At 43.4% G+C, this 114,118-nt stretch overlaps 5 protein-coding genes across 21 annotated transcripts; 4 read left to right on the top strand and 1 right to left on the bottom strand.

The window, feature by feature from the left end:
* Nucleotides 1-16,001: 16,001 nt before the first annotated feature.
* Nucleotides 16,002-26,329, bottom strand: LOC103699263 (putative disease resistance protein At3g14460). 15 transcript variants are annotated; one of them, XM_039125951.1, is made up of 7 exons: nt 26,070-26,329; nt 24,191-24,617; nt 21,317-22,567; nt 19,527-19,644; nt 17,334-19,283; nt 17,179-17,220; nt 16,002-17,071 (listed from the first exon to the last, which is right to left on the bottom strand). In XM_039125951.1, the coding sequence occupies exons 3-5, from the start codon at nt 21,409-21,411 to the stop codon at nt 18,087-18,089; spliced, it is 1,410 nt and encodes a 469-aa protein (XP_038981879.1). In that variant the 5' UTR covers nt 21,412-22,567; nt 24,191-24,617; nt 26,070-26,329; the 3' UTR covers nt 16,002-17,071; nt 17,179-17,220; nt 17,334-18,086. The 15 variants fall into 15 exon arrangements, 13 of the variants coding, with proteins under 13 accessions (XP_038981879.1, XP_038981877.1, XP_038981882.1 ...); XM_039125949.1 differs by having other exon boundaries at nt 21,317-21,380; nt 26,070-26,326; XM_039125954.1 differs by lacking the exons at nt 24,191-24,617; nt 26,070-26,329 and adding an exon at nt 23,158-23,247 and having other exon boundaries at nt 21,317-22,123; nt 22,254-22,567.
* A 33,857-nt stretch (nt 26,330-60,186) lies between these two features.
* On the top strand, nt 60,187-77,192 carry LOC103697832. Its single transcript, XM_039126264.1, has 2 exons — nt 60,187-61,596; nt 75,864-77,192. Exons 1-2 carry the CDS (start codon nt 60,582-60,584, stop codon nt 77,006-77,008), a joined length of 2,160 nt encoding a protein of 719 aa, XP_038982192.1. The 5' UTR covers nt 60,187-60,581; the 3' UTR covers nt 77,009-77,192.
* A 6,267-nt stretch (nt 77,193-83,459) lies between these two features.
* LOC103697835 (F-box/LRR-repeat protein 25-like) lies at nt 83,460-86,945 on the top strand. 2 transcript variants are annotated; one of them, XM_039125946.1, is made up of 4 exons: nt 83,460-83,859; nt 84,544-85,061; nt 86,316-86,480; nt 86,558-86,945. In XM_039125946.1, the coding sequence occupies exons 1-4, from the start codon at nt 83,661-83,663 to the stop codon at nt 86,759-86,761; spliced, it is 1,086 nt and encodes a 361-aa protein (XP_038981874.1). In that variant the 5' UTR covers nt 83,460-83,660; the 3' UTR covers nt 86,762-86,945. The 2 variants fall into 2 exon arrangements, with proteins under 2 accessions (XP_038981874.1, XP_026657194.1); XM_026801393.2 differs by having other exon boundaries at nt 83,730-85,061.
* Nucleotides 86,946-88,680: 1,735 nt separating this feature from the next.
* LOC103697834 (sigma intracellular receptor 2-like) lies at nt 88,681-94,859 on the top strand. Its single transcript, XM_039125945.1, has 2 exons — nt 88,681-89,127; nt 94,405-94,859. The coding sequence occupies exons 1-2, from the start codon at nt 88,804-88,806 to the stop codon at nt 94,573-94,575; spliced, it is 495 nt and encodes a 164-aa protein (XP_038981873.1). The 5' UTR covers nt 88,681-88,803; the 3' UTR covers nt 94,576-94,859.
* Nucleotides 94,860-103,879: 9,020 nt separating this feature from the next.
* Nucleotides 103,880-107,489, top strand: LOC103723104 (septum-promoting GTP-binding protein 1-like). Of its 2 annotated transcripts, none has more exons than XM_008813918.2 (6): nt 103,880-104,414; nt 104,541-104,661; nt 104,772-104,868; nt 105,214-105,253; nt 105,429-105,512; nt 105,613-106,172. In XM_008813918.2, exons 1-6 carry the CDS (start codon nt 104,106-104,108, stop codon nt 105,664-105,666), a joined length of 705 nt encoding a protein of 234 aa, XP_008812140.2. In that variant the 5' UTR covers nt 103,880-104,105; the 3' UTR covers nt 105,667-106,172. The 2 variants fall into 2 exon arrangements, with proteins under 2 accessions (XP_008812140.2, XP_008812139.1); XM_008813917.3 differs by lacking the exon at nt 105,613-106,172 and adding an exon at nt 107,127-107,489 and having other exon boundaries at nt 103,920-104,414.
* Nucleotides 107,490-114,118: the final 6,629 nt, after the last annotated feature.

The following is a 114,118-nucleotide window of genomic DNA, read 5'->3' as shown; positions in this document are numbered from 1 at the left end:
CCCAATTGAGTAAATTGGATTAAATTCGAACCCAATTGAGTCCCGTCCGAGCCCAATTATGCTGAGTTGGTCTCATCAGACCTAGTTGAGTTCAAATCAGGACCAATCAATTAATTGGAGACCAAATTGGCCACAGGTTGACCATTACTCAAGCCCAATCCTTTAATTAAAAGCCCAATTGACCTACGTGAACCCAATGTGGTTCTAAATCGAGCCCAAGGGCTCCAAATTGGGTAAATTGGACTTGAGCCAGATCTTTAGATGGGATCAAAACAAGTGAATTCATATTATGATAAACTTATGAAATAAATAGGGAATAATATGATCCCTATGTTATTAATTTAGGTGATCACGGATTTGCTACCCGGACGTAAGAAATTGGAAAACAAATTTCTGTAAGTAACATGTCTTAATCTTATTATAGATCATGTATCACATTTTATAATATGAACAAGTATTATTCATGCAATTTTAATTGTGTATATGATTTGTGAAAAAAAAGTAAGTAGCTTGTTTTAATCTTATACTCTATGCAATTCGGTTATAGATCATAAGTATGTAAGTACCCTGCCCTAATCTTATTGTCTTATAGATCATGAATATGCCTTGCTTATTAAACTCATAAAGTATTATTTATACCTTCTAAATTATGAACTACATGAATCATGATAGTACTTGTGGCATAAGCATGAGATTAGTTATTTAAGAATTTGCACTCTACCTATGAGTACCATTTATAAAAAGTACTACTTATGGACTCTTAGATGCTATGGATGGCCCCCGCCAGTGGGTAAGAATAACTGAGCGTATGGGACCCTGCCAGAGGGGGGAAGGAGAATAACTGGCCTATGATCCCTGTCGTGGGAGTTAAGTACGGTCGTAGCTATAAATCTGAGAGTGTAAAGTTTTAAAATGCGGCGCCTTGGATACGGTTTTATGTTGTATTTTCATAACAATACTTGTTGATACAAACACCGATTTACCGACTCAATATGATCTTTTTGTTGGAAATTATATCCTAAGTGTCAATCGTCAGCGTGTTGATGGGTAAATTTGGAAAATGAATTGACAAATTAATAAAGTGTTATTTGGCATTATTCATCATTTTATTGAACATCTTCAAATAAACTCTTATATGATGAAATCTTTAGGACTTATTTTACAATAAAGGAGGATTTATCTTCAAGTCCTTAAACCTGTTCGCGACCAAATGATATATTGTTACTAGGACGACAGCATTATCGAGATTAGGTCGTTGTGAGACATATACGTTGGTTGTCCTCTTAACCAAGGAGTGTGGAGACACTGATATGTCACACAGGTGAAGTGTAGGAGTACATTTCACTGAACGTGACCAATTCCGGAACACTCTACTATCGAAAGATGTTCCGAGTGGATATAGATATAAATATCCCTCAGACCTGAGATCACCACAGTGATTAGCAAGCAACTCACAGTACTTTAGTACCGGACTAACAAAATTTCTAATTCTGGGACGGAAGGTTACTGGGTGCAGTCAAGTACTTGAGAAATCGGTGCGTGAGTCAAGATAGAATTGACCTCTCCTAGAAACAGGAGATAATGTTTTGTGTTCAATTTAGCAAAACCTTGGCCAGGGTAATCCTTGTGAAGAGTCATAGGATTTCTAAAGTTGAATCACATCATGGATGCACTGATTACAAGAATGATAGATGTGGAGTGATTGATTAAATTGATTTTGATGAGCTCAAAGCATTTGAGTATATATTATGTTACTAATGAATTCAATTGAGTGTTTCAGTGAAAATCTTGTCTAAGTGGGTCTAGACTTGGTTCATAATATTTTGGATAAGTTAAGAAGTCAGTTTGAACCAAAGTCTGAGACTCGAGTCGACTCCAGAGTATTACGAGTCGACTCCAAGCGTATCAGGATCACTGGCACGGGCTCGAGTCGACTCCTGATCAGTACGAGTCGACTCCGACTGAGAACCGACAGACGAACAGAAAGCATCAACTCAAAACCTGTCAACGAGTCGACTCCTGAAGTGCGCGAGTCGACTCCGATGTTTACCGAGTCGACTCCGGAGAAGTATGAGTCGACTCCAAGGAGTTACAGGCAGAAAAGTCAGAGAGCGGTTTTCGACCCTGAGATTCGAGTCGACTCCTGTGGAACGCGAGTCGACTCCGAGGGTTGGCAGGTCGACTCCAAAGATAGTGAGAGTCGACTCTCAGCGGTACACAAAGAAAAAGTCAGAGGGCAGTTTCTGGACTCTGAGATTCGAGTCGACTCCCGCATTGCACGAGTCGACTCCGAGACACCGCGACCCCAAAGAAGACAGAAGACCCATTTGCTGTCTCTGAGATTCGAGTCGACTCCCAGACAGCTCGAGTCGACTCCAAGGCAGCGCCTCACCAAAAACACAGAAGACTAAGTTTCGGAAACTGAGAGTCGAGTCGACTCCGGAACAGTTCGAGTCGACTCCAAGACTGGACGAGCCAAAAGATAGTAGATCGGGAGTTCGGGCTCTGACCGCCGAGTCGACTCCCAGGATTGTCGAGTCGACTCGAGTGGACCAAGTTCAAAATAGATCCACGGACTTCATGGGATGAGCCGACTCCGAAAATGCCAAGTCAGCTCCAGATGTTGGCGAGTCGACTCCGGGTCAAGTCGAGTCGACTCGCAGTCGAAGAGGCTACTTTAATTCAAATCCGGAACAGTTGCCGAGTCGACTCCACAAAGGCATGAGTCGACTCCCGCTACAGCCGAGTCGACTCCAGATCGCGCGAGTCGACTCCGACCTCCAACGGACATATTGTCAGGTTGTGCAGAGTGTGCAGAACGGGCAGAAAAAGGTCTCTAACGGCTAGTTTCCGTGGGGGATGGTTTAAATAGCCTCAGAGGACTATAGCAAGGCAGAGAACTACCATTCCACTCAAAGTAATCAAGCATTCAATCTCTGCAAGTGGGTTTTCAACAAAAAGAGGGAAGAGCGACATTAACTGCATCCAACTACTTCTTTCCAACGTTGAAAGAGATCTCCTCCTGCATTCAAGTCGACCAGACATTCAAGAGGAGACCCGAAGTTCAAGAAGCCCTACTCTACTCCAACTCAAACGTGTTTGAGGGCTTCTAACTTCTCTTTTGTTTATATTGTTATTTATCTGCTTTTGAGAAGCTTTGTTTTCTGTTTGTCCCTTTTATTTCCATCTTGTCTTTGCTTGGTTCAATCGGGGGATTGAATCAAGGGTATTGAGGTTGGTTGGTGAGCCGAGTGTAAAACCAACGTGTAAGGGTTCGATTGTGATCCCGGAAAAACAATCGGGGTTGGTTCTAGTCGGTGAGCCTGGAAAAACCGACCGAGTTCGTTGTGAGCTCGTAAAACAACAAGTTTGGTTGTGAGCTTGGAAAACAACCGGCTGTAATCCAAGGGGTTATAGTGAATTCCCAAGAGAGACTTGGGGAGTGGACGTAGGAGCAAGGGTTAGCTCCGAACCACTATAAAAGCCTTGTGTTTGTGATTGTTTGTCTCTTTCTTTTACTCTCATTTCATTCACAGCACATAGCAATTAATTAATCATCTTGGTAAAGCATTAATTAGTCATCCACAACGTTTTAAATAGCTAAATTCTTTTAAAACCCAATTCACCCCCCCTCTTGGGTTGTCTATCTGGGCAACAAGTGGTATCAAAGCCTAAACTCTTCTACCCTAAGAGTCAAAGATCAAAATGACAACCCCATTTGGATCTTCCCACATTGAGGGTCAGTCCACCCAAAGACCCCCATTCTTTAATGGATCCGACTACTCATATTGGAAGGCTAGGATGAGAATATTCATCCAAGCCTAAGACTATGAGATGTGGACCATTGTAGCAAATGGGCCATACATCCCATCCATATATGTAGAGGGTGTCACTATACCCAAACTAGAAAAGGATTGGGATGAGCATGACATGAGAAAGGCACAACTAAATTCTAAAGCTATGAATGTGCTTTACTGTGCCTTAGATAGAAATGAATTCAATAGGGTCTCAACTTGCAATTCTGCAAAAGAGATTTGGGACAGACTTGAAGTGACCCATGAGGGCACGAATCAAGTAAAAGAATCCAAAATAAATATTTTGGTTCATAAATATGAACTATTTAAAATGGATTCTAATGAAACAATCACATGCATGTTCACTAGGTTTACTGACATTGTCAATGGCCTAAAAAGCCTTGGCAAAAACTATACTAACAGTGAACTTGTCAGGAAAATTCTTCGCTGTCTACCAAGGTCATGGGAAGCCAAGGTGACGGCAATCCAAGAAGCTTAGGACTTGAACAAGCTTCCACTTGAGGAGCTCCTTGGATCCCTAATGACTCACGAGCTCACAATGAAGCAGCACAGCGAAGAAGAGTCCTCCCATAAGAAAAAGGTAATAGCTCTTAAATCTACATCATCTAATAAAGATTTGTCTTGCAGCAGCAGCAGTGAAGAAGAAGAGCAAGAGGGAGAAGATGGTGAGGCTCTTCTTGTGCGTAAGTTCAGAAAATTCATCAACCACAAGAAGTCCTATCATCAAAGGAGAGGCCCCTCAAATTCCTACCGCAAGGATAAAGGTAAGGAAAGGGAAAGTGAGGAGATTGGATGCTATGAGTGCAAGAAGCCGGGACACATCAGAGCTGAGTGTCCCTTACTAAAGAAGGGCAGCAAGTACAAGAAGAAGAAAGCCCTTGTCACCACCTTATCGGACTCCGACGCATCATCTTCATCATCGGAGGAGGAACAAGAAGAAAAGGCCAATTTCTGTTTCATGGCCAATGAAAATAAGGTAACCTCCAACACGCATCTTGATTTTACATTTGATGAATTGTATGATGCATTTAATGAATTAATGATTGAATATAAGGCCATAAATCTTAAGAATAAAGAACTAAAAATAGCTAATCAATCATACCAACATAAATACGATAAATTAGTTAAGGATAAGAACTTAATCACCAAAGAAAATTTAGAACTTAAGACAAGCAACCAACTCTTAACTCAAAAGACTAATACCTTGAGTAAAGATAATGAAAAACTAACTAAGGAAATTTCAGAACTTAAAAACAATAAACCAATATTAAACGAGAAGCTCATAAAAGACTTAAACATTCTAAAAACCAAAGGTAAACTACTTTCATGTTTTTGGATGTAGGTGTTTTGTTCATAATAATGGGAAAGATAATCTAGAAAAATTTGACTCAAAATCTGATGAGGCTATATTCTTGGGGTACTCTACAACTAGCAAAGCCTATAGAGTCTTTAATAAAAGAACCTTAGTTATAGAAGAATCTATACATGTTGTATTTGATGACTCTAGTGACATCTCTTCTAGCAAGAGAGTTAATTTTGATGATGATGCTGAAATTCTTGAAGAAAAGATAGATGAGATGACATTACAAGATGATAGTCAAAAATTAATTGAAGGTGCATCATCAAGCCAAGAGGCTATTGTGGATCATGGGCTAACTAAAGCTTGGAGGTATGCTCACGGGCATCCTAAGGAATTAATTTTAGATGATCCATCTCAACCTATTAGGACTAGGGCATCCCTTAGGAACTTAAATAATCATCTAGCTTTTGTTTCTCATTTTGAGCCCAAACACATAGAAGAAGCTGAAAAAGATGTAAATTGGATAAATGCAATGCAAGAAGAATTAAACCAATTTACTAGAAACAAAGTATGGAATCTAGTTGAAAGACCTACTGAATATTCAATTATAGGTACCAAATGGATTTATAAAAATAAACTTGATGAAAATGGTACTGTAATAAGGAATAAGGCTAGATTAGTAGCAAAGGGTTATAATCAAGAAGAAGGTATAGATTTTGATGAAACCTTTGCTCCTGTAGCTAGACTAGAGGCTATTAGATTACTATTAGCATATGCATGCTCTAAGGACTTTAAGTTATTTCAAATGGATGTAAAAAGTGCATTTTTAAATGGGTATATTAATGAGGAGGTATATGTAGAACAACCTCCTGGTTTTGAAAATCATCAATACCCTAATCATGTTTATAAATTGAACAAAGCACTTTATGGTTTGAAACAAGCACCTAGAGCATGGTATGAGAGACTTAGCAAATTCCTATTAGAACATGAGTTCTCTAGGGGTAATGTAGATACTACATTGTTTCTAAAGAAGAAAAACAAAGATATGTTGTTAGTACAGATTTATGTTGATGATATTATTTTCGGTGCTACTAACAATCGTCTCTGCGAAGAATTTGCTAACTTGATGCAGAGTGAATTTGAGATGAGCATGATGGGAGAGCTGAATTACTTCCTTGGACTTCAAATCAAACAATCTGAAGGAGGCATCTTCATCAAACAAGCCAAATACATCAAGGAGATGCTCAAGAAGTTTGATATGGAGGGAAACAAATCAATCAGCACCCCCATGAGCTCATCATGCAAATTAGACCTAGATGAATCAGGTAAATCTATAGATCAGAAACTATATAGAGGTATGATAGGATCTTTATTGTATCTTACTGCAAGTAGACCTGATATCATGTTTAGTGTTTGTATGTGTGCTAGATATCAGGCTAATCCTAAAGAATCTCATCTAATTGCAGTCAAAAGAATCTTTAAATACCTAATAGGAACCAAGAATATAGGTTTATGGTATTCTAAAGAATCTAGCCTAAAATTAATAGGATACACAGATTCAGACTTTGCTGGATGTAAACTTGATAGAAAAAGTACCAGCGGGTCTTGTCAATTTCTAGGAGAAAACCTAATCTCATGGTTTAGCAAGAAACAAAACTCGGTTGCATTATCTACTGCTGAAGCTGAATATGTTGCAGCCGGGAGTTGTTGTGCTCAAATCTTATGGATCAAACAATAATTAGAAGATTATGGCATTAAACAAGATAAAATACCCATTAATTGTGATAATACAAGTGCCATTAATCTAACTAAAAATCCAATTCAGCATTCAAGAACTAAACATATTGAGATAAGACATCACTTCATAAGAGATCATGTATTGAATGGTGATGTGACACTCCAATTTGTTTGTACTGATGATCAATTAGCTGACATTTTTACAAAACCCCTAAGTGAGGAGAGATTTAGCGTGCTTAGGAGGGGATTAGGAGTGATTGATCCATCCTAGTGGTAGTTTCCACTAGATTCATTGATTTTGATGATTAGATTGTGGTTAATATAGAGTTTCTTATCAATGATCATCAAATTGGGTCACAACTTAGTGTTTTTCCATCATTCGGCACGAACATAGCATGATTTATAGGTGCGTGCCAAAGTTCGAGACGACTCGAGTAAGTTTCAGAGTCGGCTCGTAAGGGGGAGTCGACTCGCACATTTGCGGGAGTCGACTCGCATACAGTCAAGATAGATGGCAGCAGAGGGGGAGTCGACTCGCATATAGTCGGGAGTCGACTCGAGGTCTACAGGCGCATAAGGAGAGTCGACTCGCGCATATTTTGGAGTCGACTCGAGGTCGAGTCGACTCGTGACTCAGTGGAATCGACTCGCAGTCGGGATCCGACTTTTTAACCCTAGCTCCATCGTTTTCAAAACACTTCTATTCTCCGCCGCCACTGTTCACAAGCCCTAGAGCCGACTCCTAGGTCGTCCCCGGCCGTTCCCAAGCCTTTTCCCGTCGACCTTTCACCGTCCATTAGGTTTTTCATCCCTTTCTAGGTCAACCATGCCTCGCAAATCCGTTGTCTCAAGCCGGAAGAGGTCCCGACCCGAGGCCGGTCCCGAGAGGTGTTCCAAGGCGCGGCACGATCCCGCGAGGCCACAACCTCTGGCTCGTTCCCCGCCGAAGGCGGTTCCCGCGAGGCCGTGCGTCGAGAAGGCGGTCTCCACCGGGAGATATGTCGATTTCGACTATCTCTCCCGGGAAGGGTTCACTATAGGAGATAGACTTAGGGCCCAGGGCTTAGAGTATTTCCTCACATTAGATCTCCCCACTTATCCTGGATTAGTTAGAGAGTTTTATGGTACTGTCCATCGGGGAGATGGAGGTATCGAGGGCACGGTAGCCGGTGTCCCTCTGTTCATTACGGAGGATCTTATTGCCCACATCCTCCACCTTCCACAAGTAGGGGTGGCTCCCACACACCCCGAGGATAGAACTGAGGCCCTTACGGCCGTACTAGGGCATCCACCTCAGTCCCCCGTAGACGAGGTATCCGCTAGCTCACTTTCGATTGAGGTGCGGATCCTCCTGAGTATATTGTCTAGGTCCATCTTTCCTAAGACAGGGAGATTTGATTTTGTAAATGAGAGAGACCTAGCTCTCATGTTCTACATCCTCCAGGACACCCCAATCAACTTCCCCAAACTCATGTATCGATACCTGTGTGAGCCACTAGATAGACCTAGGCTCACCTTACCCTACGGTATGATCTTCACTTTGTTGTTTAGGGAGTACGAGATTCCCATTCCTGAGGGGGAACCCTCTAAGGCATTGCGATGGACTGATCGCATGCGTCCGGGGACCCTACACAGGATGGGGTTTCGGAAGATAGAGGGGACATGGGTTAGGAAGTCCTCCATCACCACACAGACCACCAGACACTCTCCTAGTCCTGAGCCAGATTCTGACTATCCTGACTTACCGGACTTTCCATCCACTTCTGCTCCTACCACCTCCGCCGGACCCTCCTCCTCGGCTCCACCACCCATGGAGGTCCGCATCGCTCCTGAGCAGCTCCGGGAGCTGCGGCAGGAGATAGTCCGAGATCTGCGGGATGATCTGCTTCGGGAGCTCCGAGGTTCAGTGCCTGCTCCATCTCCCGCTCCATCTTCAGCGTTGGTCCCTTTCCTGACGGCCGTTACTGACATGACGGCTCATGTGCGGGAAGAGATCTACAACATGAGGACTTTGCTCCAGGCCCAGTTCCATAGCATGAGTGAGGTCACGAGCACCACTCGACAGATGCGGGATGACATAGGACGTGACATGCACACCACTACCGAGGGGGCCGAGCGCTTGTCAAATGTGCTCATCGACAAGCTGGACGCACTTCAGACGTCGGTGACTGAGCTCTCCACTACACATAGCAGAGCCACTTCGTCCATTATCACTCAGCTCGGGCATGTTACAGAAGCAGTCACCCTCCTCATGGAGCAGAGCAGATTGAGAGGAGGAGCCACATCCTCGAGAGGAGGAGCCACATCCTCGAGAGGAGGAGATACATCCTCGAGAGGAGGAGCTACATCCTCGAGGAGACCATAGCTGCTTTTTGTGTTTTGTTTTGACATGTATTGTTTTGCTTTACTTATTGTATTCTCAAATGTATTTACATGCAAATCAATACAATGAGTAGCCATATTTTCTTCAATTCTGTGCCATTTGATCTATGATTGATTGTGTGTGCTTACCTCCTTTTTGATACGATGACAAAAAGGGGGAGAAATATGTATAAAATATGTAAAAGGAATCAATGAAAATCATTAAAAAGAAAAACTTTTAAAACACACAAAAATTTGTTCTTAGTGGATTTGGTACCTCGAGGCTCATTATCTCTCTTTTGGGGCTCCTAATGGAGTAATCTCCAGAATCTATTCAAGGGATATTCGGAGATTAGCTGAATCCAACTCAAGAACAAATTGACAGATTTTTCCTCTAAAAACCAAAAATTCAGTTCAAAAACTTCAATGCATTAAAAGAAAATTCAGAGAATTAAAACAAAGTTGAATGCATAGGTTGAGGGGGAGAATCTGAATTTTTAAGAAAGATAAATCATTAATTAAATATAAGCCAAACAATTGATTGCATGATATGAAGGCTTATATAATTCCAAATGAAAGGGGGAGCTTTAACTCCAAAATTTATTGTTTCACACCTTCCAAGCTTGGATATATTAAATTACCAGACATTTGAATTCATTTATGGATTTTATTTCCTTGTTTATTGAGCAATTCACTTTACATATACTCAAAGTTTTGTCATCATCAAAAAGGGGGAGATTGTGGAGTGATTGATTAAATTGATTTTGATGAGCTCAAAGCATTTGAGTATATATTATGTTACTAATGAATTCAATTGAGTGTTTCAGTGAAAATCTTGTCTAAGTGGGTCTAGACTTGGTTCATAATATTTTGGATAAGTTAAGAAGTCAGTTTGAACCAAAGTCTGAGACTCGAGTCGACTCCAGAGTATTACGAGTCGACTCCAAGCGTATCAGGATCACTGGCACGGGCTCGAGTCGACTCCTGATCAGTACGAGTCGACTCCGACTGAGAACCGACAGACGAACAGAAAGCATCAACTCAAAACCTGTCAACGAGTCGACTCCTGAAGTGCGCGAGTCGACTCCGATGTTTACCGAGTCGACTCCGGAGAAGTATGAGTCGACTCCAAGGAGTTACAGGCAGAAAAGTCAGAGAGCGGTTTTCGACCCTGAGATTCGAGTCGACTCCTGTGGAACGCGAGTCGACTCCGAGGGTTGGCAGGTCGACTCCAAAGATAGTGAGAGTCGACTCTCAGCGGTACACAAAGAAAAAGTCAGAGGGCAGTTTCTGGACTCTGAGATTCGAGTCGACTCCCGCATTGCACGAGTCGACTCCGAGACACCGCGACCCCAAAGAAGACAGAAGACCCATTTGCTGTCTCTGAGATTCGAGTCGACTCCCAGACAGCTCGAGTCGACTCCAAGGCAGCGCCTCACCAAAAACACAGAAGACTAAGTTTCGGAAACTGAGAGTCGAGTCGACTCCGGAACAGTTCGAGTCGACTCCAAGACTGGACGAGCCAAAAGACAGTAGATCGGGAGTTCGGGCTCTGAGCGCCGAGTCGACTCCCAGGATTGTCGAGTCGACTCGAGTGGACCAAGTTCAAAATAGATCCACGGACTTCATGGGATGAGCCGACTCCGAAAATGCCAAGTCAGCTCCAGATGTTGGCGAGTCGACTCCGGGTCAAGTCGAGTCGACTCGCAGTCGAAGAGGCTACTTTAATTCAAATCCGGAACAGTTGTCGAGTCGACTCCACAAAGGCATGAGTCGACTCCCGCTACAGCCGAGTCGACTCCAGATCGCGCGAGTCAACTCCGACCTCCAACGGACATATTGTCAGGTTGTGCAGAGTGTGCAGAACGGGCAGAAAAAGGTCTCTAACGGCTAGTTTCCGTGGAGGATGGTTTAAATAGCCTCAGAGGACTGTAGCAAGGCAGAGAACTACCATTCCACTCAAAGTAATCAAGCATTCAATCTCTGCAAGTGGGTTTTCAACAAAAAGAGAGAAGAGCGACATTAACTGCATCCAACTACTTCTTCCCAACGTTGAAAGAGATCTCCTCCTGCATTCAAGTCGACCAGACATTCAAGAGGAGACCCGAAGTTCAAGAAGCCCTACTCTACTCCAACTCAAACGTGTTTGAGGGCTTCTAACTTCTCTTTTGTTTATATTGTTATTTATCTGCTTTTGAGAAGCTTTGTTTTCTGTTTGTCCCTTTTATTTCCATCTTGTCTTTGCTTGGTTCAATCGGGGGATTGAATCAAGGGTATTGAGGTTGGTTGGTGAGCCGAGTGTAAAACCAACGTGTAAGGGTTCGATTGTGATCCCGGAAAAACAATCGGGGTTGGTTCTAGTCGGTGAGCCTGGGAAAACCGACCGAGTTCGTTGTGAGCTCGTAAAACAACAAGTTTGGTTGTGAGCTTGGAAAACAACCGGCTATAATCCAAGGGGTTATAGTGAATTCCCAAGAGAGACTTGGGGAGTGGACGTAGGAGCAAGGGTTAGCTCCGAACCACTATAAAAGCCTTGTGTTTGTGATTGTTTGTCTCTTTCTTTTACTCTCATTTCATTCACAGCACATAGCAATTAATTAATCATCTTGGTAAAGCATTAATTAGTCATCCACAACGTTTTAAATAGCTAAATTCTTTTAAAACCCAATTCACCCCCCCTCTTGGGTTGTCTATCTGGGCAACAATAGAACTCTAAGGTCATCCTGGTATTAGGAGTCAAAGGGATGAATTATACAATAACCATAGTCCAGGGTTGCAGAATATTTACTTCGCATATATTCGGCTTATCCAGACGTCAGGTATCATTGCTAGATGGTCACATCGATTAGTGCAGGAAGTCATTCCTATACTACCGGCTTAAGTTCGAACCTAAGAGGTCACACGCATAGAAGTTTCCTGATTGATCAAGATAGTTGATGGATGGTTGAGAATCATTTAGGGGTAATTTGGTTAATTCGATTGGCAAATTATCTTATAAAATAATTAAAGTAATTATTGGAGAATTAATTAGTAATTATATTACTAATAAACTCAATTTTATTGAGTAATTGGACTGAGGATGAGCCAAATTAAATTGGATTCAACTCTAGGCTCAATCAGGGTTTTTGACCTGCTTGGATTAGGTCTGAATCAAGAGGACTTAGGTTGATCAAATTAAATTAGATTAAATTTGTACTTAATTAGGGATTGACCTAATTGGATTAGGTTCAACCCAAGGTAATTTGACCATCCTAATTGTTAGGATTTAATTAAATTAAATGGGTTTGATCTAAAACTGTTCGGATCTTGAAATCCACATGTCACATATCCATGCATGGCACCATGAGTTGATTTTTAAAATGATTAAAAATTAATTTAATTTATTTAATGGCGCCATAGGACATGTGACACACATTAGGGATCTCTTTCATCATCATATGGGGCGAAATGGAGAGATAAATTTATGAAAAAAATTGGATAAGATCAAACTCTCTCTCTTCATGGCGCCATGATACATGTATGCATTTCTCTCTCCCATTTGCATTTGAGTTTGAATTTTGAATTCAAACTTCTCCCACCTCCACATGACCCTCTAACCATGAGAATGTGGGCATGGAAATTCGAAATTGAAAGAGGGAAGTGGCGACATGATGAATGGTTTAGATGTGATCAATCATCATCATGTGTTGGCGCATGAAACAAGCATTTGAATTTTGAATTCAAAACCCCACAAAATCCTCCCAAAATATTGGAAGGTTGGTGTGTGAAGAGGAGTGAGGGGCGACATTAAAAGGACCTCCATCAGCTGGTGGCCGAAATCAAGAGAAAAAGAAAAAAAGGAAGAAAGGAAAAAGAAAAGAAAGGAACCCTAGTTCATGCATGGAAAAATTCTGCATTCCATCTAGCCGTCTTCTTCCTTCTCTAAATCTATCACGCCATTAGAGTTAGGGGTCCCTGATAAGAGCCTTTAGATCAGATCTAAGTACTCTTTAATCCCTATAAACCATTTCCCCAAACTCTTCCAAGAAGGCAGATCAAAGGTTAAAAGTGTCAGAAAGACCAAATTTCAGCCTCAAGAAATTCTGCGCAAGCTAGCACTTCCACAGGATTGGATCTCTCCAGAAACTTCGCGTGGATTACTCGTGGAGACCAGACGATTGTGTGGCAGCGAAGATCGAACATTTGATCCATTGTATTCTAATTTTGCAAAGGTATAAATCTCATACCAGTACATTAGATAAGATCTAATCTCCGAGGGTTAAACCTCTTCAGGGGCTCTTCACAGAGTAATTTTCAGAACCTATTCAATGGGTATTCGAAGATTAGTTGGATCATAGATTAGTTAAGTTTAGAACTTAATAATCTCATTTCAGATCTGATATTAATCATGTAAATATTTTAGCATAATCGTTTAAACGATCCCGGCATATTGATCATGAGTTTTTGTAATGATGTTTTGAAATCTGATTTCTTATGCATTCTAGAATTAAAATGTTTAATTCAATGTTTTCCACTGCAATTTTTAAATTACAAGAACTACGTATGGCTTGATCCCCCTTGTGAAGGGGTACGTAGGCAACCCGAACAAGTGCAGCCACTGAAAAATTTAAAAATTTCAGCATGCAATCATTGCTAGAACTTATCTATACTTTCACTTTTATTATGATAAGTTGTTAATCGATATACATATTAGCTTTTCAAACCTGTGTAAACATGTTTAGCATTATAATTGATCCGGTAAAATTATGCAGGATTATTTATTGAGCTGTATAGCTCATACCCATTCATTTGTATTTTTCTTTCAGATCACCTCAGTGATAGCGGTCGGAGATACTTTTCCTTTTGTATCAGGGCTTCTTTCCTTTGGGGTAAACATGATACAACCATAACTTTAACCATCCAGCTTCATCCCATCCATTTGGGATGAAAATTACCTCTGTCATTCTCACCTTTGTCAAATTTTCACAAGTTTCATCCAACTCTTCTAAATCTCTCCTTTCTTTTTCCTAACCCTTCGACAGAAACCCAAACGCTGTTCATCATTGCAGCATCCTCTAGTTTTTGTGTCACATGTTTGTACCATGCAGTATGCATCAAAGCTTTTCTTGAGCCCTTTAACTTCTGACAGTGATAAAATACAAATGCCAGCCAACTACTGTTAGCAGAAATCGTCAATTTAGCATGCCAGCCAACTAATGTTATAACGTTATAACATAAATAATAAATTAACTTTATAACATAAGTGAAAATATTGTGCAATATATAGTACTTAAAGCTAACCAATGATCAAAAACATATATAGATGCAATACGCTTTCTACTCACAATTTCAGGAGCAAAGTCAATCTCATGATTTCCTGCAACCCAAATCCATGGCTGATACGCAGCGCTTCTCTCAATAAACCTGCCCCATGTGTCCCACCTGACATTGTCATGATAAGTGTAGTTATCCGCATAAGAAAGGTCTCCAACAAATAGAACTGCCTCTGCCTTGGGATTTGATTCATAATGAGAAAGTGTGCTATTTGAGTCAAAACTCTGCCCAAGATCCCCTGTACATGATATGAAAAGATGAAAATCATGTGATAACATGCAAATATTCAGTAGAAATAGCATAGGTACATTGACAGTTTAAGGCACATACACCCACAAGCTTTATGATCTTTGAACGCATATAGATAAGACAATTGTGCATATATGTTCACGGAATATATAGCTGAACTGTAAGATAACTCATTTTCATGCTGAAGAAAAAAAAAGGAGCAAAAGCCAAATGTTTTCTGAGTAGGGTATATATTGTCAAACATTAGTATGCTAATTTCAATAAAAATTTAAAGAAAAAATTCCCATGCATAATAGAAAGCTGAAGAGGGAGAAAAGGATTCTGAAAAAAGTTTTCTTAAAAAAAATAATGAGATTCAAACTCTACTTACAAAGATCATGTTGCCAAAGACCTCAACATGTCATGTCAAATCTGACATTGTCACTTTAACTTTACCTTTTCTTATAATTCCTGTCATGATAGATTCAATCTTAGTTATATAAAGGAAACGGAATCAAGGGTATTTCTTGATTGACAGGAATGTCTGTAGAAATCGTTGAAGAGAAACAATCTCATGTCAATAGAATACCTTCAACTCATTTTACTTTAGGTAAATTGTGCCTGGTTCACCACCATTTGCTCAAAAAGAAAAAAAAAATGGAAGCTTCAAGGAAAAATAAGAAAATCATATTCACTTTAAAACCATCATTTTCTGAAGATGGTAGTATTTTTTTTCTAATGGAACACCAATACAGTTATCTTATAGGATTCAGCGGGCAGCAAAAGAAACCTTATAATCAATAAGTTTAAATTAATTGTGTATGCCACAATAAGTAACACCATATAAGCACTTTCTCAGATTTATAGTCAACAAGGTAGCATTTATAAACGTACGTCATGAGAACAGCATCTATATAAAAAGTCACTTGAAACTTGGTCTATGTTTTCACTCTCTGAAATGCAGGCATGCATGGTCATCTATAGCATTAAAAACGTTTAATTTTATAGAAAACATATTTTTGTCGTATCCATGATTAAAGTAAACTTATAGATTAGAAGGTTTCTTTTGCTGCCTAAGAATCCAATAAGATAACCATATTGGCGTCATAAGAAGATTGTCTAATTATTTTGAGAGAGAGAGAGAGAGTGAGGACAACTAGAAATACCTACCCTCAGCTCAGATTGCAGGCTGCAATAGTAAGAAAAGGAAACAGAATTACACAAGCGTGGTAACATCTAGTAAGATCTTTTTTTGATGGAAAAGTATGCTAAGTAAATAGCCACCCGACTTTTATTGAAGATGAAAAAGTATTTACAAAAGAAGTGAGATCAAGTGATCAATTACATTAGCAAAGAATTGATGAACCAAAATTGGGAGCATCTCCAGCATCAAGAACCTCAAATGTGTAAAGCCCCAGGAGCAATATCATCATTCTACAGCTCTTCATTCTCCTTAGCCATGAGCCGGTCGAAAGAAGACCCAGTGACTAGAGTTTTCAGCCATCCAAGTAAGGGAGTTGGAGATGACACCAGCAGTTTTCCAGTAGCAGAGAGAAATTCATGCCAGAGACTGTGCTGTGCAGAGTCTGTGCCAAAGCCCGTGCCACCTGTCATCTTCAATTGCTAGAGATACCAAAAAGGTGCAGGTAGAATTCAGAGGTCGACCAGATGATTGTGAACATGCCTCACCCTAGTCCACAGCAAAATCTGCAAGAGTGCTGTGTCTACAGATTAGTGACCAATCATTGAATTGAATGTATGCAGTGCTTCAGTCGCAATTGAGGCAATGGGTCTGTGCTTGTTAAGGAAAAGTCTGGCGTTCCTTTCTCTTTAACAAGACCAAGCCACGGCTACGAGCACCATTAGTATAATGTGCCGGCTGTTCTTAGCAAAGTTCTGCTGGACCCATTCAGTGCAGAGATAGTCGAAAAAGGATTGTGCATGAAGAAACCCCAGCTCTCAGCAGATTGCTTTCCAGATGGTGCTGAACATTGGGCATGGGGAGAAGATATGTGCTGAACATCCAGTAAGACCTTACATCATATTTTGTGACACCCCAAACTACTCATATTTCACTTCAACAACTCTGCAATTTATCATCCAAGGATGCATGCAAATGCACGGCGATCACATTTCTCAGCAATAAAAACAAAAAATAAAAAGAAATAAATGAGAGGAAAGGAAAAGAAGGGAAAAAAATGCGCAAACTTGTGGCATTCCAAATTAGAGTCCATTACAGCATGTCAGGATCCCATGAAGTGCTTTCCAGTTTAGAACATTTGGAAGCTGGCTTCCTTGTGGAACATCGCAGCATGTCCTGGGGTTTCAAATTGAGATGATTAGCAAGACTATTTCTTAGGTGATTAAAACTGATTCAGGGCTCAGCTCAGGGACGTAAAGTGGTTTGAAACAGTTTTAACATACTGAAGCTTGTCGCATCCTTGAAGTTGGCTGGTCCAATGCAACCTATTAGAAGAATTGAATGACTGATCAGGTGCTAGAAGATGAAGACACTTTGAACTGAATTTGTTGCGAAAGCCATACGCTACCAAATCTAAATCGCGAATAAGTGGTGATACCTTGGCACAATGCCTCCTAGAGTTTCTCATCTCAAGCTAACCTTAGAAATTTAAAATGCCAGGTAAGAAATGGAAATATTTCTATTTACCTGCAAGGATGCGATAGATGAATAGAGTGCAGTTAGATGACAAAATACAGAATGTGTCCTTTAAGCCTTAAAAAACATGTACCGTTACTGAGATCTAATAAAAGAATTCCCAATTAGACCAGCAAGCTCTTCAAACAATTGAAATATGAATATGATTAAAGAAAAAAGAAGGAAAAGAGCTGGAAAATAAGGACTTACATAAACTGTTGTCCTCATATAATATTGCGGTCAGGCCGTTAATATATGAATAATGCAAATATTACTGACAGATAAAGGATAGGGTTACCAAATTATTAGGCAGATGCTGGAGATTGTCACAATTAGAAAACTGTAGCTCTTGGAGAGAGGTTAGTTGCCGAAGCCACATCTCCTGCTCTTCACTTAAGCAAACAAGATGACTGCAACTGAAATCTTCAGAATTTGGAGAGCAGGTAGGCTTCCCAGGAGAATCCCAAGATTGTTGACTAGGAGGCTGTCATCCATATGTAGTTCATTGAGAGATAGCAAACCCTGGTTCTGACGCAGTTGCTCTGGGTGTAACGACTCGCATAACTTTGGACATCCTGCAATCTCTAACTGCTTCAGATCAGTGAGGGACTATAATTCCCCTTGGAAACTCAGCTCTGGGCAGTTTGAAAGGCATAAGTCTGTAGGGGCAACCAGGTTAGGCAAAGTCAGAGATGTCATGTGTGGGTAATGAGATCTTTAACATGGTGAGCGAGGTGAGTCTTTGTAGACATCTAGGTAATGCGCTGCCAAGGTCACCACATGAGTTGATTTTGAGCTCTGTAACTGGTAAGTTTAGCATGAGGAGGGCAAATTTTGTCAACTTCAAACATTGCTCTATGTGGAGTTTTTTGAGGCAAGGAAATAACCGCTGGCCTTGTACTTCTAACCACTCCTCAAATTCCTTCAAGTCTTGTAGTTTCAGATCCTCCAAAGATGGAACCGCACCATTAACACCGCCATATAGTTCAACACCAATTTTTCTCAGTGCAGGCAATGTTTCAATATGCAGGACCCTGAGAGAGGGAAGTTGCCCAAGGGGTGGAAGGCTTGTCAACTTGTCACAAGAACTTAGATGAATAGATTTTAGACTAGTGAAACGTTCTCTATAGACCAGCCAACTTGGAAACATATCGCTATCATAACCCTTGATTACTAGTTCCTTGATATCACAATAAGGTTCGTGCCCCTCAAGTAGCCCTTTCAAGTTAGGTGTATTTTCGCTTTTTGAAAATACTTTGAGCATTCTTGTTAAAATGAAGCCGGATCTAGTCACTGGTCCATCCTTTATCTCAAAATAAAGATGCAGTGCATCAAGGTGCTTCTTTTCCCTTAGTTTTGCATTCATGGCCTCTTCCTTGTTATCAATATTCTCAAGATTCTGAATTAATAGCTGCCCTCGAAGTTCTTTTAGGTCCTTTAATTCTTCTATCTTGTGACCCTTCTTCTTTCCAACGTGGAATTCCTTTAGTTCTTGAAGGCAAAGAAGTTTCCCAATCCCAGATATTAGAGAAACTGTCTTAGATTCTGCACATAAATGGTGCAAGTTGGTCAATTTGTTCATGCCTTCAGGTAACTCATTAAAATCGCACAGCTGCAAGTTCAGCACATGTAGATGATAAAGCTTACAAAATAGCTTCGGCAACCAACAGATTTTAGTGTTAGAGATATCCAGGTACCGTAGATGTGACAAGTGACCAATAGCTTTTGGCAGTTTGCTGATTTCTGTGTTACTGTAAGATAAATCCAACACTCGCAGGCTTTTCGAGTATTTTAAAATGCTCTTAAGAACCTTATAAAATTCACCTGTTTCATAATTGCCAAAGAACAAAATGGTTCTCAAATTTTCAACCATGCTCAAATCATTAAATGCATCCAATTTGCTAGTTGTAACAGTTAGATGGCGCACTCCTGGTTGAATCTGTTCAGTCTCATCATTGATCACAAAACAATCATTTGAAGAAAGATATGCTGCCAACTCTCTAATTATATCATGCATCACATACTCATTTTCAGTTTCAGATCTCCTTAATATCAAGATTATTAGACCCGTCCAACCACCTTTTCAATGAGAAATGATTCTCCTGACTTCTGTCATTAGGGAAAAGCCTCTCATGCATAAAATATGCCTTGCAAGTGTAGTTTTGCCGACACCCCCCATGCCTACTATGAAAAGGACAACAAAGCTCTGAGTACTACTAGTCCCCTCCTCTCCTCTGTAAAGAGATAAAATATTAGGTATCCATAGAGTATCAGCATATCAGGATTAGCAGTGATTCAAAGTTCAATTATGCATATCAAATTAAATGGCTGTATTCTAAATCAGTTTGTCCATGCAACCAGATACGAAGCAATATGATATAGTCATATGAACCAGATTGCATGTTCAAGCTGTCAACCCATGAGAATGTTCTGTGGGGACTATGTTAGCAACCATGTTCTGCTGGAATCCCTTGAGCATACTTCAGCAAATTTGTAAGTTCATAACCTTGTCAGTCGGCATCATTTTGGCATAAATTTGAACTTTAAGTTGCAAGACATGAGGTTAGAATGAGAATGAGAACCTTTAAGTTAGGTCCACATATATACCAAATGAGCTTATCAAGTAGTAAAGAAAACAATTAACAAAAAACTAAGTTTTCATTCACTAGGGATGTACACAAAGGGTAGCCCTAAGCTCCTGCTTTCCTGCATTGTCATGGACGAACAAATAGGAGGTAACATGGGTTATTGGTTGATGATATAATGTTGGTAAAAGAACATAAAATTGGGGGGGAAAACAGCTTTTGATTATCAAAGAGAGTCATAGCTAACACATAGTACATGGAATAGAAGCATAATAAATAAATGCCTAAGTACATAATAGACAGAAATAACTAAATTTGAATATATTAAAGTGGTTGATAGGTAAACTCAATAAATATACATAAGAAATGCAGATGAAGTGAAGATGTACTTGGTTGTTATGCAGGATCTCAAATGCCTTTGCAAGTGAAGAGAAAATGATGAGATGATAGTAAGTCTGACATTTCTATTATAGTTGAGAATGTTAGACAATTGGTAAGACCCATGATTCAATTATGAGCCTATAAAATAAGAAATGTTGAACTGAATGTGTTACAAAAATTAAAAACGATAGCTCACATATGCCTAAAAACTTAAAATAGATAGCCAATGAATGAATTTGTTGAAGTCAGTGAAGGATTTTAAACCCATAGATTATGTAATGATGGAGCACCAAGTGAGATGGTAAGGTCCAGGTCTGTGAAAATTTTCATAGGTTCTCATAAGGAAAGGAGCCTGGATTTGTCAACATGTCAAAGGGAAAAACATAGAAGACGAGATGAAACTTGATTGTCAGGAAAGATTCTAGATGGCTTTCCTTATGGAAGATGGAAAACTAATTAGGTCTGAATGGTGAAGAAGATTTTATGATGTCTACACCAAACAGCTTACATAAGAATTGTTGCCAAAAGCCTTCTTTTGCATTTTTTTCCCATTAAAGATATGAGAAATCTCAGCAAAAAATCCTAAATATGACTCTAAGTTCCCTTGCTATTTCTGTACAACTATAAATCACAAGCGTGATATGTGAAATAATCAAATGAAAAGGAAAAACATCTTACAGGAGTTAAAAATCCTACTTTTTTGGATTGCCAATCCTTGGGCTTCATAAATGCAAGCAATGCAGAGATGCCAACACCTATACCTATGTTGACAAACTCTTCATCCAAGGTAGGTAAAGAAAGCTGATCATATGAAAACTAGCTCAACATACAGAGATTAATACATGATACATCATCAAACATTATCATGTAATTACATGGGAATAGTACCTGCTGAGATAAGTATCAAGGATAAGGTTGCTACAAATGGAAAAAACTTCACCTAATGTATATAACTTGAAATTTTGAGAAAACTGAGCTGGGATAACACAGACATTGAAAGAGTCCTGAAATCAAATTTTTGTGATGATCACACATTCACACGCACAAAAAAAAAAGCAAAATCAATGAGCACAACTGCACATGTGCCTGATAATAAATTTGTGACAAAAAATTGTTTTCTTACCCTAAAACAATGAAATTCCTAACTGCTAATCCCAAACTAGGAAATAATGTTGCCACATATTTGCTGTTTGTATTATGGATGCTTCATGCTTCTGTATTTTCATGATTTCACTCCTTCAAACTATTAAAAAGCAAAACAACAACAGAATCTGTCAAAGTAAGGTTGCTTATATATTACATCTATTCATATCTATATTATGTCAGGATTCTTGTCTAAATGTATTGCACACATCAATACCTGAACTATTAGACTGAGCAGAAGTTTTGGTGTCAGTATAGCTGGATCCACATTCACAAAGTTTCAGTTTTAGCATCACTAAGATTTTTAAGAAGCCCAACCAACAAAAAGTCCCCAGATAAAACATTCAAAATTCAGAAGCATATTTGTAAATTTAACACCACTGCCGGTAATAGATGATAAGTTTTAATAAAATATAAAATATAAGCTGGCTGCCAGATACTTCCACATAGTTCAAGAGACAACAGAGGGAACATCTATTATAAGATCAATGTCCTCCAAAAGAGAACATCAAATGACTTCTGTACCTTCAATTTTGTGAGTTTCTATGACGACAGTTCTCTGCTATAGCATCCATGGACTGTTAAATCTTCAAGAAGTTGGAGACTACCCAATTTGATGTATCATAAAATTCAAAATCGTCCCAGAATCCACAGGCAAAACAATGTCAAGATCTACTATATCATGCTTTGTAGGGAAGAGGAGCCATGAATTAAGACGACAAACATTGACATACCTAGAATGGAGAAAAAGAAACTTGGACATGGAATTCTGAACTTGTCCTCATAAAGCATGAGATGACTGGCCAATGAATCTAACATTGGTGTCTGCATCGTCTGCCAAGGGGACAAATGCTGGGTTGGAGCCAGATCCACAAATACCTCCAACAAGAGGCTCACTGCCAATGACTCGATTCATTGGCAAGAAGGAGAGGATCTGGTGGAGCAAAGAATCTGGCAAAATACTGTCTTATCATACGCATTCACACACTTCTGTGGCTTGCAGAGAGGCTATATCTCTCAGCACTCCTTATCATCTTTCACTTATTGCCTGCATATAACTCTGCCTAATGATCCAAGATATCCAATTTCATCCAATTAGGCTTCACAAGGAATGCCGCATCCCTCCCAGCCCAAAAAATAAAAATAAAAAAAATAAAAAATTTGCAAATAAGTTCAAGGGAAAAAGAACAAAAAGTCAACCAAGCCATGGGTCAGAACAACACAATATTACAATTGCCTAATTCCTAAGTGTCTGATGCTCTGATGATTGGTGACAAAGGCTTCTTTAACTCGACCATAAGAACCTCTTAATCACCCTCACCAATATTTCGTTAAAAAAGAATCACGTATGTAGAAACTTTGAGATCTTTGTTACCGATTTTCATTACAAGAGATCTATTAAATCAGAGCGTAGGGATCCCGAAATGGGTCGGAAGCTCTGAATCTGAAATAGGATGAGAAAATAAAAGATCAAGGTAGCAGATATTGGACAGTCAGCCGCAGAGGGCATGATTTGGAACCTCGATTTATAGACAGATTTTGGAGATTGGAGGTATTTTTTTTGTGTTGGGGTTTACGCATAGAAGAGGATTAGGATGGAGAGTAATATCGAGGAGAATTAGGGTTCATAAGGATCACCTGCTCCAAATGAGAAGCGAAGGAGGAGCCCATGGAGACGGCCCTGGCTTTGGAGAGAGGCTGCTCGCCATGGATTTGAAAGGCTTCCCTGATTAGCCTCGCATAAGTCGTCAGCGAATTGGGTAGGCCTATTAACGAGCCGAGCCGAGCCTGAGCCTCGGTACCGAGCTCTATACTGGGCTCGAGCTCGAGCTTGCTTGGCAAAGCAAAGGCTCGGACTTAAGCTCATAAAGCTCGTTTCAATTACGAGCTCAAGCTCGAGCCCGGGCTCGATACGAGGTCGGGCCCCGGCTTGGGCTCGGGCTCGATATAAGCTCGGGCTCGGGCTCGGGCTCGGTACGAGCTTGGCACTAAAACTTACTAGTATCCAAATTACATACTACCAACTCAGCACTAAAACTTGCAATGCATTATTTTCTGGAATTCAATTATCAGGAATCCCATAAAAAAAAGACTCAATTGCCATAGGATTTGTTTGAGCCATACCTAACCCTGTTTAATTTTGGTGCAAATTTTTAGTTAGCTAGCAGCCAAAAGGAAAAATTATAACAGGCAACACTCCGGTCAAAAGGAATATATGCCTGCACCAACAAAGTGCCCATTTTGCAACACATCCATGAAACAACCAATCACCTCTTGCTCAAATGCTCCTCCCACGTAGGTTCGGCTCCTTTCAAAAGATGTATACATATCCAGAGGGCCTTCTATAACATAATTTTATGGATAATATGTCATTATCCTGCAAGCTTCCAGCTTATACCTAATCTGTGTGGAATTTAAGTAGCATGGAAAGTGAAACCCCACATTTCTCATCCAAACATGGACCATGGCATATAGATATATATTAGAAAAATTCAACTATCTAATCCAAAAGAAAAACAAATGATTAGATACTAGATATTTATTCATCATCGCATATGCTCTATACTTATTCTCCTAAGCAACCAAGGCCAAAAAGTACCTTAGAAATAGGTGGGGAAAAAATGTTATACGCATAAAAAAGGAAAACAACCATAAGATTATAAGTAGAAACCTTGTTTAAGTTTAAGCCAGTCTCTTCTTCTCTGAACTGCCATTCACCATCCAGTGGCAGATTGGCTACTGTGACATCCAACTTGTTTCTTTTTGTATTCTTCTCTTAATTTGGTTGTTGCCATATAGGTATTCAGCATATATCCTCATCAGCAACATAGCACCAGCTTTATCTGATTCATAGCCAGTTGTTCTCATCTCACCTACGCTGCACAAAAATTCAACTGCCCGAACTCCATCCTCTCCATCTCTTCGTTCATTCCTCTTGTTTGTTTTTCCCTTCGTATTCCCATAGAGAGCCAAATTCCTATCACAGCCCGGCTTGTCCTTTTCAACAAGTCTTCTTCACCACATTAAGAGAACTCCGTTGCACTTAAACTCTGCATCAAACTTCTGCTATTTATATGGATGCTCCTCTATCGCCACAGCTAAAAAAACCACATAAAACCACACAAAATGACAATCAATCTAAAACAATACCCCAAATCATATTGATTCAAATCCTCTAAATAAAACAATGTAGGAAACAAGATTACAATAGTCATATAATGATTACTATGAATTGAAATCCCAGAGAAATTGTAAAGGTATTATGATGACATTTATGTATCTTAGAGATTATAATCATATGAAACAGAGGTTAGTACTTCATATCCTTAGAAACCAGACTATTTATTTTTTTGGAAAAACAAAAAATTAGGCTGTTTAAATACTAGCTAAAGAGTCAGAGAGTTTTAACCTAAGACATGAAAAGTTGAGATCAATTCACAAAGGTCCACTGGATGTACTACTTTCGGACTAAAGAATCCTCAATATTAATTTTCATTACATAAGAACTATGTAGGTAGGTCAAACAGATAGAAACTATCGAAACTGATTTAAAGACAACTCATTTTTGCCATGCCATAACTTGGACAACCTATGCAAGTCCCATTTTTGTTGCAATATTATTGACGGTTTCAAACAAAAGAACTACACAACCAGGATAACATCAACCTGATTATTACAAAAAAGAACATTGATTATCCAAATTAAAACATGATCACCGGTGAGAAGAGAAAAATACAATACAAATTTCACTATCCAAAACAGAAGCTCTAGTTATTTGATAATGTAAGCAAGCAAGTGAGACGATATAATTATCAAAAAGAAAATGAAAATCTTCAGTAAAACTCGAATAAAAACCAAAATCCAATCATTATTAATCAGAGAGGAAGAGAGGCGAGGGACAGAGCCTCAAATTATTATTAATCAGAGGGAGTCTCTGTTTGCTGAGAAACAGAGGGTGGAGAAGAAAATGACATTTATTTCTACCCACAGCCCACAGGCAACCGGCTACGCCCTCAACAACAACAGCAGCAGCAAGCCAGCAGCAACAAATACCTACAGGAAACTTGGCCCTCAACAGATTAAAAAAATAAATCCCAACCCATACTATTTGCTGATTGGAGAAGCTCTCATTAACGGAGCATTTCATACCCCACATCAAAGCCATTCAGTTTTCTCCGCGGCAAGCCCCATCAAGATTCAAACCCATATCAAAGGCCCGTCAAACTCGAATAAAAATGGGGAAATGGCGCTTCAACAACCACAGTCCCTAAACTCCAGATCGACTGAAATCCCCAAACTTTATAACAAATGAATCGAAACAAAAACCCATCCAAATCCATCCATTACAAAACCCAAGCTAGGAAAAACAAAACCATCGCCAACAGAGATCACGAGAGCAAAGCAAGCCGGAACCGATTAGAAATCTGCGGCCACATAGAGAGCCCGGATCGACAAAAGAAAACTAAGAGACGGGGTCAAATCAAGAACCGATCGACGATGATACCTTAAGGAAATGAGGTCTGAGGAGGAAAGAGGAATAGTCGTGCTACCTGGAGGAAATGAGGCATGAGGACGATGAGAAAGAAGAGAAGCACCGCGCCGCCCGTCGAGCTCCCCGCCAACGAGCTCTTCCGGATCTTCTTCAACTGCCGGAAAATCGTCGCCCCCGTCGGAAAGGGAGAGAGCGAAAGCTATGGCAGACGGAGAAGGAGGTGGGGACTGGAGAAGAAGGAGCTAGGGCAGCGCCGCAGCATGTCGGGGGAGGACTGAGGGGAATGGTTGGAGAGGAGGGGTAGGGAAGGAGGGCGTTGGCCCAACCGTCGGATGCAAGGTTTGGGACTGATCTCAATCGTCGGATTCTGAACTCATTTGGTCACGAGTTTTGTTTAGGGTCATGAGCTCCTCAGGCTCAAACTCGGGCTCATACTCGAATTTAAATGGGCCTCATTTTAGGCTTGGGCTCGGGCTTATTTGACTAACGAGCCGAGCCCGAACCGAGCTTTTACCATGCGAGCCCAAACAGCTCAGCTCGTTAACAGGCTTAATTGGACGGCTTCACGCGGAATCGATGATATCCTTATTATAAAAAGAAATGTTGAAGAGGGGCTAACCAGAACGTGGAAGGGATGAAATGAATAGGTAAACGCGCCGTATTCGGTGTGTCAAAAAAATTTCGTACCGTATCATGTCACGGGTGGCAGAGGTTGCTAATTCCGTTGTGTAGGAGGCCCATGAAGAAAGAACGCTTAATGTGGTGATATTGGCGGCCAAATCAGCACCGGAGGTGGTGAAGGGATAGTAAAGGAGCAAGCAAAGATGGACCGATGGGGAATCAGCTAGTTCCCATAACTGGTTTTCTGCACTCTGCTATGAGATTCATATTTTGGCCTACGTGGCGCAGTATAGAAAGCCCCGTAAGTTCATAGAGTTACAAAGAGGCAATAACATTTGGGATCGTTGAGTTGATAGTCTAATATTTAAATATGAATTCCACTATGCTTATTGGTATTTTGAAATGCAAGGGATGTTTGTCTAGGAGGCCTAACTTTCAAGACAGAAATCTAACGGAAACTCTATGAGTAGCGCTGATCACGGGCCTTCTGGCCCGCCCAGCCTAGCCCAGAATTTTTTCGGGCTTGGGCATTAAAAAAAGCCCATGGGTCGGGCCTGGGCAGGAAAAGCGGCCCGACCAAAAAAATCAGGTCGGGCCTAGTCAGGCCATTCTGTCCCATTTTCAGATTCCAAATAAAGAAAAAATCGGGTCTGTCGGGTCGGGCCGGGCTAGACGGGCCTAGGACCAGATTTATAAAGTTGGGTCGGGCCTAGAGAAAAATTTAAGCCCGACAGTCGGGCCGGGCCGGGCCTGGGCATAGCCATCGGGCCTAATTTCTGCTGTAGAGCCCAGCCCAGGTTTTGTCAGCTCTATCTATGAGTGAGAGTGTTTTCTTCAAAAGTTGAGACGAATTGTACAGCTGACTGGATCACATCTTCTATTGTTGGACATATACGAACAACAAATTATGAGTCTTCTAGCAATCTTACAATTCAGTTTAAAAAAATTTTGTTTTTTGACCTCCTAGAATGAGTCAGCACTAGAGTTGAATGATTCATCTAGTTCACCATAAAAAAAAGGGAGAAAAAGAAAAAACCCGTGAGTAAATTGGGATTCCTCCTCTTTTTTTTTGTTCTTTTGAGAGAGTTTCATGGTCTTTCTTTTTCATGAGCTTAACGATTTTTGTTGGGTTTCAATCCTTTAATTTTTCTTTTTTTTAAAAAAAAAACAAGGAAAAAAGTAGTAGTTGCTGCCACGTGTATGCCAATTTTGTGTTGTTTGAGGGATTTTCCCAGGTAATGACAAGATCTTGGCAAAAAGGAGCTATAGATGATAATAATTCTTCTGCTCTCAATCCCTTCTTCAAGAAGAAAATCACCTACTGCCTCATTTCTTCTCCAACCTAGACCTTTCCAGTCCCATCAGATCCCTCAAACAAATCCTAGACAGGGAAGAGGAAGGAACTTAAACCATGTGAGGAAGTTTGCCTTCACGTCTAGATTTTTATTTTTTTAAAAAATTAATCTATTTATTTTATTTAGAACTAATAGGAATGAGGAAAGAAGAGCACATCCTATTTTCAAATCTAGGATACGCGCTCCAGGACCGTGTATCTTTTATTTAAATCCTCAATAAGATCTCACCCTTAAATATGGCCAAGAACGAGCCAAAAGGCAAAGGCCAAACTCTCTCTCTCATCCATGGATGATCGGAATTCAAAAAGGCATCGTTTTTCGGTTGCCTTTGCTGACTATAGTGAGAATTTCTCTCCTGCAATCTTTGTTATGTTATATGACATCAAAATAAAACCGAGAACCTCTGGTCGCCCCTCTATAAGCCATTATGGAAGCGATCTGAGGCCATTGGCGTCGATAGGAATTAGCCGACTTTCGGATGAAATCCTCACCGCATCCTCTCCAATTCAGTAATCCCCCTTCACAAACATTGGTGTCATGCATCGGTTTCATCATCTCATCGACAATGTAATCCGCCACCATGACAATTCCAGTTTGCAGGGATTCCACTTATGGACCTGTCCCTTTGCATGCAATATCAACCAGTGGATCCGCTATGCGTTGGAACACAATGTTCAAGGTGTCACACTCCAAATTGGTTGAGAAAATCTTCTGCTTTGGCTCATTGCACAAACTCCTGTCAGGTTGTGTCCTGCCCTCCGCGTTTCGTATTTGATGGCATGTACATTTGATGAATTCATCATTGATGGAAATAAACTCGAAATCATAAATATAGTTTCTGGTTTGGCGAGAAGATGCATGTGTCTACGCCAAGTCTTTGGTACTTCACCTGATATGGCCAAGGTTCCTCAGGATCTTTATAAAGAAAGGACTCTTGCATTATCTAATTTTCATTCTCAGATATGCCTTCTTTTTTATAAAGATGGTAGTCTTTAGAAATTGTGTCATCTTGAACGTCCTGGCATCACTTTTCTCCATCTTACTTCATGCAGGGTATTGGCTGATTTCTTTTCATAAGCATTTTCGATTGTCGAACAAAGGGTAACAGGTGCAGATTTTCTTCACCTGCTACAAAATGGATTTTAAGCAAACTGAGACATTTGATGGCAAGAAGGTTTTCGTGTCATCATTATAAATCTGAATTTAGGAACATTGAAGCAAGTGCACAACAGATGGAGCTGAAAAATTCTTATTTAAAAGAATACACAGGGACAAGAGGAGAGTTCTGTAGCTTCTATTGTTTCTGGGGTAAAGAAACTGTTTGATTGATTTGAAGTTTTGTACATTTGAAAGTTATCTGATCAATTTCAATGCGAACTTCTTTTGTTTTGGAACACCTAATGTAGTTTACGAAGGACATTTCATTTGGATTTTTGATGTTTTGTTGTCAAACAAATTGATCGCAATGTTTTACAGTATGGTATCTGTTTTATTTGTTTAAGATTCTTAGAAAGAGAACAATGCATGGCAGAAGCTTTACGCTGTTATACTGTAAATTGAAGATGGGACTCATGGTGAGCTTAGAGTACCAACAGCAGAGAGAAGAAGCCAATTTGTTGTCATTAGTATGGTTATAATCCAGATAAAGTGATACTGGTTTGGCATTAACTATTCAGTTACCACAATCATTTTACTCAAATTATGCTAAGCCCATAGTAAAAGAGTTGGAGGTTAGTTTTACCATATACATTATGGCTATTATTCCATGAATGAAGTCCCACACTATTTTCATGTTGGCAGCTGATTTACATATTTTTAATTCATTTTGGAATCTTAGGTGGCTACATGCTTCTTATATTTAGAGGTTTTGTAACTCTGTTGTTGATTTTAGCTGGTACACGTTTTAGTACATGTCCTAATGTAACATAACATTTTGTTTCTCTAAGGAAATATTTTGCTCCATTCCATGCTGCTAAGTCAGCTAAATGCTTTTTATATTTGTTAACCAGTTGGTAATGTGATTTCCCTATGAAAGACTGCAAGGAGGAATTTATCATGCTAGTTTTTCCTTGTGGTTATTTATGTGATTCTTAAATACTGATGTGCATAGGGGCATCAAATGTGGTGGTTTGCTACCATCTTTGCTTTTTTTTTTTCTAGAAAAAAGGCATCCAATTTCATGTTAAATGAATTTTGGCACAGCAGGGAAAGAAATCAATGTGCATTTGCTTTCTACGACTTCAGAAAATAATTTTGCTCAAACTTAAATCACAATACCTCTTTGCTATAGAAAATCTTAAACAGTATTTTAGCAGTTTTCTGGTCGGTGTTACTCCAACAGAATTGGAGGTATCATGCTGGGACCTCCTAAACCCTTGTTGGCAAGCCTAATTGAAGTCATGCGTTTGAGAGTAGTTTGGCTCATCTATTCATGTAAAAACAATGTCCAGGGACCCTCCTACGTGCTACAACGAGATACGCCGTACCAACCCGAATCGGACGGTACAAAATGTACCGTACTTTATCAATTTGGCACTGGTATTTGGTACAGATGGCGTACCGATATAGCGGAAATATATTTGTAGCAGAAAATGTGGCCATCATCCTTTCATGGTCGGCTCATTTGTTGGATGATGAAAGCTGCACAAATATAATAACACTTAATTTTTGAAAAAAAATAATGCACTTATTTGATCTTCATAATTGAAGGATATAGATCTATTGTCCAAAGTTTAACAATTATAGGAGGAAAAAGTATCAAGTAACCAACTTTGGATTCTTACAATAGTACATTTAAGCATTTACCAAATCTCTCGATAAAACTAGCAGTTTTTTTGCATAAGATTTAAAAGGTGATTCAGCGTAGATGATGCCAATATACATTTCACCAAACATCTTGCAACTCTAGACTTTGATCTTAGCAGCTTAATTTCCTCTTCACAGTCCTTTAGGAAGTTGTTGAGGATGAAACTTGGTTCACCAATGCAAGAAGCAAACTTGGTACTGAAAAGAAGATGCAAGTGGGAAGATAGGGTACTTTTTCCAATCCACACTCTCATCGAACGATCCATGTTTGTTGCTGGAATTCGGACCCGGGGGCGACCACTGGGCCGGGAAGGAGGAGCTCCGGGAGAGCTTGGCGAACGGCGGCGAGCCGGCGATGTGCGGCATCCTCCGGGAGACCTGCAAGAAGCCGGTGGCCGGGTTTTTCCGGCGTCGGCCCTCCGATGCTTAAGTCAGAGAGATGGGCTAAAGATTTGCAAGAGGGGAGCTCGAGTCAGAGAGTCTAGAAGAAAAATCCTCCTCCCTCCCCCCTCAGGAGTTTCCTATTTATAGGGGGGAAAGGGTTTACCTGTGATGAGATAGAGCGAAGACGCTGCGGTACAGTGGAAGTTAATGCTCAATCGTGCAGATCAACACTATCTCGTGGGAGATCAGGCCGAAGTCTTTGAATTATTGCTGAACCATGCTGTCGTTTATGGCCAGACAGGTTTGCCGTATGGAGCTAAACATTTGGAGTCAACTGGGGCCATGCGCCTTAATTGTTGAGTGAGCCATACGAGCCACATGCCTGCAGAGGTCTCATGCATTGATTGTTAAGTGAACTAGGCGTTCGGAGAAGCCATACGCTTTAATTGTCGTGTAAGCTGAATGTCTGGGAAGGTCGTGCGTATTGATTGTTGGCAAGGACAGGGCATGCTTCGTGGGAGAACACGATAATGGCGGTCTACCGCTCGGATACTTTTTAGTCGGAGGAGCCGCTTGGGCACTTTCAAACCCCTGAATTGGGACTCATTCGGGTGCCCCTTGCTCGGAGGGGTGCCCGGTCGCCTCCTGCTCGGAGGGGGCTTGGTCGCCTCTTGCTTGGAGGCTTGGTCGCCTCCTGCTCGGACACAATCCTTTTTCCCCCCAACACTACCCCCGACTTCCGAGTTCGAGCTGCTCGCAGGCTCGAGCGCGGGAAGTAGTTAAAGTGGATTAAGGGGGGAATTTTGAATTATCACGCGCTACGAGGCACTTTAATGGGAGTAGGTGGACGGCATCCCTTCTTTCCCGAAGCATCTCATCATTAGTACCTCCCATTTTCCCAAGCGTTTTTGCGCTGTGAGCTCATGATGGGGCTACACAATCCGACGAGGCGTCTCCTTTTCCAAAGCGTCGGTCCGAATTGAATGCTGCGCCTTAACTCCCTAGGTTGACACGTGTTGTGATCTGGACAGGGAGGAGCGTTCTGCCGAGCGGATCTGAGTCGTTGGTGGGGCCTATATATAAACCCCTCCTTAGCCATCTTTGATTTCTTTCCCATCGTCTTCATCTTCTTCCTGTCTCCTTCTCAGTCCGAAGCAGCCGATCCTCCAATACTCCCGGCGAACTCTCACAGGTCCCTCTTTTCATTGCTCGGAACCCTTCTTCTCTCCCTTCGTCTTTCTCTTCTTTTTCTAATGGGTCTTGGTCCGACTGACATCGGGTCCATGATGAGTGAGTTAGAGGTCGAGATGGCCGAGGAATGGTTTTTTCCTCGGGGAGAGTTCCGTTTGGAACCCGCTGGGTTGGGGGATCGGGTAACAAACCCCCCAGTAGGTCGGATCGGAGTGTACTTGGAGGCACTCTGGGCCGGCCTACGGTTTCCCCTCCACGGGTTCGTAAACGAGTTGCTCGGGGAGTACCAACTCGTCCCGGCGCAACTTGCTCCGAACGCATAGAGGACGATTATCGGGTTCTTGTCCCTGTGCATGGCATTCGGGATCCCGACCTCCGTGAACGTCTTCCGACGGCTCTTCATGTTGAAGTCCAATCCGGGAGACGGGGAGCGGCTCTATATCGCCCTTCGGGCGGATCGGCCGCTCTTCCAGGGTGCTCCGTCGTCCATCCATGATTGGAAGAAAAAGTTTTTCTTTTTGGGTTCCGAGGGGACCTGGGGGTTTGACCCCAGGTGGAGGCAGAGCCGGCTCAAAACCGCCAACAAGCTCCCCAGGCTTTCTTCACATGAGCAGGGGATCCTTAATGCCGTTCGCGGCCTCGGGGATGGTATTCTTCTGAGCGGCCTCGTGAGCGAGGATGCTCTAGTCAATGTCGGTCTGAGCTCGGCGCGTCCTCAGGGTAAGGGTAGTAGTAGAAAGATTTCCTTTCTCTTTTTCTTTTCCTTCTTTTTCTTTTTCTGCATAACATTTTGCGAACTTATCCTGCTCGTCCTTGCAGAAATTGCAAAGATGGTGACCAAGAGCGAAGCTTTGTATGCTCGGTTCCGAAAGAGGGCTGCCGAGCTTGGAGGAGAACCGCTCGAACCGAAGAAGAAGGCAAAGGTCTCGGTTGACGGAGCCGCCGAGAAGAGTGCTCTCCGGATCGGGCCCTCCGAAGCTGCTCGAAGGGGAGGCTCGAGCTCCGAGCCCGGGAGCTCGGCTGGAGCCACAATGGCGCTTGCATGCCCGGCGCCAATCTCGCAGGTCCCCCCTCGGTCGCCCGTCCTACCCGAGCACCCGGCATCCGAGCCGGGCTGCAGCCATGGGGCCGCGAGGCCGCCTTCGGCGGAGGCGACAAGACCTGGCCTCCCCGACCCGCCGAACGAGAGCCAACAAGAAAGGCGGCCCTACATTCCGAAGTGGACAGTGTCCGAGGGTGACTCAGCCCTCGAGAATATCGAGATGGCGCGGCAGATCTTCCGCGTCGCGCTCCTTCCCGCCGACAGGGCGAAGATTCAGGCTATAAGCCTGAACCAATTTTTGGAGTCGACTCGCCTCTCCGCCATTCGGGTAAGTCTTCATTGCTCGCTGTTGCTTATTCCTTACGCTTTTAGCTTTCGTGCCCTAATTTCATCCTTGGCCTAATTTTTGTCTTGCTCATAGCACCTTCACGAGATCGAGACCTTGATCTCAATCGGTGCAGACTACAAGGAACGAGCTCGTCGGTGTTTAAGAGCGCAAGAGGACGCCGAGAAGAAGTCGGCGGAGCTCGAGCTCCACAAGAAGGAGCTTTTGCTTAGAGTGGGGGCCACCGAGGATGAAGTCCAACTTCTGACAATGGCGCTCGAGGAAGAGAAGGCCGCTCATACTCTGGCTAGATCAGAGTTGCGGGCCACCGAGGCCCACCTGGCCGAGGCGCAATCTCTGCTCGCCATCCGTGAGCAGAGAGTAAAGGAAGCGGAGCGGAAGGCCGAGCAGCTCGAAGCTCGGGAACGGAAGGCCCAAGAACGGGCTCAGGATGTCGTCCGGCTCTTCCGAGAATCGGAAGAGTTTCAAGAGCTGCTCGAGGAGGAAGCTGTGAACGGCCTTATATAAGGGTTCAACGACTTCCGCAATCAACTGCGCTAGCTCTGCCCCAATTTTGATCTCAATCTACTTCAGCCCGGAGCTGGAGTCGAAGGCCTCGGGGCGAGGTCGGACGAGACGACCGGAGAGGCAGCTCCGGAGGCTCCCACGGAAGAAGCTGCTCGGGGAACCGCTCCCGAGGTCGCGCCTGAAAGCACCGAAGGCGGCGAGGTTGGGGCCACTGCCGAAGGATATCCGGCGGTCGAAGTCATCGAGGGCATCGAAATCGAGCCCATGGAGATCTCGACTGGAGATGCCACGGGAGCCGCCTCTTAAAACTTTGTACTTTTTCTTTTTCTTTTTGTAACAAGAGGTCGGCCCTTGTCTATCGCACGGCCGAGACTTAATTTTGTACTTGGCCTCCGGGCTTTTGAATGGAAATATTCCTTTTCAACTTTCGTTCTTTCAATTCCTTTATAGTTCATTTCTTAGCTAACGTTTCTCCAAGGCTCTGCTGCTCGGGTTCCCGAGCTGCTAAGGCACTTTAGACCGAAAAAATGCCCGAGCTTGCCAAGCTCTTAAGCTTGAGTCGCAGTTTTGCGGTCATAGAGCTCGGGGCCCCAGCTGCGGGGCGCCGTGCTCTAATCATCTTACTAGGTAACTAGCTTGTGGCCCGAGCTCGGGATTAAATTTCACCGAGCAGCCAAAAAACCGAACTAGGGTTCGTGCAGGCGTGTTCAACTAGATTTCAGCTCGTAATTGGCTCGGCAGAGGACCCCAATATTGGCCGGGATTTTCATTTACATATCCAACATAAGAATGAATGGAATGTGCGTATCGAACAAGACATAGGCGCCAATCAGAGCGTACCTTCTTGCGGCTATATGCCCCGTGCCGCGAATTGTTTTTAGTGGTACCTCAGCTTGTCGTAGAGGACGACCCCGAGCTTAATCCAAGGCATGGGGTCGTAACCCTTTGAGCTCGTACATGAAGATGTCGCAGGCTTCAAGGCGCCCAGATCTCGATCTAGGTATCTGACATCGGAGCCAAGCCTCGATAGTCGATGGGGATCGAGCCGAGCTCGGTGGTTGATGGAGATCGAGTCGAGCTCGATAGATGGAGATCGAGCCGAGCTCGATGGTCGATGGAGATCGAGCCGAGCTCGATGGTCGATGGAGATCGAGCCGAGCTCGATGGTCGATGGAGATCGATGGCTGCGTCTCAAACTTTTAGAAGATCACGAACATTTATTTTCGGAGGGAATCGCGAGGGTACTATCCCATCATCCCGAGGTCGAGGGGTTTGGGTACGCACTGTCGACACTCGGGGCATCCCGACCTTAGTCGAGGAGACGCATATGGGGGACCGCGAAGGTACTACCCCGTCTTCCCGAAGTGTCGAGGGGTCTGGACACGCACGGTCGACACTCGGGGCATCCCGACCACAGTCGAGGTACTTAATGGAGATCGAGCCGAGCTCGATGGTCGATGGAGATCGAGCCGAGCTCGATGGTCGATGGAGATCGAGCCGAGCTCGATAGCTGAGGGAGATCGAGCCGAGCTCGAAGGTCGGTGGAGATCGAGCCGAGCTCGATGGTCGGTGGAGATCGAGCCGAGCTCGATGGTCGGTGGAGATCGAGCCGAGCTCGATAGCTGCGTCTCGATCTTCTGGCCGAGGCGTCTAGCATCATCCGACATTGATTATAGCATCCTAGCAGGATCGCATATCAGGTTGTCTAAAAATTACGAAACTTCCTATTAGGACGAACGCGATCATAAATGAAGAATAGCAAAAATCACTGAGGAAGATAAAACTTATGCTCAGAACAAAAAACCCCTTGGGGCCCAATTGATGATACACCCGGAGGTTTTCGGAACTCCAACTTCGTGGAATGGGGATCCCTTCGAGGGATTCCAGCTTGTACGCTCCGGGTCGTTGGACGCACGCGACCCGATAGGGTCCTTCCCAATTCGGGGCCAACTTTCCTTGCTTGGCCGGCTGGGAGGCTTCAGCTCTTCTAAGGACGAGGTCTCCCACTTTGAAGGATTTGAGTTTGACCCTGGCGTTGTAGTATTGTGCCACCTTTTGCTGGTATCTCGCCATGCGGACCCGGGCGGCTTTCCTCGTCTCCTCGATGAGGTCCAGGTTGCTCCTGAGCTGCGTGGCACTGGAGTCGGCATCATAACATTCTATCCTGGGAGAAGGGAGTCCGATTTCCAACGGGATGACGGCCTCCGTTCCGTACGTTAAGTTGAAGGGAGTCTCGCGGTGGGTACGCGGAATGTGGTCCACAAGACGTTGTATAGGTCTTCGACCCACTGCCCTTTGGACTGATCGAGCCTGGTTTTGAGTTTCTGCAAAATAGTACGATTTGTTACCTCGGTTTCTCCATTTGCCTGAGGATGTGCGACCGAGGTGAAACGATGGTCAATGCCGAGCTCCGAACAGAATTCTCTAAAACGAGCATTGTCGAACTGGTGGCCGTTATCTGATATGAGGATGTGGGAGAGCCCGAATCTACAAATTATGAACTTCCAGACGAAGTTCCGCATCTTCTACTCGGTGATCCGGGCCACTGGCTCGGCCTCGACCCACTTCATGAAGTAATCAATGGAGACGATCAGAAATTTCCTCTGCCCAGTCTCCAAGGGGAACGGTCCTAGGATATTGATTCCCCATTAAGCGAATGGCCAGGGGGAGCTGATTGAAGTCAAGGGGGCTGAGGGTCGGCGCTGGACGTTGGCGTTCCTCTAGCACCGGTCGCATCTCCGAACAAAATCCAGCGCATCCTTCTGGAGTGTCGGCCAATAGTATCCCTGGCGCAAAATTTTGTATGCCAGTGCTCGGCTTCCCAAATGGTTTCCGCAGATGCCTTTGTGGACTTCGCGCATTGCGTAATCCGCCTCCGACGGGCGGAGACATCTGAGGAAGGGATGGGTAAAAGATCTCCTGTAGAGCTTGCCTTCATACAGTATGTATCTCGAGGCTAGGCGCTTGACTCGACGAGCCTCACGCTCATCGTTGGGGAGAACTCCATTCTGTAGGTAGCTAACGAGCTCATCCATCCAGCTTGGCTCAACGTCGATACAAAGAGCCGGTTCGGGCTCCTCTATGCTGGGGATCTGGAGGTACTCCAGTGCCGCCGCTTTTGGGAGCTCGCTCATGCGGGAGGACGCCAATTTTGATAATTGGTCGGCTCTGAGATTCCCCGATCTAGCAATATGTTGAATGTGGAAGGAACCCAGAGTCGAAGTGAGGTGCCTTACCTTCTGAAGATATTTTTGCATTGTTGGCTCCCTTGCTTCGAAGTCCCCCAAAATTTGGCTTACAACCAATTGGGAGTCGCTGAAGGCCTCCAAGTTCTCTACCTTCAGTTCTCTAGCCAGCTTAAGCCCGACTATGAGCGCTTCGTATTCCGTCACATTGTTAGAGGCGGAAAACTCGAGGCGTAAAGCCTGCTCGGCGACCACTCCATCTGGACTGGTGAGAATGAGGCCCGCTCCGCTACCCCCCGAGTTCGAAGAACCATCGACGTGCAGAATCCACGTCGACCTCGGGGTCTGCTCTGCTGGCGCGGGTTCGAGCTCGGCCTCGTCTGGCACAGTGCACTCGACTATAAAGTCGGCGAGTGCCTGCGCCTTGATCGCCGGTCTGGGTCGGTACTCGAGGTCGAACTCCTCGAGCTCGATGACCCACTTTGTAACTCGACCAGCGCAATCTGATCGCTGCAGGATCTGCTTTATTGGCTGGTCGGTCAACACGGCCACCGTGTGTGCTTGAAAGTAAGGCATGAGCCTTCGAGCTGAGACGACCAGGGCAAAGATGGTCTTTTCCAGCTTGGAGTATTGGATCTCAGCATTTCTCAAAACTCGGTTGGTGTAGTATACCGGCTTTTGAAGCTTGCTCTCCTCTTGAACCAGGACCGAGCTCACTGCTACAGGAGAAACGGCTAAGTATAGGTAGAGGAGTTCGCCCTGCTGAGGCTTCGTAAGCAGCGGAGGAGAGGCGAGAAGGCACTTGAGCTCTTCGAAGGCTTGCTGGCACTCTGCCGATCACAAAACGTCCTTTGGCTTCTTGAGAGCCGCAAAGAATGGAAGGCAGCGCTCGGCCGATCGGGAGACGAATCTTCCGAGAGCTGCAACTCGGCTTGTAAGCCGTTGCACTTCTTTGACTGTCCTCGGGGGCGTCATCACTTGGAGCGCTCGGATCTTCTCAGGATTGGCCTCGATTCCCCGCTGTGTAATTACAAAACCAAGAAACTTGCCCGAGGTGACTTCGAACGCACATTTGGCAGGATTGAGCTTCATCCGGTACCTTCGGAGCGTAGAGAATGCCTCGTTGAGGTCGGTCACATGATCTTGCGCCATGCGGCTTTTCACCAACATGTCATCAACATAGACCTCCATGTTTCGGCCTATTTGATCTTTAAAAATTTGGCTGACCAGCCGTTGATAAGTTGCTCCAGCATTCTTTAGGCCGAAAGGCATTACTCTGTAGCAGTAGGTGCCCCCGTCAGTGATGAAGGCTGTCTTCTCTTCATCCTCCGGCGCCATCCGAATTTGGTTGTACCCTGCGAATGCGTCCATGAAAGACAGTAGCTCGTGCCCCAAGGTGGAATCCACAAGCTGGTCGATGCTAGGAAGTGTGAAGCTGTCTTTTGGGCAGGCCTTGTTCAGGTCGGTGTAGTCCACACACATGCGCCATTTTTCGCTAGCCTTTCTGACAAGGACCACATTGGTGAGCCACTCCGGATAAGATATCTTCCGGATGAAGCCGGCCTCGAGGAGCTTGTCGACTTCCTCGGCCGCTGCTCGTTGTCGCTCTGGAGCAGCACTTCGCTTTTTCTGTCGTACAGGCTTACAGGTTGGCTTCACTTGGAGTCGGTGGACCGCGACCTCCGGATCTATTCCCGGCATATCGGCGAGCGACCAGGCGAAGACGTCCATGTTGTTCCGCAGGAAGCTGACGAGGCGATCTCTCTCGCGAGCATCGAGGCCGGAGCCAACCTGCACGGTTAGCTTGGGAAAATCCTCTTGTAGAGGGACTTGGATAAGCAACTCACCAGACTCTACCCACTTCTTCTGAGGGCCAACCCGTGCCTCTAAGGTTTTGGCCGGGAGCTTGCCATCTAGCGTTGGAACCGATGCTTTGGCTGTTTGCTTTGCCTCGTGGGTCGCTATGTAGCATCCCCTTGCTACCGCCTGGTCTCCACGAACTTTGCCGACTCCTTGGCTGGTGGGGAATCACATAAGCAGGTGGCAGGTTGAGACCACGGCTCGAAGAGCGTTGAGCCCAGGTCGTCCGAGGATGGCGTTATAGGCCGAGGGCAGACGTACTACGAGAAAATCCATCCTCACAGTACTTTCTCGGGGAGCGAGCCCAACCGTAACCAGGAGATCGATCTCTCCCTCTACCGGAACCGAGTCCCCAGTAAATCCAACCAGCGGGGTGTTCATCCTTCGTAATTGCTTTTCCATCATCCCCATTCTAGAATAGGCGTCAAAATACAAAACATTCGCCGAGCTTCCATTATTAACTAGAACATGTTTTACATCAAACTTGTTCACAATCATAGAGATGACCACAGCATCGTCATGGGGGGTTTCAACTTCCTCCAAGTCCTTATCCGAAAACGAGATTGTTTCGGAGGCGCGCAGGCGCTTCGGGGCGGTTCCTTCCTCTGCAGCTCGTCCGACCGAGGATCCGCCTTGGATGGTGTTAATGGTGCCGGCGATGGGTCTGTTGGCATTTGGATCTTCGGGCTGTGCGGCATCCCCCGCTGGCCTTTTCTCTTCACCCCGGTTCCGTACGAATCGGTCGAGCACTCCTCGGCGAATGAGTGCCTCGATCTCATCCCGGAGCTGGAAGCAGTCTTTCGTATCATGGCCGTGGTCTCGGTGGAAGCGGCAGTACTTTCGGGGATTGGCCAAGCTCCGGGATCCCGCCTCGGAGGCGGAGGCCAGAAATACTCTCAGCCTTCGATCTCCATGAGGATCTTGGTCCGAGGAGCATTAAGGAGAGTGTAATTTTCGTACCTTCCATTGGATATGCGGGACCGCGGTGGAGATCTCGGACGGGACGGGGGTCCTGGTCGGAGAGGTCCCCGCAGCCGAGGTAGACTCTTCAGATGAGGCGGGTTCTTGGCTCGGCGCGGAGATGGGCTTCTAGGACGGCCGCGCTCCTCACGATGCCTCTTTTGCTTTTTGGAGGTCTGCTCGGCCCCACCCCGCCTAGAAGCGACGGCTTCCTCAGCCTTTGCGTACTTCCGCGCCCGCACTAGCATTTCGGTGAAGTCAGCTGGGAAATTCTTCTCGATGGAGAAGAGAAACCTATAAGACCGAGCTCCAGTCTTGAGCGCCGACATGGCGATTGACTGGTCGAGCTCGCGGACCTCCCACGTTGCAGCAGTGAAACGATTCAGATATTCCCTAAGCGACTCTCCCTCCCTTTGCTTTATATCGAGGAGGGAGTCTGAAGTCCGCTGCTGGGGTCGGCAGGCGGCAAAGTTGGTGGCGAACTGCCTGCCGAGCTGCTCGAAAGAGGAGACCGTGCTCGGTTTCATCCCGGCACACCAGAGCCGAGCTGCTCCTCGAAGCGTTGCTGGGAAGGCCTTGCAGAGCATGGCCTCCGAGGATCCTTGCAATGCCATCAGGGCCCGGTAACTTTTCAGGTGGTCGAAGGGGTCGGTCGTGCCGTTGTAGGGCTCCACTTGTGGCATCTTGAACTTTGGCGGAACCGGCTCATCCTCGATTTGTTGGGAGAAAGGGAACTTCGTGGTAAACTCGAAGTCGCCATCGTGTCCCGTCCTCCTGCCGTGGAGCGCCTCAATCTGGCGCTCCAGCTTCTCGACCTTCTTGTCGAGCTCGTCGCTCTGGAGGATCGCCGCGGCGGTCCGCTCTGGTGCAGGTTGCCCTGGTACTGACTCGGCTTCAGACGGTTGCGTCCAGTCACCAGGACCCCTCACTGGGGGTTCTCTCCAGGGGGATGCCTGGGCGTGGAGATCTTGGCCTTGGAGGGCCGGTCCACTAGGAGGGGGCACCGGTTGAACCGGAGCCTGAGGAAGTGGCGCCGTCGGGACGCCCCTAGGTTGCAGGCCTTGGATGGCAGCAGCCAAGGCCTGAACCTGCTGCACCAAGGCATCGAACTGTTCCGGTCAAACTTGAGGAGCCAAATCGGCCGGAGGTGGTGAGTTCTGGACACTGTCCAGGACTAGGTGGAAGACGTCAGGAGGCAGTAGGGGCTCCCTTGCTTCTCAGCTTCATGGCCGCGACTCGGGCCCTTCCTCTAGCGCCACCTGTTGCTGGAATTCGGACCCGGGGGCGACCACTGGGCCGGAAAGGAGGAGCTCCGGGAGAGCTTGGCGAACGGTGGCGATCCGGCAATGTGCGGGGTCCTCCGGGAGACTTGCAAGAAGCCGGTGGCCGGGTTTTTCCGGCGCCGGCCCTCCGATGCTTAAGTCAGAGAGATGGGCTAAAGATTTGCAAGAGGGGAGCTCGAGTCAGAGAGTCTGGAAGAAAAATCCTCCTCCCTCCCCCCTCAGGAGTTTCCTATTTATAGGGGGGAAAGGGTTTACCTGTGATGAGATAGAGCGAAGACGCTGCCGTACAGTGGAAGTTAATGCTCAATCATGCAGATCAACACTATCCTCGTGGGAGATCAGGCCGAAGTCTTTGAATTATTGCTGAACCATGCTGTCATTTATGGCCAGACAGGTTTGCCGTATGGAGCTAAACATTTGTAGTCAACTGGGGCCATGCGCCTTAATTGTGTTAGATGTATGCCCTAGAAGCCAATTTGGCTGACACATTGTTGATTCTAGGGACATAATTTTGTACTTGACTATTTATTATTGAATAAATAAAAGGCATCTTTTCATTCATATTATTTATGTGTCTATGAATCGTCCAAAAAATTAATAAGATGATGATACATATTCTCAAGAGTTGAGAATTTGAGCCATGTATCATTGGTGATTAATTTCTAAATGCTCCTGATCAATGGATCATCACAAGGACGGTGATCGATCCGATCAGTGCACAGATCACTTTCCTTCTGAATGGACGAGACTTGAGTCCACAGTGTAGGGACACTGAAGTGATAGTGCAGGTGCTTGTTAGAGAACAAGGGTACTGAGCGTGACCAAGACAAGAAGTCACTTGGATGTCTATCCACTCGTCAGTGACTTGCTTGATGTTGCAGTAGTGTGACTGGTCCTTTGACCTGCGGTGCTTCGGCTACTCACAGTGAGGTTATTGTAGTTTGACTGCACACATACATGGTCTCTAGCCATATGGGTCCATGCAGTGTAGATTGGCTGCAGTAGGTTCACTGTAGGAGTAGGGTATGCACCTACAAGGAATCTATCGACCTTGATAGAAGAGGAGTGATCCTATGTGATTTGTTAGACTGAGTTCTAAGACCTTGGCCAGGGCAGTAATATAAAGTGGAGAAAGAGTTTTCCACTATCGAACTCGAGTCGAATAAATATTGACACAGACGAAGGGGTTTGACGAGTTATCCATGACCTTCGTCCTGTAGGGATCCACGATAGTAGGACTGTATCACACGTTAACTGCACCTAGAGGTTCATCATTCCATTCTGCTGGGTAGCCACTACATGCTGCTAGGTGTCACTGGTGGATGGTGGGACTCACAGGGATTATCTCGATGATCGATAAACCCTAATAAGTTGAGTTGGAATCGTTCCAACCCATTGAAAGAAGTTTTCAATGATATATGATAGAGATCACAATATATCTCACTGCCAGTCAGAATAGAACCTATGGGGTCACACACACTAGAAGTATTGACCGATCCGATGGTTGAAAAGTGATTATGAATCACGAGTAATCAATTCGATTGATAAGAAGTTGAAGAAGGAAAGGGAATTAATTAATTGGACTTGAAACATGAGTCCTACTTCGAGTAGGATTCCTAGAGTCCTAATTGGATTAGGACTGGGAATCCTAGTTGAAGTAGGACTGGGATTCCTACTTGGAATAGGATTCCTGCAATCCTAATGAGATTAGGAGTTTTGAATCAAAATTGGATTCCTACTTGGAGTAGGATTCCTAGAGTCCTAATCGGATTAGGACTTCGGATTCAAATAGAGTCCTAATTGGATTAGGACTAAAATTAAATATGTCCTAATTTGGATTAGGGTTTCTTAAGTCACAATTAATTATTAATCTAATGAATCAATAAGACCCCTAATTGGATTAGGATTGAAGAGTTCAATTGAGTCAAAATTGATTTAAGTTCTAATTGGATTAGGACTTACCTAGATTGGATCCTAATTGGTTCACCCTTGGACTAAGCCTAATTGGATTAAGGCTTGACCACATTAGGGCATTTCAAACCCTACTTAATGTGGATTAGGGTTTACCATGAGGAAGGGGATATGCCCCTCCCTTTTCCATGTGGAGAAGGGAGAAGAGAGCCCCTCTTAGGAAATAACTCTAGGGCTTTAAAAGGGGGAGCAAGGGGCCGGCGCCCTAGCATTGAACCTCCTCCTCTTCCAAGCCGTGGCCACCCCTCTCCCTTCCTTGGTTCAGCCGCCATCAGCAAGGGGAAAAGAAGAAGAGGCGTGCACCTCTCCTTGGCCTCCTTCCTTGGTTCCAACGCAGGGAAGAAAAGAAGGCTGCGTGGGGATTCTTCTTCTTCCTCTTCTTCATCCTTCTTCTTCCTCCTCTCAAGCACAATCAAGGGTTGATTGAAAGAGAGGAAATCAGCCATCAAAAGAAGTCTTTGCAAGGGAGCTAGCACCCCGGGAAGACAAGAGAGCTTTGATCGGATCACTGTTTCGTGTGGATACCCGTAGAGACCGGACACTTGAACGGCTTCAAACGAACCTTCATCCTAGACCACGAACTTCAGTTTGCGGTGATCATCTACCCGCACAAGGTGAAGATCTGATCTTCCTAAAGGTTTAAAAAGTTTTAATTCTTATCTAACTACGAACGGTTCATGAAACAACGTTCATGCGATGAACGTCGATCCCGCTTATGCCGATTCCGCTGCCATCTGAATTTTTTTGAAATATCAGTGGCATGGGCGGGTTCCCAACAAATTGTTGGTGAGCCACACGAGCCACATGCCTGCAGAGGTCTCATGCATTGATTGTTGAGTGAACTAGACGTTCGGAGAAGCCATACGCTTTAATTGTCGCGTAAGCTGAATGTCTGGGGAGGTCGTACGTATCGATTGTTGGCAAGGACAGGGCACGCTTCGTGGGAGAACACGATAATGGCGGTCTACCGCTCGGATACTTTTTAGTCGGAGGAGCCGCTTGGGCACTTTCAAACCCCTGAATTGGGACCCGTTCGGGCGCCCCTTGCTCGGAGGGGTGCCCGGTCGCCTCCTGCTCGGAGGGGGCTTGGTCGCCTCCTGCTCGGAGGGGGCTTGGTCGCCTCCTGCTCGGAGGCTTGGTCGCCTCCTGCTCGGACACAATTCTTTTCCCCCCCAACAATGTTGTTCCCAGAATCTCTGAAATGTCAACACGAAACTATCAAATGAGGGAAAAATGAAAATGTGTTGAGTATGGGTTGAGAACATGCAGAAGATGGTCTTAGATCGCTGACATTAATAATCAGACGCTCGACATCATGGTAGTTCCTAGGGAAACAGGCAATTCCTGGAAGATCCCACTTATTCAAATCAGTTTCCAATTCCTGGTGTACCCTGAAAGACAAAGTTTCACAATTTTGTGCCTGTCTAAAGGACGAAACCTGAACATATTGATGGGTGTTCTTATATGAAAACACGAAGGGTTTTGTTTTTATCTCTCTCTCTCTCTCTTCTGTCTCTTTCTCTCTTCTATATATGGTTCAGCCCGACGGTAAGCAAGATCCGAGGTTGGGTGTCGACCTCCATGCAGACTTCATCAAACATTCTTGAACCCCGTCCTTAGCATGAATTACATAAATGACGAAGTATATCTAACATTTGAATACCAAGAAAACATGCTCTTCATAAACTAGATTTGGTTCCTAAGTAGTTCATAAAGCAATTAACAGAATAAGATTTCAAATCAATGAAATTCCTAATCAACGAATGAGCTTGTTTGGTCAGAAAAGGGGGTAAGAAACACCAATATTGCCCTTATTGGTGTTCAATATGTTGCTGGAAATTGGACCCGGGGGCTGCCGTGAACCAAGGGGGGAGGAGCTCCGCTGCCGGAACGGTGGACGGCGGTGCGCCGGCTGGTGGCGTCCTCCTGGAGAGTTCTGCAAAAAAGCCGGTGGCCGGGCTTTCCGGCGCCGGCCCTCCGAAGCTTAAGTCAGAGGGGGCTAATCTGTGGGGGCGTCCAGGAAGAAAATGTTTGTTCTTTTTTGTGTATATTTGTGTCTGTGTTGTATCTCTCCCTTTCCTCCTTCCCCCCAGGTTCCCTTTTATAGGAAGATATTATGTTACCTGGGAGGTGACAGAGGAATTTGTCCTTTTTTGTGATAATTGGGCACGATTTGGCTCATTAATGGCGTAGTGGAGAATAAGGCCAGATCAGACCAGAGTCAGGGAGTTGTCACGGTCGATCGGACCCGTTGGAGTGGTTGAACCGCCGGCCGTGGCGGGCCTGGGGCTCGTAGATGGTAAGTGCATTAATTGCTGAGTGAACCGGTGGTCAGGAAGAGCCATACGCTTTGATGGTTCAGTGATCCGGGGATCATCTTGAGCCGTGTTCATTTAATGGCTGAGTGCATCGGAGGCCTGAGGGGGTTTCATGCATTAATGACAGGTCGTGCCGAGTACCTGCGGAGATCTCGTGCTTTGATGACTTAGGGATAGTGACAGATTGTGGTGGAGCCGTGTATTTAGCCGTCAGATCCTTTAAAGGGTTAGGCGGAGATTGAGTACTTGGTTAAGGCACGGGCCCGGCACGGGTTCCGAGCCGAGCTGGTTGCCTAACAGAGTGTCCTGTGGCGGGGTTACTTCTGGTCGGCGCTCTCTGGTCGGCTCTTTTTAGTCGGGCGTCTTTATTCAGCGCTCTTTGGTTGAGTGCCTTTTTGGTCGGCGCTCTCTAGTCGAGCGCCTTGCTGGTCGGCGTTTATTTGGTTGAGCGCCTCTGGTCGGCGCTCTCTAGTCGAGTGCCTTGCTGGTCGGCGTTTATTTGGTTGAGCGCCTCTAGTCGGCGCTCTCTAGTCGAGCGCCTTGTTGGTCGGCGTTTATTTGGTTGAGCGCCTCTGGTCGGCGCTCTCTAGTCGAGCACCCCGAGGTGGCATGACCTGGGGTTTTTCCCCAACACTACCCTCCGACTTCCGAGTTCCAGCTGGCTACCAGCTTGAGCGCGGGAAGTAGTTTTAGTTGGGTCATTACGGATTTCAAAAATTTTAAATTATCGCGCTTTTCGAATTATCGGGTGCTTTGAGGTGCTTTTAATAGGCAGCGTCTCTTCTTTCCCGAAATGTCTCATTATTGGGACGCCTTCTCCGAAGCGTCCTCGCGTCGTGGGCTCATGATGGGGCCGCACGATCCGATGGGGCGCTTCGGTGTTCAAAGCGTCAACCTGAATTAAATGTGGCGCTCCGTCTTTTGGGCCGACACGTGTCGTAATCTAAACGAGATGCAGCATTTTTCTTGCTGATCCGGGCCGTTGGGGGGGTCTATATAAACTCTCACCCGGCCTCCCGTTCATTTCTTATTGTCTTCTTCCTCCAGCTCTTCTCAGTCCGAAGTTTCCTTTCTCCGGCGTCTCCTACAGGTCCCTTTTCTTCTCAGTCTCTCCCTCTTTCTTCTAATGGGTTCCATTCCTAGTGAAGTTGAGTCCACCATGAGTGTTTTGGAGGTCGAAATGATCGAAGAGTGGTTTTTCCCTCTTCAAGGGTTCCGTTTGGAACCCGCCAGGCGGGGGGATCGGGTGACCGATCCTCCGGTAGGCCGGATTGGAGTGTACTTAGAGTCACTCTGGGCCGGCCTACGATTCCCTCTCCACGGCTTCGTGAACGAGTTGTTGGCGGTGTACCAATTGGTTCCGGCGCAGCTTGCTCCGAATGCCTGGAGGACAGTGATCGGTTTCCTGTCGCTGTGTTTACTGCACGGGATTCCGACCTCTGTCAACATTTTTCGGCGACTTTTTGTTTTGAAGTCAAATCCGGGAGACGGAGAGTGGCTCTATATCGCCCTTCGGGCAGGTCGGCCACTCTTTCAGGGCGCTCCTTCGTCCATTCATGACTGGAAGAAGAAGTTCTTCTTCCTAGGTTCTGAATGGACATGGGGGTTTGACCCTAGGTGGAGACCGACCCAGCTTAGGTCTATCAACAAACCCCCCCAGCTTTCTCCACGTGAGCAGGGGATCATCGACACCATCCGCAGCCTCGGGGACGGTATTTTACTGAGTGGCCTCATAAGTGAGGATGCTCTAGTGAACGTTGGCCTGAGCTCGGCGCGTCCCCATGGTAAGGGTAACAGTAGGGTGTCTTTTTTTTATTTTATTACTGTTCTAAGTTCTAATCCTGCTCGCCCTTGCAGATATCGCAAAGATGGTGACCAAGAGCGAGGTTCTATACGCCCGGTTTCAGAAGAGGGCGGCCGAGCTCTCGGGAGAACCGACCGAGCCGAGGAAGAAGGCGAAGACCTCGGCGACCTCGGCGACTGCAGCGGTCGAGGTGGGCGTTCCTCGCCCCGCGCGCCCCGAAGCTGGTCGGAGGGAGGGCGCGGATTCCAGGGGCGCGGACCCTAGGGGAGCTACGGCGGGGCTCCCGTGCCCGGTGCCATTGTCGCAGATTCCTGGTCGGCAAGAAGCCCCAGTCGCCGACCAGGAGGGAAGCTCCGCGGGTCTGGCGCTCGCGTGTCCCGCTCCAGTGTTGCGGCAGTCAGATCGGCCGCCAGTCCGACCCCAGCCCTCCAATTCCGAGCCGGGGAGCAGCCAGGGAGCTTCGGGATCGGCTCCGCCCAGGCCAGCTGAAGTTGGCCTTCCGGGCCTGTCAGGCTCACGGGAGCGAGTGCCTTACGCTCCCGTCTGGTCGGTCTTCGAGGGTGATTCAACCCTCGATAATCCCCAGGTGGCGCGCGAAGTATTCCGGGTCGCGCTGCTCCCGGCCGACCAGGCCAAAATACGGTCCATGAACTACGGCGCCTTCATGGACTCGACTCTCTGCTCCGCCGTCCGGGTAAGTTAGTCTTCCTATTTGTACAGCTGTATAAGTTTTATTTCAGTTTCTCAACGTTTTTCGCGTCTCTTTTTCCGCATTTGCATGAGACGGAGACGCTGATGCACATCGTGCAAGACTACCGGGAGCGGGCCCGGAGGCATCAGCGGGGGCATGAGGAGGCCGAGGCGAGGTGCCAGGCATCCGAGGCCGAGCGCCAGGTGCTCCAAGCAAAGGTGGGAGCAGCCGAGGATGAAATCCGAGCTCTGACCGCCGAGCTCGAAGAGGAGAAGGGCACGCACACGCTGGCAAGGTCTGAAGTGCGCGCCGTGGAGGCTCGTTTGGCCGAGGCCAAGCTGGCACTGGCCACCCGCGAGCAGGAGGTGGGGAATGCCCGCCTCAGAAACTTAGAGCTCGAGCGGGAAATAAGAAACCTTGAGCGGAAAGCTGCATACCACGAGGCTCGGGAGCTCGAGGCTCGGGAGCAAGCCCAAGGCGCGGTGAAGCTCTTCCGCGAGTCGGATGAGTTCCGTGACCTTCTAGAAGAGGAAGGTGTGAACGGGCTGATCCAAGGCTTCAGGGATTTCCGCAACCAACTGCGGCGGCTCCTTCCGGACTTTGACCTAAACCTGCTCAAACCGGGAGCAGGGGTCGAAGGGTCGGAGGCGGAGGCAGAAGCTCCGGAGGCCGACCAGGGAGGTTTGGCCGAGGCGGCCGAGGCTGTCCCCGAAGTCACCAAGGTGGCCTCCGAGGCTGTTCCTGTTGCTGCCGAGGCCGCCGAAGAGGCCCCGACCGCAGAGCCGGCCGTTCTCGAAGCTGCCGAGGCCGAGCCTTAGTATAGTTTTTTTTTTTGTGTGAGTCGGGATGGTCCCCACACTTGTAAGGGCCGAGCCCGAGCTCTATACTTAGCCTACGGGCTTTTTGAAATGAATATATATGTTTTTCGCAGCTCGCAAGTATCTGTGGTAGACTTAGGTTTCTCTGCTCAGATCCACTTTAGGCTCCAAGGACATGGGCTCTATGGTCCCAACTTCGTCCGCCACATAGTCGGACTTACGTTTAGGCTCGGCATGCCGAGCCCAGGTTCGTGCTTCCATTGCTTGGTCCTCCGACCAGTAATATAGCGGCGCTTATCTAGAATGTGTTTGGGCTCGGAGGAACCTTTTCGAGCCTAGCTCAGAATTCGACCGAGCCCTAGGACTCAGAATTGAGTCCGGGCCTCGAGTTTGTTGAGGCGGATGGTCGGACTTTTTCCGACAAACGAGTTGAATCGCTTGTCAGCTCGTTATGAGGATTCGTCGAGCTGACGGTATAAACCAAGTTTGCTACTAAACGGTGCATGTAGGAGGGGCGAGGCCGGGCGATGATTGGCCCGACCAGGTGTCTCGACGTCAGTCGAGGGTTTATTCAGATAGTTAATTAACCAAGGATGAAAGTAAATTGAGAACGTAGACATTGAGTGGGTACCTGGTACCGTGAGCATTCTTACGCCGAGGCGACTGAAGACGCTCCTCTGCTCGGAGTCCGTTCTTTGAGGACGTCGGCAGAGATAGGAAAATCCAAGAATAAACGAGATAATGTAAAGACATTAAATGAATGGGTACCTGGTACCGTGAGCGTTCTTATGCCGTGGCGACTGAAGACGCTCCTCTGCTCGGAGTCCGTTCTTTGAGGACGTCGGCAGAGATAGGAAAATCCAAGAATAAACGAGATAATGTAAAGACATTAAATGAATGGGTACCTGGTACCGTGAGCGTTCTTACGTCGTGGCGACTGAAGACGCTCCTCTGCTCGGAGTCCGTTCTTTGAGGATGTCGGCAGAGATAGAAAAATCCAGTTTATTGCGAATCACGGACTTTTCGCTGATCATGAGCAGGAGAACGAGCCGAGCTCGCTGGCCGATGGAGAACGAGCCGAGCTCGCTGGCCGATGGAGAACGAGCCGAGCTCGTTGGCCGATGGAGAACGCATCCCGACGTCTCGGGGCATCCCGACGTATCGGGGCATCCCGGCCGTGGTCGGGGTAGGAAAACAAGCCGAGCTCGTTGGCCGATGGAGAACGAGCCGAGCTCGTTGGTCGGTGGAGAACGCATCCCGACGTCTCGGGGCATCCCGATGTATTGGGGCATTCCGGCCGTGGTCGGGGTAGGAGAACGAGCCGAGCTCGTTGGCCGGTGGAGAACGAGCCGAGCTCGTTGGCCGGTGGAGAACGAGCCGAGCTCGTTGGCCGATGGAGAACGAGCCGAGCTCGTTGGTCGGTGGAGAACGCATCCCGACGTCTCGGGGCATCCCGACGTATCGGGGCATCCCGGCCGTGGTCGGGGTAGGAGAACGAGCCGAGCTCGTTGGCCGGTGGAGAACGAGCCGAGCTCGTTGGCCGGTGGAGAACGAGCCGAGCTCGTTGGCCGATGGAGAACGTATCACAAACTCATGAACATCTTCAAGGAGTCCGTGTAGGTATTCCTTCCCGAGATATCGAGGCATCCCGACCGTGGTCAGGGTAGGAGAACAAGCCTGGCACCATGAGATAGTCAGGAGAATTGGTGAGCTCGAACAAGTGCACAAACCATCACAAGTTATTATAAAGTGAAATTTATGGTCGAATAATGGGAGACCCCTTGGGGTTCTATTGGTAGTACACGCAGAGATTTTCGGAGCTCCAGCTTCGTGGAATGGGAGTCCCATCTAGGGACTCTAGCTTGTAAGTTCCGGGTCGGCGGATGCGCGTGACTCGGTAAGGTCCTTTCCAATTTGGAGCCAGTTTCCCCTGCTCGGTTGGTCGGGAGGCCTCGGCTCTTCTAAGGACAAGGTCTCCTGGTTTGAAGGATTTGACTTTGACCCTGGCGTTGTAGTACTGAGCTGTCTTTTGCTGGTACCTCGCCATACGAACTCGGGCGGCCTCCCTTGTTTTCTCGATCAGGTCAAGGTTGTTCCTGAGCTGTGAGGAGTTGGAGCTGGCATCATGATGTTTGACTCTTGGAGAAGGAAGCCCAATCTCCAGCGGGATGACAGCTTTCGTCCCATATGTCAGGTTGAAGGGAGTCTCGCTAGTGGGGACACGGAACGTGGTCCGATAAGCCCACAGGACATTGTATAGGTCTTCGACCCATTGTCCTTTGGATTTGTCGAGCCTGGCTTTGAGCCCCTGCAAAATAGTACGATTTGTTACCTCGGTTTCTCCGTTCGTCTGAGGGTGCGCGACCGAGGTGAAGCGGTGGTCGATGCCAAGCTCGGAGCAGAATTCTCTAAAATGGAGGTTGTCAAACTGGCGGCCGTTGTCGGATATGAGGATGCGGGGGAGCCCGAATCTGCAAATTATTGATTTCCAGACAAAGTCCCGCATCTTCTGCTCGGTGATCCGAGCAAGAGGCTCGGCTTCCACCCACTTTGTAAAATAGTCGATGGAGACGACCAGGAATTTCTTTTGCCCGGTAGCCAGAGGAAATGGCCCTAAAATGTCAATTCCCCACTGGGCGAAAGGCCAGGGGGAGCTGATAGAAGTTAAGGGAGCCGAGGGTCGGCATTGGACATTGGCGTTTCTCTGTCATCGGTCGCATCTTCGGACAAAGTCCACAGCATCCTTCTGGAGTGTTGGCCAATAATATCCTTGGCACAAAATTTTATGGGCCAATGCTCGTCCTCCCAGATGGTTTCCGCAAATCCCTTCATGGACTTCGCGCATTGCATAGTCAGCCTCTATTGGGCGAAGGCATCTGAGGAGGGGAGAGGTGAAAGATCTCCGATAAAGCTTTCCCTCATGCAATATGTACCAGGTGGCGGAGCGCTTTATTCGGCGAGCCTCTCGTTCATCACTGGGGAGGACTTCATCTTGCGGATAGCTGGTGAGCTCGTCCATCCAGCTTGGCTCGGATTCAATGCAAAGCGCCTGCTCGGGCTCCTCTGTACTGGGTTTTTGGAAATACTCCAGTGCTGCCGCTTTGGGGAGCTCACTCATACGGGAGGACGCTAGCTTTGATAGCTGGTCGGCTCTGAGGTTCTCCGACCGAAAAATATGTTGGATGTGGAAAGAATCCAAGGTCGAGGCGAGGTCTCGTACCTTCTGCAGATATTTCTGCATTGTAGGGTCTCTAGCTTCGAAGTCACCCATGATTTGGTTAACGACGAGCTGAGAATCGCTGAAGGCCTTTAGGTCCTTCACTCCAAGCTCCCTGGCTAGCTTGAGCCCGGCGACGAGTGCTTCGTACTCCGCCATGTTGTTGGAAGCAGGAAACTCGAGGCGTAGGGCTTGCTCGGCGACCACCCCCTCTGGATTGGCGAGGATGAGCCCTGCTCCGCTACCCCCCGAGTTTGAAGAGCCATCGACATGCAAAGTCCATGTCAAACTCGGGGTCTGCTCCGTTGGTGGCTCAGGTTCGGGCTCGACCTCGTCCGGTATGGTGCACTCGACTATGAAGTCGGCGAGTGCTTGCGCTTTGATCGCTGGTCTGGGTCAGTACTCGAGGTCAAATTTCTCGAGCTCGATGGCCCATTTAGTGATCCGGCCCGCGCGGTCTGATCTTTGCAGGATCTGCTTCACTGGCTGGTCGGTCAGCACGACCATTGTGTGAGCTTGGAAGTAAGGCCGAAGCCTCTGAGCTGAGATGACCAAGGCATAAACAGTCTTCTCCAGCTTGGAGTATCGGGTCTCAGCGTCCCTCAAGACCCGGCTGGTGTAATACACTGGTTTTTGGAGCTTGCCCTCCTCTCGGACCAGGACCAAGCTTACTGCTACAGGGGAGACGGCTAAATACAGGTAAAGGAGTTCACCCTGTTGAGGCTTTGTGAGCAGGGGAGGGGAAGCCAGAAGGTGCTTGAGCTCTTCAAAAGACCGCTGGCACTCGTCCGACCATAGGAAGTTTTTTGGCTTCTTCAGAGCCGCAAAGAATGGAAGGCAGCGCTCGGCTGAGCGGGAGATGAATCTCCCGAGAGCTGCAACTCGGCCCGTAAGCCGTTGTACCTCTTTGACTGTCCTTGGAGGCGTCATTTCTTGGAGGGCTCGGATCTTTTCAGGATTGGCCTCGATTCCCCGCTGTGTAATGATGAAGCCGAGGAATTTGCTGGAGGTGACCCCGAATGCACATTTGGCTGGGTTGAGCTTCATCTGATACCTTCGGAGTGTGGAGAATGCTTCATCAAGGTCGGCTACATGGTCTTGCGCCACCTTGCTTTTCACCAGCATGCCATCAACATAGACCTCCATGTTTCGGCCTATTTGATCTTTGAAGATCCGGCTGACCAGCCTCTGATAAGTTGCCCCGGCATTCTTTAAGCCGAACGGCATTACTTTGTAGCAGTAGGTTCCTCCGTCGGTAATGAAGGCCGTTTTTTCTTCATCTTCTGGCGCCATGCGGATCTGGTTGTATCCGGAAAAGGCGTCCATGAATGCTAGCAACTCGTGACCCGAGGTGGAGTCCACGAGCTGGTCGATGCTGGAGAGTGGAAAGCTGTCCTTCGGGCAGGCTTTATTCAGGTCGGTGTAGTCCACGCACATGCGCCATTTTCCGCTGGCTTTTTTGACGAGGACCACGTTGGCGAGCCACTCCGGGTAGGATATCTCCCGGATGAAACCAGCTTCAAGGAGCTTGTCAACCTCCTCGGCTGCTGCTCGTTGTTGCTCAGGGGCGGCGCCTCGCTTCTTTTGTCGCACGGGCTTGCAGGTTGGCTTCACTTGGAGCCGGTGGACCATGCTTTCTGGATCTATCCCCGGCATATCCGCGGGCGACCATGCGAAGACGTCCAAGTTGTCTCGCAAGAAGTTGACGAGGCGATCCCTTTCGCGCTCATTGAGGCCAGAGCCGACCTGCACGGTTAGCTCGGGGAAGTTTTCACGCAAAAGAACTTGGATTAGTGACTCACCAGGCTCTATCCATTTTTTTTGAGGGTTGACCCGTGCCTCCAAAGTTTTCGTTGAAGGCTGGTCGGTTGCTGGGACAGGCGCCTCAGCTAGTCGTTTCGCCTCGTGGGTCACCATGTAGCATCGCCTCGCTACCATTTGATCCCCACGAACTTCGCCAACTCCTTGGCTGGTGGGGAATCGCATGAGCAGGTGGCGAGTCGAGACCACTGCTCGGAGGGCGTTGAGACCTAGCCTTCCGAGGATAACATTATAGACCGAGGACAGGCATATCACGAGGAAGCTCATCCCCACGGTACTTTCACGGGGGGCGAGCCCGGCTGTGACCAAGAGGTCGATCTCGCCCTCTACTGGGACCGAGTCCCCAGTAAATCCAACCAACGGAGCATTCATCCTCCGTAGTTGTTCTCCTGTCATCCCCATTTTACAGTAAGCATAGAAATACAAAACATTCGTCGAGCTTCCATTATCGATCAAGATGCGTTTTACATCAAATTTATTTATGACCATGGAGATGACCACGGCATCATCGTGGGGAGTTTCGACTCCCTCTAAGTCATCGTCTGAAAAAGAGATGGCTTCCGAGGCGCGCAAGCGCTTCGAGGAGGTTCCTTCTCCTGAAGCTTCTCCAACCGAGGCCCCGCCTCGGATAGTGTTGATGGTGCCGGCGATGGGCCTGTTGGCATTTGAACCTTCAGGTTGTGTGGCTCCTTCGGCTGGCTTCTTCTCTTCGCGCCGGCCTCGCACAAATCGATCGAGCACCCCTTGGCGAATGAGTGCTTCGATCTCGTTCCGGAGCTGATAGCAGTCCTCGGTATCATGGCCGTGATCCCGATGGAAACGGCAATACTTCCGGGGATCACGCCGGATTCCGGAGTCTCGTTTTGGAGGTGGGAGCCAGATACAATCCTGCCCCTCAATCTCCATGAGGATTTCAGCCCGAGGAGCAGTGAGGGGAGTGTAATTTTCATACCTCCCTTCGAGTGCACGGGCCCGTGGTGGGAACCTCGGGCGGAGTGGTGACCTCTGCTGAGGCGGTCTCCGTAGCCGGGGTGGACTCTTCAGGCGGGGTGGATTTTTAGCTCGGCACGGGGACGGGCTTCTGGGCTGGCCACGCTCCTCGCGGCGCCTTTTTTGTTTCCTGGGGTTCTGCTCGGCCCCGCTCCGCCTAACAGCCACGGCTTCCTCAGCCTTGGCGTACTTCCGCGCCCGAACAAGCATCTCGATGAGGTCCGCAGGAAAATTCTTCTCGATAGAGAAGAGGAACCTGTAAGACCGGGCTCCAGTCTTTAGTGCCGACATGGCGATTGACTGGTCAAGCTCCCGGACTTCCCATGTTGCGGCAGTGAACCGGTCCAAATACTCCCTGAAGGATTCTCCCTCCTTTTGTTTGATATCAAGGAGGGAGTCCGATGTCCGCCGCTGGGGCTGGCTGGCGGCAAAATTGCCGGCAAATTGTCTGCCGAGCTGCTCAAAAGAGGAGACAGTACTCGGCTTCAGCCCGGTAAACCAAAGCCGGGCCGGTCGTCGGAGTGTCGCTGGAAAAGCCTTGCACATCATGGCCTCCGAGGCTCCTTGTAGGGCCATTAAGACCCGGTAACTTTCCAGGTGGTCAAGGGGGTCGGCCCTGCCGTTATAAGGCTCCACCTGGGGCATCTTGAACCGTAGTGGAATCGGTTCATCTTCAATCTCCGGAGAAAAGGGCGACTTCGTGGTGAACTCGAAGTCGCCATCACGTCCTGATTTCCTTCCGTGGAGTGCCTGGATCTGGCGCTCCAGCTTCTCGACCTTCTTGTCGAGTTCATCATTCTAGAGGATCGCTGCAGCGGTTCGTTCGGGTGCAAGTTGCCCCGGAACCGACTCAGCTTCTGAAGGTTGTGGCCAGCCTCTAGGGCCTCTGACTGGGTGTTCTCTCCATAGGGAGGCCTGGACTTGAGAGTTCTGACCTCGAAGGGGAAGTCCGCTTGTAGGGGGCTCCGGTTGAGCTGGAGCCGGAGGAAGCGGTACCGTCGGGACGCCCCTGGGTTGCAAGCCTTGGACAACGGTAGCCAAGGCTTGCACCTGTTGCACCAGGGCATCAAACTGCTCCGGCCGAACTTGAGGAGTTAACTCCGCCGGGGGCGGCGAGTTCCGGACAGAGTGTTCAGGACTAGGTGGAGGACGTCGAGAGGCATTGGAAGCCCCTTTACTTCTTAGTTTCATGGCAGCAACTCGGGCCTTTCCTCTAGCGCCAACTGTTGCTGGAAATTGGACCCAGGGGCTGCCGTGAACCAAGGGGGGAGGAGCTCCGCTGCCGGGACGGTGGACGGCGGTGCGCCGGCTGGTGGCGTCCTTCTGGAGAGTCCTGCAAAAAAGCCGGTGGCCGGGCTTTCCGGCGCCGGCCCTCCGAAGCTTAAGTCAGAGGGGGCTAATCTGTGGGGGCGTCCAGGAAGAGAATGTTTGTTCTTTTTTGTGTATATTTGTGTCTGTGTTGTATCTCTCCCTTTCCTCCTTCCCCCCAGGTTCCCTTTTATAGGAAGATATTATATTACCTGGGAGGTGACAGGGGAATTTGTCCTTTTTTGTGATAATTGGGCACGATTTGGCTCATTAATGGCGTAGTGGAGAATAAGGCCGGATCAGACCGGAGTCAGGGAGTTGTCACGGTCGATCGGACCCGTTGGAGTGGTTGAACCGCCGGCCGTGGCGGGCCTGGGGCTCGTAGATGGTAAGTGCATTAATTGCTGAGTGAACCGGCGGTCAGGGAGAGCCATACGCTTTGATGGTTCAGTGATCCGGGGATCATCTTGAGCCGTGTTCATTTAATGGCTGAGTGCATCGAAGGCCTGAGGGGGTTTCATGCATTAATGACAGGTCGTGCCGAGTACCTGCGGAGATCTCGTGCTTTGATGACTTAGGGATAGTGGCAGATTGTGGTGGAGCCGTGTATTTAGCCGTCAGATCCTTTAAAGGGTTAGGCGGAGATTGAGTACTTGGTTAAGGCACGGGCCCGGCACGGGTTCCGAGCCGAGCTGGTTGCCTAACGGAGTATCCTGTGGCGGGGTTACTTCTGGTCGGCGCTCTCTGGTCGGCTCTTTTCAGTCGGGCGTCTTTATTCGGCGCTCTTTGGTTGAGTGCCTTTCTGGTCGGCGCTCTCTAGTCGAGCGCCTTGCTGGTCGGCGTTTATTTGGTTGAGCGCCTCTGGTCGGCACTCTCTAGTCGAGCGCCTTGCTGGTCGGCGTTTATTTGGTTGAGCGCCTCTGGTCGGCGCTCTCTAGTCGAGCGCCTTGCTGGTCGGCATTTATTTGGTTGAGCGCCTCTGGTCGGCGCTCTCTAGTCGAGCACCCCCGAGGTGGCATGACCTGGGGTTTTTCCCCAACACAATACATTGCCATTTGCTTGTTTTTTCAGGCCATTGCATTGCATGCTTCTGAAATAAGAATATATTAACTGTTTCTATTTCAAACTTTTCTGAAAGTCCCCAAATTCGATTGTCACATGATTACTGTGACACTTCTAAGAAAACCTTCTCGACATGGAGCCTCCGCATTCCTGCAGAAATAAGTAATCATTAGGAAAATCTTACCTTTAGCACTTTGTGCAGTAATATAAATGCTCAAGAAACAGACCAGCCAAAGCCATATGTGTGTAAAACATTGCTGATGGTTTTGGCAATACCAATGGTGCTGGATTGCTTTCTTGGTGGCTCCATGAGGATAACAGAGGCTGTAATTTCCACTGAAGGGACTTTGGAAGAAGGAAATGAAGAGTTTTCTAGTAACACAAGCAACAAAGGTTTGCAGAAATCCACAGATTAATAACCTGGATAGGTATTTATGGAAGCTAGGGAGGAGTTTTTCTTCTCTTTTTTTTTCTGAGGGGGTGGGGGAGGTCTGATTAGAGATCCAAATCAATTGAGAATCTATTGATATCTTGGAAATCTCTTTGGAGATTATGGTGGAGATCCATTTGACCATTACAAAATACCACCAATATAACATAGGGGTGGCAATTTATGACCTGATCCTTCAACCCAACCCGTGAATGGCCTATTTAACCTATTTAAAATATGTTTAACATATTTTAGACCTATTTAACCCGACCCGCTTAACTTGTTTAACCTATTTAAATCCATTTAATCCATTAAAATTTATTTAATCTGACTTGAACTATTTAATAAAAAAGTTATGTAGGTTGCGGTCGGTTACCTGTTTAATAAACAAGATTGGATTCAGATCTGAAATTTTGACATATTTAATAGAAAGGTCGGATTCAGGTTAACAAATTTTTGATCCGATCTGCATCCACTGCGAGCTTTATCTGACCAACCTGTTCCGATTACCACCTCTAATACAGCATCCCTCAACCAATTTATGTCCCTGTTTACCTGGAACAAGTCCATTTCCAGTATAAAAGACTGAACTTGTACTACAAGAATTTAAAGAGATTTCTTTAGTGTCATTCCTTTAGCAGAACCATAGCCTTACATCAGCTGATTCATTCCGGTCCCAGCCCATCTAGGTTAGGTTTGATATATCTTTTTCGAACTCGTCGCATGTTATTTCCTACTCAACCTGGCTCAGCTTGACAGGCATGATAATTAGGTCAAAAATAGGTTAAATATTACATGCCTCCATCTAGTCTCAATTTTCTCAATCCAACTTAATAGAAAACCTCTGACTTTAAAACCCCTAATTGCTTTGTTATCAGTCCAATACCAAGTTTAGATTTTTGGTTCACATATTTAAGGTTATTTATTTGAGAAATGAAAGTTTAATTAAGGTTGTACTTCATTCTTGTTGATAAAATTAATGACAATAGTTCATAATAATATTTTCTCAAATTATCTTTTTTTATTATTCATGCCATTATTAAATTTTCATGTAAAGACAAAATGAATAGTATAATCTTCTTTTATCTTGTATTATGGCTGAATCAAGACATGGCCCAGCTTGGATTTCCATGCGGCTATAGGTTCCAATCATACTTGCAGGGGTCTTTGTCTGAATGATCTAATGGGGGTGAAAGGTTTTTTCATTGACTTGACCCAACTAACCAGATGCCATCTAGTTAACTAGTAGATTAGTGTCTCTGTCTAAAACGAGGACCATACTTATATAGTCTTCTGGGTTGTTGTAGACCTTTAAACTGGTTTGATGTAGGCAGTGGGAAATTTTCTTTTTTCCGAGCAGAACTCGAATAGACTATTCGCAGATTTATTGGGGATGGCAAGTTAACACCAAGGGATGATCATCTTAAGATTAAGAATAATATAGCTGGAAGTGATGAGATCACCGCGTTTGGTGGCACTATGATGATCACAAGTGACAGTGATTCTAAATCTTCCCCATTTCTTAAATCACCGTCCAACCTAGTGAGGGGATACCTGTTCTTAAGGTCTGAAATCCAAAATCATTCCAAGATAGTGATCTTAGAATGAAAGTTGAGAAAAAATGCTCCTTAGCCCGGTAGAAAAAATTGACATAAATCAATATACGGTTAATATATTATAGCAATATTATATATATATATATATATAAAATATTAAATTATATTATATTATTAATCATATTATTATTCAATGATCATTTTTTATTATAGTAGAAATATATTATTTTATTTTATATTTATATAATGAAAGAATTTAATATATAACTTCTATTTGTCTTATATTCCTAATCAAAATAATTATTAATATTAAAAATAATATATTATAAGTAGAATGATCTTTGGTTCTTATAGAATACAAGACAGATTACTCATAGATACTTGAGAATCTTTAATCACATGAACATAGAATACCAAATGCGATCACCTTAAATCATTGGGATCAGATTAGAGGCCAAATGCAGTAGTAAAATAAGTACTGAAAAATAATTATCATCCTTTCGGGGACTTAATTTTATCTACCGTATTCGTACAAGGCAACTGCCGACGTTGCAACTTACCAAAAATAATTAGCAATCTCGTTCGGGACTTCGAAATAATTGTTGCAACAGAAGTCTGCCACATGTTTGCAGTTAAACATGAAACGTGTCACTTAACTGTTTAAGAAAATCGACGTTATTTATTACGTAATTAAAAAGGTTGAATTGCGAAAGCTTTAGCAAACTTTCCATCGATGTATGGTGAAAAAAAGAAGAAGAGAGAGATCGGGTCCCATCTTCCTCCCCCTCCTCCTCTTCTCAATCCGTGGTGACACCGGCGCTGCCATGCTTCTTCTCGGAATCAGGTAACCCTTCCGAACCCTAACTTTTTTCAGTTCCGCTCTCCGTCTCGATCCGTTCCTCTTATAAACGCTAACCCCAATCTCTGGAAGATCTTGAAAAGAGTCATCTTGATTCGATCTAGTTGTTGGGCCAATGATTTCTGCAGCAAGGTGACGGGTTGTCACATAATCTCATAGAAGTCCTCCCCATTTCTCAATTTGGCAATGGCATCATCTTGTACTCGTACCGAAGGAGTAGAAGAAGAGAAAGGAGGGCGAGAATGGTCCCAGCTCCCGGAGGAGCTCTTGGAGCTCATAGCCAAGAAGGTGGGTCTCCTCTCCGATTACATCCGATTCCGCTCCGTCTGCAAGTCGTGGCACTCCGCCGCGTGGCCCGGCAACCTCCGTCCCCATCCCCCGATTCTCCTGCTCCCCCACAACCGCTTCATTGACTCCCGCTCCTTCTTTAGCCTCTACACAGGAAAAACCCGCACCATCTTCGTTCCCGGAACCAGCAACAAGACGATCCTCGCGTCTTCCTGCGGATGGATGCTGCTGCTCGACATCGCCGCCATCGGCGTGTCTTTGCGGAACCCCGTCACCGGCGCCCAAATCCAGCTCCCCCCACCGACCAGCTTCGGCGAGCGTCCGGGCCTCGACTGCTCCTACCTGTTTTACCGCTGGGAAGGGTTCTTATCCTTGGGCCCCGATTCCTCTCAGCGCGACTGGGTGGTGATGGTGCTGTGCCATGATGGCTCCAAGGACATCCACTACTGTAGACCAGGAGATGGAGCCTGGAGTTTGCTTAAAGCCAATTCAGCTGGCGTCCCTTCCTCCGTCGCATATGCCAAGGGGCAATTCTTTGTGCTGGATCGGCATGGCCATCTCACCATCTATGCTGCTGCTCTTGCTGCTGCTGCTGCTGAAGCTGCACCTCCTTCCAGAGTCCTTTCTTCGCTGCTTCCTCCCTCCACTGTTCCTGCTCAATATTACCTGGGGAAGGCATCCGAAGCGGAGCTGTTACTGTTAGCCCGTAGCTCGATGTTTGCCCATCGCTCGAAGTATCTAGACAATGGTGTCTCGAAGGATTTCCTACTTTTTAAGCTGGATTTGGGTGCACGGCTGCTCGAGTGGTCTGAGATTAACGGGATCGATGGTAAGGCATTGTTTTTGACGCTGGGTCGCTGCTCGATGGCCCGCGCGCTTTCCTGGGCTCGGAGAAGATTGTGTCTATTTCGAAGCTCTTTTTGATTTTCTCCAGTATTGGGATGGCCAGTTCCGTCACATAGAAGCGCTGAACTTAAAGAACGGTGTTTATGAATCAGTTTGGCACGCGTGGAAAGATCTTTCGAAAGATCTGACGGATCCTATTTGGGTTTCGTTCAGTCTCTGTTAGGTGTTGCATGTGGGCTTAATTAGGTATCGGCTGATGCTGCTGCTCCTTTGTTCTTTGTTTTGTTTTATCGGATAATGTACCTAAAATCCTCTTATGTGAATGATCTGTATCTTGTGGTGCTGTCAATATAACTGGATGTGTTCCTAGAGAAATGTCTGGATTAGTTGATAAATCATCTGAAAATATTCTTTGATGTTGTGAGAATGGACGATTTTTCTTTTGTGTCTTTTTTTTAAGTAAACGTTGCAAAGATCACCATCCAACACATAGATGATTTAAGTGTCATTGTGCAACAATGACATAGATAGAGATATAAGTAATCAGAGTTTCCTGGATCTCATTCTTCTTTTTAGCACCAAGTCTCCTTCCAGTAAGCTTAAATAGATTCAACTGTTCCTCGCTATAGAGCATTTTGCTTTTAAACAGCATAAATCTTATAAACGATGAAGTACCGATAAGATCAGAAGACAAAAAGAAATGTCCTCAGTATACTACATCAGATGTCTGCATAATCCACAATGAGCTTCAAAGGACTTTTGTATCTGGGAAATTTCAAATTAATCATAGAGCTTGTTTATTCAGAAAAGAGGAAAAAAATGAAGGGAAACTTCAGTGTCATCCATATTGGTGGGCCATACATTGCCATATGTTCACTCTATAGAAGGCATTTCATACATACTTCTAACATAAGAATTTATCAGCTGCATCTGTTCCAAACCATGTTTCATGACCCTTGTTCTAAAAGACGGGACTCCTACATAAATAGAAGTCTTTTACTTAAGATTCGGCAATATGAAAGCTTAAGAAATTCAGATCGATGAAGCCCCAAGTATATAAAACATTTCCAAGTTAGGCGACCAAGAGACTGAAAGAGCTGTTAATTCTGCTTCAAGCTAGAAGACTATCCCATTTAGCTTTAGGATCAGATGCTTGGGCTCGGATAATGTTGGCAGATTTTGCTTTTCTCTTACATAAACTGGTATAACATAAGATAGAGAAAATTAACCCCCAGGAACTTAGGTCAGAAAAACAACAGGAAAACAGGCAGGCATACCACAGAAACAGAACTAGATATCCTGTAAGCGAAAACCTTATGCATTACGAAGCTCACGAATAATCCTAATCTTATCGAGGCAAAAGTTTAAGTTGAATGATGCAGTGACCAAAGTTGACATATTTTGCAGTGAACAATTCCATGCTAAACCAAGAGAGTAGAAGGAGGTGAGACTCGGCAGTCACACCCATCTTTTAATGTATGGAATTACAACTGAAAATAAACAGTTTGACTCCCATGAATGATAATTCATGAAAATTACACATCTGGAAGTACAAACCTTTGAGGGCAGGACAGCCAGAGAGAAGCTGGAGGACTGAATGATAGCATAAGATAAGTTCAAGGTGCAAAGTCGTGAGGCCAGCTAATCTATCACCGCGCTCGAGTTAATGCACTTGCAACATGATCAACTTCAAAGAATGCACTGATTTAGCATGCAGAGGAAATCGAACAACGTATTGAAGCAGCTTGCCTGTTGAGTGACAGTACATGCCATGCAACCAGTGGAGAGAAACAGATGCCTCTCGCTTTCTTTACCAAGCAGCGAAACAGAAGCCTCCCCAAGTCTCCCCATCTCGCCCTCTGTTGTTAGCTCAAGAATGGAATCCGGTGAGAGAATAGTAGGAAGAAGAGAAGAAAGCCAACAATGGTCTGAACTCCCATGAGTGATCTTAGCCCATCCCTCCCTGAGATTCGCAGCAAGAATATCCTTGCATCGTCCCATGGGTGGCTGCTGATGCTCGACACTAAAGCCATTGTATGGAACCCCATCACCAGTGCACAAATCCAGCTCCCTCCGCCACCCGGATTTTATTCGCGGCAGGACTACAGTGAAAGTGATGCTTAAAGCTTCTACTTGCCTAGGTTTCTCGGAATTGCGACGTTAACTTTTGTAGACCAGAAGATGGGAGTGTGGTCTGAGCTGAAAATCAAGTCACCTATGAATCTTGATTCCATAGCATATAACGCGGGTTGCATCTTTTGCGCTAAAGAAGGATTCTATGGGACTAAACTTACGGTGTTGATACTTCTATGGCTGCTGATTTTGTATCGAAATAGTATTGTATCAATCATAAGATCTCTTATGGCGGTTTTTGAATTCATGAGTTGATGATCGAAATGATATTTTACAAAAACAATATAGATAGGCATATATACACTAGAAAAGAGATAATGAATCATCTACTTAATTACTTTGGTGCTATTCAATTGAATTATATTTGGAACTATGGCAAGAAGAAGACATTCAACATAATATTAAGATTATTTCTGGTAATAATTTGCTGAAGCTTGCAGTTTAAGTTGAAGCAAACCTCAATGTATCAATTCTTTTCTATGTTGTGCAAGTCTGGGGCTTGCTCATATATATGAAACTGAACGTTAACTACTCTGTAATTACAGCCACACAGACATATAAATACAAGGATTTTTCCTCAAGCAAAAGAACAAGTAAATATTGTAAGAACTTAGCATACTTAGCATGGAAAAAGAATGAAATATCTTGTAAAATATATGTAATTTTTTCAAGGACTGTAACTAAGATTTCAGTTTAGAGTATGCACGTATAAATTCACCTAAAAGATGTCTCCAGTTATTTATCAACCTTGGTGTCATTGCCTGTGTTTCTTTGGCCGCCTCAGATTCCCATCTAAATTGAAAATGCATGATCATCCTTCAGTGTGATAATGAGTAGCCATACCTTGGGACTCTGTTTACCGGATAACCTTAAACGAGTATGTTGGAACCAACTATCGACCACAATATTGTAGGTTGTGTTTCATTCATGGGCAATGCAGTAAGCGTATAGACCAAAATGATCGAAGCAAGTAAGTGTATTTTGACAAAGACAGTACCATTAAGTCTGGATCATGACAACATGAAAACAAAGCTCCCTATGAGCCATATCTTCGGTTTGCAACCATGTAGTGCTCGATGAGATATATATAATTCTACATTCTAATATGAAATCAGAATTTCCCGAGTCTAATTTCTTTATTCAGATGACCCACTATATGATATGATTATCCCTTTCCTCTAAAATACAGCAGCAATCATATTTTGAGGAAAATAGATAACATTGAAAGACCAAATGGTGACTGAAGAGTTTAAAAAAACCCCAAAACTGCATTCTTTCAAACCAAGAAGTTATGATCTGAGTCTTTTCCAAACCTGTTTCTTTTTTTTAAAAAAAAAATTATGATCTACCGTTTCCGGTGCTTGACTGCAGTTAACACAGGGACCAGGATTTTTACCGAGGGCCTCCCCTGGTATTTGAGTTTTTTCCGCCACGCCAACCATAGAAATCATTTAAGTTTGTGTGGGATGCTCAGGCTCCGGAGGGCGGGCGCAAATCTGCGAGGGAGAATTGCTGCCACCTTAGAAAGGGAGAGAACATTACTGATCCACACAATCCATCTCGGAGGGAAGTTGCGATGGGTTATATTGAGTAGATAGCTAGGGAGAATTCTATCAATCCGCCTTTCTAGAATGGTGAAGAATTTCGTTAGCACAAAGAGAATTATCGAGGATGGCTCTTCCTTTAACGTAAGCAGTCTGCGCAGGATCAATGAGCTTCTCCAAGAAAGGCTGGATTCTGCTGGCCAAAACCTTAGTAAAAATCTTGATGCAGCTAGGGACAAGGCTAATGGGCCGAAAGTCAGAGGGAGCCTTCACTGCTTCCTTTTTAGGTGTGAGAGTAAGCACAACAAAATTGATCTCCATGTTGACTACTCATGGAGCTGAGAGAAAAGTAGTAGAAGATCCTTGTGGACAAGATACAAAAACGTTGAAAAAAGCGCATGGTAAATTCATCTGGCACTGCACTCCGGTCACCTTAATTTGAAGCTGAATACTGCCTCTTTGATCTCATCAAGGGAGAAGGGTGCATCGAGGCTGCTGAGATCGAAATCCTCGTGTGGATAGATAACGTTCCATTTCTTAGTAGAGGAGTTGGCGGTCTCTCCTTCCGCCGTCTTCCGCTCCTCGCCCCCGACAGCCAAAACAGGCACCGATACCTTGGTGCACTGTGACGTCACAAACATAAAGTGATTAGAGATCCCCGAGGTCCACTAGTACACAAATTACTAAAACCCAATTAGTGCCACATCTCCAAGTATGATTAGCAGTCTAATCTGCACTTTCATTAGCTTCTCTATATGTACGGCATAATTCGAGATCTTCAAAACTATCCATCGCATTAATACAAGTCGCCAAGCAATATTTGGTATTAGGAAGGAACGGACTCACAGTCAAGGATATGGCAATTTTACTTCTAGTGAAAGTCTTTTTCTAGTTGCCTTCGGTAAGGAAAATGAATAGTCCTTTTTAAGGGAGTTGTAGGACTCCTATTTCCAATGGGCAAGAGCCATGGTTTGTCCTTCGCTATTCTTGGCTTGCTGAGCCGCCGCACCCGTGCTGTACTATAAATACGACCCACAAGAGGTCTTTTCTCCCGGTCATGTGTTACTTCAACGATTTAGCCATGGCATCCAATTCTGAAAGAAGAAAGAGAAAAATAACAATGGCCTGAACTCCCAATAGATCTCTTAGAGCTTATTTCCAAGAATTCGACCCGTTGACCCTTGCATCAAGCTGTCCCCTCCTTGGCAGGCACAACCCTCTTGGCGGACTTTGGTCCTTGGCCCATCTCCAAGGCATATAATTTGACCGAGATTTTATAAGTCACACTTGTACTCCACGGCCAACCGGCCCTTGTGGATCCCCACGAGGCATCACCCCACAAGAGACTTGCTTGTCAGAGTTGGCCAATCTCTTTTCTATCGGGCTAGCCACATTGCACGGGAAAGGAATTTCCGAGAGGTTGGTCCCCGAGGAATTGTTCAGGTTACTCTTTGCATTTTTTATTTATGTGATGGAGCGAAGAGATGATAGAGGACTAATCGGACAAGGGATTGGTCTATCCCGGCATGCAAGTCTCATGAGCATTGTGGGTGATGTTTCATGGGGATCCATAGGAGCCGGTCCGTCGTAGAGTACAAGTGTTGGAAATGCAGCCTGTAACAATCCAGGACCTCACCCAAAATAGCTAGCCGGAAGGTATTATTTGAGTTCCTTGATTCTGTATAAGTACCCAAGATCTACCCAACGAATAACCGATGTGGGACTAAAACACGCCCGCACGGGTCCTCATATACTCCCCCCGTTCAAGTCCTGACGTTCTCGTCAGGCTAAGGGTTCAAATCTATTCAAATCTAATCACAAACACCACGATCGGCCCGTGGTCAGCCCCAATAAATCGTGCTGCAGTGTCCCCTAGTCCACATAGGTTATGGGCCGGGTCCGCTCTGATACCATTTGTAACAACCTAGGATCTCACCCAAAATGGCTAGCCAGAAAGTATTGTTTGGGTTCCTTGATCCTGTATAAGTACCCAAGATCTACCCAGCGAATAATCGATATGGGACTAAACACACGCCCGTACGGATCCTCACACAGCCAAAGCTCTATGCCCCTCCTCAACCAAGAGGAATCCTCGAGTATCGACAAATGTCTTGGCAGTCCACCGCCATGCCAAATATCATGCTTTCCGTACGTCTCATCTCCGATTGCAATCCACTTCCACGTCGTCTTGCAGTTGACCGCCGCCAGTATTCTCCATCCCCGGCTCCCACTTCTCCTTCTCCCCTACGAGCCCTTCACCGACCCCCACTCCTTCTTCAGACTCTCCACCAACAGCATCCACACCCTCTCCCTCCCCGAGGCTTGCAACAAGAAAATTCTCGCATCATCCCACGGTTGGCTACTGTTGCTCGACGACACCATAACCAAGGTCGTCTCCTTGCTGAACCCTGTCATCAAGGCACGAATCTAGCTTCCTACACTACCTGGCTTTTATGGAACTGAAGACGTACACCAGAATTGATGGGAGAAGCTTATCGATCTTCCTCGAGCCCGAGTTCAGCTAACCATGATTGCATTGTGATGACGGTCAAGTGCCGTCACTAGAGGTCTTATTGTACTGATATGTACTTCTATAGACCAGGAGATGAAGTCGGGACAAAATTGAAAACACCGTCGTGTATAATAAGGAGCGATTCTATATGCTGGACTTCAATGGAGTTGTTACTTTCTGTGATACTGCTGCTCCTTCCATGGAGATCCTTTCACTCTCTGCACCTACTTTCACCCTCCAATATTTCTTAGTGAAGGCATCAGAAACCGAGTTGTTGTTCTTTGCCTATTCTTGGATGCTATTTGCTGGAAAGATTTTCCAACTTTTGAATATGGACTTGAGTGGCCAACTGCTTGAATGGTTCGAGATGGACAGCATAGGCGAGAAAGGATTGTTTTTTATACGAGAAAAATGCTGGAGCTCGATGGCTTGTGCTAGGGACCTTCCTGGATGCAGAGAAGAGTGCATTTATTTTGAAAATCCTATCGATCATTGCTCGTGCCAAAATTATAACATGAAAGTAATTAACATAAAGGATGGCAGTTTGTGATTAGACTAGCTGGAATAGAAATAGTTAACATGTGAATCCTAGTTTGATTAAGATATATAGAGTTTTAGGATTATTAAGCCAAATGTAGCTGGGCTGTTTTGAACTTACGTAGGACTTCCACTCCTACTTTGATTAAAAGAGAGAGAACCAGTGCCTTCTTGTGTGCCTTTTGGAAAGCACCCTTTATTAGGTATCCCCTGTTGATGATATAGAGAGAGGCATCTTTTTGGTTCTTCGCCTGTTACGTGTGGTTGGGTATCGTAGCCGTTCTTCGTCAGAGCCAAAGACACTGAGGCGTCCCTATTCATGAGAGGGATTGTGGTTTTCGGCTCTTGGCAAAGTCTTGTATTTTTTTATTAATCAAAAAAGTTATCTATCAGTATCACAGAAGGAATGGAAGAGTGCACTGAAGCAGCTTGTCTTTAGACAGGATTCAGCATTAAGCTGTAGATCTTTTGATGTTATGATATAAAACGTAGCTTAGACGTTGGGCAATGTTGCATGTCATGGGACCAGCGTGGATGTTGAATTCTGCAAGCTGGTGTCAAAGTGGAGATAGAGCATGTCATGTAAAAATGCTACTAGTCCAGCATCCCTGGCGAGCAAGAATTCTTCCTTTGTTTTAGCCTAGAAGACAGACTAATGTGTTTGGAATAGAAGACTGATCTAGCTTGCTCTTGAGAGGTTTTCTTTTCAGAGTCTTTTGAGAGAAAGGGAAGGGCATCCACCAACACTGTAAGCATGCAGGTCCAGATTTCTGAAAATTTATCACTCAGGAATTGTATCCAAATCTTTTGGTTGCAAAGTAGAGGGTTATTACTGCTAGGGCAAGCCATACCCTCCAACAAGCTGGCTTCTTTCCCTTCCAGTCTCTTCAAGACTAGCAAATGGGTCCCAACCTGATTAGTCCAAGTCTAATTTGGGTTTTTAATGCCTCTTGTTCTGTTTTTGGAGCATATCTTTCTCCCTGAAATTGGATCAACTTATTTGTATTAATTAGATCTTGAACATGCCAAACATTAGCTTATATGCCCTAAATCATCTCAGGCCAGTGTTCTTGGAGCATCCTTGTCGATAACTTTAGCAATTATGATTTGTGTTAGCATTATTTTTTTTTAATTCTCTCATCTTCTATTATTCATGTTTCCAAACATCAAATAAATATGTGCATGGCACCTGAATCTAAGAAATAATCGACTAGACTCCAATGTAGTGGTTTGGATTTGTGGTGCTTGACCAAGTTTAACTCGATTTATGCAATCCAATGCAATTAATCAATCAGTTAAATTATTGAAATCATGATATGAAAGAAAACTCATCTAGATCCACATGATGCTTGTCCTTGTTCAGATCCAACTGAGCTGCAGAACTGTTCTCTGTTGAGTTTCTCTAGCTTTTGACCCTGGTTTCAAGTTGGTAGTGAGTGCCACAAAACCCAATTAAATAGTGACTGAAGAATATTTAGCCATCCGTTTAGGGCTTATAAAATAATTTTACTGGCCTACTGACTTTATATATTATGCTGATATATATAGTACGGTGGAACATAGGATCGGAAAATAAATAGTAACTAGCATATAACATGCATGGTGCACCAGATACATATTTTCCTTCTTTTTAAAATTATTCTTGAAATATAGAATAAATATAATAAAAACAAGTAACAAAAATAGAATAGAATATAAAAGATATAAGACCAAAATTATTTTCTAAAATAATTTTTTTATATTAATATTATGATATACTATGACTATATATAATTCTAATAGTATATGTATATCGATATAATAAACTAATCTATTTTAGTAAAAAAAATAGGTCATGATTCAACCTGCATGTAATGAGAAATAGAAAATATTGCACTAGGAGATTTTTAAATATAATACGACAAAGTCATCAATGGTTGCACTTTCATTTTTAAGTAAGATAATAATCACAAAAATATAATAAAATCAATAAAACATTAAATAGTGTAATTTAGTGACATTTTGACGGGATACAGTGCTAATAAAAAATATCTTTCATTAATATCAGATACATTAAACAAATATGGTTAATAATAATATTACTTTTTTTTTGTTTTAATTTATTACTACTAATTAAAAGTTCTTTATTTAATATGATTTAATAAGCCAATAAGCTTCTTATTAATAACATTATTATATTTTCATAAAGAATCGTATTAAATAAGAGCCTTATTCATTATTTGAAATAAAGAGCTCTATTTATAGTGCCATTAATATAGGTATTTACCTGACAATGGAGAGCTCTGAATAAGTAAAACCTCTATATTAGTATATATATGCATATATACATTCACACATATATACACACACTTATTAAACGAAAAGGAGGGAGAAAGTTAGGGCCGTCTCCAAAATTCAGAAAAAATTAAAAAAAATCGTAAAAAAATCAGGTGAAAAAGAAAATATGTACAACTTGAATTCTTATCAAGTTTTTTACATAAAAACGCTTGGAATCTTATTAGCTATTTGGATTTCCATATAAAACAAAACCACCAACATGCTAATTCCTATCTAAAAAAACTTGGCCGTTAATTTCCATCATGCTAATCCCATCGTCTTCCACCTATTCTCAGGAGGTGTCAAATTTTTTAGCCTTCATAAAAGGAAATCCAATATTAAAAGGATTTAAAAGGAAATCTGGACCTTTTTTTATTAAATAAAAAGAATAAAATGATTAATATATCCATACCTATTAAATAGAAAAGATAGAGAAAGTTTAGAACCCTTCCCTAAATTCAGAAAAAAAAAGAAATTCATAGAAAAAACAAGAAAAAGGAAAAATTGGAAGACTCTATTGGAAAAAAGAAAAATATTTGGAAAAAAGATATTCAAGGAGTTAGAATTTTATTTGGATTCTTCAGACTTAAAAAAATCCTTTAAAGGAGGAAGAGACACTACAAAAAAAGGATGAAATCCCGACGCTTTTTTTTGTCTCTACCGACGCTTATAAGCGTCGGCGAATTCCCAGCCCACGCTTCAAGAAGCGTGGGTCAAACGTCGGGCAGGTGGGCGTGGGTCCGGTTTTTGCCGACGCTAAGAGAAAGCGTCGGCAAAAACAGAACTTTCCCGACGCTAATGAAAGCGTCGGGGAAAATACTCAACGCCGACGCTTATAAAAAAGAAAGAGGGGAACAGGGCATGGCCGCCATGGTTCTGCAAAGGCTAGAACATAGCTGGGCGCTGGGTTTGTGGCTGGGCGCTGGATTTGTGGCTGGGCGCTGGGTTGAGCTTTTTCTGCGTCCGCGTCTATCCAAATCCCACGCTTCTCCTCTGTTTATAGCTTCTTCTTTTTTTTGCTGTTATTTCTCTTTCAAAGACATCCTCCTCTTCCAAGGCCGCCTCCACCTTTCCATCCCATCTTGGAGAAGATGGAATCTGGCACGGCAGATGCCACGGTTCTGAAGCCGCCGACTTACCAAGGCATCTACAGCCCCGTGAACCTGAGCTACGAGGGGGACATCTGCGACTGGAAGAGGCCCATCAAAATTGCCTCCGACGGCTTCCTCCTCAACGACTCGTCCCTCGACTATGCCTTTCCCGTCCTCCTCCTCCGACGGATCCCCATCCTCTCCCTCCCAACACCCCACGCCAAAGGTGCAGTAGATAAAGAAATTAGGGGAGAACGGGTGGGGTCTCCGGTGTGGGATTAAAAGAAGAAGGAGCGGATGGTGGGGTGGGCGGATGGAGCGGCAGAAAATGGAGGGATCGGGGGAGCGGCTGGGTGAAGAAGGAGGGACCTCCGACGACGCTTTAAAGCGTCGTCGTCTCTCAGATCGGGTGAGGGAGGGATCGGGAGAGTCGGGACCCTTTTGGCCTCTGGCGACGCTTTACCCTACCCTTTTCGAAGGGATATGGTGGCGAGGCTCTTCCAACAGCTTATGAAGGCAGGAAAGGTTGTCCTCCCGAAGATCAAGAGACCTGATGAGGTGGGACAGATTGAAAACGAAAATGACTGTCCATATCATCGCCTCATCAGCCATTCGATTGAAGATTGCTGGGCTTTCAAAGATTGGCTGCTTTTAGAAAAATGACAACTCAAGGGCGTGCCGCCGAGCTCCGGAATCTCTTCCGCGATAAGCTAAGATTGGCCCAACCACGCAAAGGCGATTTCGAGCACTCACTATAAAGCGTCGTCGTATCTTTTGGCCTCCGACGACGCTTTAAAGCGTCGTCGTCTCTCAGATCGGCGGAGCACTAAAGAAGGGATCTGGGGGAGTTGGGCTTTTTGGCCTACGATGACGCTTTAAAGCGTCGTCGTATCTTTTGACCTACGACGACGCTTTAAAGCGTCGTCGTTCGCCGACGCTTTTTGATAGCGTCGGCGGGGAAGAGTCGGAAAAATACTAATTTTTTGTAGTGAGAGAGAAAAAATTGTCTCTTAAGTGAAAAAATGTCTCATTAAAATTAAGAAAAACCAGCGATCAAGGAAAGCCTGACTCCTAAGTGAAAAGGAAAAGACCTCTCATTATACCTATTAAATGGAAAGTTGAGAAAAGGATCAAGGTTAAAGAGGTAGGAGAGGGTGCGGATGAGGTCAATGAGGTTGGAGGAGGGGAAGACTTGGGAGCGGAGATAGGGGATGAGGACATAGGTCGAGTGGTCAATGTGGAGTGCGTTGCACAGAAAAAAAAATGCTGACTCCTAAGTGAAAAGAATTATCTTCATGCCTATTAAACGGACAGGAGAGAGCAAGTTAGAGCCCTCTCTAAAATTCAAAAAAAATTGGAAAAATTGGGTTAGGGTTAAGGGTAGTGGAAATATTGGAATTTCGGCAGGTGTTGAGGGAGGGACCAAGGCCGAAGAGGTGGGAGAGCAAGCAGACGAGGTCAAAAAGGTTGGAGGAGGGAAAGATCTAGGATCAGGTAGGAGATGAGAAGGAAGCCGGAGTGGTGGACGTGGGGGTGGCCATTCTTGACAACCATGTCGCGGGTCAGGGCAAGGAGTACGACGACCGGAGATTAGAGGTAGAGCTTGAGGAGCCACCAGGTGCCGCAGGAAATGAGTATTGATTCCCATCATCCAGGCTGCGATATTATCGCCCAGTCCCAATATGGTACGAGATATTTAAATTTTTAATATTTTAATAATATAAAATAAATATAGATATTTTATATGCTTTATTTAATTTCTTTATTATATTTTGATATTATTTTAATAATTATTTATGCATAAAAAAAATTAACGGAGGCATTATATATTCTATATAATATTTAAATCTTTAAAATATTTTACATTTATTTATTTTTATCCCCTGCAGGGGCATTTTGTTTGTATATATATATATATATATATATATTGGATATAGTTAGAGATTCTAAAATAACTTTCAAACATATGGTCTTTATGTAGCTGGTGAGTTGTCTGCAATTTTTTCTTTTTTTGGTGAATCGACTGCTCACACTACCTTAGCATGAGCACAACCAACTACATCAGCATCAAGCAAACAACACAAAGCAAAAGAAATGAAAGACATGCCTCTAGAGAACCTGGCACTTCCGTAGCATTCGACGAATGTCACCCAGAAGCGGGTGCTTCACCTCCTCCCGTCCCTCCTCCCTCAGGCGCGCCATCAGGGAAGCTGAGTTTCCCTTCAAAATGATGCAACCAGCCTGCAAAACATATCTCGCATAAGAAAGCCCCTTCCGGGCTGCCTTGAGCTTCGCCCCAAAAGCCGAGGCCTTGAAAGAACGGTGCCCACCTGCTGCAATCAGCATGGCGCCATGATCTCTGATGACAAAAGCCACTCCCACCCGATCGGCACCGCCGGGCAGACTCCCATTGAAGTTCATCTTTAGATAGCTAGGGGGTGGGGGCTCCCAAGAGACAAAGACAAACTCGAGCGCTGTGGTAGCGAAGAGGGGGTCCGAGATGTCCCTGGCCATCGCAGATGAATCCAACTCAACGGTCTCCATGATCTCCACTGCATGACAGAGGGCTCGTTCTACAACTGACCTCGGGGAAGCCGTCCTCCCCTCAAACACTTTGGCATTCCTACTCAGCCAAATGTGATACGTCAGATAGACGGTAGCAATACCCCACCTTGCAGTGCTCGACGATCGAAAAGCAATCCTCATTTGCCGTAGAAACTCTTCCACACCAAAAGTACGGTCCGGTAAGGGGAAAGATGCCCTCCTCCAAATCTGAGCTGCCCGCGGGCACTCAAATAGCATATGGCTAGCAGTTTCCATCGACTCTGGGCAGTCCACATGCATCAAAGAGACCCCTATCCCCCTCCTGGCCAGCATCCTCCTGGTCTGCAGGCAGTCCCAAACCACCTTCCAAATGAACAATGCCACCCGAGGGTGAGCCTGCATCCTCCAAATCTACCTGCCCTCACAACGTCTGGCCGGCTCACCCCCCCCAGTGCCCGAATATCTGCTGCCCACACCTGCCTATCCATCCCAACCTGAGGAATCGGAGTGGCAAGTACCCGCTCCGCTAGCTGTGTCCCAAAAACCTCTCTGATCTCGGCCTCATCCCACCGGCCCTCACCAGGGATCATCAGATTACTGACTCTGCGACCGGCCAGTCTCGCAGAGTCAACCAACGTTGGCATTCTACAAAGCGGTAGCTCTGCCAGCCACCGGTCCTCCAAAATGTCAATGGATCACCCATCCCTAACCATCCACCTGATCGCCGGAAGAACTGAGGGCATGGAAGAGCAAATCTCCCGCCAAATGAAGGAACAGTGGCACCCGCTCCGGAGCTCCTCCTGCATCGAGTGGCGACCATACTTCGCCCTCAATAAGGCGCATCACAGACTGTCCGGCTCTAGAAAAAATCTGGTTGCGCGCCGTGCTGCTAGAATCTCCCGCCGCGCCAACGGTGACTGAACCCCCAAGTCCCCATGCCTGAGAGGTTGATAGACCACCTCCTATGCCACCAGATGAATACCTCTCCTGCCCTCTCGTCTGCCCCATATGAAGTTCTTGAACAGCTGCTTCAGAGTCCTCAACAAAGAGATCGACACCTGAGTATTCGCCAGCAAGTACACCGTAATCAAACTTAGAACCGACCGCACTAGGATGATCCGACTTATCATGGAGAGAGTATCCACCTGCCATCTCTTTAACCTCCATCTGATGTTCATCTCAACCTTAGAACAATCACTGCACCGAAGACGCCGGCGGTGATGGACCCAAATCTGAAGTTTTGAACGTCTAAAATCTTTTCATACTTTCAAAATAAAGGAACTTGCTAATTATAAGTAGGGATCAAATCGGAGATCTTTAACCAAATTTTCCATCGTTATTAGCTCCACACTATCAAGTTTCTTTTGACGCCCATCCCCTGCCCTATCCCCTTCCTCCTCGAAGCCATGGCGACCACCGGTATCTCCATACCCAGAGCCCTCGCCACGAGTTCCTGCTTCACTCGGAATAAGGTAATCCTTTCTAACCGTAAATTATTTTCCAGTTCTACTCTCCATCTCGATCCCTTCGTCTCGTAAAACCCTAGTCCCTAAAAAAACCCTAAATTTGCTACAGATTTCTCGATAGATTCGTTCTGATCCCCGTCCGAACCCAACCTGATTGCGTCTTCGAGAACCGCTTGAATTGTTCTCCTCCTGAGATCCAATGGCATCTAGAAGTGGCAAAAGAGGAGAAGAAGAGGAAGGGCCATGGTCTCAGCTCCCAACCGATCTTCTTGAGCTGATCGCCAAGAAGCTGGCCCTCATCGGCGATTACATCCACTTCCGTGCCGTCTGCAAGTCGTGGCGCTCCGCCGCGCTGCCGGCCAACCTCCGGCCGCAGCGCCCACTTCTCCTGCTCCCCTACTACCGCTTGACTGACGTCCGCCCCTTCTTCAGCCTCGCCACCAACTCCGTCCGCATCCTCTCCCTCCCCGAATCCTACGCCCAGGTCATACTCGCCTCGTCCCACGGTTGGCTGCTGATGCTCCGGGGCACCGCCCTCTCCTTGCTCAACCCCGTCACCAGGGCTCAAATCCGGCTCCCCCGGCCGACCGACTTTTACCGGCCGGGATGCTCCGCCCCCGAAAGCGGCGTCCGTAAAAGCATCAGCTTCATCTGGAACGCTTCCTTATTCTCGAGCCCAAGCTCACGGGCGCATGACTGTGTCGTCACCATCATGGTCCACAACTGGCGTTCTGGCCGGCGTCATGTGCACTTCTGTAGACCAGGAGACAGTGTCTGGACTGAGCTGAAAACCGATTCACCTGCTCCCCTTGATTCTGTGGTGTACGACGAGGGGCGATTCTACGCGCTGGACATCAATGGAATTGTTACTGTCTATGCCGCTGCTACTTGCACGGCGATCTTTTCAGTGCCTGCGCCCATCATCGCTGCCAAATTTTTATTGGTGAAGTTATCTGAAACCGAGCTGTTGCTGCTTGCCCGTGATTCCAGGTTCCTTGCTTGGGATGATGATGTCAGGAAGGACTTGAAGCTTTTTAAGCTGGATTTGAGTGGGCAGCTTCTCCGGTGGTCCAAGATCGAGAGCATCGATGATAAGGCATTGTTCTCGGCAGAAGATCACTGCTCGATGATCTGCGCGAGCGACTTTCCTGGATGCAGAGAGGATTGCATTTATTTTGAAGCTCCTTATGACATTTTCCAGAGATTCAAGAGCAAATTCCATCACATAGAAGTGCTGGACATAAAGAATGGCAGCTATGAATTCATATGCTGCCGGTGGGAAAAGCCTTCGAATGATTCGATGAAACCTATTTGGTTTGCACCCAGTCTCTGCTAGAAGTTCCTGGTGAGTTTGTTTTGGGAAATGGCTACAGTTGCTCCTTTATACTTTGGTTTACGTTATCAAGGCTGTAGCTAAGAGTCTCTTATATGAATGCTTACTGTATGAGATAATGCTGTCATGAGGATTGAACATACTGCTGAATTAGTTTCTACTTTCTAAAGAAAAGTCTTACTTCTCTCTAATGTCTTCATTAGTTGATAAATTGCCTGCCTATTTTTATATCTCTGAGAATATTTACCAGAACTGATGCAATGGAATGAATTTTCCTTCTTTATTTTTTGTAGATGAATGTCTGCGAAAAGCACCAACAAAGACATTGATGATTGATCTGATATTGTGTAAAAACAAAATGGACAGAGATTTATTTACAGATTGCAAAGGGCTTAATGGATCCTCTACTTATTTCAATGCTACTAGTTAAGTTGAAATATTTTTGGAGCCAACCAGTGAACTGCCAAAATATTATTGAGATTATTTACGGTACTAAGTTGATGCAGCATGAGATTTAAGTTTGAGCAGAACCTCAATGCATCAATTTCTTTCCTTGTTATGCAAGTTTGAAGCTCATACCTAAGAAATGGGTGTTAACAATTTATGTAAATACAAACATAAAGAAAGTATATAAAAGATAACAACTTTGTTTAAAAAAACCAAATATGATAAGAATTTAGCAGACCTAGCATCAATTAGAGCAAAATATCTCCTGCAACATATTTAATGTTTATTTCAGGAGCTGTAATGAAGTTAATGTTATTTGAAACTTTTTTTTCTTTCAAATATGCATATACTCACCTAAAAGATGTTTCCAGCTATTAGTTTTTCGGTAAACAGAAATAACAGCTATACTGCCTCATGAATACATTGAAGTATGTTCATAAACTCAAAATTCAACATACAAAGTTATAAACCTCTATAATATAAGCAGCAGCTTGGGTTAAATATCTCAATCTGAGTACTGTAGCCTCAAGTTCCTCGAGAAGAGAATTATTTAGCCACCTAAGATTTTTCTTTGAATTAAAATTGCATAAATCAATGTTCAGTGTGAAAATGATTAGCTATAATGTAAGACTTCATTTATGGGGTAGCTGTAATGAGAATGTTGAAACCAACTTCCAAATGTAATAATGTAGGCTGAGTGTGACAATGCAGGCTGGGCTTAATTCAGGATCAGGGTGGGCGAATGAGACAAAAGACCGGAATGGTCAGGGAAAATAAGATTACTTGGGCAAAATTAGTATCCTTAAGTCCATCAAATGATACCACAGATAGAAAATGGATGCCATATGAGTCCTCTTTCTGTTGCTGTCTAAGCTCATTATGAGTCCTGTTTTCAACTTACAATACAGAGTAGTGCTTCATGCTATGCGAGTCCTGTTCTCAACTTACAAGGCAGAGTAGTGCTTCATGCTATAGACCTAAATCTGGCAGATAGGATGCAGTCATCATTTTGCTTTTGAAAACTGCATGAGTCATATAACTGGTGTACTACAGATATGACCAAAAGAAATGCCCATGCTAAACTAGGATAAGTATTGGTGGAGTTCATAATGAAATCAATTAATGAACTTGCAAATGCGTGAAATCTCAAATTAGTCAAAGAGCTTGTTTGCTCGGAAAAAGGGGAAAAATACAAAACTTTCGTTGCCATCCCTGTTGATGTGCTTTACATTGCCATATGTTCTTCTGGTCTGTTAAGAGGCAGTTACGCTGCCTACTTTAAAATAAGAGTTTATCAGTCATATCGGCTGCGAACTGTTTTTGAGGTGCCTAATTTCTTACTTTCATTTATACAGGATTAAGAAATCTGAATAATACCTTCAGATTAAATTTTATGGGTGAGATATGATAAATGATGTTAGCAGACTGGGTCTATTTTTCTATCTGGATTAGGAAATGCTGTAGCATGGCTCTATTTTGATTGATTGGATTTATAGAGCTTGTGAGGAACTTTTCTAGGCACACAAGTTGCATTTATTTAGATCCTCCTTTAGACCTTCTCGATGGCCAACGCTCGAATTCTAAGGTAGATGTTGGAGTTGTGCTCAATTAGGTAAGACCCTCCTATAAGAACGTGTTTTTTTTTAACTACATTGCTGCTATGAGTATACAGAGATGACATTGGGACAATTATTATTTAGAAGATACGTGATGTTTTGATAAATTGTACACTCCTTAAAATCCCAAGAAATCCACCTATTCTAGCTTTTTACTATGTATTCTTCAGCTCTTAGAAGTAGATGGATTTTCTTTTTTCTCTGAGTGGATCTTGGGATTGGGAAATTAGGACGGCAACCAAGGTAATCTGCAAAACAATGTATCCACTAATCTGCTAATATATAATGGAAAAGGTTTTGAGAGTCAAAAATAAAATAACAACAAAACCTCACTTCTTCTTCAACTTGCCCAGCCTCAATATTGGTTGAAAAGTGAAAAAAAAGAAAAAACTGTATGTATTGCATGTGCAGAACTCTAGTAAAATCATAAATGAAGTATTGCAATACTATCACTTTTCATATATACACTAAGTATGAATATATGCATGCGTGCGTGTATGTATGTATGTATGTAACAGACGATCTTCAGGAGTAGCCTTAGCAGCTATTCAAAATTCAACGGCATTGAATACCTGTGCATATCTCCATTTACTTGTCCAATAATTCAACTCTTTTTTTTTTTTTTTTGCTAAAGAAAAAGGGGTAGGGGGGAGGAAGGGACAAGCCCACCCCCGCGTAGCAGCCCCCATTCCGCCAGGAGAATGTTTGATGCGGGCAAAAATGACCGTGTGTTGGGCACCCCGGTCAGTTTTACTCATACCCTCCCCACCTGTGAGCCCGGCTCAATTATCCCTTTGGGCTTTGGCACGAATACCACATGTGAGTATATCACATCTGGCACCACCGAGGCTACCAGCAGAGCGATACGCCTTTCCAGATTCCGTGTCCGAGCAGGGAGCATCCAGTCTCTATAATTTAATCGACGTCCGTGCGTTTCAAATTCGGAACCACTTGATTGAAAGTAAGGCTACGCTCTCACTGGGCTACCACCTCAGTGGTTAATTCAACTCTTTTCCCAAAAGCACTCCTGCCGTGGAAATGCAAGGCTGAAAGGACGTCCCCTTGTGGACGGTAAGAAAATTTTTCTCTTGTTGCGGAATGAAAACTTCCGCCAAGAGTTTTGGAAGAAGAATGTGAGAAAAGGAACGTAACTACAGTTCTGGAGCTGCCACCAGAGAAGGCGACCATTGAGCTGTTCTTTTCTCAAGCAAATTGCTTCAAGCACCAATTAATTTTTGTCCAATTCTATTTACTAATATCTAATAATTATATTAGATAGGGGTTCTCCCCTGTTCCACCAAGAACAACAAAAAAGAGGGTTTTATTATATGTTGGGTATTTTTTTTGTCTCTGGAGCCTGTACATTTTTATTTAAAGAATGTTATGTAAGTGGTCTAAATTGTTTTCTGAATTTGACTTGTTATATGAAGTATGAACAACATTTGTGTTTCTATATCTCCTTGAACCCACTAGTTGGGTTTTTTGTATGGTTCTAAAAGAAAGCTGAATCCATGTCACTAATTCTTCATTCTTGCTAGTTTTATCATTGTGCCTGTAATTTTTTGTATTTGCTCTGTATAAACAGCTCCATCCTCCAAATCATTTTCTTTGGCAGGGAAAACCTCTTTTTCCCCCACTTTGATAATATTATTTTGTTCCAGGAGAATCCTCAGACTCCATGTGGACCTTTTTGGCCATTACGAGTAGGGTTGGACAGGGTCTAGAAGTAAAATTTATTACATCAGAAGCCAAGTTGCAAGCCAAACTTTTGAGACCATAACTTAGTTATACGATGTCTAATTGAGATGACTTTTTTTTCTTAATCGAACAACTTTTTTAGATCTACGATATGACACCATGCCTTTTAAGAGATGGGACCTCTAGCAATTAAGCCCAAATTCTATTGTTTGAGGTTTGATATAGGTTAGTCAAAATCGATTTTTTTTTTAATATAAAACTTTGATTAGACATATCTCTCAATTCGAGAAAAATCAAAAGAAGCATCAAAAGATAAAGTCGATGCAGAAGTCAAGATCTTTCTCCTGAAAAATTTTAGTTATTTCAATTTTATTTCTACTAGTCATGGCTATTTTAGGAATTAGACGTATCTTTCAATTCGAGAAAAATCAAAAGAAGCATCAAAAGACAAAGTTGATGCAGAAGCCGAGATCTTTCTCTTAAAAAATTTTAGTTATTTCAATTTTATTTCTACTAGTCATGGCTATTTTAGGAGAGATGATCTTATTAGAACTGAAAAGATGAATTTGATTCAAATTATGTAAAGATGAATCTCATCAATATAAATAGAGACTGTGTACAACTGTTTTAGAACAACAGTAAAAGAAAAGAAGACTTAAATCTTATTTTTTCAATTCTTCCATTTTTTTAAAAAAATTTTAAGAGGTCTGAGTTATGCGCATTGAGAAAATTCTTCATTCTTTTTTATCAGACCATATCTAATTTTGCTTCATTCCTTATATCACTGAAAAGACACATCGTCAATTATGAGTCGATTATTGCAAGATTACGTTGAGGTAAAGGGTAAAGTTATGCGAGGTCTACAATAGGTCACATTGCTTGTAGCCTTGCTAGAGCTATAATGGTCAGTCTGCATTACTGTTTTAAAATAAACTCCATGAGGATACGAACTTGGTATCAACTATGTAGAGATTTCAAATTGTGAATAACTTGGGCTCTTAGCTAGAGCGAGGGGAGGGATGTTAGTTTAAGAATAGGTAAGGCTAAAAGCAGGTTGGATCATATCCGAACCGTATTCGTTTCCATATCCAATTCGGATCGGATGTGGATACATTTTTTGGTCCGATCGAATTCGGATAGTCAGTTCAAAAATCTTCCGAATACGAATACGGTTGCGGATACATATGATTTTTACATATCCAGATCTGGATATCCGTATAACAAGGATAAGTGAAAAGAAGAGTTTAAGTTAAATCAGAAAACCAATTAAGTAATTAATCAAATCTAAATTAAAAAAAATTCATATATTAGACGACTGTCACTTAAGACAGTAATCCAAAAACGGAATACCCGCTTTGAATAAAATCCTTCGAATCGCCCCACACACATGAAAAGCTCAAACCTCTCGTTCGTCTGTTTCGTCCCTCTTTTTCTCTTCATCATTTTTAAGCAACTAAGGTTTCGAAGGTCTTATCCATTTTCTAATTTCCACTCGGCTATTGCAACCAGCGACGATTGTGAGATGCCTTGAAGGCGCCATAGATCTCCTCTACTTCGGTGATGAGCAATCTTAAGCGGTATATCCTTTATAAAATTATTAATTTTTATTATTGATAAATAATTGTTAAAATTATATTTTTTTAATTAATTTTTTTATGATTACGTATTTATTGCTAGTTTTTATCATTGAATTTGCTCAAATTTGATTAATATTCGAAAAAATATCTGATTTATATCCATATTTAGATAAAAAAATGAATATATTTAATATTTGATTCATATCTGTATCTGTTTGTAACAATATTCGATTCGTATCCGTATTTATTTAGAATAAATATAAATATTAATTTTGATATTTGTTTAATATTGATATTTATATTCGTTTTAGTTAAAAAATATAAATATAAATATATTAATATTTGATTTTTATTTGCTCCGTTTGCGGTCTTAAGAATATGTCTACTCTGCAGAACAGCGTGTTTTTTTTTTAGCGCTATTGTACGTACATACAAAGTTCCAAGGCTGGAATCATGATCTGAGATGAGAAGTGCCAATGGCATTGGAATAAGTGCATGCAATAGGTGGAGGGAATAGATTGTTCTTAATTTGCATTAAACTTCGTGACAATTTAAAATTTACTGCAAAGACTAAATTATCCTTTCACTTTTAAATTTTTTCATAAAATGGATAAGAGCAAAAGTGTAATTGAAGGAAATAAGAATAAGACTTACCACAGCATGGGATACCCCCTACTATTCTTTGGTGTTTGGCAAGGATTTAAAGAACATCCCCCTCCACTTTGAGAAATATCTAACAATTTAGTTCATGTAAGCTTTCCAACGTATCAGAGCGTTGGGCCAAATTTGGGACACTCCAAAAGTAAAAGTTCTAACAGGTTTCAAATTGCTATCTGAATTAGCCAGGTGGAGAGTAGAGAGGTAAATATGAATTCTCCAAAGATGCTTATGCTCATCTGAAGCCTTGAGGTTCCAAAAGGGAGATAAAGATGAAAGATTGGACCCTTATTTTCTAAACTTCATCTAATATCTATAGTTTATCTTTCTACTAGCATCCTGTTCGCCATCTTCTTGGAGGAGAGGAACCAACGTAATTGAGTGTTGGGCCAAATTGCAACATTTGAACCCAAAACTTCGTAGTTGAAGTTTTCAAAATTCCATCCGAATTAGCCAGCTAGAGAGTAGAGATATGATAAATATGAAACTTTTGAGTCCCTTTCTTTTTTTCCCCTTTTTTTTTTTTCCCTTCTTCTTCCTATTCTTCCTCTTCCTCTCTTCTTCTTCTGTTCCCCCCCTTCTGAGAAACAGGGTCCCTGGACCCTGTCACCCGAAGGAGAGGAGAGACCCTCGGCCCTGCCGCAGCCCTGGCCGAGACCAATGGCGGCTACGACCAAGGCTCCGGCTCTCCGGGTCCGTCGCAGCAGAGGTGGAGGAGAACCCCTCCACCGGCGGCCACATCTTCGGCTTCTAGAAGCCGTTGCTACAGAGAGGGAGAAGGAAGAATCCTCCCGGCTGTCGACGGCTGCGGCCGCGGCAGCGATCGTGCGCAATGCCGAGTCCACAGTCGGAGATCTAGGTAAGTATCCCTATTCCTCCAGTTGAGGGTTCAGGAAGCCTTAGAAAGAAAGAGGAAGAGGCACTGTGAGGGAGGAGATGAGATCGGGAATTCCTTTTCTTCTCTCTTTTTTATAAGCTGATTCAAAATAGTGGCTCGCTCACCGCCGCGATGCTCGGGGCGGTTGAGCGGAATCCGCGGCCAACGATGCACATACTTATCTCAAGCCTAACCTTCCAAGGGATAGATCCCATGAAAGGTTGGACTCCTATGTATCTTCTAAACTCTATCTAATCCCCGTATCTTATCTTCTAGTAGCAGCCTCGTTGCCATCTTGTTAAAGGAGAGGCACCGAACTCTTTTTCCTCTTACCGAGACATTCTGATATCAGGGATACTAGCAGCAGCATGGCTGCAGACCGAATTAGCGAACTCCCTGATCCCATCCTTCACCACATTCTCTCCTATTTGCCCACCAAACTTGTCGTGAAGACTAGCATCCTGTCAAAAAGATGGAGATATCTATGGGCTTCCTGTTCCCACGTCCATATCGGCATTGATGATTTCCCCAGCATCACCAGCTTCGAGCGTTTTACCGAAGCTGTGCTGCTCTGCCGTGATGCATCGTCAGCCATCCAAACCTTCCATCTCTGCTGGGACCGAGACTACGACCAATTCCATGCTGATATATGGATCTACCATGCAGTGCAACGCAGCGTTCGAGAGCTCGATCTCGCGCTCGCCCTCAACGGGAAGCTCCCGCGGTGCATCTTCACTTGCAAAACGCTGTCAATCCTCAAGTTGACACTGAATAATCACCTCAGAGATATGGAGTTCCCAATTAATCTCTCCAGGCTGGAAACCTTGCACCTCTCGGCCACCACTTTCGAAGGCGACACCTTGGTAAAATTAATCTCCGGATGCCCGGTTCTCGAGTGCTTGAAGATGATGTTCTGTAAGTTTTATGTGCTGGAGATCAATTCTAGGAAACTCAAGCATTTAGATCTTTTGGAGACTGGTTCCCGTCGTGCTAGAGTTCGAGTTGTTGCTCCGGGCCTGAAGTCTTTGGACATTCGGAGTTTGAAAGCACAGGAAATTTCTCTGGAGCATTTGACATCCCTGGAGAGAGCAGATCTTCGCAATCTTACTTTTCATGGTGAAACAAGGGTCTTTAGAAGCCTATATGCTGTATCAAGTCTCCAGTTAAATGATTCGGCTTTGGAGGTTTGACGTCCTTCCATTTCTTTACCTTTTCATGCTAGGAAATTGGATATATATGTGCATTGATATCAAGTGATCCAATAATCCTATTATCTGCCCGTTTCTTTCTTCTTTCTCTCCGAAAGATACAATTCCGCCCATAACTTTCCAACTTCTATGCCCTGTCCTCTTTACAACGGCAGTCATAGGTAATACATAGCTACAGGAATTTGATAGTGTCTTGGATAAGCTTTTCGGGTATGCATGCACATTTCTGGTGACTCCCACTCTGAAAACAAGCTTCCATCTTGCGATGGATGTGGCCATGCATAAAGATTTTTAGGTTTTTGATTCTCAAACTGGTTATATAACCCACAGTTACTCTTAACATGATGATTTTTAGCTGTCCGTACATTCAAAATAGAGAGTTAAGAGCTCCAAGTTTACACTGGTCATTTTGCTGATGGTACTGGTTATGGGAATCCTTTAATGTAATTTGATTAGTTTTGGGGTCTACTTTTATCAATCCTGCTCCCCTTCTGCAATCTGAGAGCTAGGATTTAACTACATTAATAAACACTAAGAAACAAAGAAAAAGATATGTAAACTTTCTCAACAGAAAAAAAAAGGTGTGGAAGCAAATGGTTTTTAATTTAGCTTTTCACTCAGAAAAAAGCCATAATATATAGACTTCTTATTTTTTACAATGATGGTGAGAGTGCCATCTTTCAGGATTGAACCTGGAACCTCTTCTCAGCACAGGCGCTAAGGCTGGCTGAGACAAGTTTATTTTGCAGTATAAATAGACGTTGCTTTACACATTATCAAGTTTTCAAGTCATGCGATATCTTCAACAATGCATTCACCAACCGTTCCTTTCCAATTGTCAAGCAATCCTGTCACCCTTTGACTAGTACTCATTCAAAAACTCTCATCACCCTTGACAAAGAATAAGCACCTGTATGCAATAAAAAAAAAAAAGATTTTCCACTTAATTCTTCTCCGCCCCGAGCTATGGTAATGATAATATTGGTGATTAACAAATTTGATTGGCATTAGTCTTTAAAACAAAATAGCCATGTAGTTGAGATATTATGTTTGGCCAAGTTTTTGTTTTGATTTTTTTTTTTTTTTTGCTTCAGCATCAGGTAAAACATCTTCTGTTATGAACTTTCTTTGCTAATATCTAATGTCAGCCATTTTGGATTAAAAAAATCACATCATACACATTGGTACATATCTCATGTTATTGCGTTTTACAATGCTGTGTGTATTTAGTATATTTTCAAAGAGATGCTTTTCTCACAAAGTGCTCCAACAAGACTTCAAAGGCTAAAGAATTTGAAGCTGATGACATGTATGAGCGATGCCCCCTTGGAAGCAATTACTTGTTTACTCCACCAATCACCTAATCTTGAAAATCTAGTAATTGAATTTTATAAGGTAATGTACGAAAGTTACAGATTTCAGCCGCCTTTCTTTCTAGATTTTTATACTATTTGTCTCTTGTTTCTGTTCAGGAAGCTAGATTCGAAAGAACATTTTGGGAGGAGAAAAGGCCAGTCCCGGATAGTTTCTTTGGTAAGCTTGAGTTATTGGGTAACCTGAAGTCAGTTGAAATTCGTCACTTCAAAAGCAGGACGAGCACTCATGAACTTGTGAAGTTTTTCCTCTCAAATGGAAAGAGGTTAGAGAAAATGCTCATAATTCCCAAGCAAGGGTAGTTCAAAGTTCACAAAGAGGAACATGTTGAGAGAAAACCAACCAACTTCAATTTAAGCCATGTTGGCTCTTCACTAGATTTGAAGTACTCTGCATTTGTTCTTGGTTTTATGATCATACAAGGACTTAATTATTGAGCTTTGCTTGTGTCGGTAAGTACTAATCCTATATATAATGAAGTGTTTGATAATTTCATGTCAATCTCATACTGCACCTTAATATTCTCGACTGATGAAGAGTCCAAAGGCATTTTTGGTGCATCTCATACATCTTCGAGAGTGGGATTTGCAGTGTATGCTAATTCCACAATTTAATGCTTTGTGTTTATCACAATTGGCTCATCCTACAAAGATTGCACCAGCTCTAGTTAAGAGTACCGGCCCAACATTTTACTCAAAATATTTGTACCATGACCACGGTTGATGTAGATGCCATCAACAAAAAAAAAAATTGATAGTTGATAGAAGCAGTTATTATCTTGTGATTATATCATCTATGCGGATACGGATTTAGTTTCGCATCAAATTTTCATCAAAAAGATGATTTTTTTTATAAGAACCAAAAAATTCGAACAGTACATTTGATTTCAGGTCGTTTCGGTATTCTCGCTGCTGGCATGGCCTGGTGGAGATGGGTGACATTTTATAAGGCAGGTTTCCTAATTTTTCATATTTTTCTTAATGCCCATCTTAAGAAAGAAACACAAAAATTCAGGGACTCTTACTAAAGAAAACTAGCCTCTTTCTTCCTCATTTTTAGACCATGGTATATACTACATTATCAAGTAATATATATTAAACAAATTAGTACGAGTACACACTATATGATTAGATGATATACATCAAATAAATTAGTACACAGTACATAGTTTTTAATGCCCATCTTAAAAACTAAAAAAAAATAAAATCATGTGCAACATTTTCTTTCTTCTTCATTTTTGAAGTATGGTACTCTCTACATGGTCAAATAATATACATTACACACTACATGATTAAATGATATACATTAATCAAATTAGTACACAGTATATTATCAAGTGATACGCACATAGCAAATCTAGCATATTGATATACAGTTCCAAAACATAATGTTGACCAGTATACTCTATATGATGTTTGACCAATATACTCTATATAGTCGGTGATATACACGCGTTAACTTTCTAATACATCCACAAATTTCTTTGATATACATCTAGCAATGATCCAACACACACTTTCAGATAAATTAATACATAGTTTTCAGAATATACTTTATACCAATATATTTTACATAACCGGATGACACGCGCCAAGCAATTAGTCATCTAATAAGATAATACACATCTCTAAATAAATCGATACATAATTTTTAAAATATGGTATTTATTATGTTTCTGCATTGTGCACAGTTTTTTTGTTTTATCTAATATAACAAATTATATATGTATTATTTTTTATATTTTATGAATTCTTGGAAAATCTATGATCTACGTTTAATAAGTCGAATGAATCCTAACAAATTAAATCCTAAGTTACCCTTCCTACTAGAAATGAGACAATGAAGTCCCTCTTATTCTAGTGATCCTGGTCTCCTTATGTTTGATTAATCTATTAATTTTATGCTTGACTTGACTTAATAATATCGCTGTCACCTCACCCACACCCTCACTTTGGTCCATGGATTTAATAATACGTACTTGGAAAGATGGACCGAAGCATCATAGCAAAACACTTTGGTTCATTTAAACATCATCCGGTCGGTCTTGCTCCAACCCGGCTCGGCGGTCTACATGCCCGGTTCGGTTCATCAAACCATCTCCGGTCATATGCGCCTGTCACAGGCGGCGAGTAGCCACCGCCACCCGATAGAATGAACTCGCGGAACAACAGAACGTTATCCCATATTTATAGCTCCGTTCACGGGCGCCGCTCTTCCGTCTCGCTCATCCCGGAAGAAAAGAACCCGAGAGAGAGAAAAAGAAAGAAAGAAAGAAAGAAAGAAAGAAGCCTTTGCGACTGCTCCGAGGCCTTCGTAGGCGAAGAAGAAGCCGAAGCCGAGAGAGATGGGGCTGATCTCGGGGCTCGTCGACGCCGTGGTGGTGCTGTTCTCGGCGGTGCTGGCGGTGGCGGTGCCGCTGATCGACGCACAGACCGTCCTCCCCGGCTCCCTCTTCCCGGCGCCCCTGGTGGGGCTCAAGCAGTGGTACGGCGAGGAGTACGGCGACTACCTCATGGCCGAGAAGCCTCACTTCTTCGTTGGCCTTGTCTGGGTCGAGATCGCCTTCCTCTGGCCACTGTCCCTCGCCAACATCTATGGCATCCTCGCCCGCCGCCGCTGGTCCGCCACCACCTCCCTCATGGCCGGCATCTCCACCGCCACCTCCATGGTATGTCTCCTCCACCGAAAGAACCACAGATCTTATCTTTTCTTGGGTTTATGCGCCGTTTTGTGTGATTTCCGCCCTTATCTTAAGAAAATATCTTAATTTTCTTGAAAAACTTGTTAATTTTCGAGGATTGACTTGTCGTTTAGCTCTTTTTTCTTGAATCTTGATTCGTTAATTTAATTCCGTTAATGAGGAAAATTTTCTTGCTTAGGAAGCAGTCACGTTCTGAATAGAATAAACCGATATCCTGTTATGTTTCTTGGATCGTCAATGGACCCAATTTCTTGTTTTGTTAATTGTTTCATTATGGGCTGGTAGATGAGAGTGGCCGTTGAAAGGCATGGCAAGGGGAATAATATTTCGTGATTCAGTAAATAGCCAAAAAAAAGAAGAAAAAACTGGAAAGTGTAGGTCCTTCGAGTCTTTGACAGTTGGTCCCAAGACGATGAACTTTGTTGATTCCTTTTGTCCTGCCTTATTTTCTTATATATGTCGGCAAATTTTGTGAGATGTTTTGAAAGGAAAGGTTAAAACCTGACAAATAGGTGACATATAATCTATCAATATTGAGATGCTGGGACTCGTTTTCTTTTAGGATAGTAGATGAGAGTGGTATTTCGGAGCTAGCTCGAGAGGACTGAGTTGCTGAAAGAATAATGTCGCAGATATCCTGAGAAGATCCTAAAATAGATTGGACTAGGAGGTTACAGCTGTCCCCATTGTGACAAATCTTGGATTCTTCTTTTCTCTCATTAATATATACCCCCAAAGATTTTGAAGTTATGTGAGAGAATGATTGAAACCCGACAAAGAAGGGATATCTATCTCGTCATTGGTCTGTAGGTAAGATCTTGATATAGCAGCTTTAGGCTGATGATGAAAATTTGGTTATCACGGCACGTTTTACCCTGTCCTTGGGACAGAAGATTTTCGTTTCATTTCTTTTTCAAATTGTTTCAGTTAAAATGGAGCCAACCCATTATCCTTTTAAAGCTGGAGATGAAAGAAATGAATTATTACTGTTATGGATTAAACTGATCAATGAAAATAACAGATATATGAGAAATTTTTCAACATTAGTTATTATGATGTCTGTTAACACTTCTTTGTACCATTAAAATTTCATGGTGTGCTTTAATAATGCAACAAAATGATATATGCCGCCAGGTCATATTTTTAAATTTCAAATAAGTTAGGCGATTAATAATAACAAGAACTATGCATGATACTAAAATTAGTACTAATGTTTGCCATATTGCTTCGTAGAGGGCGTACCGTGTCGTTCTGGTAATATGATATTGAGGTTCAGTTTGGTATAATGAACAAAACCGGTTTGAATCAAGTAGAACCGTCCCATACTTGGTTTATGTTGTACCAACCTGTAGCTTCAAGTTACAGGTGGTATTATGGCTAGGTGTGAGAAATGTTGTGTGGTACAGTGTGCATATTATATTGCACCAATAATGTATTGGTATGGTAGCCAATACCGGTATAGAAAACTTTGATTAAAGGTTTTGAATGGTTCTCTAAAAGAACCCAGGGAAGCTGAATTTTAAACAATCTTTCCAAAGCCTTGTTGTTTAAATAAAACCTAAAAATGTTTTTTTTTTTTTAATTTACTTTGTACCTGCCAATTGTTCAGGGAGTTGCATCCCCTTTCATGGATCTTTTATCGGGCTTGAAGGTGTTATACTTTCACCAATGTCTATTTTGAGCCTCTATAAAAGTTCAGTTTTAAATTTACATATTCTTTTAATATTTTCTTTTTTTTTTGAGTATACATTATGATTTGTCTTTTTAAATTAGACAATGCTGCAGCGCCATAATCTTTCTTATGCTGTCTTTTTACTTTTTATCATGCCTCGTCTCTGTGAACTATATGATATAGTGCCTTTGATGTCCGACTGGAGAAGTATCTAAATTAGAAAGGAGATTAGATAGATGCTTAGAAAACCAAAACATAAGACGTGACTAAGTCGCCTTTGATATGCAGAATTGCTGTTTTGTGCTCCTTGAAATTCTGCATGGTTAAAATAATCTTTATGTAGCAACCAGTTTTAAGGTATCAAAATCTGGATCAGCATAGATCATCATATAGGAAGACAGCTATACCAATGCGAAACACAGTTCTGATGACATTAGAACTCCAGTAACTCAAGCTCTAACCAAAATAAGACCTTCAACACTATTTCCACAGGATCCAGAGATATTGCAAAATATTATCATAATTATAGAAGCTATAAAATTTCTAAAATAGGACACAAACTCTTATGTGGAGCAGAAACTAATGTAATAAATAATATCCCATCATCAAGAAGCATGACTGTGGTACAGTCCATTTGTCGCTATTTAAAAAAAAAAAAAAAGAAGAGGAGTTTGGAAGTTCTGGGATATTCCATTTATTTTTTATGTCATCTTTTTGCGTAACATCTCCACCTAACTCTGGAGCACCTTTCTGTCAATAGATAAAGATTGTCCAATTTTTACATACCATCTCAAAGAATGGATGCGTCTAGGTGTGCACAGCTGTGCATATGTCATCGCATACTAACTCTATCTATCTTCTTTTTTGCACTTACAAGATAGAGGGGAAAAATGAAACAAGTATCTCACAACCGATAAAGGGAAAAGAAACTGAGACCAAAGGAGCCCAAGAGGTACCTACACAACTCCTGCCTGCCCCCTCCTTGTCAGCCCCCTAGGATCCTACTTTGTCGCCATTGTTGTCAAATCATGACCTTTTTTCTCTCTCCATCTCCATCCCATATTATCATAGACTTTTTTTAGATTTATGTTTTAGCAACCCTATATGCTCTGTTATTTGTTACCAGCAGCTGCTCTGGCACCGTTGTTGGTCAGAGTTCATCCAAGTATATTGGAACAGGCTGCTGTTCTCTTTCTTTCTTTTCTCTCTCTTTTTTCCTCCTATGATATTTTAGTGATATCTATATCACAAAAACAATATGATGATAATGAACACTTGCAATTATTGGAAATTTATAACTATAAGCTTTTAGTTTCTTGCCGTCTCTTATAATTGTAAAATTCTTGTTATCAAAAGCCAGTCAAGGTGAAAACATTCTGATGGAGATAATGTCAGTCAGAAATCAAAGAAACCATTATTATCTCTGAAAGCAATTGGATTCCTAAAAACTATCTTATACTTTGATTAGATGGGGATGAGAAAAAGGGGGTGGGGGGGGAGCCTGGTTTTAGAACTTGATGCTGATTTTCACGGTGCTAGAGTGGGAATCAAGACAAGGATGGCAAGGCATGATGTGGTGGTGATTTGCTTTGTCTCCTCCCTTGATCGTTCTCTATCCCTTTTAGGTTGGAGATCTTAGGAGGTCACCCTAGAGAGAAAGGTTCTGAGTTTCAGCTGTGATCAAATCTGTTTCGGTGGAGTTTGAACCATAATTGACCCCTGTTTGCAATCATATTGTAGTCATTTTTTTCTTTATTAAGTATATAGGCTATATAATACCTATTTGCAATTGATTTTCTTTCTTTTTCTTAAGCTAAAAGAGACCATACGTGCATAATAAGCAATGATTGATTTTTTCTTACTTTTCTCAATTTTTTGAATTGTTGCTGACTTTTTAATTTGAAACTCTAATATTAGGGGAGAGAGTTGAAACCAAGGTCTGTCGTACCACCCTGCACCATACCGTACTGAGAGAAAATTGGTACGAAATACTTTCAAGTTGGTACAAGCCAGTACTGAGACGTATCGAGCTGCATACCGATCCGTACCAAGGTATATCGAGATAAAAATTGAGAGAAATGATTAGAGAGCTATTTCGGCACAGAGGTGTACCGTACCATACCGAACCGATAAGATATCGATACGATTTCCGATGCCGAGATTGTGGATCTTGGTTGAAACTGTTGAAACTGAAACTTTAACTGTAGGACTGAAACTGAGAGTGAAACCAAAACCTAGTTGTAAAACCTTGCTAGAGAGATAATTCCTTTGTTCTCTCACTTACTTCACGTCCAACACCCCCCCTCCTCCTCCTCCTCCTCCTCCTCCTCTTCTTCCTCTGTCTTCTTTGTTTGAAAACAACGAGAAGATAACAAGATTCTTTTCTTCTACCCAATCAAGCTCCTTATTTTCTGTCTCATTCAGCTGTGAGATATTCATTAGGTATTCCCTCAATATCTTGTAAATGCAATGAAAGGAGGTGGATCTGGCTCTTGGCTTTGAGATTCGATTCTAACACAACCATATGTCACCTTTGTCCGGCTGTGCACCCTAAACACTTCCATTGTCTCCTCCTTCCCTTCCCAATCCTTAAAAAATCTAACCACTTACCATTCGAACATACCTGCCCTCCTTACCAACCTTAAGACATGGGAACCCTAACATATTTATCTTGCTAAATTTGTTTCATATTTTGAATCCTTATCAATTTAATAGGTTCAATTCAACAAGATTTGCACTCTAATTGGAGAGAATGGTCCAGTCTCAAAAAAAGAAAAGCTTCCTCTCTCATTCCTTTTGTCACAATGCTTCTTATTCGCAGTGAAGTTCAAATGCATTAAAATTAAAGTTTATTACTTTTCCAAACTTTCTATTTTATACTTAACATGTATTACAGAGCCCATGTGCTAGTACAACTTAAATTCAAGGGAAACTAATCATAAATTCAGATATTACTAACTATTACTGGTGATGCAAATGAGCTCCAATTCTATCAGTTAATCTGATACTTCAATCAAATTATGCTCATATTAGCTTCATTTTTTGTGGGGAAGGCTTGTGCATTATAATCAAAACCCTCTGCAGCTCAGAGTTTATGACAGAAATGAATAGACAAACCAGCATAGACAATAAACTCATCTTCTTTTGTAAAATTCATGTCCCACTTCCTGAGAAGAATTGGTCTACAAAGATTGGCTTATCCTTTGTAAAATGACAGAAATGAGTGGGTCCAGCTTAGCATAAAAAGATAGGAATGCCTACAATACTTCCACTTATGCTTGGAGGAAATTAACAAGTCATTAGTTTTAGAGGGAGGGTTAGTCTGTTGCCTTGATAAATCACAAGCATTCTGGGTTGGTAAACAATAAGTGACTATTGGCTGTTATTGTATTTATCCATTTAACATTGGCTGGTGTCATGGTGGCAATATCCAGCAAGCTTTATTAGGTTGCTGTGATGGATGAATATACTGACAGGAAATCTGTATCATATCTGTTCCTGATATATGTAGTTGGATAATGTTTTTGTTCCAGTTATTTCTACACCGTCTGATACTGGGTTTATTCATTCAGGCTGCTCTGATGGCAGAGCTGAAGCTTTCAGGCAAGGCATCAGACAGGTTAATTCAAACGTATTCTCTGTTTTGGGTTTTTGCCCTCTTTGCAACCTTACGAGGACTTATCTTGCGCCCTCGCCGCGCAAGCACCTCTCAACCCCCCTTTGCTCGAAGGAAGAGAGCTTAATCAACAAATTAGTGCTTTTCCATTTGCATCATTCCGTTGCTGAGGAATTAGTCAGGAATCATCAATTATAATGGGAATTTAATGTCGGTGAAGAAACTGGAGACACCCAAGATTTGTCTGTTTTTGTTGTATTTTTTGTCGTTAGGTCTGATCTGTGTTTTAATAACAGAGGGACGATGCTTTTTAACAGGTCATCTACGATTAACTTTAGAATGCCGTGATAAATTGTTGCAATGATTTTGATGCCATAAACAGTTTGAACATTTATGAAACATTTACTATGAGATCATGGTCTTCAAAATTGCAATTCTACGCTGAAAATTGGATAAATTTTGCATGAAATCAGCAGAGCGAGCAATCATCAATTTGCAGGTTCTCTGAATCATGCATTCAGGGAAAGCAGTGGCATCGGGACAGCTTCTATTCCATCATAACCTGGAGTTCAACCAACTAGGTGTGTGTTCTTGGATTTGTTCTGAGACCTGCCCTTACTTTATAATTGCTTTTTTAGCACTGGAGTCCTGCCTTGTTTTGCCCGAGGTTTTAGGGTGAAGTCCATGTTAATTTTCAAGTACTTTCCATAATGCCAAAGATGGCATGGTAACTTACTCCTTGTTTACGGTTTTTAACTGATAACAGACGTGAGTGGCCAACTTGGCTAGAGAGTAGGTCAAAATGGTTCCTTTAAGGCTTTCTTGCTAGTTTGCCTGTCGCCACCAATATAATTGCAAGCAAGATTGCTCAAGAGAAATCTGGTTCAGAGATGAATCAGTTGTGCAAGAGCTCACTTGAGAATGAGACTGAATCATTTCTCATTCTAACGCTGGAGTTGTTCGCATGAACTTTAGGCTGTATCTACTCTGGTTCAGAATTAGGTTATGATAGGTTACTCGGTTTAGGTTCCCAGTCCAACTCAACCCAGTGGTCGGTACCTTTCACCTCTCAGTGAAAGGTCAACGGTTTGAATCATCGTGACTTGGTTCTCTGATGCTTACCAAACTAGATTCTCAGGGTTGGAGAGCTTCCTTAATCTTAATGTTCGATCAGTACCACTGAGAAAGGTACTGAAAGCCTTGACTCTGAGAGCTTCCTTAATCTCAGATTTGGAGAGTTTACCTCATTACTTGACTCTGAGAGGGTGGGTTCAACTATAAATCCCATCCAGAAAGCCAACTTTGCTTGGACCAACACCAAACCAAGACTAGGTGGGTTTGTTCTGGTTCTAAAGCAGGGCTTGATTGTTAAAAACAGTTTGGCTTTATTCCGAGCTGCTTTATAACATGTGTTCATGTGATGCAGTATCATAATTACAAGTGCCTCTGAGAGGGAAATGTTCCTAGAACGTGGAAAGCATATAGCTTGGATGCCACTTGCCGTTTACAAATACACTTTCAGATGAAAAAAGTTCAGCCGTGTGATCCAAGGAGTCGAATTGAAAGGATTTGCTTTATCCATTAGAAGAAGCAGGATGGATTGCATTGAATTTAAAGCAAGATCTTTTGCACATACACTTTTGATTCTTTTATACCTACACTTTTGATTGCTAGCTTAAAAGAACTATACAAGGTGGGTGCGTTACGTAAAAGGACAAATATCTACTGAAATTGCTGCTAGAAAGGTGAGATCCTAGTTGGGACATGTAGCAGAAAGTTCAATGCATGGTGGAGATGACTTCCAAAGGTGGAATCATCTATTCTATGAAATATATATACATCTCAATTAATTCCACAACTAATATGAGAAGGGGGAGGCAGTCTACTTGGTGCCATTCTACACCTGGCATGATCGGTATCGATCATTCATATATACGTAATGCATGCGTGATGTAATATGCCACTTAACGATGATGTTTGATTCAAACCTAAGATCTCTCATATATGGGGCAAGCACGACAAGTGTCTTGCATGAAACCTATCTACTGGGTTTTAACGACCAAAATAATAAACTTTTATCCAAGCATGAGAGGCTTGTGGCCGGTTCTTTGCAGCCGTATCTAATGAATCCTCAGCAGCTCCATCCTAACAAGATAGAAAAAAAAAAAGAGAAGGCAACAATCAAATCCCTCAAAAAACCATTTGTTCCACAAACCTCCATAACTTTTGTTGCCACCAGGGTCTTCAAACTTGTCCCTTGTGTATCGCCAGCTTTCAAGAAAACTTTCTTTAAGCCAGTGACTCACCACTATGAGACTAATTTTTCCCCTTCTGCACTTCAAACAAGTAAACAATTTAGACAAACATATGGGCGACACAACTTGATGATTTCTTGCATACACAATGGCAGTCATCAATGAATGAATAACGTTAGAAATTAAAATGCGCTGTGTAATCATTGTTGTGGTACCAAGCCAAATGGCTGGATGAGGAGAGGAGTTTGGTTGCTGAAGTCTTGTTTGGTGGCTAGACTTTCTTATCTACCAATTCATGATCACTTTGTCCAATATTATCTAAGAGTGCTGCTTCAATCACACCACTTGGCAGAGTAATCTAGAAGATAATCAGGAGTGACCGAGACGCTGTCAGAACTATGCAATCCAAGATTCTTAGAAGAATCCCATTTTATGTTGAATGGATGTATGATATCTAAGTTTGTTTTCTTCTTCTTTTTTAAGGTGGAATTTGTTTTCTCTGAGAGAAGATATTATAATTATTTTTTTGGTTGGTAGATTTGGTATGGGTCTACTCCGCCAATCACAAGCTTCCACACATTTAACCTAGAAAAGGAACCTCACATTTTTCCCAAGAAGATAACCAAAAAAAATCCCTGAATAGTTATAAACATCTAACTAATCTAGTACTAACTGATAACCTTCAATTCCCGCATCAATATTAAGTAAAGCTTTTCTAATTTGTTAACCACTCCTTCCTTTCTCTCTGTTTAATGAAGTACGATGAGTTACTGATGAGCAACTTAATGACAATTCGCTGGGGAATTTATACAGTGATGGGATTCAAGTCTATTATCTACAGAGCGACCCTGTAACAAATTAACACTAATAATTGAAATTTATAGATGGTTGTTGCCTTCAGCAAGCAGCTACTAGCGGATCATAGCATTCATGAAATTTCAGTACTGTGACATGTCTTTGTTCCAACTACATCAAGGCACCACACTATTATTTGGTGTGGAGGGCTACAACTTACTAATTTCTCCTTCTTAAGTGGATTAGGTGGTTGCCCATGGAGTTCTCCTGATTCCCTCCACTCATCAAAAGGTCCTCAGCTTGCTCATATTTTGGGGGTGGCTGGCGTACGCACAAACTCTCATCCCTCTCCTCAGACCCTTGATTTAGCTATTTATATGTACATTGTCTTTAAATGGAACATCCACATGGAATGCAAACAAACATATCTTTGAATATATAATATGGTGTCCATCCCTTTCATTCTTTTCTCTGCCCTACTATATATGTTCATTCTTTTTCTATTGCAAAGCAGTTAGGTATGGGTCAATGAATGAGAGATTTCGGCTTCCACAACCCAACAAGAAAAGGTTAGCCGGGGAAGAAAAGAAACAGAGACATAATATCCTCATGCTACACTCCATCTGCTCAAGTTATAGGTATCACTAGATCTCATTTGAAGGCAGATGGCATAGAAGGGACAAAAGATTATGAAAGATGCAGCATCCAACATATAACTTCTTATGCAATTTATGGTGGCCATCAAGCTTCTAGGATCTTGTTTCTTTTTGTTGGTAGGAAATCGAGGATTACTTAAAATGATGAAGCATTGGCTACTGGTATACCCAAGATACATCGTCTCAGTACTCGGCTTCGAGATTGTGTACCGGTACCGAACTAAGTTGGTACATTCCATACCATCCGGTTCAGTACGATATGGTATACTGTGGATATACTAATAAAGTTACCTCAGCAAAAAAACCATAAAATCCTCAAGCTCTATATTCAGAATAGACTTCTATCTCTAAATGGAAATATCAAGAACCCTTGAATATATCAAAATGCATTCTACGTTACAATAGAAAATATCAATAAATACTTTACTATGAGTAACAATACTAAAAAAAACTCCAAGGTCTTGAGACATCTTGCAAGCTCCCTTCCCAACTAGCCATCACTTAAATTTAACATACAATTTGTGTTTGTTAAAACAGAAAAAAGGAAAGATATTCTATTCCAAATTACAACTCTATATGGGACTAATTCCAATTTGAGACTCAATAATCTAATATGTACCATGGGTCATCTTTAACATAGGATGGGGCCTACTCCTTTTTCCTGATGCGGATAAAAGCGCCACATCAGGTGGTGCTATTATGATCCCGGGCTAGTGGTATCTGATTCCTTTTTATTCGAGTGGCAGACATGCTAACAATTATTACAATATGCGTTCAAGGGCTGATCCGTGGGCTTGGTGGCGGCCCACGGACTGACAACGAAGTACACCAAATAAGTGCATAAGGAAGGGTCCCTTCTGAGTTTGATATCCCACCATCTCGAGAACTGTGGGCCCACATTGTACGCGTGAAATGTGGGCCCACCAAACCCAAGAAGGGAGCCAGTTTAATTTGTATTAAGGACCTTTCTAAGGATCCAAAAGCTCTCAAGTACTTCGATTCCGAAGCGCGATCTTTTAAAAGCCCTTCTCTCGGACGGACTCACATGGGCCAATGGTTATCATGATGCATTACTTTGTTAAAGTGAAAGCGCGAGACAGGGTATCCGAATCTTTTGTAGGAACTTTCCTTAAGAAATGTTGAGAAAAGCATAGAAAAGGAAAATAAATAGTCTTATAAAAAAAGGATAGAAAAAGAAAAAAATTACGTCCTTGGAGAATGGGTAGGCGTCCTACGGGATGATTTATTAACGTCAAATTATATTGTTATACAGCATAAAAATTGATTTTTTTATATATATATATACAAAACCCACTACATATGTTATTATTTAACACATTTTTTTTTATAACTTTCTGATATTAATATACAATATTGATCTAGTAATTTTAAGATTTTTATTGGCGTTTGATCCAATGCGCACCTTTCGACTCACCCACATGCTACGCTACTTTTCTTATTGTGATGCATAAAAAATGTGTGTAAGAAGTAAGCAACTTTAGACGGCTCGAAACTTTAAATTTTTTCATTTATCTGCTGCATAGATCTCGAAACGACCATCGACGAATTCATGTGAAGAAAATAATATTGTTCTTCCATGCGAAAAATAGAACCACTGTCCAATTTTAAATTGCATGCATATATTATGTTGATTTGGCATTGATAAAACTACATGATGCACAACATATCACTTCTCAGTTTCTTCTGAAGGTAACTTCCTTCGTTTGGCTTTGCAATTAGAACTCCCCCTCAGAAGTGAGAGTTATGTAGTATAATTTCACATAACAGAGTTCAATTGTTCCCCTTCTGAGAGATTTTATATTTTTTTTTTCTGGAAAGAAGATAACCATTTCTAAGGACGGGAGCGGGTGTTATGAAGGAATCTAATGCTATATTATCAAAAAGAAGACTATATATTTACAGTCAAGGGCATCATGAGAATTTTTGTTGTCATTTGACAACTTGTGTGCTCGGATCCTTTACTACGTAGTGTAGCAAATTTCTTCTCTTCTACTTGGCCAAGTGGTCAAGGCTTCTCTAATGGGTTTGTATTGCAATTCTCAGCTGTAATCCTGCACAATTGGAGGGTGGTTTTCCAGTGAAGAGGCATTCAAATTTTGATTTGTTAAAACCTGCATCAAAATCAACCAATATAATATTCCCTTATGTTGCGGATCGAATACACAGGATCCAATGCTGCATTCGTATACCTTCACTATTTTCTTAAGAGCCTATTTGGAAATTCCACTAGATTTGGTTTCATAGATATAGAGAAAGCTGAGGGGAGGAGTTTGTTAATTCTATCAAGATTAGGCCTGCAATTCCCTATGCTCTCCCCTCCCTATATATCCTAGGGCATATGACAGGATTTTGCTAAACAAGTCTTAAGTAAGTCAAAAATCAACTCAAGATGCCATGCTACTAATAAAGTTTTCGAGTGAGATATATTAACCTTTGAGAGAACAAAATATGGTTAGCCATGTTGTGTTCATGAAATATCAACCCAGAAACTTAGTAGTTTTGTGGCAGGATAATATAAAAATACCGACCATGATGCACCTAATATGCTCAAACTTTTTGAAACTTAGCTTGGTCCTAAGATGCACTTACCCTATAGCATCTTCCCTCTTTCCTATCAGATGCCCACATCCTGCTACAGCAACATTATTGTTTGTCAAGAATGATACTGCCATTTTCTTAAAAAATATACACATTGCCATAAGATTTCTTTAAAATGGACAGACAAAGATTCCAAATCAATCTTGGTTCAGATATTATTCTCTTCCTGTCGAAATCAAAATCTTGAAAGGGTTGAAGTTCTTATCTTCTAGCAAGCCAACCAATTTATTCCCCAATTATTTTGCATGGGGTCAAATTAGGAATGCAAGCTCACGGTCCAAACAATTTTCCTTGTGAGGCATTCATTGATAATTTTTCTAGGCAGCGACAGTAATGGAATCTGATGCAGGCAAACAAATTCAAAGCATGATCATGAATGACTCTGGCACTCAATTAGACGAGTATTAGTCTTCATCCAATGTTTGTTGGTATGTCCAAATAGACCTATAAAGAAAACTACCATTAATTAATAATAAATCTCTTACAATAGCAATCTTTTATCGATTATATAAACACAAGGCCGGTGCCTTACTCAAATTTAAATGTGTTGAAGTGTAACAACCTAGCCTACTTTAAGGTGTACAATTTAAATCACTAGCTAGGACGGCTAGTCCCACATCTGATTAGTTTATCTTGAATTAATCGGCATGGCTGGCTCTGACTTCAAGAGTGATGGTAAAGATATTGTAACAAGGTAAAAATTTAGTTAGACCAGATCCACTGCTAAGCTGGTAGACCAGTCCAACCAGAAAGCAACATGGCTCAGTTACTTTTTTTCCTCTTATTTCTTCTTTGTTCATGCTGTTTTTCGATTGAATGGATCAATCAGCTCAGCGGTGGACCAGGGCCAACCCATAGTTCCTCCACAAAAATATTTTCGAGGACAGCTCACATCTTGCCCCTCGAGCACTATCCTTGGCTTTGCTCAATGCTAACAGCCATCAACTTTGTAAATACCTAATTCGAGTCTTGACGGAGACGAAGCCCGCCACATAAACCAAAGTTCTAAGTCCTCTTTGAAACAAAGGGGGCCCTTCTCATCCGCTTGTTCTTTGATATCCCTGCCCCATCAACCCGAAAACCTAAAAATTGGCTGCTAATCTATGGTCCTTACCACCCATACAATTATAGGACCACTAATCTTTGTTAAGCATAAAAGCTATTATAACATCATGGACACAAAAGAAAAACCCAGAGTTCTACACTGATCTTTGACACTTTCTTGGTTTAGATGTTCCGTATGCCACTCTAGGTTAGGTTTTGGTGGGTCAACCTAATAGGAAATGAGCAAGGCTTCACTCAAGGTAGCATGACCTGCTACAAGGTCATTTCTCAATCTATAAATACCAATAGGTTCGACCTACCAAATCTTAAACATTATAGGTTAGTGTTTTTATTTCTTTCTCTTTTTTTTTTCCTTTAATCATCCTTAAGTATATCTATAAGCTATATCCATAGACCTTGCATCTGGCTCGTCACAAGTGAACATAAGAAGCTTCCAGCAGAAATATTGATTGCATTATATTTTAGTGAAACTTGTATTATAATAAGATTATAGAAAAAGTTTAAAATGAAATTGTAGAGCAAGTACCTTATAAGTGATGCGAATTGCAACATTCCTGGCTTATTTTTAAGGTAGGTGTTTTAGCGGGTAACTGCGGAGTGACTCAAAAGACAAATACCCTAAGATCCTAACTAATGCCAATGTTTCGTATGGGTTAGTGAATCGAAATACAAATCGCCACTCTTAAGCTAGTGCACAAGTTCTATAGCAAATGAGAGCCATCCTTTAAAAATGTGTGATTCCATTTTTTCTGGGTAACAAGGTAACTTATGCAAATCATCAAGATATGCATCTAAAATACTAGGATGGAAAAATCAATAAAGCATTTTTATGCGTCTTTGTTAAAGAGCATATGTGTGTGTGGAAAGCTAAATAACAACTATAAACTATTTTATAGTGGGAATTATTTCATATAGCCCATATATAATTGACAATTTCATACAAAGACCCATCAGCTTTCTAATAACCGGATATACATTCTTGATGCAATAAACTAATTATAGAAGAATCCTCGTCATTAGAATTCTAGAGCAAAGGAAAACATAATTGAATATTATGTGGTTATTCCTCTCTAACAACCAGAAACTGTCAGTTAAAACTTTTAAATGACCAATGTGTTTTAGTCTTTCCAAGTTATGAAATCTTCATCATACTTGGATTTTCTCGTTGACACGCACTGCGCAACGAACAATGATTCCGGTCTATTGGCAACCATCGATAGCCCTCTTTCTGGAAATTGTCATTTGATAGTTGCTTAGCAGCTAACACTTCTCAAGAAAAGTTGGCGGCAGCTATCAACAGTACTCGCCACTTCCTCATTCCAAAAAGTTTTACTTATTATATGATTATCTAGTTAATTGCTTAGGTTTTCTATATTTGGAGTTTTAGTAGATCTTCTATATTTTACTTGCATGTTTATTACCTATTTAAATTTGTATTTGAGAACTCCCATTTCCAAAAGAGGTTCCTCGGTAGTACAGAAACAAGCAATAAGTCTAAGGAGTAATTCACCCTAACTTGATACCGCTGTAGTATGAACACATCCAAAAAAATCAGAAACGATAGGTCCAAAAAGTCTTTGATATATATATGTGCCTCACTAGTCTAAAGTATTCCATTGAAGTGATCAGCTGCAAAAGAAGTCACCCGATTCATTGTCCCATTCGTCTTTCAGTAGATATGTCTCGCTCTAAAGAAGATGCATCCTTTTGCTGAACTCCAGATATCCTAAAGTAATAGGTATGTGCACACCTCCTCCTAACCCAGTTAATCATTGTGGATGAGTCGCTCTCTGTTAAGACAACATTGGTTCTCAAAATACACCGAGCATGGCTAAGGCTGGCCTAGCGAGCAAATCACCTCTGAGAGGCTGTAACCCAAATGACCAAAAGGACCAAATGGCTATAAAGATGGGCATAACCCTCTCTCTTGCCCAAGAAGCCGGCAAATTGGACTGACCAAAGATATCTTCTATAATCGGTCAACCGTCCCCGTCCACACGCAGTCTCTTTCGTACCATCCGGTCGTTACCACAACAACAAAGGATAGTAGATTGAGAAGGCCAGATTAAAGAAGAGCAGAGGAGAGGAGAGCTCCACAAAGAGAGAAAGGAAAACAAAACACTTCCAACAATAATAAAATAGCTCCTCCTCCTCCTCCTCCTCCTCCTCCTCCTCCCCCCTCCCTTGTTGATGGCGAGGCCAGGCCTTCAACCATCCTCCCCCACCACCACCACCACCATCACCACCATCACCACGACCACCTCGCCATGACTCACTTCAGCCGGACGTTGACTCGTCTCGACCATAAGTGGGCTCGCTTCGTCCATCTCGCCGTCGTCCGCCGCTTCTTCCGCCTCCTCTGGGACAACCTCCTCGCATGTTCTTCGCCCGGCGGCCACGCCCGGTACCGGCGGCTAGAGGGCGGCCTCTCGCCGCAGCTCAAGGCGGTCGAGGACGTCCCTGCGGCGGCCGCAGGCCCTTCGGACGCATGCAGCGATATCGAGGTGGATACCGATTTGGTGCCGCTGAAGATTAGCCTCCTCGGCGACTGCCATATCGGAAAAACAAGCTTCATGGTATTTTTTTTAAAAAATACATGGTCCTTAATTATAGTTTTATGGTTCTGTTTTTGTTAAATTTCGTGATACAATTAATACTAATTTATTGTGTTCTCTTAATTTTGGTGGGTTTTTTATTGACAGGTTAAGTATGTGGGAGATATAGAGGAACAGAGGGGGTTACAACTGACAGGGCTGAATCTAATGGATAAAATTTTAGCCGTTAGGGGTGCGAGGATTGGATTTAGTATTTGGGATGTTGGAGGTATTTTTCCCCTCTTTTTTCTCCAAATATTTTAATTTTATTATTTCTTATTTAGTTTGTTCTTTAGGGTTTTTTTTCCCATTTTTAATTTTTTTCATGCTTGCTTGTAGGTGATCGTCAGTTTCTTGATCATGTCCCTATAGCTTGTAAAGATGCTGCGGCGATTCTTATTATGTTCGATCTAACCAGCCGTTGCACACTAAATAAGTAAGTCTATTCTTTATTTTTATTTATTTATTTATTACTAATCTCTAAGTTTGGATTTCTCGTTCCACCTGATTTCTTTTTTTTTTTTTGGTGGTGTGGTTGAAAATTATGAGATTCAGAAATGATCTTTGGTTAGAAATTAAAAGAAGGCTTTAAGATTCTGTCAATATACTAATGATATTTCTTGTTTTATGGTGCTAAGTATAGCAATAGGAAACATGTACTAATCTGAACCAACCTATGTCATAGATATTACTTCAAAAAAAAAAGTCATGGATACGATGCAGAAAAGTTTTTTTATGATCTGCCACTTATGATTTGTCTTCTTTTTTTTTTTTGGTTCAGCGCTATCAACTGGTATCAACGAGCAAGAAAATGGAATAAGGTATTAAAATCTCATCATCTTTTTCCTCTAATTATTATAAGTATCCTTGCCCAAGAGATTAGGTAGGCTTGGATAAGGGCGGCCAAAAAAAAAAAAAAGATATTAATTAATATATTCTGGTAAATTGTTTAAACTGATTATATTAATTTTTTTCCTCTCCTGATCCTGAATTCAGACGGCAATCCCTATCTTAATAGGAACGAAGTTTGATGACTTTGCTCAGCTTCCTCTTGAAATGCAATGGACCATAGTGAATCAGGTAATCTAAATTTTCATTTGCCTTTTCTCTTTTTTTTGTCACATTTGAGGTAAATCATTTCCCTTATGTTGACTGATAATATGTTTGTTATATGCAAAAGCCCCATGAAGCTAAGCTTCCTTTCTACCTGAGTGGTTGCTCTATTGGGAAATAAGAAAAGCATTAGGTGATTTAAACCTGAATTGAAGTGCAACACCTATGTATGTGGTAGGCATGGTGAACAAATGTGTCCTTTTCATCTCAGAATGATGATGAAACTTCCTGCCTTCCAATAACACCAGACACATGCCATGCAACTGAACTATAATGGCATAGAGGTGTAGTACTTTTGACAATGGATAGCAGCTGGACCCAAACCATACTCCATGGGAAAATGATGGGAAAAATCAGTACAAAAGTGAAAAATAATTGAAAAACTATGCCACAGTTAGCTATACTTTTCTGTATTAAAAGGGAGCAGAAAAGAGAAGAAACAACTGATGTGTTAGGGTAGCCATCAGAAAAGGTGCATGAAATGCTATGTCTCTGTATTCACATCCAGAATAAATTTTTTATAGCAGAAGTAACACTTTCCATGAGTGATGATCCTCATATATAGTTCGGATCATATGTCATCTAATTTTCTCAAACCTCTACCAGTATATTTAAATTCTCTTTCCATTTGGGTTTTTTTCCTAGAACAATTACATGTGAAACATATTATATGGTTCAGTTTCTATCCTGAGACAAATAATTACATTGCCATGTTCTTTTCTTTGGGAGCCATAACTTCTTTTCTGGAGATTGAATCACAACCTTTTTTGGTTGTCATATTGATTGCCTCTGTCCAAACAGTGCACTTTTTCAATGAGTTCTCTAAGGCTTGTTTCCATATCAAAAGCAATCTAGCCTTTCATATACTGTGATGCTGCAAGTATTGGTTTGGAAGACCCCCTGCTAAAGGCTTCAGAGACAAAGCCATCCTAATATCACCAGAGCAATCTGTTTTAGAAATTAGACACCTGAAACAGAGAGAATCACTAACTGGTCCATGGACCAATATGATAAAAACTAAACATGGAGTATGGACCTTCTTGTACCACCGAATGCAAATAATGGTCCCCAGCTTGATGGAGAACCAGTTCCGAGCCTCTTCTTGGAATAACTGTGCCCCTATTTGCTTGGGTTCAAATTTGATTCATTACCACACATTTTCGCTCCACTTTATCCCCAAGTTGACAACGCTCCGTCAATGAAATGATCAATTTGTTGCCGAATGGTTTAATGAATGTGGATCACAATCTCCATTCTTGGCATAGTTCTTCGATAATTGTTCATCTTTTTAGCGAATTCAAACTTTGATATCGTAGTTGTATTCAATTTGGATAGAAGTAACAAAGGAATATTATTTGGATTCATGCACCGGGGATTAATCTAATAGAACCTTCCATGTTGGAAATCTTGGTCGTAGGTGGGGGCCAATGGCAAACGGGGTCGTGGGGGATCCACTGAACACAGGCTTCTTGTTAATTTTATATCTTTTTTGAAGGAAAAAATTATCTTGTAACTTTATTATGGCATGACTATGGTTTCTAAAAGAAACTAAGCTTGATTTTTCTGGTGTTATTTGGGCAGGCCAGAGCATATGCAAGAGTGATGAAAGCTACTCTCTTTTTTTCAAGTGCCACTCACAACATAAATGTGAACAAAATTTTCAAGTTCGTAATAGCCAAGCTCTTTAACCTGCCATGGACCATAGAGAGAAATTTGACGCTCGGAGAACCCATCATCGACTTCTAGGATTCTCTCCTTTTTTTTCTCTATCTTTTGCTTTCTATGGTTACATAACCATGGTCTTGTAAGTGCAAGATTGTACATAGCAAAAAAATTCCATCAAACCTTGGAAGGTGTTTATTCAAGTGTTTGGTCTGAGTAATTTTCATATTATTTCTTAAAAATAATTGGTGCTACACCCATCATTATTATGTGAAGAATAAACTCCGAGTCTAAATTATTTGTTCTGCTTTTATCATTACAATAAAAGATTGGCTTCTGATAATGAACCGAAACTTATAGAAAAATCAGTGGTTCAAGAAATAGGATGGTAGGTTATTATATCACAACCCTTAGCAAAATTCTAATTCACCATATATGCTGAAATCTAACATGGATCGAATAGACCATGGTTCCAAGACTTGACTTGGATTTAATGTACTCAACTTGAGTCCGACCTCGACCAACCTCAGCTGAATAGACCAAATCGCTGGCCTTAGGCGGTTCATTTTGAAATGGGCGATGATCAAATCACTTGGAGAAACATCCTTCCACGCAGCCTTTCAGCTTGGCTCGTCCGACCACCGAAATCCACCGCAGATTTGCTACGATCGTGTCAAATCTAATTAAACCTAGACCGTTCCACCGCACATGCAGCAATGAATCCGGTTCGGGATCCAGATAGCCCATCAGACTACAGCGTCAAGTACTAGCGTCAGAACTGTCAGTTATGACACCCGTAAATTAACGGATACGATGGATCCCCGTAGTTAACGCGGATGGCAGATCCTAAGGTCGTACTTATATATTATGCGCACGTGTATAATTTACGCAGGTGACTATTATTTATATGCATTAATTTGAGTTTTTTTTTTTTATTACAAAAGACTGCTCATACAATTCTAACACGAGTACAACCAGCAAAATCAAGAAAAAAGTGGAAAGGCAGCATCAAATTATATTCAAAGAATCTTTCCAGAATAATGAGCAACAAAGGGGGCGACCTAGCCTGTCGTCCTATTCGTCTTACGATACACGTGAGCAGCTTGAAATGAATCACAATCTTTCGCCATCCTTTGGATATTTCTAAGCAATGGGTAGCTATGTACACCACCTGTACGCAGGCGCCCCACCCATTTTTTTATTACCTCTTTAAACTCGGTTGCTGCTTGCTCCGCCATGCATGGATTGGAGCTTGGGAGATCTTGATGCCGCCGTCGCTCGAACGGGCATACTGTCGCCCCCATGATCACTTCTTCGGCACCATGATCTGTCTCCAACCTTAAGTACCTCTTCCACCATGGTATTTACCTTTCTTGGATCCCTAATTCTCTCTTTTTTTTACCTCTATTTGGGCTTTCTCGTCCCTAGGGGGAGTGAATTCATTCGGATCATGCAATCTAATCAAGATAATGCTGTATACGTGAATTCATTCGGATCATGCAATCTAATCAAGATAATGCTGTATACTTTCTTCGGCACGGTGAGCCTCCCCCCCCCCCCTCCCCCCCGCGCCCTTCCTATTTTTTCCACTACTTATAGAAATTTATTTCGTCTGGATTCCTCATCTTTAGTGATTTATTTTGTCAATTTGTTCATGTTCTTGATATTGTGATACAATCACGACTAATTCTATATTATTCAAAATTCTGATCTCAATGTTTCTGTCCAGTGTCCGCCGAGCCGACTGAACCGGCATACCGGTGGGCTCTGGTATCAGTTCGGTACCCGTTGGAACTGGTGTCGAACCGGAACTACAAAAAAAAAAAAAAAAAAACGGCCGATGCGCATGCGCATCCGCATTTTAGCCACAGAGTGCATTAAATGCTACTCTGTAGTATTAAATGCCCATGCGGCCCCGCGTGGACTCGCACTCATGCACGGTGCTGCGTGGGCTTGCTGTTCCGCGCGAAGAACCGCACCCGGGCGCGGGAAACCGCGCGGGAGCAAGGTTCTCTGCTAGTGGAATTGCGCAAGGGATCGCTCGTGCCTGCACGGACGAGTTGCCCCGCATGCGGAAAGATTTTTTTTTTCTTTTTTTTTTCTCTTCCCTTCTTCTTCCTCCTTCCCGAACTCTCTCCTCCTCTCATTTCTTCCGCTCTCTCCTCTGTTCTTCTCTCTTTCCCCCCCTTCTCCTACGAGCAAGGAAGGAACCGTTAGGAGGGCCGCGCGCGTGTCGGGGTGCTCAGGAGGGGGTCAGCTCGAGATACGTCGAACTGTTTTCTTCTTCTCCTCCTCTTTTTTTTCTTCTTCCTCTTCTTTCTTCCTCTTCTCCTCTCTCTCTTCTTTCTTCTTCCTCGCTTGGTTCCGGCCCCGTACCATTTTATGTGGCTGTACCATACCGATGGGGGTCGGTACTAATACGATACGTACTGAACTGGCCGGTAAGCGGACCATGTTTCTATCCACTATTAGATTTCTCAATACAATAGCTTACCCTGTTCAAGAAAGAAGCAAATAGTGTTTCTCTATTTTTTTCTTCGGTTTTTTTGGTTTCTGTATTGGTTTGGTTCTTTAAGTTCTGTTTTCTTGATATCTTGTTTTCTCTTCTGGCAAGAAAGTAGATAGCATTTGGTGATTTTCTGTCGCTATATACTTCACAATTGGATTTTCGGCATGTCTGAATGTTGCATATGAACGATGCTTTGTTTAGTATCCTGGTCTCAATGTAATGAAGACAATAGACATTGAAATTAAGTCTGCATCAAATATCTTTGAAATTCAAAGAAAAAGAATGCCAGAGAAGAAATAAGTAGTTGATCATATACAACATTCAATTTGGACATGCAGAAAACCTGATTGTATAGTATATAGAGACAAAATCAGCAAAAGCTATCTACTTTCTTGCTAGAAGAGAGAACAAAAAAATAACCCCACATTAATAAAACAGAAATTAAAGAACCAAACTAATAAAAGAACCAAAAAGCTCAAGAAGAAGAAACAGACATGGACTATTAGCTTCTTTCTTGAACTTGGTAGACTATTGCAACGAGAAATTTAGGGGTGGATGAAAACATTAAGACCAAGACTCGGGAGAATATAGGGATACTTCACTGCGATCTTAGCATAATATCAAGGACAAAAACAAATTTTAACAGAACAAATCATTAAAGATGAGGAATCTTGACGAAATCAACTACCAGAAGGGGTGAAAAAACTGAGAAAGACAGCGAGCCTCACCTCATTATTATTTTTTTTGTGTGGTACAGCGGCGGCTCATATCCGATGGGAGTGAGGGTAGCTAACAGAGTCAGGAAAGATAAAGACAATGCAAGAGAAAAGGTACTGACATAGGGTTTGCCCATTTACAAAGAAATCACATAGAAGTTAGTAGTTTTCAAAAAATTTTGGTTAGACCGCATGATGCGTAGAACTTCACCAATCACCATCTATAGAGTATAAAGAAGGGACAAGAAATTGATCAAGAAATAGAACTAGAGATAAAAAAGCGTGTGGACAAGGGTAAATGCCATGGTGGAAGAGAAGAGTCTGAGGTCGAGGAAGTGGAGGGAAAAGCTGGAGAAGCAATCATGGGGGTGACCTGAAAAAATAAAAGAAAATTTGAAGTCCTGGAAGGCAAGGAGGTAAGTAATACTTTTATAATAAAAGTAAACAATAACCAATCGTACTAAGGGACGCATAAATGACAACAAAAGATGTAAATACACCTCCTTTTTTTTATTTTTATTTTTTTAAGTAAATCTTATTGGGAAATGATAAGGGATAAAATGGATTGTCCTGCTCAGGATAGGGATCATCCCACACCAACCAGGCCAGACCTCAGCGCCGACCAGGCCAGACCTCAGCCCCACTAAGAGCTAGTCCGAGCTCGGATTTCACCAAAAGATCGGCCGACCTCGCCCAAATCTCTCCACTATTACGACATGCAGCAACCTGCTCCAACGACGCGCCCCGACCTAAGCTCGAGGCACCCGGCATCTCAACGATGCATCTCGACCTGAGCTCGGGGCGCCAAGCATCTTCGACGATGCGCCAAGCATCTTCGATGATGCGCCCTAGCCCTAGCTCGGGGCGCTATCAAACAAACCTCAGAGTTGGAAAGGCTAAGCCGACCTCGGAATTCGCCAAGCCGACCGACCTCATCAAACATATGTCGTGGCTCCCAAGTCGGCCCGACCTCAGTGCTCATCGAGCTGACCTCAAGTAAATGTTGCAACCTCTAAGTGAGCTTGACCTCGCCCACGGCCGCATCCACGTGCACACCTACGCGCGCCCTACGTCTGCATATGTGGCTGTGTATTACAACCTCACCGCACCATGCTTTACTTGCTGGCCACTCCACGACATGTCGACCAGGGGCCATACCCTGCCATCTCTATCGACGCCATGCCATTCATAAGGACGGCCTACATCGTGCATCTCAAGCCAGCTCTGGCTGCACGCCACCTGGGTACCTCTACAGGAACTATAAATAGCCCCATCAGGTAATGCCTAGAAGAGTTTTTTGACTGGACCCACTAAGATCTACTTTAACTTAATCATCAGAGGGCTCTCATCAGAATCCTACTGATGAGACTTTGTGCAGGTCCGCCGGCGTGCTGGAAGCGGCGTCCCACTCCATTCCGACCTGTAGCTCCCCTGACTCCTTCGGCGTGGTCACCCTCGGGCCGAATTTGAACCACAACAGGAAACATTATCCCTATATATGTTTCTGCAATCGAACCAGTTTTGTACAACCATTTCACCATTCTCTTATTTTATGTCAATTCTACTTATCAATTCAATCTGGTCTATTATCCTACTTTCTCAGCTTGTTGAGAAGTAATTTCTATCTGGAACCCCGTCTAAGACTCTCCATCTTTCTTTTTTCTATAGAATACAAGCCTCGTGGTAGTCCTAAGATGCAGTTCACAACAGTGTTGATAAGAAGATCTTGAGTGTTGACCCCCTAATGGATTTTGATGAATACAAAACACTAGAGTAAAATTCCATTATATCTTAACAATTCGATTGAGGAATTCATGTGTTTTACTTAGAAAATTGTTAAGAAATGTCTAGGCAAGTTCCCACAATTTTTATGAATTTATTGAAGAATATTTTGAGCTAAAGAAAAAGTTCAGGGACAGCCGAGACGTCTCCTGATAGTTTCAGAGACGTCTCTGGCACAAACAGGAAGAACTGGCACACTTGGAGTCGTCCCCGGCACTTGCCGAGTCGTCCCCGCGTTAGCGGAGTCGACTCTCTCAGAAGCGGAGTCGACTCTCTCAGTGGCGGCAGAAAGACGTTTCTCAAGGGATATGCGCGAGACGTCCCCGCTGTACGCGGAGTCGTCCCCGCAAGCAAAAAGGAGACTCCCCGAGACGTCCCCAAGATGGCGGAGACGGCTCTCTCAGGGTTTTCCAGAGAATGGTTTTTGCGGTGATAAGGAAGCGGAGTCGACTCTGAGATAGCGGAGTCGTCCCCACGCATAAAGTGGACACAAGCGGAGACGTCCCCTGAAAGAGCGGAGACGACTCTCTCAGGGAATTCCAGAGGGCAAGTTTTTCGGAGACAAAGAAGCGGAGTCGTCCCCAAAGAAGCGGAGTCGTCCCCACTCAAAAAGCACAGACAAGGCGAGACGTCCCCGTAAAGTGCCGAGTCGACCCCAGATAAAGTAAAAAGTAAAATCCTGTAGGTGAGACGTCTCTCGCTGTAGCGGAGACGTCCCCGGAGCGCCTGGGACGCGACTGACAGCTTTTCAGGTTTGATTTTGAATTTCAAATCCTTCTCTTTTTGTCTCTAACGGCTATATTTGCTTTTTGGGCTATAAAAGGGACCTCTTAAGTGGTTCTCAACAACTCTTCACCAACCAAAAGCAAAATCATTCAAGAGAGAAGTTTGAAAGAAAAGCTCAAGGGAGTGAGTGCATCCAAGGAAGGAAATCAAGTACTTTCAAGTCTCCCAAGTGATTTCAAGCTCAACCACTCTCGCGCGCTCGGGAATCAAAGCTCACACTCAACCCTACGCGGTCTACCTTGGAAGAATCAACATCTCCCACGCTTCCAACGGCAAAAAGATTCTTCCGGGTTTCATTGTTCATAAGTGCTATATTTGCTTTCTAGAGCTTTTATATTCTTTTGTACACTCTTTTATCGTGGTGCTTGTTCAAGTCAAGGGACTTGGAACAAGGGAAAGGCGTCCCAAGCCTAAGAGAAATTGGGGGTTTAGGGTTTGTTGTGAGCCCGGTGTAAAACAACGAGTTGGGTAGTGAACTCGCAAAACTACCGTACTGTAATCTTGGATTATAGTGGAAATACCCAAAGGCGCTTTGGGGAGTGGATGTAGGAGCAGTGAAGGCTCCGAACCACTATAAAACCGTGTGCTTGTGGTTGTCTTCTCTTATCCCTTTATCCTTGCTTTAGTTTATATATTTGTGTGTTTTAATCTTAAATTAGTCAAAAAGTTTTTTAAAACACCCAATTCACCCCCCTCTTGGGTGACCATCTTTGGGCAACAAGTGGTATCAGAGCAGGTGCTCTTATATTTCTTGAAAGACCTAACCGTCTTAGCCAAAGATCTAGATGGGAACACCCTTTAACAATGTTCCTGCCGAGGGGCAAGCAACCAATATGTTAGGGTTTTCCAGTGCCCTAGGGCGCAGCGGAAGATACGGGATTATAAAATTTTCTTATAAAACCCATTATATGAAACCCTAATAAGCCAAGATCGCCTTAATAGTATAACCAAATAATATAGAAAATATAATCTTGGTATAGAAGAATACCTATCACGCTATATCCAATATATCTGAAGATGTCCTAAGGTGCCCAAATGTTCACCCTCCGATGTTGATCCACACAGGAATGGGTTCAAGACTCTAGCTCCACCAAAACTTGATTCTAATTGTTCAATCC

Source organism: Phoenix dactylifera, chromosome 4, assembly GCF_009389715.1.
Source record: "Phoenix dactylifera cultivar Barhee BC4 chromosome 4, palm_55x_up_171113_PBpolish2nd_filt_p, whole genome shotgun sequence".
Taxonomy (NCBI): Eukaryota; Viridiplantae; Streptophyta; class Magnoliopsida; order Arecales; family Arecaceae; genus Phoenix; species Phoenix dactylifera.
The sequence above is the reverse complement of the archived record's forward strand: the minus strand, read 5'-3'. Positions and strand labels throughout refer to the sequence as shown.

What these genes read in the sequence shown, in the direction of transcription:
- LOC103699263 (XM_039125949.1), bottom strand. Translation starts at nt 24,233, where the DNA reads ATGGCAGTTCAGAGAAGAAGAGACTGGCTTAAACTTAAACAAG. An exon ending in CTGGCTTAAACTTAAACAAG is followed by an intron (nt 21,381 to 24,190) that starts GTTTCTACTTAT and finishes ATTTGATTTCAG; the next exon opens with GACTCTTTCAATGTCTGTGT. An exon ending in TTTCAAGTTATATACATTAG is followed by an intron (nt 19,645 to 21,316) that starts GTGAAGTTTTTT and finishes ATCTCTTTACAG; the next exon opens with AGGAGAGGAGGGGACTAGTA.
- LOC103697832 (XM_039126264.1), top strand. Translation starts at nt 60,582, where the DNA reads ATGGCATCATCTTGTACTCGTACCGAAGGAGTAGAAGAAGAGAAAGGA. An exon ending in AAGATTGTGTCTATTTCGAA is followed by an intron (nt 61,597 to 75,863) that starts GCTCTTTTTGAT and finishes TGTTCTCCTCCT; the next exon opens with GAGATCCAATGGCATCTAGA.
- LOC103723104 (XM_008813917.3), top strand. Translation starts at nt 104,106, where the DNA reads ATGACTCACTTCAGCCGGACGTTGACTCGTCTCGACCATAAGTGGGCT. An exon ending in TAGTATTTGGGATGTTGGAG is followed by an intron (nt 104,662 to 104,771) that starts GTATTTTTCCCC and finishes GCTTGCTTGTAG; the next exon opens with GTGATCGTCAGTTTCTTGAT. An exon ending in AGCCGTTGCACACTAAATAA is followed by an intron (nt 104,869 to 105,213) that starts GTAAGTCTATTC and finishes TTTTTGGTTCAG; the next exon opens with CGCTATCAACTGGTATCAAC.
- LOC103697835 (XM_026801393.2), top strand. Translation starts at nt 84,246, where the DNA reads ATGGCTGCAGACCGAATTAGCGAACTCCCTGATCCCATCCTTCACCAC. An exon ending in TAAATGATTCGGCTTTGGAG is followed by an intron (nt 85,062 to 86,315) that starts GTTTGACGTCCT and finishes GTGTGTATTTAG; the next exon opens with TATATTTTCAAAGAGATGCT. An exon ending in TAGTAATTGAATTTTATAAG is followed by an intron (nt 86,481 to 86,557) that starts GTAATGTACGAA and finishes GTTTCTGTTCAG; the next exon opens with GAAGCTAGATTCGAAAGAAC.
- LOC103697834 (XM_039125945.1), top strand. Translation starts at nt 88,804, where the DNA reads ATGGGGCTGATCTCGGGGCTCGTCGACGCCGTGGTGGTGCTGTTCTCG. An exon ending in TCTCCACCGCCACCTCCATG is followed by an intron (nt 89,128 to 94,404) that starts GTATGTCTCCTC and finishes TTATTCATTCAG; the next exon opens with GCTGCTCTGATGGCAGAGCT.